Below are 144,179 nucleotides of genomic sequence, written 5' to 3' on the forward strand. Positions count from 1 at the left end.
GCGATAAAAGCGTTAAGATCCGACATCGTTATTTATCAAACCTGCCTTCAGGGTGGCTAAAATTTCATTTAGCTAAAGCTGCGCGCAAAAGACCCGTTATAACGGTTGCGTTTATATCTCTGCGCTGTTTAAAATTCAGTAATTTTATGTTGCCTTTCGAACACACAAAAAATATCGCAAGCTCTTAGAAAAAATGTCGGGGCAGTTACCGTAAAAACCCGCGTATAATACGAGGTTTTTTTTCCCAATTTTACTATGTACAATTTGTGCCTCGTATTATATGTGGATCCCAAAGTTTTCAGACGAAAATTTGCACTTTCGGTTTTGGTTTCAGCGGAGGGTGGGCCATCTTGCAGTTGCGGTGAGCTGGCTGCTGCTTCTCTCAGCCAGCGCCATTTTGATTGTTTTGACCACGCGAAGGATCGGCACGTTCACCGCAGGTCTATCACGATATGTTGGGTGCACGAAGGCAGCATTCAGCGGCAATTAAAAGAAAAGTTATTTTATGTGCCAAGACCATCAGGAATTGCGCCGCAGGACGGCAGTTCGGCGTCACCGAAGGCACCATTCGCGGGTGGAGAAAGCAACTGGTGCTTGACTGGATAAAGTCTGTGTGGTGTCGGCGGCCTGGAGCACTGTTAGGGGTTCCCGTCAGTGGTCGTGTTGGACGCCTTTCGCTGCCACCTGGCTGATTCAGTGAAGAAGTTGTTGCGCGAACCCCGCACCGAACTCATTGTCATTCCAGGAGGAATGACATCCCAGCTGCAACCGCTAGACGTTTGCATCAACAAGCCTTTCAAAGACTGCATCAGGTCCTGCTACCAAGAGTGGATGAGGTCAGGAGACCCGTAAGTGACAGCTACCGAATGGCTGACGCGGGCCTCTCCAGCGGAGCTTTGTGGCTGGATCGCGGATGCGTGGGCCAGCATCCCAGAGGAGCTCGTCAGTCGCTCTTTTAAGAAATGCGGCATCTCGAACGCCCTTGATGGCACTGAGGACCCCTTTCTGTGGGAAGACATTTCCAACAAGGCGACTTCCGGAGACAGCGGCAGCGAACTTGACGATGTCTGAACGGACGTCGGGAGACAGTGCCAGCGAAAACTGACAATGACTGAAGGGTTGAAGGGTAACTGCAGTGCAAATAAATGTTTTCTGTGCTCTTTACCTCGTATTATATGCGGATGAAAACTTTTTTTCTGATTTTGCGGTCCCCGAATTACACCTCGTATTATACGCGGGTTCGTATTATACGTGGGTTTTTACGGTAAGTAGTGTTACCATTTCAGGGCATCCCAGAAATGCAAGAATGTGTCATGCTACCAGCAAAAGCGATTGAAACTGCTGTTGTAAACTGAATTCCAGAGATAGAGGCATCCTGATTTGTTTCTGTTTATGATTTTATTGAATGCTCAAAGCCATAGTCTGGAAAGATCGAGCTTGCTACGAGCCACGGCGTACAAGCTCGTTGTCATATTATTGCGGCAGTTCAGAGATTCCCGATGGGTCGCCGCTTTTTCGCGTAGTAATGAAAACTTATTGCCACTTACATGCTAGACACTGAACGTTGAGGAACCGAACTACAGCATACCACTCTTGTATGCGCTTTTCGTGCGCACATACGGCGCGGAAAAGGCACGAAGCGCACCCACAATGTGTATTCTCCCGGGCCGCTCAGCGGAGCATCCACGCTAGCAGCGCGACGCTGTCGCCACCTACATGCCGATCTCGCGGCGAATAGGGCTCCTGCGCTGCCCAGAGGGCGCTGCGCAACCGGCTTCCGGGCAGTACTTCCGGGTAGTACAAAGCTGCAGGGGGTTCCATAGGTAGGGTGGCTAGAATTCTAGCGACCCTATACATAGGATCCCGTGATGACAGAAGCAGTTAACGAGCTCGATACTCCCGATTGGTTTGCGACAGGGTCTCCAGCTGATCCCCGATGCGTCCGATCTCTTCCGGCGTTCAACTTGGTGTTAAGGAAAAAAGCTTTCCAGCGCTAAATACGTTTACAGCGTCGACGAAAGTGCTGTGACTGTGACGGCGCTCTGCCACTTGGACGTTCACCGATCGATCGTCGTATGAAGTGAAAGCTTCTTGTTTAAACTAATACACTTGGGGACAACGACTTTTCAACAACAGCCGCTCAAAAAAGAAGAGTAACGCAATCGGCGATGGCCGCGCGTAAAATCCAGCGAGTCTGGCGGATCGCAGGCTCGTCTGCTGAGGTGCGCCGCACTTTTGCGAACCTCCGCACATATGTGTGCAATTTCATTAAACACCGCTGGTTTGCGTCGCCATTATCAATACATGGTGCAGCGCTGGCTTGCCGTTGTATTGCGTGGCTCAGTGGTCAAATGCAGCGGAAGCGTGAAATATGTTTTTTGATGTGTCAGAACTGAGTGTCAGGACAAGCTTGTCAGAACTGAGTGGTTGTTATATTTCCTTGTGTGCTCTCACTTTATTTAATTACGCTCTTGCATCATATATTTCCATTTCACGTTTACTAGACTAGAACAAGGGTTGGCAAGGTGTTGTGGTGTAATGCCGAGTTGCATAAAGCCGACACGGCGGACGGCTGCATGGCAAATCGGGTGGGATCGGGAGGGGCGCTTTGAAGGCAAAGACAGAAGAGTCAGCGAATTGCCAATAATAGTTTATAATAATCTGGCGAAGTGTAAAAATGGGGGACAATGCAAATGGAAGCGATCAAGTTTCTGTACTTGTATCGCCGTCTAACCCCATATGAGTACAAAACTGGCGTATCGGCGTTCGGATTGTTAGCGACGGCCCCAGCACTAGAAGATAACCAACAGAGTCAATGACGATCTTATGTAAATATTTGGGCCACGCACCGCGTATGTGACTGTGTTATGTTATGTAGATACAGAAATACGCATATCGGCAGGCAGCCGACGTGCGATTTGGCGCTTGTTTTGGGCCCTCTAATTGCGCTTAATTTGCTTATTTGACGCTATTGCCTCCCCTACTCGCTAGTATATATGTACTCTGCCCTTGGTAAACCATGCGGCGTAAAAGGCTAAGCAACAATCATTTAGTTTGCCAAAATACAAAACAAAAGTTCCACTCGTTTTCATGGCGGTGCCAGGCCAGCAGAGTCAGCTGAGTCGGCTGCGCTTCTCGCGCCCGCTCACGCATACTCCCGCTGAAGCAACCTTTTGCAGTTACCTCAGGCCATGAGCAGTGTGTTGTGTTTATGCTACTTGTGAACCTTCCTTTGTCGACCGCACGCAAGAAGAAAAAACTGTAATTACCGCCAGGAAGTTAGACCACCCGACCTGGCGATACTGTTCCACGCCGCGAGGATCACGACAGCTCGCTCAAAAGAAAGCGGATAAATCGGCTTGTTGTAGCGGATATTACTTTGTTAAAGGAGCCATGAAGAGAAAATACAACTTCGTTTAATTTGAAAGAACTAGGATACAGTATCTCACTCAGCTCCATTAGAGGTGCACAAAAGATGTTTTTTAACGAAAAAAAGCAAGAAGTATTTAAAAACTTTCAAATTTTGCGCCGCAGTGACGTGTTATGAGCAAGAATGACGTCATACGGACCGACAATAAAACATAATTTTCAGTGCGTTAACTGCACGTTATCATTCAAGTGATGCGATCAAATGGAACTAGAGGCCCCATTACAGACGTCCAGTCATGTGTCGTCGCGACAGGTCAGTTAGGCGGCCGCTAATCGCACAAACAAGGTTCCGTGACGTCATAGAAAAGTTGCGGGAAATTGGCTAGGGGGTCGCGATTGCTCCACACGTTTTCTTTAATATCTCAGTTATTTGTTCGGAGATTGTGATGATATTGGCATCATTGTTATCGGGACTAAGCACTCTTTGTAATAAACCCAACTTGTATTTTGTCTTCATGGCTCCTTTAAGGAAGGAAGGAAGGATAATACAGAGCACGAAAAGCAGGGAGGTTAACCAGGTTACAGTCCGGTTGGCTACCCAACGCATGCGAAGTGGGGAAGAAGGGATTTAAAGAGAAAGAAAGGGTACTGAAAAGACAGCTTGAGGAACAAGAAAAGAAAAATTAAAGATAACTACAAAAACTAAACAATAGGTGATAATAAAGCCTAAACTGAATCGGTAAACTAACCAAATGACAAATGAACAATGGTACACAGTCTCTCTACAGTCGTTCAGACAGGCCTGTGTCCTTTATAGGGCTGGTGAAGAGCTTTTCAAAAAAAATTTGTTGGGGGCGTTACATTATGGTTTTCTTGACGCTGAGTTCGAAAAACATGTTTATTTTATGTGCAAGTGCACCTAAACCATCTTTTTTTGTCAAAATAAATGGCCCCTGCCCGGCGGCGCGGTCAGAGCCCTGGATGCCATTCACGATTGGCCGGCTGCAGATGACGTCATATTCGGAAGTGCTGGCGCTGCGGTGACCACTCGGCCTGAAGATCTCATTGATCTCATTCTGTTCCCGTTCAGATACGGGCCAGAAGGTCCTCTGGTGAATGGAGGGCTCACACAATCTTTCCTTACAATAGGAGAGCCTGAGGGAAGTATAAACGCCACAAGTTCGCTCGCGGCGAGCTTTAGAAAGGGGTTTTCCCCCGACGACTCATGGCCGACTTCTGTTTCTCGGGTGCAGGGAAGTTGCGCAGATATTGGTTCGCCGCTTTCACTACCAGCGCTAGTAACAATTCCGAGCACAATTTTTGAACACACCATGATCCCCATCCTCGAATGTGGAACTTTGTTTTTACATTCGTACAGGCGGCAACAAGCTCTGTGCAGCGGCCTGCGATGCGCGCAGGCAGCAGCTAGCGATGTGGCAATGCGGCCGCCGCCGGCCGCCGCCGGTCGCCGCATCGCGCAGAGGTGCTGGTGCCGGGTCGTTGCTCGGCTGGTCAGCGAAAGGTGGAATTGGTGGATATACACATGTTGTAGAATAGGGTAGCCGAACGTTGGTCGCCCCCCAAAAGGTAGAGGAACCCAAGCGCAGCACGCTGGTCCCCGACGAGCGTCAGAACGCCTTCCCCAACAGCTCCAGCCGGCTCAGGTTGCACGGATCGCCACTGATGTTGGAAACTTTAGGCTTAGCACCAAGGGAGATATTTGGTCGGTGATATCTTTAAAATTGCGAATGACTGTCCTTAACACAGTTTTTCACCGCATCGTCATCCCCTTTCTCGCATGTGGAACCTTATTTCTACGTCGATAGTCATTCTAGCGATCGGTGCTATGCTCATTCTAGCGCGCAGGTAGCGCCATCCATCGGCCTCTTGCCGCATCTCGTGCTCGGACAGGTTCATTTGCCGTCGACGAGTCTCCGCGACCGGTTGGCGATCCGCATCGCGATACAAATTCGATCACCTCTTTCGAAATCACCTTGGATGACAACCCCTAGCACAATTTTTCACCACACTATCATCCACTCTCTTGCACTTTTACCTTGCTTTTCGCGACGGCCTTGCTTCTGGACGGCAGCGAAGAGCGGTCGCTGTCGCGGCATGCGTGGTGCGAGCCGTTTCGTGCGCCGTACGGGCATGCACGACCGGTGAGTGTGCGGAGCGCTTCCGCGCGCAGAAAACGCTTCATGCTTTCAGCTTGCTTCATTTCTTCTTAAAATCGAGCTATTCAGCTAAGCTGTCGTCACAGCCAACAACGTTGATCGGGAAAACGAGCAAGAAGTTCGGGAAGCCCAGAGCGTTGCGGTCAAACAAATTTTCTAATCCCTTCATAATAATGGATAAGAAACTTGGGGTACCGGGTACCTCCGTATTAGTTTGAGCCCGTCGCTTCGCGTATGAAGCACAGAGCACCCGACGACACGGCCGGCCCCGCGACTGCTCGTGAAGGCAACGTAGTAGCAGGCGCTCGGGTAGGAAATCTCTGGTATCTAGGAGTCGCTTCAGGGAATCACACAGTAGCATTACGGTTAAAAATCGACGCGGAAGCAACTCTACACAATAAAGATTAATGAAGTGAAGATTACACGCCTGCTTAATTCGGAACTTTGCCTAGTAAACTGGAACACAGCGAAGCGGCGGCGCACGTCGCTGGCCGTCTTCCGAATATGACGCTACTTCCGGTCGCTGCCTCTCGGTTTCTCGCTCTTCCGGCGATGCGGCAGGGAGCAGTGGGCGGGGCGTAGGGTCAACTTTAACGACTAATACCGCTGTCTTCAAGCTAAAAATGCCGAAAAAAAGCCTATAGACATAAATTGACCAATGTCATAATTGTAAAAAGTAGAGTTTTGCCCGGTTTTAAAAGCGCTTCAGTAGAAACGAAGTAATGCTTTTGTGGCCTTTTCGTACTGTGATGGGCAACGCCTGTGACACAAAATAGTTTGCGCAGTTAATGGCTGGTTGTCGAGTTTCCGGAAAGGGGTTGACAGGTGCAGTTTCTGCGTTGCAAACCGGACACAGTGACGTAAGGGGTGTTCTATTGTCTCGTCCGTGGCGCACACGTCACATGCAGGGCTGTCAGTCATGCCGATAGTGAATGAGTAAGCTTTGGTGAAAGCAACTCCAATCCACAGTCGGCACAGTAGGGTGGCATCCGAACGTGGCATGTTAGTGGGTAAGTGGCGGAGCAGGTCAGGGTCGAGCAAGTACAGGCGGGAGTTTGAAAACTCCGGCGTATTCCAAACAGTCAGCGTGAAAATTCGCAGGCGATGAAGCGCAGTGACCTTGCCGCATCATGGCGCGATAACGGGATGTCGGCCAATTGGGCACTTTCATGGGCATGATGAGCCGCTTTGTCTGCACATTCACTCCCAGAAATGCGGCAGTAGCTAGGGAGCCATTGAAAAATAATATTGTGCCCATGCCTTACTAGGAAGTCATACTTTTGACAAATATCGGCCACAAGCTGTCCGTACGGGTCGCGGCTAAGAGCAGAGTGCAGGCTCTGGAGAGCTGGCCTGGAGCCGCAAAGCAGAGCTCATTTTTGTGGTAATCCTTTCTTTAGGTACAGAAGAGCCTCGTGAATAGCTGTGAGTTAGGATGCAGTTGGCGTTGTTAAATTGGACAGCTTGAATTGAATGTCTACCGATCTGGCCGGCACAATTACAGCTCCCCCAGAACTGGAGTTCGTTACCGAGCCATCGGTGTAGAGATGAATCCGGTCTCTGTAGGCTTCATGTAAAAAGTGCATAGAGAGCTGTTGGAGACCTTGTGGTGGAACATCCAATTTCGTGGTTATTCCCGGGATGGTTAGGTGCACTTCTGGCTTCGGGAGGCGCCAAAGAGGTGATGATGGTCGTGCCGCAGGTGTGTATCCTGAGGGAAGGCTCTCGCAGCGAGCGGCGACTATCTCAGAAAGGGATGCCTGTGGTCTAGTTGACGGCAAGGATGCAAGTTGGTGATGAGGCAGCCGAGCGAGATGTCTAACGTGAGCTCGGAGTGCATCCACTGCCACGTAGGTCGTTCGGATGGTCTCTTGCGGTGCATATGATTGCCATTGTTGAGGCGCAAAGCGGTAGACCAAGACACGTCCCGAGACCTCGGGCTTGTATCGCCTGAATGGCACGCAAGTTGGTTTTGCTTGTATTGGACAGAACGGGCAGGCTGTAACGTAGAACACCGTGAAACAGTGCATTGTAAAGATGTAGCATTGAGCGAATAGAAACGCCCCACGTCTTTACAGCTCGAAATTTGAAAAGTTGGATAATTCCAGTAAGCCTTTTTTCATAGATGAGATTTGTGGTGTCCATGATAAGTCCCGATCGATCAGGATTTCAAGAAAGCGGTGACTCTTGACGTAATAAATGGGGTGTCCATTTAAATAGATGCCATACTGCGACATTGTTTTACGAGTAAATGCCACCACTACACACTTATCTGGTGCTGTGTCAAGTCCGTGTAAACGCAAGAATGCGCATCTGTAGGTCGCGGCTTTTTGAAGGCGTGCCGGAACCTGAGGACGTGAAACTCCTGATGCCCAGATGCAAATATCATCAGCATACATGGAGAGATGTACAGTGGTTGGTATGGCTTTTTGAAGTATGATAAACGTACTTCAAAACGTACATTGTTCAATCGTACGATAAACGTACGATTGAACAATGTCGGGCTGAAAACACTGCCTTGTGGGACGCCCCGGAAAACGTAGTGTTGGGAGGTTGTGCCATCGGTGGTCTCAACAAAAAATGATCGCCCAGATAGAAAGCTTTGAATCCATCTGTTCGTTCGGCCACGCACTCCCGCATCCTCCAGGCTATTTGAAACGGCGTCATGTAGTACGTTGTCGTAAGCCCCTTTAATATTGAGAAACAGCGCTGCAGATAGACGTTTGAGTTATTTCTCGTGCTGCACCGATGTCACAAGGTCAATAACATTGTCGATGGAAGAACGGCCTCGCCGGAATCGAGGCATAGCGTTTGGGTAAATATTGTGGTGCTCAAATACCACTCCAGACGGAGCAAAACCATTCTTTCCATTTACTTGCCTATGCAACTTGGTAGGGCTATAGTGCGATACGACGCCAGGCCCAGCGGAGACTTGTCTGGTTTAAGCATTGGAACCAGACCGTTAGATTTCCACTTTTCAGGGACCGTGTCATCTTGCCAAGACTGGTTTATACGACAAAGAAGGATGTGACGGGCTCCTTGACCTAGGTGGCACAGGGCGGCGTACGTGACACCATCTGGTCCTGGTGAAGATGTACGTCGACACAGAGATAGGGCAGCGTCTAGCTCTTCCATTGAAAACAGCAGGTCCATGTGGGAGTCCCGTGAGGTTGGAGCAACGCGTATATCGTCTTGGCTTGGCAAAGCTGGGCCCTGGGCGATTCTGCGGCAAAAGTCCTTTGCAACCTCCACTTGCAGGCATTTCTGATGAAGCGCCAAGGCACTAAACGGGCGTCGTTGCTGCGTCGTGCTTCGTAGGCCCCTAACAGTGTTTCAGGTCTGAGACAAAGGCTTTCGAGGATCACGTTTTTCGCAGAATGACTTCCGTCGTTGTGCTTGCACTTGTGCGATACGGCGTTGAATTTTCTTTTGTGTACGTCTGGCCTCCCGAAGGTCATAAATAGACTTTGTGCGCCGGTATCTCGGTTCCGCACGACGGCGAATAGCTCTTAGATGTTCTAAAGCTTCGTCGAACTCCGTAAGTTTGTAATTTATCCGAACACAACGCGTTGTGTCCTCCGCAGTGCTAGTTATGGCGTTTTCGAAGCTCGAGAAAAGTATTTTGCTGCAGATGTCTTCCATGCGGGATTTGAAACTTTTCCAGTATATCCGCCGGATAATTTTTCCCGGAAGCAAACTATCAAGTCCCTCAATCTTCAGGTATTTCGGAAGATGATCGCTACCATTAGTTTCAATATCTGTAAACCACTGAACACTGCGAGTCAGATTTCTGGAGAATAATGCCAAGTCCAGACAACTGAAATTTGTTGCTCCACGAAGAAAAGTTCGGCTGCCGTCATATACAAAACAAAGCTCATGTTGGGACGCCAGTGAGACAAGTCTTCGATCTCTTAGATCATTCTTCTGGCTACCCCAGAGCATATGGTGTGCGTTGAAGTCTCCGATTGTAATCCATGGTCCAGGGGTGCCTCGGATAATTTTTTCTAGTCTCTTGGAATCAGGATTCGCCGCCAGGGGGCCGACACAGACGGTCACGTTTTGTATGGGCTCCCGCAGTGAACCTCCAAATCGGCGGAACCCTCACTGGCAAGTGAACGACTTTACCATCGTGTTTCTAACGTTATCCAGCACGCTTCGGTGCCTCAAGTGCCATCGGGGGGCCTCTCTCTGCTTAATTACCCGACTTTGAACTTCCACGGCGGCGACGCTCTGCTAAGCCTACTGCGCCAAAGGTGTTCTATACTGCTGCCTCCGGCCATGCCGGCGGGCACAGAGCTCCCACTCCCAGCGCCCCACTCCCAGCGCCAAGAGGCCATGGAATTCGATCAACTGAGTGGCCGTACTATCCCACCGGAAAACCCCTGGACCGATGTCATTTAGTCGCGCCTCAAGAAAGCACCTTCGAAGCCACCGGGCAACGACACGTCAGCTTTACCGCCGCAACGCGGTGAGCCAAGAGTTTCACCTACCACGGGCGCCAACACCCGCCGTGCACCACAACCGCGGTTGCCGAAAGACAACTACATCGCGGTCTATCGACCCCACTCTGGCCTTAACGTCGCGGCCTGGGCTCCTCGCACTGTTCTCCAAAGCTTCGCAACTGCAAGTGCGATTCCCCTGCAAGAATTCTACAACACCATCGTTTTTCAAATCCATACGTCCCAAAATTTAGTCGTGGCAAGCACACCCAACGCCAGTCATGCGATCACTCTGAGCAAGATAACATGTGTGCAAATCGGCGAAGTACAATACGAAATCATGCCGTACATGAAGTCACCTCCCGACACTTGCCGGGGAGTCATCCAAGGCTTGGACCCGGATACAACAAATGAAGCCCTCGGCGACCTCCTACAAGCAAACAGGCCTCAAGTCATACATGCTCGCCTCATGGGGCGTACCACCTCGGCACTCCTGACCTTCCAGGGCCCTCACGTGCCCTTCTACGTGAAAGTCGGCAGCCTCCTGTACCGCTGCCGCCCATTCCGCCGGAGTGTACAAGTTTGTCAACTGTGCGGCGACATCGGCCACAGACAAGATGTCTGCCCGCATCCCGACCGCCCGACTTGCCCCGCTTGTGGACTGAGCGATCCTCCTGCAGACCATCCGTGCAGTCCCCAGTGCAAACTGTGTAACCTCCCCCATGCAACCGCAAGCAAAGACTGCCCTAAGAGACTCATACCTGCACCCCCAGTCTCCAAGCCTCGCCCCACCCACTATGGACAAACCACCCCTCCAGCATCGGACATCGACCCCCGACAGGTGAGCTGGTCAGCTGTTGTCTCGCGCTCCCCCACTGCTCAATCCTTCCCTCCTCTCCCCACGCGACCTGCACCAGCCTCTCAAACCACACTTCCCCCGGCCCCGCCCGCAATAGAACAACTTCTAGCCGAAATAAAAGAGCAAAACGCCGCCATGCTCCAGCGTATTGAAGCGCTCGAAAACGCTAACAGCCTCTCTCACCAGTCCCCGAAAATGCTACCGCCCCCAGATACTGCCTCCCTACCCCCCCACCCTTCCTTTCTGACGTACCAGCCGACGCCCTCATTGACGAAAAGATTCGTACGCAAATCATGCCGCTTGTCGAAAAACAGATCACCGATGCCTTGGCTGCTCTCAACAAAACCATTACCGCCACTGCGCAGACTCTCCTTCGGCTCACTGACTCCCTCACCCAGCGCATGACCGCCCTAGAACAGGCTAGCCCATCCAACCTTACCCAGGCTATTCTGCAGCGCCTTGACGCCCTCGAAGGTGACAGGACTCCTCAATCGAAGAAGCCGAAGATATCTCAGCATCCCGATGCCCAGATAGCCGCCGCCACCCCACTCCCGTCCGATGATGACTGACCCCTCCGAGATTACCATCTATCAATGGAATTGCCGGTCATATAACAGCAAAAAAGCCCAGCTCGATCATTACATATGCCAATCTCCCCCAGACGTTATTGCCCTCCAGGAAACCGATACGCCAACCCCAACGCTTCGTGGTTTCGAATGTTTCACCCAGGATCCCTCTCATCGCACAGCAGTGTTCGTCTCTAAAAAGTTCACGGCGCAGCAGCATGATATTCCTTCATCCATTAACCACACTTTCGAGATTCTCCCAACTCACCCGGGTCAACACAGCCTCTTTATCCTCAACCTGTACAGTCCCCCGCAACACCCGCTTAAGGATATCGACCCCCTCCTCCTGATGGCTACACAAAAAGCCGGCTCTAACCCTCCTCTTCTGCTTGGGGATTTCAACGCCCCTCACCACTCATGGGGTTATAACCAAGCCACAAGGAAAGGCACTGCCCTCCTTCACGCAACGCAGCACCACGCACTCACGCTGTGCAGCGACTTAGGGAACAGTGTTTCACGCGACACCAACCCAGACCTGGCTTTCGCTCGAAATGCCTCTCACCTAGAGTGGCAGAGACTACCGGATACTTTGGGGAGTGACCATCACATTCTGGCGCTCACTATTCGCTGCCTTCCCCTCAAGCGTAAAATCGATCACGCTACGCTCACCGATTGGTCCTCGTTCCGCAAGGATCCCACCTCCCTGCCAGATGACATCACGGACCTCGAAGAATGGACATCGCAGCTTCTGTCCCTGGTTCAGAAGCACACAAAATTTATCCCCCTCACTACAGCCAATCCCTCTGTGGACGCCCACCTCGCACATTTGTGGGCAGCCCGACGAGGCTTAGTAAACCGCTGGAAGACGCGCAGGCACAATCGCTCGCTAAAGCGCCGCATCGCTCAAGTCACCCAGCGTGCCTCGGAATACGCTCGAACCCTTCAAACCCAAAATTGGCGCTCATTCTGCGACGAGCTTCAGGGTACGCTTAGCACAAAACGTGCGTGGCGTATTCTGAGACATCTGCTGGGCTCAAAACACTCCAAGACTGCCACGTATCACCACATTCAATGTGTGATTCATAACTACCCCCATCCCCCTGCCCACCTTCTAGACACCCTACGCACGAAGTTTTTTGGTCCCCCGCAAACCCCGCCACCTCCTCCATCTGACGACTACATGGGTACACCGAACCCTGCGCTTGATGCCCCCTTCTCGATTCAAGAATTGAAGCAGGCCCTCACCCGCATCACGCGCAATACCACCCCTGGAAAAGATCGAGTAACCAACAAGACCTTGCGAAATCTCGATGAAGACTCCCTCAACTCCCTCCTTGCCCTCTTCAACAAGCACTGGGCAGCCGGCACCCATCCTCCTCAGTGGCGCCACGCTGACATCACCCTCATCCCGAAACCACACAAACCAATCTCCGTTGACAACCTTCGCCCTATTTCCCTCACATCATGCCTGGGTAAACTCTTCGAGCACCTCGCTCACTCCCGACTTACGGCATTCCTGGAGGACAATAACCTCTATCCTCATACCACGTTTGGATTTCAAGCACACCTGTCTACCCAAGATGTGCTTTTACAACTTAAAGAGCAAATTATCGAAAACTTAAGCAAAACGCACCCCAGTTCTATACTTGCATTAGATGTACAAGGAGCATTTGACAATGTCACGCATGCCGCAATACTCCAAGGACTGCAAACAACCAATTGCGGGGAGGCCACATACAACTTCGTCCGGGCCTTTCTCAAGAACCGCACCGCAACGCTTCGTATTGGCCCCCTCCAGTCTGACCCTTTCCCGACTCCGCCGAAAGGAACACCACAGGGTTCTGTAATCTCTCCGCTCCTTTTTAACATAGCCCTTCTTCAACTCCCAGCCCAGCTTTCTGCCATCCCCAACCTTCAGCACGCTTTCTATGCGGATGACCTCACGTTCTGGACTAACGCAGGATCCCCAGGAGATCAACAAGACATTCTCCAGCAAGCCGTTGATTGCACACTCGGGTACCTGCAGCAGCGTGGTCTGACATGTGCACCACATAAATCCGCACTCCTCGTTCTTAGAGCCCGCACCCGAGGCCGTCCCCCAAACCCCACTCCGGACCCGTCAGTCACGATCGATTCTACGCCCGTTCCCCAAGTGCCCTCACTCCGTATACTTGGTGTGACGTTCCACGCAGATGGCTCTGGGGCGGCGATTCTCCCACAACTTCATGTCACAGTCACCCAGCTCACACATCTCATCAGAAGAATCTGCACCCAGCGCCATGGCCTAAAAGAACCAGACACCTGCCGTCTTGTTCAAGCCCTACTGATCAGCCGCATTACATATGGTACTCCCTACGTCAACCTCAAACCAAAGGAACATGCCAAATTAGACGCCCTTATTAGGAAATCATACAAAATCGCCCTCGGCCTCCCTGCCTTCGCGCCTACTGCCCGCCTTCTGCAATTAGGTATCCACAATTCCCTTTCTGAGCTCCTCGAAGCACAGCGGGTCCAGCAACTCACTCGCCTTGCCCTCACCCTATACGGGTTGCACGGTACCGCATAAACTAGGCTACCCCACTCCTCTTCCTTTAGACACCCCCCAGCGTATCCCTCCGTCACTCCGCGCTCACATCTTCGTGTCTCCCATCCCCAAACACATGCACCCTTCCTTCAATCAAGGCAGAAGACAGGCCCGCGTCACCCGCCTCCGGGCCGAATACCACAACAAACCGGACACCCGATACACGGACGTCGCTCCGTATACATCCCGCCCTGCTCACGCACTGGTTGTCGTCGACTCCAAATCTGTCAATGTTACCTCCCTCAGCATTCTCCACGCAAGCACCACGACGGCTGAAGAGACAGCCATCGCTCTAGCAGCGACCACGGCTTCCTCTAACTACGTGGCAATCCTCACAGATTCGCAACAGGCTTGCCGCAACTACTGTACAGGCCGCATCTCTCCCTCAGCGCTGAAGATACTATCATCAATCAAGGATCCACCCCACATCCAGATTGTATGGACACCAGGCCATTCTTCCCTCGAGGGAAACGAGGCGGCACACGCCGCTGCCCGCGCTCTTACATTCCGGGCGTTTTCGTCGACGGAAGAGGACCTTTCCGAACCCTCCATCTATCCCCCGGTCCCTCCCCGATACACTGAAATCCTATATCATTATCGCCAACTGCGGCTTCAATACCCTCCTCCTCACCCATCCCTCAGCACACAGGCGGCTCGCATTTGGCGTCGATTGCAGACCAACACATTCTACAACACCACGATACTCCACCACATATCTCCCCTCCACTTACCCCTACAACTGCCCTTCTTGCTCCGTCCCGAACACTACCTACCACCTAGTCTGGGAATGCCCCTACGCGCCAAACCCCCTCCCTTCCCCATCCCCTGAGCAGTGGGAGCGCGAGCTGGCCAGCTCACGGTGCGAGGACCAAGAACGCCTCATCACTCGCGCCCAAGCAGCTGCGCTAGCTCGCGGCTATCTGGACTGAGAAAGCCACCCACTTTTATGCTCATTAAATGTTTTCCAATCCAAAAATCTTGGAATCAAAGCACCCGGATGGAGATATATAAACCGCTATTAGCGCGAACGATAAGCCATTATTTTTCACCGTGAGGCATACATACTGGTTACTGTTTAGCCTCTTCAACTACTTTAAGCGCTGTTTCATTCAGTATGCAGTCATTTAAACGCGCCACAACGCGAATAAAGTAAGTGCAACCAACTTTCGTTCTGCCTTGTAATTGAAAACGTATGGAGGGCGGCGAGGGTCGTGTGCAAGAGGCGTCGGACACGAGGGGGCGCTGCATGTCGCCAAACTCTACAAGGGTTTCTAGATTGCACGGAAAGGAAAAACAAACGGGATATCAGGATGAAGAGGTGCAGTTACGGTGGAGCCGGTACCGGGAAAAGAAATTAGAGGTTCAAAAACTAGTACAATCGAAGATTAAAAGTGCGAGTGAGATGGGTATCAGGTATACGTAAGAAGGATAAGAGTGCCCCCCCCAAAATTCTGGAATCATTTAAAAGCATTGGGAACGACGACTAAGGAGGTGCAGACTCAGATACAGGACGGGGACGGTAACGTTCTCATGGGGGACAGCGCATTAAAATACCTACATGGAGTAATAGCAAATACTTTCGGCCAAACACGCAAGATATCGGCTACCCGGACACATGTGGCCAATAGAAGAGCGACAGATAAAAAATTTAATATCGAATTTTTGGACTGGAAAAAGGCAGAACACAGTGTTCCCAAAAGTACGGCAACGGGACCGGATGGTATCCCAATAGAGATTATCAACCATTTGGGACCAGCGGGAAAGACGCACTTGTATAGAGCCATCGAGCGCGCTATCAAATCCGAGAGGATTCCCACGCAATGGCGCGAAAGCAGAACGAGTTTGATCTATAAAGGCAAGGAAGAGAAGGACAAGGCGAGCTCATACAGGTCGATTACAGTCACGTCAGTGCTCTATAGGTTAGCTATACAAGCCATCAAATCCGAGTTGTCGAAGTGGGTGGAAAGCAACGGTATTTTAGGGGAACTGCACAATGGATTTCGGCCGGGTCGGCGCTTAGAAGACAATATTTTCGTAATAACCCAGACCATCGAAATCTCGGCAGCACAGGGCAAATCAACATGGCTAATGTTTCTGGACATAGAGGGAGCCTATGACAACGTAGATAGGGGATTGCTGTGGCATATACTAAAAGAAAAAAGGATTAGGTGAGAATTTGTAGGGCTGCTCAGTGCAATATATGAGGATAACAAGGCGCATATTACATGGGAAGGGCGTACGGGCACAGAGCCCGTGTAAATTTGAAGAGGTTTAAAACAGGGTTACCCCCTTTCGCCATTGCTGTTCACACTTTACATTAGAGGAATGGAAAGACGATTGGAGGAGAGGGGATTAGGCTTTGGCTTGTACCGAAGCAATGGAGAGTTGGTGGAGCAACGGATACCGGGATTGATGTACGCGGAGGATATAGTGTTGGTGGCAGATAATGCGGAAGACCTACAAAAACTGGCCGACATTTGTGGTGATCAGGCAACGTACCTAGGCCTACATTTTAACCCACAGAAATCTGAAGTCATGGTGTTTAACGAGGAAGCTCATACAGAGCCACTAAGGATTAAACAGGAAGCCATACCATTAGTAAATAAGTACAAATACTTGTGGATCTGGCTTAATCAAAGAAAAGGCTACCTGAAAAGGGAGACGAAACGCAGCAGTAATGAAACATAGAACACTTTGGGGATACAATAATTACGAGGTAGTACGAGGCATCTGGAGAGGGATAATGGGGCCGGCGCTCACGTTCTCTAATGCCTTCTACTAATTAAATCTACTCTACTCAGTAGAGTAGATCTACTCTACTACTTAACTCTACTCAGTAGATGGCGCCATCAACACGTTTTCTTTTTAAAGCTCTACAGGTAATGGCAACAATATTCTCAAAACAACTACAGTTAGTGTGAATGCTTCACCCGAAAAGTGAAATATTCAAGCTACTTTAAACGAATGCAAATAGATATGAGCAACAAAATTATGCGTGATTTGCTTTGATACTAATTCATCAAATGTCGCTACCTGCGCCACCGCGGCCGGAATACGCAAACCGCAGACGGTGCGCTAAAACGTGTCCTACCGTTTTCAGCAGTAAACGGAAACTCCGGCTTCCAGTAACACGGTAAACGGTAACGCAAACACGTTAACAATATGCTAAAACTGCCCAATGAAACATAGAGCACTTTGGGGTTATAAGTACGAGGTAGTACGAGGCATCTGGAAAGGGGTAATGGTGCCGGCGCTCACGTTCTCTATGGCCGTATTATGCTTAAAGTCAGATATTCTGTCGGGACTGGAGGTTAACCAAAAGGCAGTCGGCAGATTAGCACCGGGAGCTCACAGTAAGACTACAAATGAGGCGGTACAAGGCGATATGGGCTTGGCTTCATTTGAGGCGAGGAAAGCGCAGAGTAAAATACGTTTTAACTTTTGAGGAGCGGCTTAGACCTTCAGATGAGAAGAACTGGGCAGCAAGAGTGCACAGGTACCTGCACCTTAAATGTCTGGACAACCAATGGCGGAAAAGGACGTGATAGCTGGCGACTAAAATATAACTTGACCGCGGCGAGTGAACAATGGGGGGCAGTTGAGCAAGTGAAGGAAACAGAGGCGCGCATGTGGTCAGAGAGGATGGAAAAGAAGGGATCACTGGGAATCTATGCACCATTTTTCATAAGCAGCCGGGAAAGGAGGAAAATACTCGCAAACCAGTTCTCTCGGCGGCCGACCAGCGTTGCCTGTGCGCGCTGGGCTGCTAACATCGCTCGGCGCGGTGTGCTCCGCTGCGTAGTTCATGAGTGTTTCGCACCGTGTGCTTAGCTTTTCCGGAACTTTCAACTGTTTCAGCCAATGCTGCGATGCCATTCAAGGCGCAAACGTCGCTTGGTCAGCACTGCGCGGTGGTGTGTTATCAAACAACCAGAGAAAGCGAGAAAAAGTCGCCGACAGCACGCATCTGCACGACACTGACTGGAGGAAATGCAGTGCTGTTGCGGCGTGTTTTTGCTGCATCGCTTGCCACCGGACACCGAGTTGAGATATCGGTGGGCGCCGTTGATAAATCGGAACGACTTTGTACCAACGACCAACTCTAGGGTTTGTTGGGTGCACTTGGACAGCAAGCAGACGGAGCAAAATTCATTTATCACACCCAAAGCTGCGACAGGGAACGGAACCCCCTGAAATGAAAGAAGTATCTTTATCCTTTACAATACAACATTGATTGATTGGTTGATTGATTGATTAATTGATTGATTATGGTGTTTAACGCGCCGGCGCTTCATGGGGGATGAGGCGCGCCGTAGTGGAGGGCTCCAGATTAATTTTGACCACCTGGGTATCTTTCAAGAGCGCCGATACAATACAACATCACACCCGCCGCGGTGGCTCAGTGGCTAAGGCGTTGCGCTGCTGAGCACGAGGTCGCAGGTTCGATTCCCGGCCGCGGCGGCCGCTTCTCTGATGGAGGCGAAAAGCAAAAACGCCCGTGTGTACGAGATTTCGGCGCACGATAAAGATCCCCAGGTGGTCAAAATTAATCCGGAGCCCTCCACTACGGCGCGCCTCATCGCCTGCGTTGCGTCGGCGCGTTAAACCGCACAATCAATCAATCAATCAATACAACATTACAATAACTTCTGGTTATTTGTAGTCAATTGAAAATACCATATATTGTTTGGTAATTATAGCCGATTGGTATCAAACAAACCCCTGTTCATCTAATCTAACCTTTAAAATCACGGCGTTTTGTTTACGTTTATTTCAGGCGAACGCACTGCACCCCCAAACGATATGAAAGGATAACTTTCTCCATCGCGCACTGCTGGACGATAGCAGGATAAGTAGGCAGTCCAATGTGGAAACGCAGCTCGAGATACGTGAACGCTTAATTTGGAAAATAGCCCAACCTGTTCACAACGTGGTCAAAGGAAAAGCTTCTAACCCTTTTGCGTTGTCACGGAATCTAAAGTAGTACAATTACAAAACAGTTACTGCTGGTCGCGTAAAGCATTTGTGGTGCAAGCAGCGGTTTCACAAAGGTGGGCACCGAGCGACAGGCCACATGCGCTGCGCAGAGTTAGGCCAATCATGATCACGAGCATGATCAACCAATATTAACTCGCCGAAATGTCGATCCTTCTGCTCAACCTTCGAATAGTAATTTGACTGGCTGTGCGGTCGTGTTATTTTCCCGCCCAGGTAATTTCGTTTCGTCAGTAACCGTCATAAGTCTAGTTAAGAAAGATTCTATTGCATTGCAATGTCAACAGCGTAGCAATCGCCTCGTCGAAAGTCTATCGCGAGCGCGGATCAGCGTGAACCACATATGCTGTGTGCGCTCCGAACTCGACGTCCGCAATTCCGTAAACATGACTAATCGGTGAACATAACAAGCACGGTGGCATTGAAAACACGTATTTACTCCCCGATATCGATTTCTATGTCAGTCGGTGCCATACCGGTACGTTTGCATCGCAGAACTGAGGAGCACCACCGGCACCACCACCACCCGTGCTACTGCTGCTCGCAACAACCGGGGTCAGCATTTTCCGCTTTGGCAGCAAATTAAGACCTAAAATCAGATGAAAACAAAACAGAACACACACCCACACAAGCACTGCGACCGCTAACTAACGCCAAACCACTACGGCTCACTCGGTAATACACAGGCACCGAGCAGACGCACGGAAAGAACGGAGCACTTAACAGCCCATAACGGAGCACTTAACACCCCACTTAACAGGCGGTCGCCTCATAGACGGCGCTAGCGCCTGGTCAGAAAAGGCAAATGGCGGCGCCCACCTCTAGCAAGGAAAATGGTGTATAAATCAAGCAAACAAGAGATCCGGAAAGAGAGCTTTTGTGACAACAATAAAGGTAGTGGTTGCTCTTTGAGGCGTCGGCTGGCTGCTTGAGAACTCGAACTTACATGAGCAAATATTACTCCCAGGATGAGACATGTGTGGGATGCGGCAAGGATAAAAAAGGAATCGACCACGTAGTAATAGAATGCCAAAAGGTTCAGCCGGCTAGAATTGGGGGGAAAGTCCTACTTCCTGAGGCACTGGGTTTCGCAATTGATGGAAGCTTTAAGTGGTCAGCAGTAGGTATTACCAGAGTCCTTCAATGCTTCTCTGGTCATGAAACTCCCGACCAAGTTTTGTACGGGGACAAATGCTACCGCGAGAGGCGCTACCGCAGATCGGAGGGCATCGGGCGGCGGCCGCTGCTCTGTAGCCTGACCGGCAGGCAGGAATGCAGTAGCAGCATGCTCGTTCGCACCAAATTTTTTCGCCACTCACAAAATGACAAGTCCATTTGAGCGGCCCACGACACGTAAAGCGAAAGCGCACTGCTGATAAAGCGGTGATCGTCTGTTTTATCTTACTCCGTGGTCCGTTCACTGCCAAACGCGCTCTGACCACGCCCCCGGCTGCCCTCCGATCAACACCAGCGCCGCGGCGTGGCAGCGAACGAAGCTCTCCCATAGCGTGACGGCAAAGTTTCATGACCAGAAAGGCATTGAAGGACTCTGGTATTACTAAGCAGTGGCTAGAGTATTGGGAAAAAAAAGCAGAGAAGTCGATAAAGTGTGATACCAACCAGGGGTAGCGGCAGGGCAGAAGTAAAAAGAAATACGATTTGAGGGTTAACTGAATTTAAATTACTAAGATAGGCTAGATGGCGCATACCGTCACCCCGATTCAAAGGAGAGGCATTTAATAATAATAATAATAATAATAATAATAATAATAATAATAATAAATTTTGCCGGAATTAAGGTTCATGTTAATCGCCGAGGTTTAGCAGCTCATTTTCAGTGTCTCTGAGGACGAAGCAAGCAGCGCTGTATAAAACAGGCAGAAATTCGATTGCATGCACGCGCCCCTTCGCAGCCTACCTTAAAGTGGGCCACGCACCCGGAACAGTAAAGTAAACGGACACGAAGCTACTCCAGTGGAGATCTGGCCTCACTTAGCTGCCAAGGGCCACTTCGGTGGCCACTGGAGCACGGCTCGACTCCGTTTTCCTCTTAGTGCTTTCAGTCTCAGAACAAGCTGAGGAGGAAGGGAAGGGCAAGCCAAGGAAGTCCAGCCCTGAATGGACTGCTAACATTGAGAGTGCACTTCGATGGGTTATATTTATTCTTTGAGTACTTTTCTGAAGTCTTTTGCAAATGCGATCATGAGTTCGCTAATACCTTTTAAAGCGATGCTTTAGTGTCTTCACTGGTGCCGTTGTACGCTAAGCAGCCCTGCAGGATAGCCAAGTTTGTCTGACGATGAAGATGAATGATCGTGGGTGCAGAGAAAAAAAAAAAAAACGCTTCTCGTGGCCACAATCGCACTTGGTTCTTTCGGGTTATGAAACCGGCGTCTATCCGCTCGCTCCATTTCGACACGGTCGAAGCAAGTGCCAAGCAGCAGGGACCCATTCGCGCCGTACACCCCAAAGCCAACTGTTAGGCCTACGGAGTGCACACCCGAAAGTTGTTGTGTGTATTCTGGAAAAGTGGTGCGTGCCTCCCGAGTCGCCCATAACCAAAGAATCCATCACAGGAAAGCGTCGGGTTGAACTATCGTCGTCGTTGGACGGAGGGGTGCATGACTTCTAACACTCCTATTTAATCGTTATTAATGTACGTCGTGGGCAATTCATTTTCATCGAGTAAACCAGGTCTCAAAATATTGGAATGCATTTAATTCTGGGTGTATTTATTCTTGAGGGACGCACTTAAAGAGACACTACTAAAGTGTAAAGGCAAGTGGACAATATCGGCAGATTAGAGTGTCGTAAATGCTAGTGTACCACTCCCAGCATCAGCAGTGGCCTGTTAACACAGAAAACGCCACAAGCGTGAAAACGGGTATCTACACCACGCACGCCTTCTCGCACTACAAGCTGGGACATCAGGAAAGGCGAGAGAGAGAGCGAGAGCGAGAGAGAGCCAGAGAGAGAGAGAGAGAAAGAAAGAGAGAGAGAGATGAAACATTTATTGAGCTGTGAAGGTACCCTTAGTTCAGAAAGCCATGTGTTGACCGCGCCGTCGTAGCTCGGGTTAATACGAGTGCTTGGTATTTACCAGATAAACAAAAAAGAAAGAAAAAAAGAAAAGAGTATGAGAACTGCGGATGATATTTTTATTAGTGCTCCAAAATGCTTTTATACATGACTAGAATTAAATTATTGCATACCGAATAGCTCTTCCAGCTGGCCTACAGTAGATGCAAAGAAGACCAAAATATTCAGTACCTCCAGAAAACAACTGGCACAAATACGTGACTTGTGCAGACATAATTGAAATGATATCAGTGCTTTGCAATTAAAATTTTTGAGTGCGTCAAGCTACGGACGAGTGTGGTAAAGGCTTCCGACTGCTTGCTTTTTTGCTGTAGCGCGTCGCTTACTAAGCTTGCGTTATCACCGCCGGAACAGGTAGGTAGGATAGGCGATGACCGTTCAAGCGTGCCGTTGTCGGTGCCTTCACCACTGTTGTCGGATACAGTGACGACACCTTGGGCAGGGCTGCCATCGGCGCCCCTGCTGTAACATTTACAGAGGTCGGCGAACTCACTCATGAGTCCACTCACTCAGACTCATTTGGACTCAAACTCACGCGTGAGTTTGAGTTTGAGTGAGCGTGAAGCTAGTGTGGCATGGTGAGTTTGAGCTTGAGTGAGTTTGAGCCGAGTGAGCCCGACTGAGTTTGAGTCCGATTGAGTTTGAGTACGCCTGAGACCTAGTCGATTCTGAGTCCATTTTGAGTTCTGAGTACATTTTGAGTTGGAGTAAGTTTGAGTACTGTGGACATTTTGAGTTTGAGTCCATTTTGAGTTGTGAGTACATTTTGAGGTTGAGTCCACTTTGAGTTCTGAGTACATTTTGAGTTTGAGTCCATTTTGAGTTCTGAGTACATTTTGAGTTTGGGTCCATTTTGAGTTCTGAGTACAAGTTGAGTTTGAGTCCATTTCGAGTTCTAAGTACATTTTGAGTTCTGAATACAATTTGAGTTTGAGTCCATTTTGAGTTCTGAGTACATTTTGAGTTGGAGTAAGTTTGAGTACTGTGGACATTTTGAGTTTGAGTCCATTTTGAGTTGTGAGTACATTTTGAGGTTGAGTCCACTTTGAGTTCTGAGTACAAGTTGAGTTTGAGTCCATTTTGAGTTCTGAGTACATTTTGAGTTCTGAGTACAATTTGAGTTTGAGTCCATTTTTAGTTCTGAGTACATTTTGAGTTGGAGTAAGTTTGAGTACTGTGGACATTTTGAGTTTGAGTCCATTTTGAGTTGTGAGTACATTTTGAGGTTGAGTCCACTTTGAGTTCTGAGTACATTTTGAGTTTGAGTCCATTTTGAGTTCTGAGTACATTTTGAGTTTGGGTCCATTTTGAGTTCTGAGTACAAGTTGAGTTTGAGTCCATTTCGAGTTCTAAGTACATTTTGAGTGAGAGCCCATTTTGAGTTCTGAGTACATTTTGAGTTCTGGGTGCATTTTGAGTTTGAGCACATATTGAGTTTTGAGTACATTTTGAGTTCTGAGTACATATGAGTTAGGAGTCCATTTTTAATTTGAGTACATATGACTAGCCTAGCAGGCAGCTATGGTTGGCTGTTAAGTTTCATGCGTCGCTGTGGGCTCGGAATTCAGGTTACCTGCGGGTATTGCACCATTTGCGATCCGCATGATTGGTTGGGAGGGAGGGGGTGTCTGATTTTTTTTAGTTTCTTGTTGAATTTTCATGACCCTAAGCAGTTTCTGCATACCAAGTTTTCCCGGCTGGGCGCGCGAGTGATAATTCACTGGTGAGGTCATAAAAAAGGGTTGTCTTACCTTTTCCTCCTGATGGATCCACTAAGAGGGTGGGAAAGGGTGGTGGGAAAGCACACTGCGGCGCTTGCTTTCTTGTTGTTCGCCTGCTACTGTTAACGGCTTGATATACTAGGGGTCACAAAGGAAGAGGTGAGGAGGAGGAGGATAAACTTCATTGGGAGCATCGTAATGTGGTGTGGGGCCCTCATTCCAGGACTCCATTGGAGACCCCTGCCGCTACGGCCCTTTCCACCAGCCTAAGCTGTGAATCGAGACCGGAGCTGGACAGCTCCTTCTCCCACTGCTCACGGGAAGGGTGCGCGATTCTTGGAATTTTGGGGTTTGCCGAACAGTCCCATACCATATGGTACAGGGTGCCCTGGGAAGCGAAAAATTTGCACAGCGGGAAGTACTGAGTGGGATGGAGCAAGTGAAGTTTTGACGGATGAGGAAACGTATTTGTTTGGAGGAGCCGGAGGCAGTGCTCCTGCTCTTTGGTTAGGGATGCATGACCTGGGGGATAGATCATTCTTTGGCACTTATAGTACTCCGTTATGTCTTGATACGTAACCAAAGGACACGCTGTCTCTAACCTACACCCTCATGTCGCCTGGCGGGATAGATCTCGGGCGATGTCGTGGGCGGTCGTGTTGCCCTGGAGGGTTGAGTGGGCTGGCGTTCAAACAATTTTCACTTTTCTTTCGGGTGGCTTTTGCAGCACGATGCCCAGAGCCGCCTTGGAAATTCTACCACGAAGGAAGTTTCGGCAAGCCTGTTGCGAGTCCGTAATAACGGTATCCGAATTTGTCTGGGAGATGGCCAGAGCAATGGCCGCTTCCTCTGCCTGGGTACTGATTGTGAAGGGCAAGGTGATGCTGGTGAGTTGGTTCACTGTTGAAGTAACCACGGCGGTCATGGCTCCCGTTCTGGCGTAGTCGGCGGCGTCGGCGTAAACCGTGCGGTCTCGGTCCCTGTGTCGTTTCTCGCGGGACAGCCCCCGCCCCCTTTTCCCCCCGGCTCTCACCTCTTCCTCTTCTTCCTGCGTGGTGAGTAGCCACGCAGGAAGAAGAGGAAGAGGTGAGAGCCGGGTGGAAAAGGGGGCGGGGGCTGTCCCTTCTCCTGTTTCAAATGAATTAGCTGAATTGACTGGGCAACGCCCCTTTAGACAGAATAATATTGACCGCATTAGATGGGGTGAAAAGTAGAACTGATGAGGCTAAGGAGTGTAAGGTTTCAAATGAAAGGTCCCGGTTAACAGAATCACGCGGGGTAAATAAAAAAATGCTTCCTGATTGTAGTCATCAGGCAGTCATAATGAGTCATAGATTGGGTTAAAATTCAAAATGACGCTGCGAGGGCATCTGGGGAACCAAATTCAAGGTATCGGTGTGGGGAATCATTCGGTACAAAAATGAGGTATGGTTTTATCATGACGTAGTCATGGTTAGTCATAGATTCGGTTAAAATTCAAGTTCATGACGCTAGGGCGTGTGGCGTATGAAATTAAAGGTCTCGATGAGGGTAATCACGTGCTTCCTGATTATTATCATGACATACTCAAGGTGGTTCATAAATTAGGTTAAAATTCACAATGACGCCACTGGGTGTGTAGGGTATCAAATTGAAGGTTCCGATGAGGGAAATCATGTGGGACAAAAATGCGGTATGGCTATATCATGAGATAGTCATGGTTAGCCATTGATTGGTTTAACATTCAAACGGATTCCGTTAGTATGTGATGGGTACCAAATTAATGGTCTTGATGAGCGGAATCACGTGGGAGAAATACAAAAATGCTTCCTGGTTATAACCATCAGATAGTCATGGCGAGTCTTATATTGGGTTAAAATTCGAAGTGACCCCGCTAGGGCGTGTAGGGTATCAAATTTCCGGGCTTGACGAGGGGAATCACGTGGTACAAATAAAAAAAGGCTTCGTGGTTCTAATCATAAGATAGTCATTATGAGTCATAGATTGGGTTAAATGCAACGTGAGGCCGCTAAAGCATGTGGGGTGTCAAATTGAAGGTTTCAGTTATGGGAATCACGTCGAACATTTAAATAATGCGTCCTGGTTATAGTCATGAGAGTCATGGTTAGTTTGACTGGTATGAATTCCATATGATCCTGCTAGGGTGTGTGGGGTATCAAATTAAAGGTCTCGTCGAGGGGGATTACGTGGGACAAATATAAAAATGCTTTCTGGTTATTGTTATGATGATAAAGCAAAGGGTATCTTTCTTTAATTGCTGGGTCGGGTTTAACCAAAATTTCTTGCCAACCCATCAAGCAGTTGTGCTATATACATGCGAAGGCTTGTCCAGAGATGTCCATCAATGCGGTATATAGTAATAAAAATATCGGCGTCTAATTGCTGAATCATCGAGGGAGGATGGCATGGGGTAAAAACAAAAGCCATGCCAAGCTCTCGAACTTAAATCACCAGACTCCAAAACTCTCTGCTAATAGCTGTCATTCAAACGTTACTTCCTCAATTTCCCTGTGTCACAACAAACAAGCTAATCCTTCGAGACAAATGGTGTTGTGGAAATTGGGGACGACCATAGGTAACAGGGGGAATCAGAGCTCATCAGAAAGGCGAATTTCACATTTCTTTATGAATAAGCTTTGCGGCCGCGTTTCGTGTCCGTAATTTCCTTCCCACAGTGTATTCACGTGCACTCGAATCCAGAATTGGCCAATCACATGTGAGACATTAACTCCTTGCTAGAGTGTAGGAGATAGAGAGGCAACAGAGCCACCAAGACAAACAGACATTGCGACAGAAGAAAAACACTTCAAAAAAATAAGCAAGCGCAGTTTGTGTGTGCGTTCGAACTGATTTTATTACAATGAGAAATCAGCCCAAGATATCAAAACTAGCACATGATAACAATGTAAAGGAAAAGAATGAACTCGGGGTCTGCAGTTCTCCAACGACTACATATCAAACACAATGAAAGAACAGATGACTGACGCAACACACACACACACACACACACACACACACACACACACACACACACACACACACACACACACACACACACACACACACACACACACACACACACACACACACACACACACGCGCGTGCGCGCACACGCACACGCACACGTTCACGCGTGCATGCTGGAAGTTAACAGCTGGGTACGGTGGCGGTAATTGCTTACAACGATAGCGTGGTGCTTCTCCTAGCTATGAGAGCTCATCCCACCTAGCAAATGCTAATAAAAACTAATACAAGTGCCTTAGCAAACAACGAGGCACTTTTCTGTTTGTCCCACAAGATTTCTCTCCTCGAGACCCTCAATTTGATACCCCACATTCTTCAGCGCCACATCTCCCTGAAGTTTAACACAATCTGAGACTATCCATGACTCTCGTGTTACACAGTTCGCCATTTTCGATAGTTTTTCTTATTATTTCTTTCAGTTTTTTTAACATTTAGTTAGATCAATTGTCTGCATTTACACTTTTATAATTGTTACAGGTTGAACTTCCGTGATATCTGCAGTTTTGTGTAAGTGCAGGGCGTTACACGATCCTGGCGTTTGTAGTAGGAGGGGGGTACTCGGCAAAGAATGCTATGCATTAAAAAAGCAAAGGCATATCCATGAATGCCTCGCGCTTCAGAGATTCGCGGGGACAGTTCGCTTTGAGGCAAGGAGTTTTTTCAGGATGCAGAGCAAGAATGCACGGAACCGTAACCCTGAACAGCTTCGACGTAAATGAACGGAGCAGTGAGCGCACGTCCCCTCGCCCAATCTTGCTTGTTTCGACCCAGGGACCCAGCACACCATCGAGTCTCAACCGCCTGTGTCATAAACACGAACACGGAACCTACATCAAGAGTTTGATATAAAATTTATACGTACAATTGCTTGCAACCAGCGGTAGTCATCATGGGCAGCAGGTATAGCTGTATTAAATCTGCAACGAAAATTGTTTCCGGCCTCACAGGAACTACGATGTCATGTCGTGCCGAATGCAAAAGTTTGAGCTCCCGAATTTGCAACCGTAATATTTTTACCACGCATGAATTTGAAGACACTGAATGCTGATGAAATCAGAGTCCATCTGAGTCCGAGTAAATTCTTAGCATGAGATAGTTGCGAGGCTATTTGAGTTCTGAATTCATTTTGAGTTTTCAGCCCATTTTGAGTTTTGAGTCCATTTTGAGTTCTGAGTACATTTTGAGTTTTGAGTCCATTCTGAGTTTGAGTAGATTTTGAGTTTGAGTACATTTTGAGTTTTGAGTACATTTTGAGTTTTGAGTCTATTTTGAGTTTGAGTACATTTTGAGTTTTGAGTCCGTTTTGAGTTTGAGTACATTCTGAGTTTTGAGTACATTTTCAGTTTGAGTACAGTTTGAGTTCTGAGTAAATTTTGAGTTTTGAGTACAGCTGAGCACGAGGTCGCGGGTTCGATTCCCGGCCGCGGCGGCCGCTTTTCTGATGGAGGCGAAAAGCAAAAACGCCCGTGTGTACGAGATTTCGGCGCACGTTAAAGACCCCCAGGTGGTCGAAATTAATCCGGAGCCCTCCACTACGGCGCGCCTCATCGCCTGCGTTGCGTCGGCGCGTTAAACCCTACAATCAGTCGAGTTTTGAGTACATTTTGAGTTTGAGTACATTTTGTGTTCTGAGTACATTTTGAGTTTTCAGTCCGAGTGAGTTCTGAGTTTTGCGCTCAATGTGAGTTTGAGTTTGAGTGAGCGCAGATGTGCTGCTCAGCATTGACTCTTGTTTGAGTGAGTGTGATTCGAAAATAAGAGTCGTAGGTGGCAAAGAAACCTTTCCTAGTTTCCTGCACAAGCGTTTATCACGCTGAGGGACTATGTACTAAGCGAATTCCTTGAGGCCAGGTTTAAATGTGGCAGTTCGGCATCATAACAATGTCCTAGTTTTGTGGCAGTTCCTAACAATGCCCTAGTTTGTGGCAGTTCTGCATCGTAATAATGTCCTAGTTTTTATTCTGCTAACAACCTGAAAGAAAAAAAAACTTATTCATTAAAAATTCACTAATTCTGGTAAAGTACCATCGTACATCATTAATCTTAGCGGGGTCCAATAGCACATGCTAAATGGTTATTATGTGGCGCATAATTCGTTCCGTCGCTTGTACCGCTCCTGAAGACTGAATACGATTAGCAGCTTACTACACCTGAAGTGAAAAACTGTTTCTTTAAGGAAGCCTTCAGCCTGTGCATCACTTTCTTGTTTGCAAACTATTCACCGAAATTCCCTGCTTTGCTCGCCTTACCGTAAGAGTTACATAAGAACTAAGATTCACCGCAAGAAGTCCGAATTTTTGACCTAGCCCTATTTTCTCGAACCGCACTTCACGAGGATCTAACTACTTCTGTGATCGCTTTTTTTTACTACTGCTCGGTGCAAGACCGGAAAAAGCGCAAGTGCTCAATAGCACCCACCCACCTCGCGCACGTCATCTCAAAGTCAAAAAAAGTGAGAGCAGCACATCGCGCTTCTCTGCTCGTTTCTGCAATCAACCCTGCGCACAGCTGCAGAGACCACCCGAAACGCTAAGAAGCAGCGCACTTTCTCGGACGCACAACGATAACGGACACCCAGGACCAGGAGGTGGTTTGTGTCAGCGGCGTTTGTGGTCTGCAGCCCCTGCAGCAGTGACGCGCCACCACCAAGCTATAGAGGAACTACTGCTGACTGTCATAGGCATTTGGCAGCGGCGACAAAATGTGGCTCTCGCCAACACTGAGCGAAGGGGACTTTCCCGGCAGGTCGCCGGCGGCGGCAGCGGCTCGCTCCGCCGATCTCGACGCGACGTAAGCGCCGCTGCGGTTGGTGTGCGAGTTGAGCCGCCTTCGACGGCGGAGTTTTCAAACTGGCCTAATCTAAAATGAAACATCCCCCTCGCGAGGGGCACGATCAAATGCAGAGCATTTCCGCGGGGGGCGCGCCTGCAAGTCGTATGGATTACGTATTGGTTGTTGTTGTAATTGTTGTCTTCCAGCGTAGACATTGTCGATGAAGTCGATGGTGAAACGTTAAACGTGCCGTGAACCCCCTGCCGCGGCTATGACGCAACGTGGAGTGGCTATGACGCAACACAATCTAACACAATCCACTTTAATCCAATCCAATCCAAACCAATCCAAGCCCAGCCAAGCCAAGCCAAGCCAAGCCAAGCCAATCGAATCCAATCCAATGCCAGCGCGAACCCAACGCGGCGAGAGAGGGTGTTGCGCACATCCCCACCTGTTGTGCGCCTGAACCGAACGCGGCGAGAGAGGGTGTTGCGAGCGGAGAGAAGGCGAGAAGGATGCGGGGGAGAGGGCGCACCTGTGGCCGACGGTTGAATGAGTCAAGGATATAAGGCGCGTTCGTAACCTTCCGTTCTGTGTCGGCTTTGTGGCCCAGTGGGTTGAGCATCACGTACCTTGCGTTTCGCCCGCAGAGTCGTGGGATCGAAACCTGGCGCCGGTAAGTATTATTTTTTTAAATGCAGAGCATTTCAGTAACTCACGATGTCACCCGCGTTGGCGTCCGTAGTCCGCACCGTCGTTGTCCCTACTATATAAAAAAAATTACAATCCGTCGCCAGGTTTCGATCCCTCGACCCTGCGGGCGGGAAGCAATGTACGCAACGCTCTACCCACTGCGCCACAAAGCCGACACAGAATGTAAGGCCACGGACACGTCCTATATCCTTGACTCATTCAAATTACTGCTGACGAGCGCTCTCTCGTCAGCAGTTGCCACAAGTGCAACAACATTAACGTAACGCAAACTACTTAACGTCGTGCGCCCCCGAAAATGCTCTGCATTTGATCGTGCCCCTCGCGAGGGGGATGTTGACGCTACCTCTTGCAAAGACCGAGTACAACCGCCGAGAACAAGGTCCCACGAGCGGCGCGCGCGCCATGGACTGGTGGCGCCATCTGTCAGATGCGACGCGAGCTACTATCAAGGCAGTGCGAAAAACGAACGCGCGAAATTTCCACCCTTTTTATATAGTGTAGGAGGAGCGATGCGGACTACGGACGCCAACGCGGGTGACATCGTGAGTTACTGAAATGCTCTGCATTTAAAAAAAAATTGTGAGTGAGTTTGAGTGAGCCGCGCCAACTTTGCCGAGGTATGAACATTTATGAGCTGTAAAAGTAGGAGTGCATCCTCAGTTCCGAAAGCCATTTGTTCAACGCGCCGTCGTAGCCCGGGATACAGAAGTGCCTGGTCCTCCAGGCGACCGCTATTCAAAAGTAGCTTCCACTGCTCAGGGGTAAGGAAATTTAGAAGGGGTGCTAGGTCGGGCTTTTCTTGCAGTGCACAATGGTATGGCGGAGCGTACGTAATTGATTGCAGAATTTGCATTCGGCTGTGTACTGTGTCGGGAACAATAAATGCATTCTTACGGGGTGCACAAAAGTGCCTGTTTGATTTGCCTCAGCGTAATTCCTTTCCCTTTGCTAAGTGATGTGTGAGGGCTTGGAAGTGTTGGTCTTGTACTCCTGTAATACTGGGCAATTTCTTGATAGGTTCGGAGAGGTGTGGGGGCTGCCGGAATCTCAGTACCTCGCTGGGCCAGATCTCGAACCTGCTGATGGGAGAAAATTGTTAGCCGTCATTGAGGTGTGGGCAGGGGTCCACACGATGTTGACGTGGTGTTTTTGGGGATGTTTCTGTAAGCTCCCGGAGGGGCGTGGGAGCCACCCGTCCCGACAACAAAACTCCGGCAAGCTGTTTGGGAGTCTGTGTTACAGTCCTTGCGGAGAATCGGGTGATGGCTCGGGCGATGGCCAATTCTTCTCCTCTCGCGGATGACATTCCGAAGTGACGCGCAGGTTATAAGGTCATTTTTTCTTGTTGCTACAGCCACCATGGTCAGGTTGTCGTCGTAGTAGGCTGCGTCAGTATAGGCAATGTTGGAATGGTTGCCATAAATTCGGGTGCATGTTTTTTGGAAGAGGCCAAATTAAAATGTGCTGGCGCCAGACGTCTTGTATTGACACCAGATGAGTCTGCTCTGGGCAGGGCCACTTGATAGGGTGAAGCACTGTGCGCCCAGCTTGTGTTTGCGCCAGACGAAGACACTCACTCGAGAGGTGTCCTTCAATAAGTCCTTCTATGAAGCTCCGTTTGAAGTAGTTTGATGTGCTTACAGGTAAACCGAGTGCCTGCTTGAGGGCTTTGCGTGTGAGGCGGTTGATTTTGTCGATGTCTGCTTTGGCTAATACGAGGTAGGGTGCGACGTAGGTGTGTCGGAAGGCTTGAACTAAGTGCATTGTGCCGTCCTTCTTTCTCATGCCTGGATGCCTGTTGGTGATACCACGAATAATTTGTGTTACTTTGCAGAGGTTGCGGATTGTATCGTCATCCATGGCACTAACTTGGATAGTGAGCCCGAGAAGTTTGAGTGAAGCGCTGGGGTGAATCGTGTAGCCGTTTAGAGTTACGGTTGATTTATCCTTCTTTTTCTGTTTAATATAAGTTCGGAACACTGCAGGCCGCTTGCGTGGGCTAAATTGCTGACTATTTTTTCTGGCAGACCCAGAAAGAAGATTTTGAAGAGTAGAGGGGATAATAACGACCCTTGCGGCGTGCCCCACCTGTGACTGGTGAAACGGCACTAGTGGAGCTTGTCGAAGCCGAAGCGTTTTTCCGAAACAAACGCTGACGGAGGGACGCGCAAACGTAAAATAAATGCATTCAGGGAGCCTTGCGGTGCATGTGCATTAAATAAATATCTGGTAGCAAACCTTATAAAGTACGAGCCTCACTGCAGGCGGAAGGCTTTGCTTCAGGTTCAGCCTGGTTTAAATGGTTCGCGTTGCGGTGCAAACGCAGTACGAAGAAGAATGCTGTGATCGCGAGAGCCTACCGTTCCTACTTAGTACTGGCGCATATATGTGCAGATACGCAACGTCCAGCCGCAAAAGTAAGAGATTTTAGCGCTATCGGCTGCCCTGACAGAACATGGCAGCCAGGCGCGTAGCCAGGATTTTTTTTCGGGGGGGGGTTAAAGTTGTTCTGAAGCCCCCCCCTCCCCCCTTCCTCTCCCCCCTCCCCGCCTCCCGACAGAACTAAAATCGCGGTAGTTTGTAAGCGTTCCCTAAAGGCTAGGAAGACAAAATACACGTTTGGTTTATCAAATAGACTCCATTGTCCGGATAGCAACGATACCAATCAAAGTTTGCGGAGATAATTTCTGTTTAAAGTAATGATTCCTCGGTCATTTTGGTTACTTAAGTAATACTGACTGTTGCTCAAAATCCAGGCAGAATCACATCAGCGCGCACCCGTATGTGGGGGAAGGGGGAGGGGGAGCGCGGAAGTGTGCTGGTGTTCTTGAAAAGGCCTGTGGTCTGTAGCCTGTTTTTTAAAATGACTACATTCGTTCATCATGCCAAATCGATTGAGCATTGAAAGAACGATACTCTTGAGCCCACAAAACTTCAAAGCAAGGCCAGAAAGAGGGCAAGGAAAGTTATACTAGAAAGGCACGTTCGTTTCTTCGCCACCAGTACGAAGGCCCTTCACTTGCGCACACTGCTATGATGATTTTAAAATTGGGTGTAGCAGTGGATGCACGCGTCCGTATGTAACGGGATAACAAAGGTCGCGATGACGGGCACACCATGCAACAGCGGCTACGTTACATGGAGTCGCGTGCCTGTAAATGAAGCAAACTATACTAGAACTGCAGCGAAAACAAATATGATATTTTAACTCTTCATGTACTTTAACTCTTCATGTACTTACTTCATGGACAGTGGTAACTCTTCATGTACGTAACGCTGTCCCGATACGCTCTGAGTAACCTTCGCCAACTTTGTGCATCATAGGATATTCAGGCGGATATGAGCTGAATTTACGTTTTCCCTCGTTCAAAGTTACCTATCCGCTTCATCGTGGGCGCTCCTTTCAACAACCAATTCAAACGCAAATATTGCATTTGAAATAAAACCAGATACAAATTTTTTGGCTCGCAGACATAAAGATACTGTGACATCGTGTAAATATTAGGAAGCAATTATTTGAATATTAAAGTACTGCAGGGATAACGCAAGAATAATTCAATGGTCAGGGGAAGAAAATGACTTACAATTGGGGTCTCTGTTTTGCGTTGGCACTTCCCAAAACCAGGGCGCTGCTGTCCTTGCACCATTCTGTCATATCGCCGTTGTGACTCCGGCCCCTTATTCGCCGCGAGCTCGACATGTAGGTGGCGACAGCGTCGCGCTGCTAGTGTGGATGCTCCGCTCACTGAGCGGCCCGTAAGAATGCACACCGTGGGCGCGCTTCGTGCCTTTTTCCCGCCGTATGTGCGCACGACAGGTGCAAACAAGAGTGGTATGCTGTTCCTCGGTTCCTCAACGTTCAATGTATAGCATGGAAGCGGCAGTCAGTTTTCATTACTACGCCAAAAAAAGCGACGACTCATCGGGAATCTCAGAATGGCCGTAATTGTGACAATGAACTTGTACGCTGTGGCTCGTAGCAAGCTCGATTTTTCCAGACTATGGATTTGAGCCTTCAATAAAAGCATAAATAACAAATCAGGAAGCCTCGATCTCTGAAATTCAGTTTACAACGGCAATCTCACTCACTTTCACTGGTAGCATGACGCATTCTTGCATTTGTGGGATGCTCTGACATGGTAACACTACTTAACTGCCCCGAAATTCTTTCTAAGAGCTTACGATATTTTTTGTGTGTTCAAAAGGCAACATAAAATTACTGAATTTTGATCAGCGCAGAGATATCAATGTATCCGCTCTAACGGGTCTTTTAAATGAAATTTTAGCGACTATGAAGGAAGGTTTGATGAATAATGGTTTCGGATCACTTATTTACGGCTTTCGTCGCAAGTGAACTTGCGAATTGAATTGTCAACGCACGCAGTACAATCAACATCTTATGTTTAGCTTGGTTTTCGCTAAGTGACAAGCAGGTTTACAGTGTGCAAACCAAGCTTCTGGGACCTCACAGTGAGCACAAATTTTCTGTTACGGCTGCTCTATTGACCATTTGCGTTCCTTTTAAAATCTAACAGGTGCCTGCAACAGCGAGATGTGTTTGCATTCTTGCGTATAAGGTCGCTTACGAACCCTAAAGATAGCAATAAATGAAGTTGTGCTGTTGCAGATGTAGTAAAACATTTCCTTTTTATTTCTCGTTGCAAATCAGCGCAACGGGTTCCCGGTAACTACTTTGTCTTGTAAACTGAATATCGCCTTTGTCTTGGCATTTAATTCTGGAGGATTGGTTAAAAAATGAAATTCTGTACATTTCGTTTTTTTTTTCGGGAATGGGGGGGGGGGGGGTTCTGCCAACGTTGCAAGAGCAGCGAGAAGAGAACGCATGTAACGCGCGCGAAAAGCCAAACTATGGTTATCAGTATTACTTACAATCGAAACTACACTAGGCGTCGTGTTCTGTAGCGGTGAAAAAGCAGTACTTTAACACGTATTTTCAAACCTGATCCCCCCTTTGGTCCGAGATTGTCCAGGAATTGTGGGACGCCTTTTTCAAAATTGCATTGAAAGCAAGCATTGTGGAAAAAAAAAAACAGCGAGTCATGGCAGTCACCCCTCACACATGTGGGCAACAACGTGCATTATATGACGCGTTTTCTCCTCTTTCTTTAAACTTAGGTCCACCTTAAGAGGTTAAGACGTGACCATATGAGGCATTTGGTTATGCTGAGTGAGAAACGTTTTTGGACGATTCATGTCGGATTTGAAAATGATATATATGAAAATGACACACGAAATGCCACATGACTGACGCAATCTCACAACTGCTTAATTCTACCGAAAAATCCCCCCTAAATACTCTTGCGCATCCATAGAAACGTATTTTAACTAATGCGTAAAATTAGCAACTCGATACAGTTGAATAAATGTTTATTCCTCCTCCTTTGTATGAACAACGACTGTCCAAAAATGGTATTTTTTTTTTGGAAAGGTACGGGAAGGACACGATCACACAGGCGCTTGCGGGTGTAAAATACGTGTCCGGTAATGTATGGGCGATAGCGCACGGGTCGTGTGCAGTGTAAATGTTCTTGTTTGTTTCTTCTTTCTATAAGGACGCAGCGCAATTTTACAAGGGTGTGGAATTTGCACGCGCATGCACAGGTCTTGTCGCGTCTTACCCGTTTCGCGTACTAAACTTTTATCCTTGAAATAATCACCACGCCACCTTCAAAAAGCACCCTTCGACGTTCCCGAAACGGCAGACGACTGCACTCAACAATAAGAAAAGTGCAATGTGTGGAAGCAATAGACAGTTTTAGTTGAGCGCGCGCAGCAGCTCTGCGCGCGCAAGGAACTTGCGGAGGAGCGAGAGCGCATGCGCAGTACGTAAGCGGCAGCCGCGCGCTTTGCGTGCGCCCGCAAGTTTTGGCTTCTTGCGTTGCGGGTTTTGCGGGCTTAGCGGGCCGTGCGCGAGCCCCCCCCGTCCTCTTTCCGGTCGCTCTCGCCCGTGAAAGAAAGGAACAAAGGAACGGCGTCTCCCGAGTCCCCACAAACTGGTTTACGGCTTCTGGCTAGGTTTACGTCTGGCGCTGGCCAACAACCACTTCTTTCGTTGGCCAATCTGACGTTCAGTGGCGCTGCGTGACACACAAAGCGCGCATTTCGGCGCTACTGGTTTATCCACGCACCAACTTCTGCGTGCGGTCAACTAAAACTGGTTCTTCGCGAGAACTTCGCTGCGCGCGCTAAGCTGCCCCTACGTGCGCGCGCAACTCTGTGCGTACGCTCAACTAAAACTGTCTAATACTCAACAATAAGAAAAGTGCAATGTGTGGAAGCAATGTTTATAACACGTTTCACACTCAAGCGGTGACCACAGCAAAGATGTTTCGGGGAATTAAACCAGCGCATTAACCCGCAACGGCCGCTGATTATTACGTTTCTAGAGGAAATGCGCAAGCAGAGGTAACTATGTCATTGCTTACTGCCAAACGAGCACACATATTGGTTGTTCTGTCGTGTGCAGCACGCGTCTTGCGCCGCACGCAACGTGAAAAAGCAGACGAAGCGAGAGCGCCATCCACATTAGGAGCGGTTCGTCCCGCCGCCGCCAGGGGCCGACTGTGTTCGCGCTACCATTCCAATGAGGGCGCCGCCATCTTGCGTGCGCAGCGCCCTCTCGTAGCTGGCCGATTCGCTGGCTTGGGCGTTTGCTCCGTGCGCATGGGCGCCAACGGCGGCTCGGTGAATTTTTCGTTGTAGCGCGTTGTACGTTCTTTTCCGTAATATACTTTAAATTGGAAAGTTATTGCATAGGACCAGTTTAAGCGATCTGGCTTAAATTGGCAGATTTTTGGACCGCGATGCAGCTGAAATTCGCCTCGAGGTAGCGTGGTCCGCGGTGGGTAAACGACGCGGTGTCGAACATATGTTTGCAATACTTCGTCACAATTTTTTTGTTTGCGTGTCTGTGTCCGGGATCGCTTATAGCGGGTATTTTGATCGCTTTACTGCAAAAACTGGTGTTTGTTAAAACGATCTAACCGTGATACGCTTGGCGCCCATGCGCAACAAGCATGTCGACATCAGTGTAACATACTTCTGGCTTCATATCCCTGCAGGGTTTAATACAGGTTGTTTTGGGTGGACTTAGTAAGTATTTGGCATATTACATAATTTGTATTAAATATTATCGATATTTCAACACCTCACCCTCAGCCAATCACTGTTGCCAACTATAAACAAAACTTCCTTTCTCTAGAATTTCAAGCTGCTCTGCAGTATTGAAGTACAACATAAATAAAATGAACAACACAGCTCCTGGAGAGAGTACGCCGTTGGGCAACTTATTATTAAGCGTCCGCCGTTGGGCAACAAGACAGGCTTTGCGTTGATTTTATCTAGGTTTGATGTTGCCGACAAAGAGACATCATATTTGGGTAATAGGCTCCGTGAGCTAGTGTTTCGAGCGCGACCGCAGCGCCGCCGAACAGCGGCGCCGTCAAAACTCGGATGTTGGTCATTCCGCTGAGGAGTGGCTGTACGGGGCAGAGATTCCGCAGTCATTGCGAAAAAGTCGAGCTAGTAGTGCGTATTTTGGTGTGTTGCTATGTCTAAGGCTCCCGCAACATTTTTAAAAAGGTCGCAAGCATGCTGCCGTAAAAATAGTTTATCTCAGTTCTCTTGAAATGAAGCGGAAAGGCGACATCGATGAATCCGCGCAGTGCGACGCGCAATGTAAATAACGCCGATCGACTTCTGGTCATAAACGTTCGTTTTTGCTTTTCTGTGTGAATGTGGTTTATACTCGGGGATCTTGTTTCTGTGCACGCCCGCCATCAGCTTGAGGGGGACCTGCGACAGCCGGTGCCCGGCGAAATTTGCAAAGGCAGCGCACACTTCGTCGGGCACAAAAACAGCGTTCCAGCATACACCCCCGCAATCTTCCTTGCTTGCTACGGAATATGAGGTGAAGTAAGGGATGACACGAAGCTGCAGCAGGGATTTCACAGGAAACCGCCACCGCTAAACGAATGGGCTATTAATATGCGCGTCAATCATCTCGTAGTGAAGGCTGTCGTTTTTTTTTTTTGACAAGGCCTACCCCGGCATTTTGGTGTTACGAGTTGCTTATACTGTAACAATCTGGGGCGGTATTCTCGAGTTTTGTCCCTTTTGTGTCCCTTTCAAAAGTGTCCCTTTTGGAGAGTCCTGATTGGCTAAAAGCCAACAACCGGAAGTGACGTAACGCAAGCGCGGCAAACCTACTGCCAACCTTTCTCCATGCTGCCAACGTCCACCTCTTAACCGGAAGTTACGTCACGATGAAAGGGACGCAAAAGGGACGTTTTCAAAAGGGACAGTTACGAGAATACCGCCCCTGTATGGTTTATTCCTTCTCTGTATTACTGTGCTCATCACTGCTTACCACTTCCTACGTGCACGCGCGGAGATTCTGCCCGTGCGGCCTCGGCAGCTACTTTGACGCAGATATCGCGGCCGACTCCATACGATCGACTGACATTTCGTTGACTCAAACAGAGAAAACACTGGCGTTAAACTTGATACCGGTGCTAAAATTGGGCAGTAGCTCCCCGGTGCTCACAGTTATGAGTTGACGAACATAGCAACTGCATCAGCATGTTTACACGAGCCGTGGCAACTGGCCTTGCGCGTGCAGCTTGCTCCGCCTACTTCGCTTAGATTCAATGAACTCTTGATAAAGGGCAGTGATGCCTGAGCGGCGTGTTTAAAAAAGCACACACAACCATTCACTGTACCCGCATTTAACTAAAAGTCGTAGGTCAGGGCCATGAATATGTGCCCAACGCCACTGCTGGAAACATCAGACGGCTTTGTTGCTCTTGTTAGCGCCTCCCGCACGCAGTAAACATCGTTTGCGGCGTGTTGCTGGCGACCACGTTTCGCGGTTTTCTTATAAAAAAAAAAAAAAAAAAACGTGCCAATATTTCCTATCTCTCTTAAACCGTTAAAACTAGCGCGCTGGTTGAGCAATCGCTCATCGCAGCGTAGCACGGGCAGTAGGGGAAGCGCGGAAGCGATGTCAACAACATCCGATAAATGCCTCCTGTGGCCGAAGGTGGTGCTAGTTGTTCAGGCGCTGGTGCCGCCACCATACCAGCGCACGGAGCCTATAGACTGAACTCTTGGCTGAAGTGAGCAACTGAACAATTTTATTTTGCTCGAGTCGGGGATGGGGGAAGAATGGAGGTGGAATCACTTTCAGTAGTCCCCTCCCCATTTCGCTCAGATTGGCTGGGGAAAGGGACAACCTAGGGAGGTACTAGTAGTCACTGTGAAAATCGCCAACGCGAGCCCACGTAATACTTGGAGCCGGGTATGCCACGATGTGATCGCAGCAGCAGTAGAGATGGAACTAATACCACCTGTGGCACAGGCAAGTTTCAGTTACCCATTTTAGTTTGGAAAGAAGGTAGAATTTTCTACCAGCACTCCAAGGTGGGAGTGTACAGAAAGAGCTCAGAAGAACAAAATTGCCAAAAATCTTGTGTGCTATTAAGTGCGCAACTCACAAGCTTCTAGTCTGGCTCATTTATTGGCAACATTTCATTAAAATAATGCGTTAATTAGTGGTAAACCCGCACGCGCGAAGCCTACAAAGCCTAGTCAAAGCAAATGAGCAGCCGCGCCAGGCCCGCCGTGATCAGCGCGCACACTCCAGAGAGAGGGAAAGGCGGTCCGCGCGCCGCGGCCGCTGAGTCCGAGAGTACGTTTCCCCCTCGCCCGATGGAACGGTCTGGGCTAGAGATGGGCAAAACGGCTCACTTCAGTGAGCGGCTCAGAACGGCTCAGTTCACTGAAGTGAACCGGGTCATTTGAACGGTTCAGCGGTTCATTTAGGTTTGTAACCTGTGTTAAGAATCCATAATCTAAATTATTACTCAATTGTTATTGAGTCATTTATTTTGTAACAACATCCGCTGTATTTGTGCTGAAAAGAATTGGCCTCACCACCATTACAAAAGTTTTTATGTGTCAGTGGTATTTCAGAATCACTCTCGGTCGATATATAAAGAAGAAAATGCAACTTTTTGTCAACTTTATAACCTCACAAATATGATCTCTACTAGTGAGCTGTGACGCCAGAAAAAATGATTCTGGACATGATACAAGAAACTAAATTAGTTTCTTGTATCATGTCCAGAATCATTTTTCTAATATTGTAGTGGTGAACAACACTTTGTTCAGTTTATTCGAAGCGAGGTCGACGGGTCCGCTTTTTGGCAGCGATAATAGATGACTCGGAAGTTGCACACAAGACCCAGCTGGGTCGGCCAATACGCCTCTAATAACTCTACCGGAACGTGCCGACGCGACTCCTTCAGAGCGATGCTCAGCACAATTCTCTAATCGAGCGAGCAGCCGCTGAACGTCGGTTCTTAGGAGAGCCGCTTTGCCAAACAACCGCGGGGAGCCGATAATCGCCGCGGAACTGAGCGGTTGAGAAGATGCGGCTCGTTCCTGACTTGGACAACAGCTACACGCACAAATGTAACTGTAGTGATTGTAGTGAATTATATGGTCACAGGAGTTTATTTTCCTATTACTTTGAAAATACAGACGCAGTTCCTTCACTGCTGCCATTGCGGTCTCCCGATCTGTCATTCACCGCCGCCGCCACCGCGGTTCCCAAATGGCGCCTCAGAAGATCCGCTTCGCGAAGAGCGGCTCTCGAAAAGAGCGGGAGACGTTCTTCGGTTCTTGGGCTCAGTAACTGAGCGGAAAGAGCCGGAAGAGCCGAAGAACGGGTCAAAACTGCATCCGGTTCTTCTGACTCGAATTGTCTGCTCCCACGACAGGAGGCGCGCTGGAGGAGTTTGAAAAATTAGCCCCAGCCGGCCCGGTAGTACAGTTGCTTTCCCGCGCCGATAACAGATGGCGCAGAGCGACGGCTCATTTGACCCGGGTCTTCGGTTATTCCGCTCAGTAACTGAGCGGATTCCGCTCACCGGAAGAGCCGAAGAACGGGTCAAAACTGCATCCGGTTCTTCTGACTCGAATTGTCTGCTCCCACGACAGGAGGCGCGCTGGAGGAGTTTGAAAAATTAGCCCCAGCCGGCCCGGCAGTACAGTTGCTTTCCCGCGCCGATAACAGATGGCGCAGAGCGACGGCTCATTTGACCCGGATCTTCGGTTCTTCCGCTCAGTAACTGAGCGGATTCCGCTCACCGGAAGAGCCGATGAACGGGTCAAAACTGCATCCGGTTCTCCTGGCTCGAATTGTCTGCTCCCACGACAGGGGGCGCTGGAGAAATTTGGAACATTAGCCCCAGCTGGCCCGGCAGTGGAGTTGCTTTCTCGGGCCGGCAATAGCTGCCGGAGAGAGCGTTGACCCGGCTTTTAGGCTCCGTTGGCTCTTTCTCCATGGTTTGCAGTGCTGTGGCTCGCCCCGTTCGACACGGATCACTGAGGGGGCGAGAAGAGTCTCCGTCTCTCCAAAAAGCCGCCCGCATCTTCCCCCGAGGGGAACTCGAGTAAATGCGTCGCATCTACTCGAGTCAAGCAAAGCGTCACGTCAAGCGAAAGCCAAGCAAAGACGCCCTTGACTGAATTCCGAACGTGCGCTCCGCCGCTTATATACGTTGAGGGGACTGCGTAAGCCGGTCCCAGTCGACGACGTTGGCGTACTTGTAAAGCGGCGTGGACTCTAGGTGTTTGAGCCAAACGCGGATGTTGCTTCGCCGGAGAATGGCACACCGGTTATATGCGCAGCGCGCCCGAAGGAGAGGAAACCGCGGAAGAGAGAGTACTGCACATGCACCGGCCCCAGCGCGTCTGCCGCGGCTATGACGCAACGTGCCGCGGCTATGACAAAACACAATCCAACACAATCCACTTTAATCCAAGCCAATCCAATCCAAGCCAATCCAATCGAATCCAATCCAATGCCTTTCGCGAGAGAGTGTTCGAATCCAATCCAATGCCCCTCGCGAGAGAGTGTTCGCTATCGCCTCGACTCGACGCGCATGCGCAGCGTGAGGACTAGCGTGTGGACTACGAGCGTGCGGACTACGGACGCCAACGCGGGTGACATCGTGAGTTACTGAAATGCTCTGCATTTAAAAGAACCGCCGCTCACTTTTACTGAGCCACGGCTCACTCGTTCTTCAAAAAGAGCGGCTCAAAAGAACCGGATCACTCCTGAGCGACGCATCTCTAGTCTGGGCAGCCAACGTTTATAGGCGCTGGCTGCGGCGGCAGCTCCAGCGGCAGCGTTGACGGCGTGCGCGGCCGGTCCGCTGGGCTCAGAGTTGCGGCCGCGGTGTAGTTGCGTGTCTGCTCTGCGAGTTTCTCCTTTTCGCTTGCGTTTGTCTTCACTCTTGCGGGAGGAATTTCTTTCATGTGCTGGGCTTGGTGCAATGCCGACTTGCTTAACTCTTTCGTTACCACGCCTATTCAAATCGATCACCGGTGATCGATGATTTATATAGCCTATTTCGACATGTTGTAGCCGTTTCTCGTACACCTAATGCGGCCCGTGGTTTGTCTAGGCACTGCCCTTTTAGAATCAGTTTAAATTTCCCGCTCCGGCGATATTGAGATTTTTGACGGCGTTTTTTGCGAGCTGAGGTGCGTGTGTTTTTGAGGAAGGGGGCGCGGCTGCTGCACTTGAGAAAAAAGGACGCAGATCGCGGTTAGGCTGCATTACCATACTATTTTTTTTTGTCAAAAGGCTCCTCGCAAGTCAAATACCAAATAATGCTGTCAGCTTTGTAATCCGACAGCTTTGAGAGGTGATAATTACTTGAAAGGGTAAGTCTCGTGCCCCGCGCAGGGCACGAGATCTAGCCCCCTCGCGGTGGCTTCTGCCCCACAGAAGTGACGTCAAACTAAACTTGTCACGTAACTTCCTGTGACGTCACTAAATTTTTTTTTGCACATTTGAAAACGTTCTTTGACGGCGTGTGCGCGCCATGTGGGATTCCGGTCGTGGCTCCAACCGCAAGCCTACGCAACGTTACGTCCTTATCGCCTTGCACAGCGGCTGCCTTTCGGCGCTTTTCTCTTGTTGGGAGGATTGTTTGCAATTATTTATTGAGTATTTTTTGAGAACTTGCTGCTGCTAGTCTTGGTAAGCCTAACACATCCTATTTTGGCAAGCTGCTTCGCCCCGCTTTTTTCCGTGCTCCTTTTGTTGCCGTTAAATATGTACCTAGCTTCATATTGTCTTGCAGTTCGGGTGCCATCGGCTTTATGCTCCTGCATTCGTTGTTTACTTGTTCCGATCGCTCCTTGCATTCCGAGCCTTGTATTTTGATTCTGGCGTAAAACGTGCGGATCAGTTTTCCAGCGCTTCGCGCCGTGGCTAACGACGTAGCTGACGTTGATGACGTGATAACGCGAGCGACGCAGTGTCAGCGGCGTCAGTGTGTGCACGAATTAAGTATCGTCAGGTAGCGCAGGGCACCGCAGAACGCAATCCGTCCTAGCATGTAGCCTGTTCTGCTCGCGGGGCAGTGCAAGAAACCTAACTACCCCGCGGAAACGGTCCGTGCACACCGCATGCATGGAGCACAGCTCCACTTTCGTGGGTGGCCTGGTGAATGGGAGAGCCCAGCAGCTGCCCGTCCATGGGCAGCATAGGTACTCAAGCTATCGCTGAAACCTGCCGCTCACTGGCTGGCTTCCTGTGCAGGGAGGCTCAAGCTCGAAATGTGCAAGTTCGGGACAAGTCAAGCCGATAAGATCGCCGTTTGTACCAAGCTGGACACTTGTGTTAAATAGTGCTTTCAAGTTTGGTGTGCTCAAGGTAAACAAGTGACACTTGTTGTTTATCTATGTTTTCCGAATTTGTTGCTTCGAATAATACTATTGTGCTTTCATGACAGGCAAGACCTCAAATGAGCTGCAAATTCTAAGCAATCTGTAGGCAGCCATTATTGAATGCACAGGAAACGTTTTGTCTACCTTGGAATTTTCTACATAGGGTACGTGGAACTGCCAGCTAGCAAGTTTAATGAAAGCTTGTTATCTACTCAATTATAGTAAAGAGGTAGCAAGGGAAAGATAGGATAGCCCTATCTCCTCACCAGCTCATCGTCTGGCAGCGTCTCATAACTTCGTTCACAATTACCGCATGGATTTTATTTCCCTAACCTTTGACCCACTGCCTTCAATCCCGGTTAGTCAACAAAACTTCATCCTGCATCTGTTCTGATTGTGTATTTTGGTACGCTAGTTCTTTGTTTACTCTTGTGTTTGGCTTGGAAGTCAACATAACCAACCACAATACTTTCATGCCCACTCAGTTGGATGGCCAGTAATGGTGAGAGCTTCTCTCGAAGGCTTACAGTATATTCACGAATTCTGATTGACTGTGGCATCAATGTACCCATCTGGAGCACCCTGTGGGATTCAACTCGACGTTAATACTTGTGTTCACAGCTGGTAATTGTCTGCTCTGTGTTTGGGGAGGGGGGTGAACAGTAAAAGTTCTTAATTGCAAGGAGATATTTTGTGTTCTATTGCTTTTTAACTCTGTGCTGTGCAAAAAACTGTTTCGGCTAACTGCTTAAGAATATGCAGTGTCCCATATTTTGTTTGCAAAGATGCAGACCCAGCAGAGCCCAACTGCTAGAAAGCACATTCTCGGGTGGTGGTCATTAGCGTGAAAAAAAAGAGGGGGGGCACTTAAACTATTTTGTAAGCTAACAAGCCTAAAAAAGCAGTTTATGGAGCACATCTATGAGGGAACGGTTCTTGTACAGCTTGACATTACCCTCTCCTGAGAGTACTTAATACCTTGTGCAGGAACTGGAGCCAAGGACACCTATGTGGATGTGAATGTCTTTGTTGCTGTTCGAGAATATTGCAGTACAGCTGAAAGCTGTATGTATCCTGGAAGGCTTCAACAATGAAATGACTCCAATAAACATATTTCTGCTTTGGTGTCAATGGGCAGCATGTGAGCATTGATTAGTGCTTCGCTGTTGACATTTATGTTATACAAAAACAGGCTTGATCAGGCACTGTAGCAATTATTTATGAAAAAAAACACGGGAAAGAAACTGGACAAAAAAGCTGTGAACCCATGGACACTGTTAATCACAGCACCTTTCCTTGTACTTCAGTACTGTTATTGTCTCTGTATTTCCCTTAAAATATAAACCAACTCTCCCAGCTTCAGTTCCTTTTCCAAAGAAAACACAAGGGTTTCTTGGCACAATACACAGAAAAAATGCCAAATAAGCAAGGGATGCCTTCTAGCACTACACTACAGTCCTGCAGGAAAGCCAAACCACCAAGTGACCTTTTTGCTTGAGTGCAAAGCTCTGCAGAGAAGCGAAGAAATATTCATTTATTGCTGACACCAAAGTTCTGCTGGAAAGCCAAAATTTATGGTTTCTGTCACTGCTGATTTGTAAGACAGGCATGTGAATGTACTGCAATAAGGCATTTGTTGCGTGGACGTCCTGCACACCAAGATAAATGAACCGGGCTGGGTGGGTAACAAAAATGTCAAGTGAGGTTACAACAAAATGTTTTATGTAAAATGTTGGAATACTCTTGGTTATAAATAGCAATTAATGTTTTAATATGGCTTTGACAGTAGTTAAGTGGCCTGTTGGAAATCATTGGCTAAAACTAAACAAGAGCAATGTTTCATACAGCTGCAATCGTGTGAAATAGCAAAAGAATGGTTTGGGCCCTAAATTCAGCAGGCATGTTCCAGCTGGGAATGTGTTTGTAAAGCACAACAATAATAAAGGCATGGGAAAAAAGGGTGAGCTTATTTGAGTTACCCCCAAAGTATTGATACACAGTTAGAATGCTTACAAAAACTTATATTCACTTGCCCTGGTTTTAAGGTTATTAATACCGAGCTTAATGTACCCCACACAACACCATTGAAGAATGTTACGCATGCATGGACACAGCAGCGTTTAAAGTATAACAGTTTTATTTGAACAGAGGTAAATAAGAGAATATTGCGTAATCAATCCATTTAAAAGTAAATTAGAAAAAGCAGGGTTTTTAAGCATGCTAAATGGAATGGACGGAAGCATGCTAAATGGAATGGACGAATGGCGAGTTGATGTTGTTACGAATCACAAATTTCAACTCAACCACCTTGCCGGAAACAAACCCCTTCCATGGAGGGATGTTTTTCACCATTTATTTTGGTTAAACTAGCACCATTACAGCCTTGACCTTTGCGTATCAATTACATTTGCAGTGTGCTCGCTGCTTATACCCATGGACACAAAAAATCCGCTGAGGCTTTCACGTTCCAGGCACATCTTAAGATTCTCTTTGACGTTGACTATTGAACCTGCGTAGAACCCATGGGTTTTCATATGCTGGAGTGCATGTATGTGTATTAGACATGATGGTCGGCAAAGTGTATACTCTTCCTGTTACCGTCTGTACAGCTTCTTCTCTGACCCTATCGGCTGGGTGTCCTGAATTGAGTCCCCTTGCATGAGGGGACTCTGTAAAATCTGGCCAACATAGCAATACCGCCGGATATACAGAGAGACGTGAAGGTTATGCCAATGCAGCAGCTATGGCATGAAGCGCCTAGCTAGTGTACCTTTTGGAGGACCCAGGTCCTAATTTGTCGTAGCATCATGTGTGTGCCAATGTGAGGAGCTGAATGCATGACAGAAACTACCAAACCACAATCTGGGCCTCGGGATACGAGACTGCCAGTTGACACTCTTTCACATCCTTTTGTATCGCAGATGTATTTCTGCCACATTTTACTGTAGTGAAATGGCTCACCACTACAGCTGCAATACTTTCTTCTGAAAAATCTTTTCAAGCGCTAAATACCAAGCATTTATGATGCAAGAAGCGCATGCTCACCAGACTTTTCCGCGCACAAAACGTATTTCGGGTAAACAAGTCTAAGCCACAATTCAGTCCACTCAAAAGTATATACAAAAAACGCGACAAACTGCCGATTTTCGGGTCTTTTTTGCTAATCTCCTTAAAGGGGAAACTACTGTGCTGGTTTGTACGCGGTACATGTGTGGGGACACCAATGATTACCTTTTCTAGCTATCCGTGGTTTGCACTTGTAATGCGCACATGCGACCAGTAAAAGATCAGTGGCCGCATCTAGCCTACGTCCTGAGCACTGTACGTTCCGCGCTGCTGTCATTTTGAAAACACCGCGATTTCAGGCCACCAATTTAAGCATTCTGAACTTGCCGTGGTGCAAACTGTTGATAGCAGATGCCGCCGCGCGGACATGCCGCAGAAGGCTCACATAGTCACGCTCGGACGGTGTCTTTTCTTGCGTGGGACGTTCGAACGGGGCCACTCGGCTGCGCGATGTCGTCTAACGCAGGTACCATCGGCATACAGCAGGCGGTCACAGGTCAGCATTACTTGAGAGCGGATTTCGCTACCGTGTGGAAAGGCTGGCTTGGTACCCGCATATGGCAACGTCCTTGCACTTTCTGGTAGTGCAGTGTGTTGTGTTGTGTAATGTAGTCCTGTTCATGCCACCAGGTTGCGCACAATGCTAAGGTCGCCAATTTCCAACGTCATCATCAGCAACCGCAAGCCCGGTTATAAATATCGTGTAACAAGAATAAAGGTTCTCTTTTCCGTGGGTACGAGGTAGCGTCTACATCTCTCTGCCACGTATGGTGACTCGGTGGGTGGCGGATACAACATAATGGCGACGAGGTAACCCTTTTGGGCTGTGGTCGGAACGCCACGTCACTACTCAAGTACGGCATACTGCAATCTTCTTCAATGGCACTGACACCGCCGCCGCCGTTTCTACCGACACCGGGAAAGCCCGCCATACCGTGGACGCAATGGCGTAGGCTGTTCGAGAACTACCTCGTAGCGTCGGCAAGCGGCGCGTACCTGCCAGCACGCCGCAAGGCGCTCCTTCTACATTGCCTGGGGGTCAACGAATCTACTACACGCTACCAGAGAAGCAACCTACGGAGGACGACGACGAATTCAAGACTGCTCTACAGACGCTCGAGCCCTACTACGCAGCAAGTACTAACGTTGTCATTGAACGCCAGCGGTTTGGTCAACGCGTTCAGTTGCCGGGTGAGACCACGGACATGTTTGTTTCTTCGCTGCGAGAACTTTCACTTTCCTGCGCCTTTAATGACAGGGCCGACGAGTTCATACCCGACCAACTCGTCGCCAAGACGAGCAACATCGTACTTCGGGAGTGGCTACTTTTGGAAGGCTCCTCATTGACGTTGGACAGGGCCCTCACAATTGCTCGAAGTATCGAATAAGCTGCAAAATATTCCAAAGAGTTGTCATCAGCTAGCCCTGCAGGGTACGTGCAAAAAGTGGATAAGCGTTTGGCGCCAGGGCCAGCCGAACGTGCCTCGTCGGGACAAAATAGTCGATCTTGCTTTGGCTGCGGCTCTGCGAAACACTTAGTCAATTCTAGTAATTACAAAGCAAGGAACAAGACCTGCAACAACTGTGGCAAGGTAGGCCATTTCAAGAGAGTCTGTCGTAGCGAGAAGCTTAGCAAGAAGTCACTCGCTGTTCAAGAAGTCCAGCACCATGATCCAACAGCTCTCAGAGTACTGCGACTTAACGGGGAACAGAGCACTGGAGTGCGCATGCAAGTACAGGTTCAAGAAACTCCCGTCGATTTCCTCGTGGACATTGCTCGATTTTTCACGCAGAAAAATCAACATTCAAAGGTGCTTCGCCACTCCAGTCCAGTATCGGAACCGGCATGCTCAACTCATTTTCTACGTGGTACCACAAGGCACAAATCTCCTGGGCATCGACGCCATCAACACACTGCAGCTACAGATAAATGGTACGTCACTGAGCTGCTTCCACACTTCTTGTAAACCGGAAGGGCTCTCTCCTGATCTGCTATCCCAGTTCTCTGACCTGTTTGACGGGAATTTGGGTCGTGCAAAGGGCTTCGTGCATAAAGTCAAGATACGCAAGGATGTCGCTCCTGTAAGCGCTAAACTTCGACGCTTGCCGTTTGCGGTGAAGGAATCTGTGGAAGCTGAAGTGAATCGGCTAGAACAGGCAGATGGGATTGAGAAAATTGACAGTTCCCCTTGGGTCTCCCAAATAGTTGTAACGAAGAAAAAGAACGGGAAAATTAGGATATGTGTAGACCTGCAGGAACCTAACAAAGCAATCATTGTGGACTCCTTTCCCCTGCCCCACACTGAAGAGTTGCGACACAAGCTGCATGGTGCAAAATTCTTTTCAAGACTGGACTTGGCCTCGGCCTATCATCAATTGACTCTTAGCCCAGACAGCAGGGACATGACTGCTTTCATCACAGAGCATGGGATGTACAGGTACACGCGTGTCTGTTTTGGACTCGCTTCGGTACCAGCTGCTTTCCAGAGAATGATGACTACAATCTTACAAGGCTGCAGAAATACTCTCTGCTACATTCACGACATTGTTGTGTTTGGGTGCACAAGGGAAGAGCACGACGCCTGCCTTCGGCACGTTTTGAAGTGCATTGCCCATGCTGGGCTAAAACTGAATGAAAAGTGCATTTTTGGAGTGAAAGAGCTTGACATTTTGGGTCACAGAGTGACCGAAGAAGGGGTTCGCCCACTTGTGAGCAATGTAGAGGCCATCCACACAGTTTCAGCCCCCACAAATGCAGCAACATTGCGCTCTTTCCTTGGCATGGTTGGGTATTATGCAAAATTCATACCGCACTATGCTGAACTCGTTGAGCCTCTACGACAGCTCCTTAGGAAGGGAGTAGGTTTCACTTGGACGCCGGAAAGGCAAGCCTGTTTTGGCCAGCTGAAGCTCCTCTTGGCAAGTAACTGCTTACAGCTTTTTGACCCTGCTCTGGAAATAGTGGTTACAACAGATGCTTCTGGCATTGGCATAGGAGCTGTACTCCAGCAACAGACGGGTGATGACTTGCATACCATCGATTTTGCATCAAGGCGCCTAACACCGGCTGAAGCCAAGTACTCTGTAGGCGAACTGGAAGCACTAGCCTGCATGTGGGCATGTGAGCACTGGAAAAGGTACCTTTGGAGCAGGCACTTCACGTTACGTACAGACCATCAGGCACTGGTGACGCTGCTCGGTGCAAATGGAGCGGGCCGTCAACCTTTGCCAGATGGCATGCCAGACTGCTGGAATAGAACTACACAATAGAATACAAGAAGGGCACTGAAAACACTGTCGCAGATGCCCTTTCCCGGTTACCGCAGGAGAAGTATGGAGCCCGTCCGGAGCCGGAAGATGCTGTTTGCTTTGTTTCTTCATGCTTAACTCACAGGGAATTCGTTACTGCAACTGCGCAGGATTCTGTACTTTGCCAAGTGATGCAGTGGACAATGTCCAGGTGGCCATCAGCCAAGACGCTGCCTCCAGAAGCAATGCCTTTCTATAGGGTTCGGGATGAACTGTCAGTGATGAATGACCTGCTGCTCCGAGGGGAACAGTTCGTGGTACCTTCTTCGTTGGTGAGCAGACTTCTGGATATCGCCCATGAATCCCACCCAGGTATCACGCGTACAAAGCAACGACTCCGAGAAAAATACTGGTGGCCTGGCATGAACAAGCACGTCGAACAGCTGATCAAGTCTTGTACCGTTTGTCAGTCTGTTGACAAATCAGCAAAGCCAGTTGAGCCGCTAATGCAGCCGGTACCATTTCCTTCAGCACCGTGGGAGAAGATAGGCATCGACATCGTTGGTCCTTTTGCAAGGGCTCCTCAGGACTGCCGTTTTGCCATTACTTTAGTAGACTACTTCAGCAAGTGGCCAGAAGTAGGGTTCACCTCCAACGTCACTTCAGCGACGACCATGTCCTTTTTGCGGAGTATATTTAGCCGTGAAGGCTATCCGAAGGAGATAGTGAGTGACCATGGGCCACAATTTACATCCGTCGAGTTTGAAGAATTATTGCGCAATAGAGGTATCCACCACACATTCTCGGCAGTCTATCATCCACAGTCAAATGGACACGTGGAACGGTTTAATCGTGCGTTAAAGGACTACGTTCAGGTGTGCTTGGAAAAACACCGCCCACTAAAGGAGGCTGTCACAGAGTACCTTGGGATCTACCGCTGCACCCCGCATGCAACTACGGGTCAGAAACCTGCTGTTTTCCTACACGGCCGTCCCCCAAGGACCAGACTCGATCTCACTGCAGGACCGACTGGAAGTGTTCCTGAGGTCGGAAGCGTGGAGCTTCAAGCTGTCAAGCAAAGGGTAAATCGGAAACAGCTTGCAAGCAAGCACTATACGGATCGACGTCGTGCAGCCAAACATTCGTCACAGAGCGCAGGACAAGCAGTTCGGATTAAGCTACCGGGACATGTGCCAAAGGGTTCCCAATCGTATTCACCTCCTTTCACCGTGGTTCGGCGCCAACATGAAGACACGTACGAGCTGAGCGATGGTCGCATTTGGAATCGTGAGCGGCTGATTCCATACACTGCAGCCTGGATTCCTGCGACAGAGGCAACCTGCGTTTCCCCTGGGACTACCGGCTCCACCGAAGCACAGCCCCCGAGTGCCCGATGTTCCAGCCACTTACTACCCCGGCCAGCACCGACAGAACGGCAGTTCCAACTTCAACTGCAAGTACTGGTGTGCCGAGTGTTGATGTCACGGACATGAGTGTACCAAGGAACGTGTCGGAAGAGACTGAGACAAGTGCTGGAAGTGAGGCTCCACGGCGATCCACCAGAGATCGACGCAAGCCTGCGTGGCTAGCTGAATATGACTTATGAGACAATGCAGTGACTGTGCGTGCTCCTTTTTGGAAGGAGAGGATGTTGTGTTGTGGAATGTAGTTCTGTTTATGCCACCAGGTTGCGCACAATGCTAAGGTGGCCAATTTCCAACATGATCATCAGCAATTGCAAGCTTGGTTATAAATATTGTGTAACAAGAATAAAGGTTCTCTTTTCCGTGGGTACCAGGGCGCGTCTGCATCTCTCTGCCACGTATGGTGACTCGGTGGGCGGCGGATACATGACAGTGCAAGCGTGCAACTCTGTCAACTCTGCTTAATCTACGTTGTCGACCCAAGAAATTTATGATGTTCAGGACTTTCGGATACGCCATACCGCCAGCAGTGGCAGCACCAGCGGCTTCCGCAAGAACGAACAAAAAAATTTATTTAAATGCAGAGCATTTCACTAACTCACGATGTCACCCGCGTTGACGTCCGTAGTCGTAGTCCGCACCGTCGTTGTCCGCACCCCTCCCCCTACACTATATAAAAAAAATACTATCCGGCGCCTGATTTCGATCCCTCGACCCTGCGGGTGGAACGCAATGTACATGGTGCTCTACCCACTGCGCCACAAAGCCGACACAGAATGGGAGGCTTCGAACGCGCCTTATATCCTTACTCATTCAAACTACGTCAAGAAGCTGCTGATGCGCTTGCATCGCGCTCTCTCGCCGCGGTCCGTTCGCACTTAAACCACAAATGTCGTTCGCGCGTGCTCTGGTCGCTAACATCTGTGGCGTGATCGTGACGTCAACATCACGCGTTCGTGTGGTGGCGCGATTTCGGCGCTATAACACTCTCTCGCGAGGGGCATTGGATTGGATTCGATTGGATTGGCTTGGATTGGCTTGGCTTGGCTTGGATTGGGTTGGATTGGTTTGTATTTGGATTGGATTGGATTGGATTGGATTAAAGTGGATTGTGTTGGATTGTGTTGCGTCATAGCCGCGCCACGTTGCGTCATAGCCGCGGCAGGGGGTTCACGGCACGTTTCACGTTTCACAATCGACTTCATCGACAATGTCTACGCTGGAAGAGAAGAGCGGAAATGCTCTGCATTTGATCGTGCCCCTCGCGAGGCACGAAGTTAACGTTTGTTTTGTGAGTCTCACGGAAGCGGCATTTTTTTTTATAAAACTTCAAGCAAATGAGTGGCTTTCTACTTTTTTATTAAAATCTAAAAAAATGTGCTTTTTGTATTCTACTACGCGATATAATAACAATTTCTGTTAATATGACGTCACTATGACGTGTTTATGACGTCACGCGGGGCAGGAGCCGTTGCGAGGGGGCTCAATCTCGTGCCCCGCGCGGTGTTCCAGACGCTGCCTACTTGAAAATGGCCCCAGCTATTCACTTATGATCTTTGGTTCGGACAAAGGGCAGCTTTATTCTCCCAAAGCTTATTTCTGATGGTCCCCCGCATGTCTAGCAAGTGTGCCTGCCATTTTCAACCAGTTTCCAGCAGTTTCGGTTTCGTTATTGCATTGCAAAATTCATGTTTGGCGCTACTACGCAGTTACCCAACTACAAGCTCATTTGCCATGGCGCCTCCGTTGCCCGCTACTGCCCCTCAATACAAGCATGCCGCTCGCACTTCCACTTTATCTACTTTTTGCTTCTGCGATAAGAGCTTCCGCTGAAAGTCAAACGATAACACCAAGTCGTCGGGTATCAGTTCAGAGGAGGCGAACGCTTCCAATTGGCATTGAACACCGCCAGCTGTTCACCGGCCAGTTATGGTTTCATACGAGGGTATTTCCGGAGGTCTAGTGTCGCGTCTTAGTACTACTGTCTATTCTGACAGTCTCCAACAGCCTTGTATTTGTTTCTTTTCGAAATTGTTAGGTGGCGCTGCAATGCAGTAGGCTCGTACTGCTGAACTCGCTTCACAGCCCGACTGCGGCTTGGTGAAAGCTTTCTGGGCATGATTCTAGCACATCGTACCTTATTCCTGCAAGCAGGGCTACCATAGAGAGTCAAAACATGATAATAAACCGCAAATGAAAGTTCTGACTGATAAGTAATCATCATCTAGAACGTCAAAAAGCATCTACCAAAGAGTATGGTTCTCAACTCCAAGCGTATTTTTTCGCATCGCTTGCTTGCCTTCAATATTGTGCCGGTCATAATCATTGACAAAGTGTTTTTACATGACGTGGAGGCTAATTTGGGGCTTTATTAATGTCAGACCACCAGATTTCTTCTAGAGAACCATCCAAAATAGCAAAATTTGAAATAGCGGTTGGGCTTCACCACATGGCATGGGCACCACGCGGGCTAACATTTTCTTTTATATCTGACAAATTGTACTGCGCAACTCAATTTTTTTTCTAGGGCGGATTTTTGAAATGTCTACCTACAAAATGTATATTCTAAATTATTTCTACTACTGTTGGTTTATTATACACAACTTACTTTTTTGTTATTTTCTTCGACGTGTGGAAAAACACTCGAATTTGATAATTTTTTTAGCAATCATTATTTAGAAAAACAATATTGAAACTGGTGTCGTTGGAAAGCGCGTGGAATAATATGCATTATATGTCACTGCAATGTGTGCCTAAGCTATATGTATAGCACAAAAAAATGTTTTGTTAGGCCCTTCAAAATTGGTCAATTTCCCGAGGTAACGAAAGAGTTAATTCGCAGTCGCATGTACGAGATTTTACAGCCCACTTTAGCAGTGATGCTTGTGAGGAGGCTGGGCACATGCATCGTGCATGGGGCCCGCGTGCCCTTTACAAAATGTACAACTGTGAGGAGAAGGACGGAATGTATATAGCTCCTCATGCTAAAGAACTATTATTAAAACAAAACAGACTAGTGAGCAAAAACCAAAATTCTTAATGCTAACAATATAATCGGAAAACATGCAATTCAAATATCAATACAAAACTTTCTAATTTATCCAGGATTTTGGGTTAGCTTTAACCGGCGAAATAGTTTGATTTCTTCGGAACAACAAAGCATACCCGGATGTCTTTCATAAAGAAAGCATGCAGCTGCTGCGCATGGCTATCAGGAAATATCATTCGTTCTGCAACGAATTTGCGCGATTGGCATGGCAAGCGAAATCGTGTGCCCACTTGGCAGCTGTATACTGCTACGTGAAAATTTATTTAAAATGCTGTCGTTCTTATTGGTATTTTATCCCCCTCTAAAAATCACTGGGCGTACGTACACCTCCTTGCATAATAGGCCCGGGTGTTTCAAATAAATCACGAACTGGAATAGCATGGCAACAACTTTGAGCAACTTCCAAGAACAGTTATTCCTTTTCGAGTACGCAGCCAGAGCTAGCTGGTCACAACCCGAGATGCCGGGGCGGAACGTACGCTACGGGAGGGCCGGATTTTGCATGAGGGCGAAGGAGTCCAACAGCGAAAAAAATCACCTGACCACCAACCCTACGTAACGTGTTACGCCACGTAGTTTTTTCTTTCTTGCTTTTTTCCTGAGGGTTGTTGTATTTCTCTGCCATTCTTTTCTCTCTCTCTCTCGCGCGCGCTGCGTGTGCCCGGCGGTGCACGCGCGCTCCGGCAAGTCGACGTTCTCATGTGGTGCTGATTATTCTTCTCCGTGCCTGCCCTAGGTTCAAGCGCACCGAGCTTTTCTTGCGCGCTGACATCCCGGCGCTCACATGCGGTTTCACTTATGCTTTCTTTCCGACCTTGGGTGGGCGCACACATCTGGTAATTGTGTACATTCTTGGAAGCAAACTGCTACAATAAACAGAAGGCAATAAAATTTTTTTTGCCGCTTGTAGTGGTTCTTCTGAGTCCATTACTCCAGAAGAGCTGCATACGCGTGCTCAAGTAGGCTGAGTAATTGCGTGTCTCTATACAAGTTTCTTATTTTCGTTTGCGTTTGTTTTTTTACCCCTGTGCACGAACCTTGCCCTTACAGCGCGTTCAGTTTGTGACGCTACTGAACAGTACCGATTTTATCGAGGATTTCGTTGACTCCGTCAATATGCTGTGTTTTCTTTGATGGCTTACCGAAATGCCAACGTGCTCCTCACCTGGCTGTACGAGCAGATACAGAAGCAACACTCAGAAGCGTCACTTTTTAGCGCCGCCATCGGATCCATATTTCCCCGCGCGGTCAAAGAGCTAAGGAAAACTGGCAAGGCATGTGGACTTCATTTTCTCGAAAAGGACGTTGCGAAGAAGTAATAGGTATCATTAACGTAAAGTTGCCGAGATCGACCGGGCTTACACTGAAGGAAGGTGCAGTTTCCGTTAACTTTCCCAACTTTCCCAGCAACTTAATTTTTTGCGGAAGCAGACTCGGCGGCCATCTCCAAAAAAGAGAAAGGCAGCGTCTGCGCACAAGCTAGGTGATTACAAAAGGAGAGCACTTGCCCATGGAGCGACAAGAGTTGTCTAACCATGAGGCGCCTGTTCCCCTGTAGTGCACCGATTTTGCTCATATAGTCGGGCATAGTGCGGTAATACGGCTCCCAGCCAACTTTATAACGGCAGCACTCCAAAAAGAACCGAGGCAGCGTCGGAAAATTGTTTTTTACACGGCCGGAATGAAAGCGGGGGCTTTGTTGTGAGGCACGATGTTGTCCACGAAAGGGAAAGCTGCTCCAACAGTCGTGTGAGGAATTATCATTCGTGATGCAATAAATTTGCGCGATTGGCATGGCAAGATAATCTGTGTGCACGCTTGACAGCCACTGCTACGCGAGCGTTCATTTAAAACACTGTCGTTCTTTATATTTAAGCCACCGCTTCAAATCCCCGGACGTACGTACACGACTCCTTGCATAATACCGCCCGTTTCAAATAGATCTCGAACTGCAACGGCCGCAACAAAATGATGAAACATCCGCGAACAATTATTTCTCTGGCAGTACGCAGCCACAAGTGGTGAGGACCGGAGATGCCGAGCGGAACGCTCCCCGACGCTCGCTTTCATAGCTCGCTTTCATAGCAGACGACGCTCGCTTTCATAGCGCAACTCGCAACTGCAGCGCCGCGGTGGCGAGAGTCGCGGCTGGCCGCCTTCTCTCCATGGCCGCGGCGGGGAGATACGGAACTGAAACACCTTGCGTTCCGCCCGCGGCGTCATGGGTTCGAAACCGGGCGCCGGAAACTGTTATTTCTTTTATAGTGTAGTGGCCTGGCTGCGGACTACGACAAGGCGCGCCTGCGGACTACGACAAGACACGCCAACGCCGCGTGACATTGTGAGTTACTAAAATGCTATGCATTTAAAAGTATCTATAAACGTTGTCGGCAGCCGCCGCCCAGGCAAAAAGCGACCGTGGACGCAATGGAGGGGCTTTAGTTGTGACCGAAGTCGAAGATGGCCATCGGGTATATTTGTTACTGTTGCGACCGCTGTCTGCAGGCCTGGTGACCGTCGTGTCTTCACGTTTAGGAAGCCGGGAACTCGGGCGGCCAGCCGCAGCGTGCCGCAGAAAATGACTGTCTGCAACACAGCTGAGACCAAGGAATCATCCCACGTCAACACCCTCCCGGGCTCCACAGGAACGCGAAAACCAAAAAATGAAGGGGTACGCACATAAAAGGGGCATACTTTACCGCATTCAGCTAAAGCACACATTTCGCAATACCCTGACCCATCGCTTTCTTCAGTTAACTTTCAGGAGTATTTATTGACTGCCTGCCGCCGCCGCTTGCAGGTGGTTCCGCTTACACACGCAAAGATCGTCTTTTCCCTTTCCGGCCTTCATCGTACCAGTTTTCACCCATCAATGGCTGGTGGTCTCTCTTTTTCTACGCTGCCGGTTAGTGTGGACCACTCCTTGCTTCCCCGGCCATACCGTGATGAGTCCATCTCCGAGGACGACTCAGCCGGCCAATTATTCTGTGTGGCGACATGCCACACACAAAGGGACACAACGCACGCCTTTAGCGTCCCGTGGGCTGAGCTTATCGGAGGGCGCCATCGCTTTTGGAGCTGCACCCTTCTGCAATTATCCTTCTAAAATTGAGGACTGTACTGTAGAAGCGCCCGGACAGCGTGGCGGGATCCAAGCTGCTTATCCTTTTGTTTCCTATAATTTTCTGAATTTTACAAGCACGTGATATTATTGGGAAGTAATCGTAGAAGTGAGCGCCTGAACAAAAAACGTGCACGCAATTTTTTCTTCTCTAAATACTCCAGAAAGAAAAATATCAGTAAAATAATGGCTGCCCCATCCGAAAATATGGTTTTTCTGTTAGCTATATGTCTACCCGACAATCAGTATGTTCTTAGACTATTTCAGTTCGCCTCCGTCTTTATCTTTGGAAAAATGCAGCAAGTATGAAGCGAGCGAGCGACCCTTCGCACGTGAAGGAGGTTCCCTCACATCATACCTTGCACTAAGGCTTCAATTTTGCTACTACTCCATCTTTTCTCTGTAACCATGTAGACTGCACTTTTCATTTTATTCATTGTAAAGTTTAACGCGCCGACGCAACGCAGGCGATGAGGCGCGCCGTAGTGGAAGGGTCCGGATTAATATTGACCACCTGGGGATCTTTGACGTGCGCCGAAATCCCGTACACACGGGCGTTTTTGCTTTTCGCCTCAATCAGAAAAGCGGCCGCCGCGGCCGGGAATCGAACCCGCGACCTCGTGCTCAGCAGCGCAACGCCTTAGCCACTGAGCCACCGCGGCGGGTCCTGTAGACTGCACTGTTGGGTTGTGCTGGCAAGGTTAGGTTCCCTTGTACTCCTGTGCTTCCTGTTTCGCTTTGAATGTATAACTGCTCCGCTACTTGCCAACGCTTTACCCGGGTATTCGCTTTTTTTAGGCGTATTGTCGTTATTTTTACTGCTTATCGTATAATAGCTACCATAATTGCTATTGTTATCACTATTGTTCGTTGTATTTGGAAACGATGCCTCCTTTCCTGCAAGTAGTGTTCGATGTTAGCCAGTAAACGCTGGTTAGCAAAAAAGCAACCGCTTTTTGTGGGAAAAAATGATCACCGCCAGCTGGAGATTTTCATAAACTCAGTTATCGACAGAAGTCCATTTGTGACTAAACGGGTGGAATGAGCAGTAATCGCGAGGTAAGCTCATGGTGACAACTGTTTCTTTCATCGTTAAAGTGGTTTGGATGGGGGATTCTCGCCTAACTTCCGATCGAACCCTACGAGGAGTAACGACATTCCAAATCGAACAAAGAGAGCGTGCACATAGCAGCCTGTTTTCTTCGTTCAAACTGCGCAGGTGCTTCTTTTTCGTCTCTTTTTTCCGCTTCTGTTGCCTCAACCGAAAGGAAAAAAAGTATTGCACCCCTCCCTCTACGACGAGAATGGTTGAACGCAAAGCTTTCTCGTGGTTGATTTTTTGGTTGGGCAATCCCACACTGCGAGTGTGTGCTACTCTGGAGGCACGCACCACTTTTCCAGAATACTCACAGCAACTCTCGGGTGCGCACTCTGCAGGCCTAAATTTAGGGTTCGGGGTGTACGGCGCGAATCGGTACCTGCTGCATGGCGTTCGCTTCGATCACGTCGAACTGGAGAAATCGGATAGGCGTCGGCTTCATAACGCGAGGAACCCAGGTTCCATTCCGGCCACGGGAAGCGTGTTAACAGCGGAGCTGTTTTACAAGCCGCAAGTTCGTCGTCGCAGGAAAAAGTACAAAGAAAATGCCGAGCACTCGTGAGCGCGTGCCTCGCGGCGACCATCGAGTCCCCGGCTGGAGCAGTGGCTTTAGCAAAAAAAGGAAAAATCTCCACCGCTGTCGTCGAGCGTTACCGAGCGTGTAAAAAACGAAAACAAACAAAGAAAAACCACCAGTGCTAATGCTATAGTTAAAAAGACACCCTGCTTGGGAGAGGTCACCGCGGCCTCCGCATTCTCTTGAAGCCATTATGGACAATCAGAGACATGGCTATGAGTGAGCCAATCCTTCCCTAGACGACCTGCAGATTCCGCCACCGCTGCCTCGAGTCGATGACGAAGAGCTGGTGGAAGTCTACAATGCAGAGGACCACTTTGCATCCGCCACTCGCCACGAACAAGGCGACAATCTCTTCCTTGCATGTAAAGACGATTACTAGCACCGCAACTATGCAAATAAGCAATGTTATTGAAACTTAACTATGTGTCTGGCAATGCTCACCTGCAACAGCTTCGCCATTCAAGTCTTGTGTGTGAGTGCGAGCTTCCCTGATTTTTTTCTTTCACTTCACCCACGATCATTCATCATTATCGTCAGAGAAAGTTGGCTTCCCTGCAGGGCTGCTCAGCGTACAACGGCACCAGTGAGCGTACAACGGCACCAGCTTTAAACGGGAAAATACGGCGAGCAGGAGGGAGATCCAGTGCATGCTGGTTGGCTGCCCTATACGCGTGGGAAAGGGTCTAGTGGGCGAAATCGGGTTAGACATACAAAAATTGAAAAATTCTAAATGCAAAAATAAGAAAGCAACAATTAACAAAACCGATAGAGTAATCGCAGCCGTTTTTACTGGCTCGCGTTAATGCGAGGACGCGTTCAAAAATTTCCTTCAGAGAAGTGAAGGCGTCAAGATCCAAGAACGGTCTGTTAAGTGAACGGACGGGCGTATACAGTCCGTACAAAGAAGCAGACAGTGCGCACCGTCCAGTAGTAGAACCGGTGCAGACACACGACAAAGACTCACAAGTGCCGGATACATCAGAGCTGTCATAGGCGGTAGCAATAGCCTACGGTAGAAGCTACGCCGAGCCGCTGATGACATAGTAAGTGTAATGAATGTTGGGCCGGACCGCGTAGAAAGTCACGAGCCTAGACTATGCTCTCGCAAATGCACACACACCAACTGTAATAACTGGATTGATGTACAGAGCGGCAAACTACACGCGGAAATCACAGGTGTGGAAGATTGCGGACAAAGTCATCAAGTCATACGCTCACAGACGGGGATCGCAGAGATGAGTCGGTCTGGATGTGACGACTCGGAACCGCACTTATCTGGCTGGTCACGGGGCAGGTTACTCAAGTCGTTGTGGAGGTGTCTCGCTGGACAACCACGTGACGGTGGCCGATGGCTAGCGGCGGGACGGAATGGCTTAGGTCTGCACCACGGCGAGGCCTCGCTGCCCGCGCTCCACGCCACCGGAACACAGCTCACTTTAGGGCAGGACCCCGGCTTCTCCCGGTGGCGTCCAGGGCTGTCGTCGGGCCTACACCGCGACGCACGGGAACTTGGAAGGAAGCACCGATGACGGACCTCGGGCCTACACCGCGAGGGCGCCGTCCTGCTGCCGTCTTGCCCGACCGGTTCCGAGCTCCTTCCTAGTCTTCTTTCCCTTCTTCGATGCCGCTTTCTGTTGCGCAAACGTTACGCCACTGGTACCGGCGGATTGGCCACCACTCTGCACCGGCCCTTCACTACAGTAAGATTGTCTCGGAGCGAGGGATACCACGAGAAAGTTTACGCTGAAGTTGGCGATCCAGGGCAGTCACGTGGTTATTCCAGAGTTTTGGGGTGGCCCATTAATCCAGCCCAGTTTCACGCTCGACTTCGTCCAGAAATTTCGCAGCATCAGCTCCCGACATAAAGAAATATGCTGTGTGCAGAGCGTCATGGGAGATCGAGCAACTCGATTTGCAGTGTTGCAAGACGGGGTGTAGCTAGCTTCGATGGTCGGAAAGAATTCGAATTTCTTAAAAGTCGAAGCACCGTCGCCGAGCATATACCGATCGGGCTCCCAGTAAAGCCCCCACCCCAAGGGACCTCTGCTTACAGCAGGACCAGTGACTCAAGACGAACTGCCTCCGAGCCGCGGGCACGCGCCCAGTCGAACAGCGCTACCCGCGGACCTCGGGTGCGACGCAGCCGGTAGGCCAGAAGAAAAAAGAAAAAAAGGCCCCTCATCTACTTACTTTGCTGCAAATGCCGTCGAAGGACGTCAGTCTTTTGCCGCCCATGGAGCATAACTGTCTCGCCTTTCTACCCCACCCTCCCGCCTCTCACGCTGCTGCCCTCTTGTATCGGTCCTAGCTACCATAAAATTGAATGATTCTGGGGTTTAACGCGATTGATTGATTTGGGGGTTTACTCAGGCGATGAAGCGCACCGTAGTGGAGGGCTCCGGATTAATTCTGATCACCTGGGAACCTGTAACGTGCACATAAATCTCGCACACACGGGCGTTTCGCTTTTCGCTCCATCAGAAAAGCGGCGGCCACGGCCGGGAATCGAACCCGTCTCCTCGTGTTCAGCCGGGTTAGACAGACCCGGCTTTATCCACAGAGCCACCGCGGCAGGGGGTCCTACCATGACAAACGAAATCGGCGTTTGGTGAATTCAATTCAATTTTCCCCGCGTCCGTACTGCTAACGTGCCATTTGCTGTTTTTTTTTCTTAGTGTTGGTCTTAGAGCGGACTCCGTGATCAGCTGACAGCGGTGGTGCGCCGCTGGCAGCTGATCACGGATGCCACGCTTGGAGCTTGAGGCCCCTGCGCGCACCCTTCTGGTATTTGATGGTTAAAACGTTGTTTTTAACTCGTTTTTTGTTCGCTATGGCAAAAGTCACCCCAACGTCAATTTGTATTCAAAATAACGCTCTTAGCATTATATATATATATATATATATATATATATATATATATATATATATATATATATATATATATATATATATATGCTTCCAGCATGCCCAATACTTTTTTTTCTGAACAACGTTGGCATGTACGAAGTATGCTTCCAGCTTAAGTAGTTTGGGAATGTTGTCTCATTCCAAAATTCTTGTAGTTTTTCACCGGGCGGCCGAATCTAGAGGCGTTTAGATAAACAGACATACAGACAGATCAATTTTTCCCTTTTAAGTAGCCCAAGGGAGACTATCGTCTCTAAAAACTGGTTCGCGCTTCCATTGCCCGGCCCCGCCGCGACAAAATGGGCTCGTTGACGCGCGCCGAGGCTCCCGGACGACCAGCCTAGTCACTTCCTGATTTTTGCTCCGCAACGAGTGGGAAGAACAAAGTGCGCACGCATGCACACACACACATACAACTTTTCCGCGTATCTGATTGCGTCGCTGCAAATTTCAGCGAAAGACGTAACTCTTCCGCCGCCTCTAGCTGTCACGTAACTCCTTCTCCGCTCCCACCAATCACGCTCTTCTTTTCCCTCTCACTCCTCTCATGATCAGTTCAATCAAGGTTTGTTCAATTCAATTTAATTTTCACGCTCGCGAACTGACCCTGCGCTGTTGGCACATTGCGAATACTGTATCTCTTTTTGTTGTTCTGACTGGAACAGCACGAGCTCGAGTTCTGATCTTTTTGTGTTGGCTTCTATCTCACCCGTTTGCACCCTCTCTAACGCGTTGTTTCTTTCCGTTCTCTCGTAAAAACCACCGCAGCCGGTATTCCTAATAATAAAAAACGAGTACTCTTCACTATGCACTTACATTTCCATCAAGTGTTCTCGAGGTCTCCTTTGCGCTAGTCAGGGTGAACACGTATGAGCAATGCAAGCAATTTGTGTAGTTATGAACGGTCTTCTTGCCTTATATACTTAGAGGTCAAGTATTCTTTCACTTTAATCTGGCGGCCTAATGAAGTGACACGTATACAGATAAGCCAAACTGCTCGCCTTTATGTAGACAGCGAGAGGCTGTCGTCTTCAAAGGACGCTCCATGAATGCGAACGAAAAAATTACGCCCACCTCCCCTCGCGGGAACCCTGGTGTGATGCGACGCTGAAGGGGGTTTCATTGTGCGTTTCCGTTGGGTCGATTACTCGAATTGCGTGAGCAATCGTCGGGTAATGCGAGAGAGAGAGAGAGAGAGAGAGAGAGAGAGAGAGAGAGAGAGAGAGAGAGAGAGAGAGAGAGAGAGAGAGAGAGAGAGAGAGAGAGAGAGAGAGAGAGCAAGCGTAGCGCGGACGATCGTCGACTGAGAGACCGGCCGGAGCGCGGCCCTCCGCTTGTATGCGCAGCGCGCCCGAAGGAGAGGAGACGGCGGAGAGAGAGGGCGCTGTACATGCGCACAGCGCTGCCCACCGGCGGAGTGAGAGAGCGCACGGTACTGCGCGCGCCACAGATGTTGGGGGAGAGGGTGCGCTATCACGGCGAGAGGAGACGGGGTGAGCGGAAGGACAGGGCCGCAGGAAGGACAGGGCCGCCGGCAAGAGATGCTCCTCTCAGCGTCGCATCTAAAAGGTGCACGCGGCCGGCGATGACCGCAATGGCGGGCGAGCGAAAAAAAATGGCAGCATCTCCACTCCGTGGATGATGGCGAGGGTGAGGAGTACGGGGACTCGAAATGACATCCAAGTTGCGCCCCGAGTGACATCCGATTTGCGTCCGGACCGTCATTCGATTTGAGCTGTGAGTTGCGCCTTGATTATTCCCTAATTGAAACTACAACTCACGGCTCAAATCGAATTTCGCTTGATTTTCACTTGGTGGTGGTGCGCGCACGGATGAACGCGGACGGACACTGGGAGGTCCTAAGGTACTCCGCAGCGTTACAGGTGACGGAGTAAGCCGTTTGAGTATCGAGTACTAACTCACGGTCGTAGCCCAATGGGGAAGAGGACTGACACTAACTCTGTCTGGTCTATCAGACACAGGCTCGAATCGTGCCGGTGCCTGTATGATTTTTTTGCGATTGTAATGCCATGCGCCCGGACGCGGACGGACATTGCGCGGTCCTAAGGTACTCCGCACCTAAAAAAAAATTACGCCCATCTTCCCGTGACGAAACCCTGGTGTGATGCGACGCATCGGGGGGTTCAATTGGTGTTTCCGTTGGGTTGATTCTCTAAATCGCGTGAAACGTGTTGTGAACGCGTATGATGCATTTCCATCACATGCGGGTGTTCCTATACGCGGGACGATGGGCGTAATTGTTGTGTCACACCACTCACTGAAGGGACCGTCGCTTCCACCACGTCTTCATCGGAAGAATCAAGTCAAGCACGAAGTAGTCAAGCAAGGTCACGTCAAGTGCGAGAGCAGCGCTTGACTGAACCGCCACAGCGCGATACCCGCTTTATATTCACAGCGCTTGAAGGAGAGGAGACAATGGAGGAGAGTCGCGCATGTGCGCACTTGCGCGTGCCAGAGCAGTTAATGAAGCGTTACGCAGCGAAGCGCGCCCAAACAAGCGCGCCAGCTGTGCTATGCTAATGAGCTGGAGTGAGAGTGTTGCACACAGCTGTGGGAGAGAAGAACGGAGGAGGGATGCAGACGGACGGCGCGACGACGACGCAGGGGGGACATGCCTCAGAGCAAGAGATGCGTCGCATCTAAAAATCGAGCGCCTTGCCTAGGCGTTCGGAGCACCTGGGATTGCATGTGTGTGCTGCGGGAAAGCCGACTTTAAAGGGTGGCTGAGTGTATAGCAGCATGTGTTAAAGGGACCCTGCAGCACTTACCACAGACTATTCGGTATGCATTTTGTGGTAAATTCTATCTCCACAGAAACCTCCTCCCGCAAGAATGATAAAAATCTGTTCCGTATCACCGTAGCTATGCGAGATGAAAAATCTCGCATAAACGTTCCCTCTCAACTCTACCTTGGACCACGCGATGAAGACTGCGAACTCTCCCTTCGTTGTCTTCGGCGGCCTTCGATATATCTCATGCCAGTTTGCTCTCTATTTTTCTCAGCGACGTGGAATAGTGTATTTCCTGTGTGCTTAGACTAAGCAAGCATTGGTGCGTGCTCGCGAGCGCGCTTTCTGGCTGGTAGGGCGCTTTTGAAGCAATAAACGCCTGTTGTCGTGTAGACCGATTGAAAGTGAAGTATTGAGTTCGCCACTCCAACTCCGGGCGCACTTGACACACGCACACACACACGAAATGCCAAAACTGTACGTACCGGTTCAGGCATAGAAGAGGTTGATGCACAGCGACGACGATGGCGGATCGCCACTGGAAATGCGAGAAATAAACCGTGACGTTGACCATCAACAGTCAGTCATACATTCACAGCTGTAATGACGTAATTAAAGCGGTGCAAAGTTATGGAAATTGAAGACAGCTGTTAATTTTCCCCCACATTTCACAGAGATTTGCGAGCGTACCGCTTCACGAGCACCTGGAACATTTGGCTCGGGTATTCCTGCAGCGTAATCTAAACGTCTTACAGGTTTATCTGCACTGACCACAGCGTGCTGCCGGGTCTCTTTAAAGGAGATTTACTCGACAATTCTCGCTTTTGAGGGGGTTTCTGGAATTATTTTGAGGGAGTTTCTGCAATTATGATAGTTCTTGCAGACGTGGAGCTACTTGCTATACTTCTATTTGTGAATAAGGATTTGAAAGGATGAAGTCTGTATTAGAAAAACACAATAAGACAGTTTCCCGCAGTGCTTTATATCTGCAACTTTTGGGTTTTAAAAAATGCACAAAAACAGTTGTTAATATCTGTTCCAAGGTTCTTGTCAGTTGTCCACGGTTTAACGTATCCAAGATAGGCACCGTTTCTTAGTTGTGTAAGTGGTTGTAAAGCTTTTAACACGACACCAAAGACTCATAACAAAGTTCACTAATGCTCGACTCCTTTCCCCTTATCCATTTGAATGCAAACCACAGAGGAGGCATTCCAATTATGTTAAATACCGCACGAAACCGCTGAAGGGCACTTTGCTGTTGCAACCTAGATAGAATTATTTAACCAACGAAAATTTCCTTGCACTAGAAAGGTAATGAGGGTATACTTTGAACGAGACAGACCTTTATAAAACGAAATATGCGAGTCAGTACCAACACTATGGGGAAGGAATATTTTTGAAATTGGAGAATGCGTCATGGAAAGACGATTTACGAAGAGCTTTCGCAGAGTGAAAAAAGTCTGTTTAGAAAGCTCTTCTATTGGTAGTGGCTAACAGGGCGAATTTCTTTCCGCAGGGTTTGATGTTTTGACGTCTTTATGAAAGGGGCCTGCGATACCGCAGTACTCCTGGCTGATTAATTTTTCGTGCATTTGTGTCATCGTGAGATGTCCAAAAACAGTGGTCGAGAGACTCGCTTATCGGCCCACGCCGAATGAAGTCGCAGCGATAAGTACGAAAAATGTTGTGTCGAGGTGCCAAACATTTATAGAGTGCAGTAAATTGTAAATTAGCGCGGTTAAATATTGGGAAACTGTGACACAAATTCATCAGGCTTGAAAAATACTTTACTTCGTGATGCACAGTAATGTCTAGAGTATGGTGTCCACACGAACTGCCCTTGCTGTTGCACCCGCATTCAGACTAAACATTGCTCAAAGTTGGCCGCCTGAAAATCACCACCATCATCATCATCATCATCATCATCACCAGCCTATCTACGCCCACTGCAGGGCAAAGGCCTCTCCCATTATTCTCCAATTATCTCGGTCCTGTGCCAACTGTGACCAATTTATCCCCGCATGCTTCTTGATCTCATCTGCCCATCTAACTTTCTGCCTCCCCCTGCAACGCTTGCCTTCTCTAGGGATCCACTCTGTTACCCTTAATGACCAGCGGTTATCTTGCCTTCGCATTACATGCCCTGCCCACGTCCATTTCTTCTTCTTAATTTCTACTAATATGTCTTTAACACCAGTTTGCTCCCTGACCCACTCCGCTCTCTTCTTGTCCCTTAATGTTACACCTATCATTTTCCGCTCCATTGCGCGCTGAGTTGTTCTCAGTTTAAGTTGAACCCTTTTAGTGAGCCTCCAAGTTTCTGCCCCGTAGGTGAGTACCGGTAAGATGCAGCTGTCATACACTTTCTTCTTCAGCGACAATGGTAGGCTGCTATTCATTATCTGAGAATGTCTGCCATATGCACCCCACCCCATTCTGATCCTTCTAATTATGTCTGCTTCATGGTTGGGATCTGGGGTCACAACTTGGTCTAAGTAGATATATTCGCTTACCACTTCCACTTCCTTGCCACCTATCTCAAACTGCTGTGCTGTCCCAAGGTTATTGATCATTACTTTAGTTTGAAAATAAAGCTAATAAAACCCTTGACCTCACTCACTGAACAGGGAGCTGCCTCAGACCTCCACTCAAGCCCACCCCTCAAGTTGAGGCTGAGCCTCATATGAGGGGTTAGGCCAACTTCATAGAATGCAAGCCTGGTGACACTGCCCAATTCTGGCGGCCATACAACTACCACTTGGGTTTGTATGATTGGATGTTACAGTCAGTAAAATCTGCAGGGACTGATTGGAGTTGGATACTCTGGTCAAAAGTTAGAATCACGTGCTTCGTAGGTGCGCCCATGCCATTGCGGCTGATATTTTTTTTGGCAGCGGTTATGGCTTCGTCTCGCATATTGTTAAAAAGGTCAATATTGAATTGAATTGAATGACATTAAGATTGGGGAGACCACATGGCCGTAGTTCGGGAAGGGGAAGAAGGGAGGTGAGAGGGAGGTGATCACTCAATCGTTATAGATGACTCGTTGGAGATAGATGATAAGTGATTTCTTTGGGAGGGGGAGTGTAGACGCCATCTCACACAACCATTGCCAAGCCACTCTTAATGAAAAACACACCTAGAGCATGCCAAATTTGGGTCCTTGTACGGGGGGTAATCAGGGTCGAGTTGGGGGGGGGGGGGGGAAGAGCACTAAGCAAAAAATCGCAATAGATGCGAAACCTGCACAGTGCCAAGTGAGGTGCTTGAGGTCTGAAAGAACATTCTGCTGGCAATGGAGACAGTGCGGAGAGGCTGAAGAGTCCAAGTGAAACCATTTCTGCAGTGTGGAGGGTGTAAGGGTAGCATTAGCAACTGTCGTATTATCAAAGACTTCTGCGGAATGGGGTTGAGTGGGGACACCATGCAGGTAGCCCTGCGGAGTCTTCTCAGCGAGCCGCTTTCTGCGAGAATATTCAGCATGATCCAGTTGGAGGCGCGGATGTAGACCTGGATCACGTGCAAGATCAGGAGCAATCAAGGGGGGTGTAGACTGAAGGCTCTGCCGCGCTGCATTATGAGAAGCGTGATTGCCGACCCCTTGAGGCACATGCCCTGGAATCCAGGCTACGCGGACTTGCGTTCCGTTTCGGGCCAGTAGGTTTAGCATGGCCTGGATGTGATGAACGGTAGGGTGATCAGAGTTAGCCCTATTTAATTCTCTGATGACGGCGTGGGAATCAGTGAGGAGGCGGACCCTGGGTGGGGGTGGTGCACGAGCCATGTAGGTCATGTGATCCGGGGCTCCTAGGAGACCATGGAGCTCGGCTTGGAGAGGCGACGGGGCGATGGTAGCCATATTAGTGGCGCCGTTAAAATCAGGGCATTCTTCGCAGTGCCACGCCAAACCGATAGAGCTGTCTTGTAGGCTGGCGTCCGTAAATATGTCCACCTCGTTTGGTATCATCTGTGCCATGCATCGGCAGAGAGCGCGCAGACGTGGAACGACGCTAGCTAGAGGGATAGCCGACCGTTGCGAAGAAACCACGGTACCTCGAGCCCAAGGGGGAAGGGGAGGAGATGGCATGGGTCTGATTGGGTGCGTTTGTGAGTCCCATGCGGTAACAGAAGCACCCTGGATAGTGAGTATGCGCCGGAGTTGATGGTGTTTCCTGGTCTCTTCAAAAATGTCTGGCAGGGGAGGCAGAGGAGCAGCTTTCTCTAAAGCGCAGATCCTAGTGTGTCGTGGGAGGCCTGTGATCGTCCGCAGGGACGCACGATGAAGAATTTGTAGTTTCTTCATGTGAGCTGGACGGAGGTCATATGCAGGGGCGCCGTACAGAATTCGACCAAGGGCAACTGCTCGAGTGAACGCGAGGCAAGCAGCCTGGCTAGCTCCACCATACTTATTAGACATCCTGGAGATCGAATGCAGCATTGGTTTCCAGTTGCGTTTAAGTTGAGTGATCCAATGTCTGGCACTGTTGAAGCTGCCCAATGGGATTCCCAAGATGCGAAGATGGTCGCACTTGGTTCGGATTGGCGTTCCGGCCAGGTAAATAACATGATGGAAGTGAGATGGCGTGTTATGCAACCCATGAATGAGTAGAAACTCTGTCTTGTCAGGAGCCAACTCTAGCCCAAGTGAAGAGAGGCTTTGGGCTAGACTAGCAGCCGCTGCTTGTAGTTCAATAATCATACTCTCGACGTCTTGATAGTCAGCTGCCTCAGTCCAAACCGTGAGGGCATCAGCGTAGATAGTAAAACGTAATGTAGTATCGGTCTCTAGCTGACGAGCGATTCGAGTCATTGCCAAATTAAAAAGCACAGGCCCGAGGATCGAACCCTGGGGTACCCCCCTAGCCAGGAAATAGGTTCTGGGGCGTCATCCCGGGTGCATGCCACTAAGCTGAATAGACCGATTTTCCAGAAAGGATTTTATCCAATTTTGAGCCCGTTGGCTTGGATATGCAGCAGCCAGTTCGGTAAGGATGGCGGCTTGTCGGACATTCTCGAACGCCTTTCTCATGTCGATGGCTAGAACATAGTCCGGGTTACCGGCACGCGATTTACGGTTAATGACTCTGCGGAGGAGCCAAAGGCAGTCGTGGGTGCTGAGATACGGACGAAAACCAGTTTGGGATGGATGAAACCAGGGCTATAGGTACTCGAGATAGTGTTGCATTCTGTTGTTGATTAGCCTTTCGGTAGGTTTACACAGAGTTGGGGTGAGGGAGATGGGGCGCAGGTTAGAGAGCTGAGCCGGATTCTTGTTGGGTTTAGGAATAGGGCTAACCAAGGTCAACTTGAGCATGGCGGGAAGAGTCCCTGTCGCCCAGTGGTCATTTATGATCTCAAGGAGTACCAGCTGGGTGTTCTCGTTCAGGTTACGGAGGTGCTGCCATGTAAGACCATCATGGCCAGGCGCAGAATGGAGTTTTCCTTGGTGAAGAGCGGCCTGAAGTTCAGGAAGAGTGAAAGGGCTGTCTAGGTCCTCATCAGGGGATGAAATTAAATTGGCAGGAAGCGGGGGGTGCGGATTCAAGGAGGCAGGGGCGAAGAATGTGGGGATGAGGCTATGTTCCACAATGTCAGGCGCATTTTGTAGGGTGAGTGTGGCGAAGAACATAGAGCGACGTTTGCCTCTGAGGCGACGTTTCTTTGAGGAAGTACGTTTCAGAGACGACGGTTTAGAGCTGCCGAGGCTATGGTACAGCGTGAGAGATGTTTTGAGGTCCTGCATGTCAGTCTTACTCCGAAGTTGCTGTTGAACTATTCCGTTCTGAATAGTTCAACAAGCTTGTCACCTAATAAAAGCTTTTTCATTTTTTTAGTTCAGATTGACTGCACACTGAACAAACTTTTCAATTTCGAAGAATGTTCAGCGGTGACAGGAGGGTCTGTGTTATCAGAATGTGAGGAAAGTCAAAGGGACCATGCAAACAAAAAAGTTTGTTTTATTTGAAATATTTAGTGTTTTATAGTGCCTCCAGCGTTTGTGCAACGCCAAACGATGGTTTATTCACTGAGAAATTAAGCACTTTAAGTCATAATATTGGTTATCCCACTGAATCTCGTGTTTCGTGACGCCTGCGATGACGTGTACAGGGAAAGTACTGAAGCAAATGTAAGTATGCGAGCTAGAAGGCAGCGAACGGTGGAACGCCTTGTTTGCTGTCAACCCTCCTAGATGGGGCCACCACACCGCTAAGGACCGCTGTCCTCCCTCACTTTGTTTTTGACCGTATTTGTGCCTGGATAATATTTGTTACGGTTTCATAACCGTAATATTTGTAACCGTTTCATAAAACATTGGGTATTCGCGACAGAGTCACTGAAGACAATGTCGTTTATGCCAGTGAAACCTCAACGCGCCGGACGGCATAGTGCGCGCAGTACACACTGGTGCTTCCATGTTTGCGAGTGCGTTCTTAACTTTTAATGTTCACCCCACCATTCTGACTGCTATACATAGAGTACGAATTACATTTAAGCGCACATAGCTTGTTATGCAAGCTTGTAACCCCATTTCAACTTGCGTTGGATAGCCATAATACATAGCCATAATACATAGCCATAGCCATAGCCATAATACGCCGTAGGTTATAGCGCGGGAAATGAGCTAGTGTGTCGCATGGCCATTCTCCTTTTTCCTAATTATATAGCTTATTTGAGTGAAGTCTCCGTTAAAAGCGATGTCAATGTTATTCTAACGAGACATTCTTTCGAATGAACCAAACCTGTGTTTTGTCTGCATGGACCCTTTAACAGTGGTGCAGTGATCGACATGACCTTGTCTAGCACCCATTGTTTTGAGAAGAGAATTTACTTCTAAAAACGTTGCGCATGAAAATAACAAGGGCCATCAATAACAATGACCATCAAAAACAATTTCTGATGGTCAACTGAGTGTGACCCTCTTAGACTCTCTTATCAATGTGCCAGAACTTCCTGCCTGGTAGATATACCTGGAGCCGGCGCGTGACCAAGGCGTCGACATCCACCATTTGCGGTTTGTACCTTTAACCTCAGAACTTGTCGTCAAAAGCTGTAATAACTTGGGTATTTGAGTTAGGAGTCCGCGTTGTCGTAACTCGACGCCACCAATTTTACGCAAAAGGGAATGACGTTCCCGGAAGAATTTATTTCATGCTGTTTGCGCTGTGTGGGACAGAGTGAGGTTAGCCAAAGTAGATATATCACCCGTTCCATCGCGACAGCTTCTGTGCTCGAGAATGTGTAAACACGGCAAAACTGCTTGTAATATGACGCCGTAGATGGAATATCGGCAAAGTTCTTCCTAGCGGTGTTTCCATGCAGACGCTGTGCGTCGCATTGCTTTGGCGCGCATGTTCGTCCACAGAATTTCTCCCTTCTCGTATTAACGCGAGACCGAATACTGCGAAGAGATTTGATGGTTTGAAGTGGATCCAATAGTTTTTTTTTTTTGCCAGACCCGCTACTCTGTTGAGACTCCAAAACAAGTTTAGTGCGTTTATATCCTACCATATATCACCGACTCACGCATGTCATGATACTGCGAATAAATGTTGTGCTGCTGTGAGACTGCACAGATACCAAACCAGCTCCGTCACGGGATATTCAGCAACACAGCGGAAAGTGCGGAGGCGACGACATAAAGGTCAGAGAAAACGCCGACTTCTGTGTCCGGTATTCGTATTTTGCGCTTTATTCAGCCCTCCCACCGTATACCGCGCTAATTAGGTCACCGGTAAAGAGCGCAAAGTTTCATGGGTACATCGTCTCCTCCCGCGGAGTCTCACCACTTCCGGTTCGAGAGGTCTCCTGGCCTCCCGTACGCCAGCGGCTTTTACGAGCGCTTGTTGTTTATCTGTTTCCACTGGAAAAAAAAAAACGCTTATGCATGGCGAATTCAATTTATAACAACGATGAATACTACTAGGTGTTTCTCTCAAAGGTACACACTCTGTGACAAATAAACAACGCGCACACACGCGCGTGAAAGCCGCCGGCGTACGGGAGGCCAGGGGAGATCTCGAACCGGAAGTTGCGGGGGCAGACGACTTACCCATGAGCCTTTGCTCTTTTTACCGGTCACCCACGGGGTCTTCGAATCCTCACCGGTAGACGAAATTTTTTGGCGAATTGACGGCAAAAAGTTTTTCCCCCATGACGTGACCTGACGTGACCGACTGTCGTGATGATTTGCGACGCATAGATCGTGGGCCGCGCTTCAGTTAAAACACGTTTGTGGGATTTTATTGTTCGCAGAATTTTCAAGAATTCTATTTCCCGCGACCAGACGTTCGCTTCTCCGGACTGCATTGCTTCTCACTACATGGAACACAAACATGTGGCTACGGCAGAAAAGAATAATCTTTATGGAATTTCTGACAAATACCAAGCGGCACTGAATGTTTAGGTTAAAAAGACAAGTTTTGATCGGCTTCAACAGAGAAGAACTTGGCACCAGAAACACGCACGCTGGCATAACTCGTTCACTCTTGTTTATTTTTTTTTTCTTTGGGGCTGCATGCCAGAAAGGAACGTCATAGCTTTCGAAATTGCTAAGAAATTGCGGCAGGTGTCTTCTAATAAATAATCCTTTTGAATTTCTTTTTTAACCCTCCCTATTCAGTTTTCGCAAGTTGCGCTTCTTACAGCGGCAGGTATGTCTAAGTTAATTCGAGAACAGTGCACTGGGCCCATGCCACGAGGCTTATAGGAGGAGAAAAAGCACCCGAGCCGAGCTAGGCTGACGCATACACTCGAGTCCCCTTTGAAGCATCGGTATGCGTCGGTCAGACGGCAGCCTCTTGAGCAGCTCTTGCTGCGTCGGGCGGACGCAGTGATATGCGCACGTCATCGAGCTGTCTGATGGATGGCTGGCCGGCAGCTGAGGCGAGCGCTCTGCTGTGCTTCCGCGCGTGGAAACCTCAAAATAATCTCTGCGCTATTCTCTCCTCCCTCCCATAGTTCACGCAACAAAGGCGAACGCTTTTGTGGCGCCAGCGGGAAGCCGCGAGCCGGGACGGCTGCGCTATGAGCCCGAATGTCGACGCACGCTCAGCGTCACGACCGCACGTGCCACCGCTCTATTGTTGGCCACGCTCTGGCTGCTGCGAACAGGAGAGCCGATGGACAATTTCCTCGGCAAGTCACGACTGCGTCTGACTACGATAACACGTCGGCAACCAGTGTTGGACGCATCACGAAAACGGTTTTCACGAGTAGCTGCAGAACGCGTATAGAGACACACATGCGCTCAGTCGTCGAGGTGCAATGCGTTGCTCGGTTGGCCTTCCGCCAACTTCAGGCGCGTGAGTATGTGGCCCACCGACTGGTGTTTACACCGCGAGTGCTGTGCGAGTTGAGCTACGCGCATGCACAGCGTCTAGGGCGCCGCGCTCCCCAGCACAAATTACAGGGCTGGAGTGACGGCCACAGTGGCTCTTTTTTTTTGATGGAGACGACATAGAGTTTCGTTTCATTAGTATGAAACTCTATTGGAGACGAGACACGGACACGCCAACGTGTAGGGCTGTTAAAGAGACCTCTTCTTACATGGGGCAGCCACGGCGCAGCTTACCGTAGCCTAGACTTAGCTCCGGTGTATATGAACCGTGACTGTAGGTTTGAACGGAAAGGACAGCGAAATCGGCAGCTTGCTTTATTTAACGCGAGCATTCGGGTACGTGTACGCTGCTGGCACAAATACCAAGAAGAGCTCAGCACCGGCCCGTTGGCGATGGCGCCGTTGTGGCGGCGCTCTTTCGCGACGCTGTCAGGAGACCGCGACGCATCGGGTATCTTATACGCCACTCCGGCCGTCACAAGCCGCAACCAATATAGGCCCGCCTGTCGTGCACCAGATCTCCCTTCCGAAGTTCTGCTACGGCCAAACCAGTTTGACGCTGCCGTCGTTCCTGCAAGCCACATGTAGGTCTCATCTGCTCTGTGCCTCACGCCTCATATTTGGATACGTTTACAGTTTTTATAGAATGTTCGCGCTATTTAAATGCCGTTCACTGGAAACAAACGAGGAAATTTGACGCGCAAAAACAGCCGCGAACGTAACACAAAAATATGCGCGTGGCTTTTGAACTTTACGTGAAAATGTCGTCGAGTACACGTAATTCCAGAACGGCCCTTGTCGCTGAGTTAACCTGCAGTGGCGTCATAGCGTCAGCGGCGACAGAATGTGGGCAGTAGTAAAACAGTTTTCATTGTGTTACAAACTTCATTTTAGCATTCAAGTGGTACGCCCAAACGAAACCAGTGACCCCACTACAAACACAAACATGTTTCTTGGCGGTGCCCTTGGTCGATGTCCGGCATCGCACAAGCAATTCTCTCTGCCGTCACAAGGACTGGGCGAGAAAAAGGTTGGAGAGTCGTCACTGCTTTACCTGTTTCTCTTATTATCTAGATTAGTTGTTGGGACTTTGTGGCAAAAGTGGCGACATTGTGATCGCGACAAAGCCGTTTCTCGGATGAACCAAGTTTGCACATTTTTCTCATAGTCCAATGAAGCGTCAAACGATCGAATATCATTTTGTCAGAACGCAAAATAGGTACAACAGAAGTGGAATGCCATAAGCGATGCAGCTCGCCGTAACAATAGACAGTAACACGTGCACATCATTGTACGTACACGTCATATGGCATGAAGACGCGATCTCTTTGTCAACGCAAATGCCACAAATGGGCCTGCTGTTAACAGGCGGAACGCCTCAGCTATATATGCTGTTACTTTTTCCCGTACAAAAGGGATGCAAAATTGAATACAGGAGTGCAACCAAGTCGCAAAGTGCGGCGCAAGTACGATGAGTTGTTCGTTATTGTGCTGGTCTTGTGCTCGTGCAAGTACGTTGAGACATCTCACGACACAGGCGTCTGACTTCCTCAAAGGTCCTAGCAGCATCGAAAATGTCATCAGCCTTGCGAATAACATCAAACAAGCCAAGTGTCGGTGCAACATCACTATTACCGTGTTCAGGGCCGGCTTTACCTCATTGGGCGCCCTTTGAGAACTGCTCATTATTACAGCGAAGCTGTCAGTGGCTACGATCCAGCAAACCATGTCTGACAACTGAACGATGTAGGCAAAAATATCACGCAAGCGTAGCGCCATTTTGCGACGCCCACTCAAAGCGTTGGAATCGTAAAAGTCTGCGCCACACCTTCAGCGTACGAAAAATATCATAAAAAGTAATAAAAACGTCCTATATGGCCTTCATATTTTGATATGACACGCTTATATTGCCTCTGAAAAAAAAAGCCCTCTTAGCAATGAATTTGGGCTTAGAGGTGAAAACGACTTTACTTAGCCGTTAGTTGTAAGCTGGGTTTTTCACAGTGTGCGCTGCGCAGTGCAGCATGTCCGTCCACGGAGGGAGCATGATTACAGAAAGCGGCTATAACTCATTTTTAAAAAAAAACTATCCCAAACTCAATTCTATGACAATTAGCCGAGAAGACGGCTCTACTATATTACGCGAAAAATTTCATTTTTTCTTCAAAATTAGTCTTTAGACTTCACAGTGAAGTTGTAAATATTGGAGAATGCCCGGTTGCTGTCAATACATGGGCTTCTACAGGAGAGAAACGAACATACCATGTTTCTCCATTGAAATAAAACTCTAGTCCGTCAAAGTTTAATTCAGGTAAGCAACTAAGAAGTACACTCAATAGCAAATTGCAAACAAACATGTATTGTCTTGTGCACTCCTTGAATTGCGGCCCGGTAAAAGTATATTTTTTTGTCGCTCACGTTGAGGCTCGGCATCACAGCTTCGCTGGTCATCCTTGTTCACAGAGAGGAAGGCCAATGAATTTCTTTTAAAGCGGAAACTTCCTCAGTGGGGACGGATGGCGTCCTGTCCAAACTCTAATGCATTTCCCCATAGGCTGGTGGTCCGACCGAAAAGCTCTCATAAAAATTAAAGCCGTTCCACTCAATGTGAAAGTTGTCAGAAGTGCAGAGCAGCGATTCGCCATAATGGGCTGTAGCGCCGTTATCCGCTCACCGCTACCACCCAATGCAACCCAAATTTCCCGCCTTTCGCAGTGCTCGCGCACCCCCTGCCTGAAACTGCGTCAGCGGGAGTTCTGTTCTTTTCGTGCTTGCTTTTCCTCTTGCACGTGCAGGTGTCGCACTTCCACTTTTTTTTCGCTTACTAGCGTAAAAACCAACCAACGAGCGTTCCTAACTAAATGAACGCGGGCTCTGCCGGTTAATGACGTATACTTTGCTTCAAATGTACCTGCAGTTTTCTTTTCGCTAAACAACGGGGAGTGGCATGACATCCGCCAGCGGTTCACGAGTTTCGAACGCTTATGACTGTATAAACCGCTTGGCTTTCGAAGCCTCTGGGTTACTCCGCGACGATAGCCGATACGACGGAACGCCGTGTGGCTCTACTTGGGTCCAGCGAGCGAGCTACGACGACAAGGCCAGCCCCTAAAGTGCTCTGAACTTAAAAATATACAAGAAATATCATAGGGTTTTCATTATTTTGATACAAAGCAACTGAAATTGTTCCTGAAAAATGTCTTCTGAGCAACGCATTTGGTTTTGGAGGTGAAGCCAACTTTCAAAACATCGGTGTAAGTTTAGTTTTTGCAAGCTGGCTTTTTCACAACGCCTGTTCTGCGGTGAAGCACGGCCATCTAAGGAGGGGACACCATGACAGAAAACAGCTCTAAGTCATGTGCTGTCAAAAGTGTCCCGAACCAAATTACATGACAATTACGCCCTAAGACGACTCTGCTTCTCTTGTGTTAAAAAGATCAGTTGGAGATCGCGAAAAAGAACGGTTCTGCATAAGCCAATACATGCATCGATCATAAAGAAGGAGTCGAATAGTATATGTCCCATAAATCACGTATAGGTGTACATTTCGATCGTTCGTAGATGCGTTTACTCAGTGCACAAAAAAAATGGTAGTTTTCGCGCTCCCCTCAACTTTCTGTAGGAAGGGATGGTAGATTTTTTTATAATCACCCTTTTGCGATTGATTCTTCTTGTTTTTTTAGGAGGGTGTCGAATCGTAAGACAAAATTGTTTTTAACAGTCCATTCACGCGAGCTATTTATTTCGGTAGCTAAAGCCCGCAACGGGCACCGCGAATCAACGCGCCAGCCAGAATTAGGTTCTCATACATGACTGCGACTAAGGCGCGATCAGGTCACAGACGATGTACACTTGAAGCAGATAATTCTGCTTAAAATGCACAAACGAAAAAAGTCGTCACAGTGAAAAAAGGTTCGTTGTATTAAGCAAAATGGCAGACAACTGCAGTTATTTATCATGAAGGTAGCGCGCACTAGCGAAGCCCTAATATTGTCTCATTGACTGTCTGATTTTGTCTGTGTGATTTTAAACCTTCTGCTGATTGTCTGATTTTAAGCCTTTATAAGCAACCAACCAGTGTTAGAGGCACGATTACGACGGGCATTAAAACGAAGCAACTAGTGATGTAGCTACTCTTAATGAGCAGGGGCAGGAATAAGATCTCCTGAAGAACTGAAGGGATGATGAAGTATCCGTTTTTCATTTTTTTGTAGAATACGCCCGTAAATTGTGAATTTTTCTGGACCACCACGTACGCGCGCCTTTTCATTGGTTAAGTGGGCTGCTAAGAGAACCAGACAGACAATGAAACGTAGACGAAATGAGGATGTCGTGGTCTTAGTACTAAAAAACTAAATCAGCGGTGCGCTTGCTTCAGGTATACACGTCAGGATGTCATATTGACAGAAGGACAAAGCTTCAGCGGTAAACTTGATGACAGTGGAGGGGGGGCATCTTTTGGCTTTTACATAGAAAATGCACATATATAATTTTTGCAATCATGAATTTATTTGGTGCTGTATTAATGCGTCTCGGCTGTGGTCTAGGGTTGGCGCACCACTTTTTCTCAGACACGTGGGAAAAAGTCTAGCGGGGCCAAATGATTGCTGTCAATATGAGCGCAACCTCCACAAGTAATGGTGCAGACCGTGCGAGGTTTGTCAGAACAGATAAGGTTAGTTAGCCTAATGCGAAAATTAGGCTTTCTCGTACTTTAAAGGCCATTCTTCGGTCTGTTCTGTTTCTCTTTAAAACTTTCAACACGCGCCAATAGTTTAGGCATATCTGTCTTTTTTTTTCTTTAACAAACAACCCCGCTTAGAAATGTACGTAAGAGGAGACAGCTATAGGCACGGTTTGCGGCAATAAAGTTTTTCTTCAGTTTGCTTGCAACGCGAGGAGGAGGAGATTTCAATCGAAGCCAAAGAATCCCACGGATGCCTTCCACGGGAGAAAACATAACATCGGCCTCTGCTCGATGCATAAAGATTTATTCCCTTTCTGTCTGTTAAAATAAAACCAACCCGGGCTTTAAAATAATGTCAGACCCCGGAAATGCAGCCTCTCTTTCCGAAGTAGCCGGATAATTGCACAAAATGTATTCCATATCCATGCACACAGTGCCAATATTAGCAAAAAATGTTCTTTGCCCATAAATAAGATCAATTCAATTTTATGCTTCACTTTTTTCTGCCAGTATACTAGCTTGCTTTTCGGGCTGATAACTTCGCGAAGAGACGCGCTTTCACCATATGCTCTGTTCTTGTTTCAGCATAAGTGTCCGAAAGCAAACGTTAAACTTGAGTTAGTTTTGTTAATACGGCCTCCCTAAGCCTCTTGAGGCGGTTTGTCGGAAGACCAATTCCCCTTTCGCACCCTTGTTTTGGGTGTGAAATTGTGGGACCATGTCTCTCGGTATACGCCTTGATCATTTTGGATGATTTAGACAAACGTGTTTTCTCCCTCACTTCGAAGTACACCGCCCAATTCTCTTCTTTATGAACTCTCTCCCTCTGTCGGACTCAGCGTGCAGCGATACTACCGACTGCTCACGAACTCTGGAAAGAGTGTTGTGTGTGTCTGTGCTGTTCGTGTCGTGTGCAGAATCTAAAGAGAACGCTTGTTTTGACCGTTGGCGCTTTGGGTATAAATAAGACCCCCCAAGCGCTGTAGTTCATTCCTGTTTGAGCAGTGAATCAATGCGGTCACTCTGCTCGAGTCGTGTACTCTAACCTCGCCCGTCGGGGCATTGTTCTTTGGCTTCGGCTCATCTCTCGCTATGAAGTAAACAAGTAACGTTTTGCCTTCGGCTTCTGGGCGTCTTTGAGGCAGCAACATTGGCTGGCCGCTCGCTTCACCACGCTACTACACGTATGGCGGAGGCGACGGAGCTCGGCTTGGGTTGGCCTTCCCGGATGGAACATCACCCAACCCTAGGACCGGCACTGACCGTGTTCCTTGATATAGAATATACGCGTGAGTGCGTAGCGCAGAAGCCATCCTCTCAGCGATTGGCTTCATGCCAGGGTGTACAAATGACGGTAGTGGGGATAGGAGGTTAACGAATACGTAGCCGGGTTTCGGCTTACGTGGCCTTATATTTTCGTGTTTGCGTAGCGAATCGCGTGTATCATCTTTATCGCTTCCCGGTAATTTCAAAGAACTGATGAGAGGGGTACTTCGACCGATATAGATGACCAGCGTCGCGCTCGTCTAACTACACAACAGCGCAAAGGACGCCGAACTCAACGTGTGGGTTTTGACTTCTGAAGTGGTGGCTTAGCTAACAAAAAAAAAAAAACAAAAAAAAGTTCAGCGCTTTCCACTCTATGAAGAAGGATGACCAGTGAAGCTGTGGTGCGTGATGTTAGAGGAGTCCTAACGGCTAATTGGGATATAATTTGTCTCCGGATATTTTCCGTAAAACAACAGTTACAGCCGTTTTCAGTAAACATACTCTCTCTGTAGATGGCCATGTATTGCCAACAAACGGTACGCAATTCTGTAACGTTTGCAGCTTCAGTGTTAACTAGATAATTATGACAAGCAAATGAAACTCACATAATAATAGAGTCGTCTCGGCGGCTAATTGTCATATAATTTGTTTGATGGTACTTCAATAATACGAGAGTTGGAGCCACTTTTTATAATCATACTTTCTCCGCAGACGGCCATACTTCACTGTGCCGCACGCAATGTGAAGAACCAGCTTACAAAGACTAGTCACCAGGCTTACACCGATCCTCATAAAGTCGGCTTCACCTCGAAACACAAGTGAATTGGTTGGAGGACACTTATTAGGGCAATATAAGCCTTCTTATATGAAAGTATGAAGGCCCTAGGGCCTCATTATTATTCATTTTTTCTATAGTGCTAACCGGTTTTTTCGCTTCGGGCAAGCCTCCTTTACATAGAGCGAGACATGATACCAGCAGAGACTTTCGTCATACTCAGCCCTAAAACAGCCCCGACGTTAAAAGCCTAGGTCATTCAGAATCAACTATAGGCGCTGCCCATGCCCTAGTGCTACATATCGCCTTCACATCAGTGAATGTTTAACAGCGGAATTGTTCTAGGGCTGGGCTTGACGAAAGTCTGCCCTGGTATTGTGTCACGCTCCCTGCGGACTAGGTTTTTTAGCCGAAAAAAAAAACGGTTCCTAGTATAGAAAAAAATTAATTGAACAGTAATGCACGACGGAGTACAATTTGGGTATAATACGAACCCAGAAACGCACTCTCGAAGACTGGCGACTGACGGGTGGCGCCACCTGGCACCTGGCACCTGACACACACACACACACACACACACACACACACACACACACACACACACACACACACACACACACACACACACACACACACACACACACACGCACACGCACACGCACACGCACACGCACACGCACACGCACACACACGCGCGCACACACACGCACACACACACACACACACACACACACACACACACACACACACACGCACACGCACACGCACACGCACACGCACACACACACACACACTCCTCTCTCTCTGTGGGCGACGTGCGGAAAGCCGGTCTCTCCGCAGCCGATCCGGTTGTGGCAGAAAAACAAAGCCGGGTTAGGGTCGAAGGGCCGGGCGGGCGAATCCATTCAGCGCCCCATCTGGTTATCAGTGCGGTGAATGCGCCGGGTGGAGACGTTTTCGAGACTTCGGCAGTACTGCTTCCAACGACGCAGTTGTCGTTTGGTGTGCGAGGCTTGGTGCTCATGTGTTTTTTCTGCAGTGCCCGTGAATGCCAGGTTGTCGGCTAACGTCGTCGCTTCTTGATGCTCGTCGTTCAGCTTTGGACATTCGTGAAGCACATGCTCTATTGTCTCGTTCTGTGCTCCACACAGCCGACACGTTGGGTGAGCGCCGAATAACTCGTGGCGCATTTTCTGCGTGAGCATGGATCTCGTGTATGCCTGGAACAGCAGGGCGCTGTCTCTGTCGCTACGCGGTAGTATGGCATCGGCGCTGGCTCTTCCTTATGTTTGTAGTACTCGCGGCGAGGCTTTGCTTTTGGGAGACCGCTATGCGCCGGGTTAATTTGCTCGCACTTGCTAGCTCTTCATTGATGATCTGTTGCAACTTTTCCTGATTTAGCTGCATGTTTTGTCCAGTTTTGGTTGTACTTCATTTCGAGGCTGGAGAGTTTTTTTATCCAGTCGGTTTTCATATTTCTGTAGCGTAGGTGCATGTATATGCGGTTGCAGTAATTTGTGGTCGCATGAATCTGTTCCTACCGCCGTAGCGTAGTTTTGCTCTTGCTTCTCTAACAATTCGTAGAGGGGCCATCCCATTTCACCTGTGATGGTGGAGTCTAGGGTCGCACAGTTGCCTACAAGCAGCCAATGGCCCAGCTCGATTTGGCGTCACTCCGTTCATTTTTCAACCATTTTTCTCATTCGTACTGCTGGCACACCATCTATTGGAACATTTCGTTGCTTTTGAACTTTAATGCCACCTCGGGGCGTAAACTCGGGTGCCCGAACCTTCTTTCTATTTTGGGTTAGAACATTGTCTTCAAGACGGTTTTTTTTATTTTCAATCACAAAAATCCGACGCACGTCTATTGCTAACTAGAACAACCCTGCCAGTACCAGTTATGTATTGATGTTTTGCTTGAAATATGCTTGGTTGTGCAACAGTGTTGAAAAGTATGAATTATTGTACTAGTTTTAGTGGCTTGGAAAGGCTTTGTCTCTGGAAGCGCCTCGTTAAAGAATTCGTTTTACTTTTTGCCCGGTGGCTGAATCGAGGGACAGACGGGCAGACAGACCAAAATTTTCGGGCTTGAGTAGCCCAAAAGATGGCTGCAGCTTAGGTCAGCTAACCCTGGATATGCAAGTGGAAGCACCTGCTCCGTCGATTGACCGAGCAGGTGCTTGGACTACCTGACGGCTTTAAAGCGATCTGCGTTCTCCTTCATTGTTAATAAGAAAAGGAGCACTATCAGCTTTATACCTTATATTTGATATTCTGCTGTAACACGACACCAAAGTTTCTTGATAAGAGTCACTAGATTACACTCGCGTCCTCGTAAGCTGGCGACGGGGCCTGACCAAAAGGGCAATAGAAACTTAGCCAAAATTGGGAATTGAGGCAGAAAATAGAAACCCCGGACGCTAAGTACAAAATCTATGACTTCAGGTTATTGAGAAAAAAGTAAGGCGTAATGATAAAAAATGCAAATCTGTCCTCTAGCCTTGGTTCTGCGTACTTACGATCGTGGCATGCTTAGGGAGGGCTATACTGGATATATGGGGAATTAAGTTTTTCACTTTAAGGGAGAATGGCTTGCTTCGGTGTCCATATTCTTTTTACACTTCTAGACTACAGGTGGCGGCTGGAACTTTTGCGGTGCGTGTTGTGTCTCCTCCTGCAAGGGGAAAAATTGACAAACTCAGTTGATGCCGAGCGGGTAAACCATCCACTGGAACGAAGTTTGGTATCGACACTGGCTCTCATTATGTGTAAAGTGATCCTTCGGTTACAACATCCTTCTGGTACGATGCATTCGTTGGTCATTTGTCAAGCGATAGGCCAATGCGAGCTCGACAGAAGTATTTCCAGAAGTCACGTCCACAGCTGTGCGTTGGTTGACGAGAACCGTAGCATGGTCAGCCACAGGTCAGCCACTCTAGTGCCAGAAGAAGCCTCTGCCGAGATAGCCACGGCTCAATAGCCATGAGCGCATTTCACCCTATCTCTTTATTACGCTTCATAGAAAAATTATACCTGTAAAAAATCTTTGAGCCTGTTGAATTTGTGATGCGCCGCGGGGTGCTAGGGGTTTGAGCAAACAAAAAGCCCGCACTTAAAAGCCGAATAAATAACATTACTCACCTGGTCGTGGCGTGTGCGTGCACTCGCGAACGACCCACCAGGCCACCGTGCCCGCAATTCTCGCAAGGGGCGCGCGCAGTTTGTCGCGAACTAACAATGGTAAGCATGCCACGATGATTTGGCGATTAGCAAACTTCTGCCGGCCCTGCAGTTCACCAGGCAATCTTCGAGGTGGCACCGACAGGGTCTGCCTTTGTGGTGTAGGCGTGGTCAGAACGCGGTCCTCGGGCAGTAATTAAACAGCGTTTGGAGCCACGACGCGTGGATGGGGGGATAAAGGGCCTCGATCACAACCGGCGCTTTAGGGCGCCCCCTACTGCGAGCAAGCCAAGGATCACGAAAAGGCGTGCGGTGAACAAACAACGCGGCGATCGAGATCACTCCCGCTGGGAACATCGGGGAGGGAATAGAAACAGGTTGCGTGCCTGGCGCTCGTCGACCGCTCCGGCTGGCCCCTTCTCTCTGTCGCTTCTGGCTCGCTCTTTCGCAATGCATGTATCTTCTGAAGGCTTAAAGTGAATGTTTCACTACGGCGTTGTAGAAGGGTACAACATGGGCATGGAGGAGGGACTTCTGATTGCAGAAGGAAAAAAAAATCGCGGTTGTGACCCGCAGTGAAATAGCATGTGTTGTATTTAATGATCGTCTTACCTACGCTCGGTATTAGAAACCTATTTCGTTGTTGCAGCTTATTATGTGTTCCAGTAACCTATCATCCTCGGGCGCTTGCAGGTTTCCTCGAAGCATTTCAACTGCAGTCCTCTGCCTGCCTTCTCTTTCATCCCCTGCACACCCCTTCCCCAGTGTCGAGTAGCAATCCGGGCTCTAAGCCTTGATAACCTCTCGGCCTTTCCGTTTGCTTTTTTAGATGCGACGCATCTCATTCACTCGCCTTGTCCCTGCATCCATCCGGCGTTGTTGTCGGCGTTGTCGGCGTCCACCCCTCCCCCATTCTCCTCGCCGTGCCAGCTGCGCTCTCCGCCGCTCACCCCCTCTCCTCTCAGATAGCGAACACTGCCTCGCGAGGGGCATTGCATTGGATTCGCTTGGCTTGGCTTGGCTTGGCTTGGATTGGATTGGATTGAATTGGAACTCTGCGATGCTTCGCACCGTTGTCAACATTTCGTTCCGAGAGATACCAAACCAACGAAAAGATATTAATAATTCCTTTATTTTCCATCCTCTCTAATGATAGAGGCAATGAAAAAAAAAAGCTGCACGAACACTGTCATATAGTCAAAGTGATGTACAATATGCCGCGTTGAAGTTTCAACCAGCGTACAAGGCAAACATGAAAACGCACAAGTACAAGAACGAAATATTACCAATGAGGAAAAAAAAGAAACAATCAGAAGTTTTGCAATAAGAGGAAGCGCGCAACTGTCGCAGTTACAGAAGTTTTTTTCGCGCAGTGATCGCAATAACAGAAAGCGCGCCGCAGTACCGATTACACACATATTTCCATAAATCGAGGAAAAAAATCAAAGCGAAGAAAAATCACGGAACAATTAAGTTAAAACACTTAAAGCAGCTGCAATACATGAACTACAATAAGTTACTTCTTGATTAAGAAGAATTGCTTTAAAAGAAACAGAGGGTCCGCAATTCCTTGCGCGGTGTCATTTCGATGGTAATGTTGTGTGTGTGACAAAAATAGACCATTTTCGGAAGTTTTTGCTTTAGCATTTGGGTTCCGTAATTTGTCCTGCAAACGCTATTTTTCCAAATTTCATTAGCTCTTGTGTTATTTAAGTTAAATGGACTAATTTTTGTAGTTAGGGGTCACAGTTGGGCGAGAAAGTATCGTTTTCGTTTAGTTTTTTTTTAAGTGCACAGCCCTTTATGGGCTCGCCTTGTCGTCGTAGCTCGCTAACGGTCGATGTGACTGCCGGAATCAGGCGGCGCAGAGAGATAACGGACCCATGTAGAGCCCGGTGTACCGTCGTCAGGGGGTCGCGCTGAAGCTTCGAAAATTACGCGGTTTAAATAGTCATAACCGTTCAAATCTCGCGAACCGATGGCGCTTGTCATACATCTTCCCGTTGTTTCGCGCAAAGAAAACTGCAGGTACATTGCAGGCATACGTAATACATAAGAAAATTTATTTGCACCAGCCAAAATCAGTGTGTATAACCGGCATCCCCCGCGTTCATTTAGTTAGTAACGCTCATTGGGTTGGTTTTCACGGAAGCGAAAAAACCGGCCGCGCAAGAAAAAAAATCGCGTGTTCGAAATGACGCAGAAAGCCTCCAGCCGCACAAGAAAAAAATTACAGTGGCTTAGCTCGGTTATGCCAGGATATACGTAGCGTGAGCTAAGGTTCAGCTAGTTATTCTTAGCTTTCCTGGCTGTCTATGATTAGCTTGATTATCATGCTTACTGCTGCTTCAACGACACACACATGGTATACGCATTATGTGACATGTATATTTATCAAGTGGCTACGGTGCAGCGTCACCAATCACCTGAGAGCTAAGCTGGTAACACGGGCGCACGCCGGTGTTGCTGCGACGCACGAGCCACCGGTTCCACACCCTCCCACCCCTCGCATGATCATCAAGTGGACCGGGCCGCCACGTGCCGAGCTTGCGCATCACGGCTCTCCAGGAGCCACGCGAAATTGCTCAACCTCGGCCAGTGTAGCTGATGCAAACAAAAATGGCGCAATCGAAATGTCGCAGAAAAGCTCCTGCCGCGCAAGAAAAAAATGGCGCATTCAAAAAGCCACAAAAAGGCTCCAGCCGCGCAAAAAAAAAAAAAAAAAAAAATGGCGAGTTCGAAATGACGCACAAAGGCACCAGCCGCGCAAGAAAAAAATTACGTGATCGAAATGACGCAAAACAGCTCTAGCATACGAAATTAAAGCAATCTCACAAAGTAAAGAACTCTCACTGGTGCAGTTTCAGGCAGGGTGCGCGCGAGCACTCAAAAGGCGGATAACGGCGCTGCGGCCCATTACGGTGAATCACTGCTCTACACTTCCGGCAGCTTTTACATTGCGTGGAACGGCTTTAATTTTTTTATGACTCACGGCTGAGCGATATGAATACAACTGGTGTATTTTCATAATGTTATATTTCAGAAAGGGCTCGCCGGATGAGATATAAAAGAATACATTAGATATTTTTTCGTAAGGCATGACGTGTTTGTAGATTTTTTGTATCGCCCCACACAAGATGGCAATAGCTAATACGCTAGCAAAATGACCAGTTATAGGGAATTATTTAAGCTTCAGTGGGTAATACAGATTTAAATGAAAGTTTATCCAAGTAGTCTCGATAGTTTTGATATTATATGGTTTACATGCTCGTCCCAAGTCATTTTTTGCTCTGTAGATGACCCTGAGTATGTTATAGGCAGTGAGTATCTCTATCACGGAATTGTTGTACCGAATGCTATCAAAAGTAGATACAGTGTTTTTTAATAGAATAGCCTTAGTCCTATTTAATTTGTGTTCACTTTTAGGGCATCGTGCTTAATACATTTACTTAGACCAAGGCGTTGTTTGCTCGTGTAGTGACGCTTAAAGGTGATGCATCAGAAAAGAGCAATGTGGTGTCGTCGGCATATATAATGAATTTACTGGTTTTATCTATATTAATCATGTCTTTAATGTATAAGTTGAACAGTAGCGGACCGAGAATACTGCCTTGTGGAACGCCAGATAATAGAGGTGTAACTTCTGATGAATGGCCATTAAAGTTGACATATTGACGTCGGCGTCCTAGATAAGACTTGAGCAACGCTAATCCAGTACCACGGAAACCATACAACTATAATCTGTTGTATAAACAGTTAGCAAACAACAAAACGCCATTACTGGTATAGTTCGTGGTGCCTTTATTAATTCTCTGCCAATTTCGTTTGCAGATATGCGCCAAGCATCCTTTCAGAGTGGTTTAATTTTTTTTCGCACATGACCTAAAACCGTATTTGACACACCTGGCCGCCTAGACGCACTCCACGTTCGCCTTTTTTGCGCGTCGTACTAAAAGAATCGAAAAAGTAATAAACGTGTTGTTAAGCTAAACCGATCTAACGACACCGAATCATTGTTTTTTCGACAAGAGTGTTCAGAATTGACCTAAGAGAATATGTTGCAGCGAAAAAAAAAACATTGTTGCTCTTACGAAAAAAAAATTAAAATAACCGGCGCTCGAACCCAGGCCGCCGGCGTAATTACCCAAGACTTCATCCCTAAGTCATTGAGGCCGAACAGCGAAGCCTGTTCAGCAATTGCTAAGCAGAGTAAAAAGAGTGTTCCGAGCGGATTAGTGCGAGGCGCTAGTGGGGGTGCGTCTAGGCGGTCAGGTTTGTAGGTTTGTCAATCACACGCCATGGAACAGCTTTGTACAAACTGAAAGGGGGTTTATGGGCAGCGAAGCGCAGTCACCGAAACGAGTAGACCGGGCTATGTCGGACAGACCAGTCTTCTGCTTCTTCTGTCTCGCGGCCCCTGCTGGCGATGATTCGTGAGCCATACCAGCCGGATTCATGAACCAGCCATACGGGTGGCTTGGCCAGTGGTTGCACCAACTCCTCATTACAATTACCCCCTCCCCCCCCCCCCAGGAGAATAGAGGGCCATCCTGGCTATTGCGTCATGGCGCCGAAGAAACGATCGTTTCGTGATAAGGCTTCAAACGCTGCACGTGCTCAGTTTCACGACCGCGCCTTCGGAGGTCCGCAGAATGGGTCATAGGCTCTACAACGTAGTTGACTGCGAAAACCCGTTCAATGACGCGGTAAGGTCCGTGATATTTCGGCACGCGCTTGCTGGATAATCCCTGTGTAGTAGAGGGCACCCAAAGCCACACCAGGGAGCCAGGTAAATAGGTGAGGTTTGCAGCAACGTCATCATGACGAGATTTTTGTCTCCACTGTTCTTCGGCAGTGAAACGTCGCGCCAGTTGTCGGCAGTCTTCGCGCGCTTCGTGGCATCACAAAGGGGCGTACACTCTGAAGGATCGGGTCGGTAGGGCAGGATGGTGTCCAGAGTGGAAGAGGGCTCGCGGCCGTAGAGCAGCAAATAGGGAGAGAAACCCGTCGTAGCTTGGGTGGCGGTATTAAATGCGTATAGGCGCCATAGGGTAGTACGAGGTCCCAGTTCTGGTGATCGTCGGCGACGTACTTGGCGAGCATGTCCCCTAGTGTGCGATCGAACCATTCTGTCAGGCTGTTTGTTTGTGGCTGGTAGGCAGTAGTTGTGCGATGCACGACGCGGCATGCCTTGAGCAGTGCTTCAACAACTTGGGACAAGAACAGGCGTCGGCGATCACTAAGGAGCTCGCAAGGTGTTCCATGTCGGAAAATGAAGTGACGGAGAATAAAAGAAGTGACGTCTCCTGCTGCAGCCGTTGGCAATGCAGCAGTCTCGGCATAGCGCGTCAGGTGGTCGATACCGACAATAATCCACCGGTTGCCAGCGGGCGTACATGGCGGAGGTCCATAGAGGTCAATGCCAACACGGTCGAAGGGTTTAGCTGGACACGGTAACTGTTGTAAGGGACCGACTGAAGCAGCGGGAGGAGACTTGCGGCGCTGGCATGTGGCGCATGACTGGACGTACTTCTTATCGAAGTTGTACATGCCACGCCAGTAATAACGCAAACGGACCCAATGATACGTCTTGAAGACACCAGCGTGAGCGCAGGTTGGGTCGGCGTGAAGAGAAGCACAAATGTCGGCATGGGCGATGGCGCGGGATAACCAGTAGCCATTTACGTCCTTCATCGAGGTTGTTATGGCGGTAAAGAAGGCCGTCACGCAGTGCGAAGTGGGGAGCTTGTCTGCGAAGGGCACGGGATCCTTGGTGAGGCAACGCACCAAAGAGAACGGAAATAATGGAAGAGATCCATGGATCTTTGCGTTGCTCAGTGCATAAATCTTCCAAGGAGAGAGCAGAAAGAACGCCGTCATCAGTCAAAACACAGGCAACCTCAGGAGGAAGCGGCGATCGGGACAGAGCGTCAGCGTCTTGATGTTTACGGCTCGACGATGGCAGTCATTGTCGCCCTCCATTGTCGCCTTCCATTGTCGCCCTCCTTCCCGATCCTCGAAGGAAGGAGGTCAAAAGGCGCGTCCTCTCACCTCGCTTCCCGAGCTACAACTTCCCCGCAGCTTGCATCCCGCGTACGCTAGCCGGCCGCAAAACACTCCTTCGGCGAGGAGGTAGATCCCCCTCACCGACGTATCGCCAAGCAAGTTCCAGCGAGGAGCAAGTAACGTGGCAAAGCCGAACCAAAGGGAACGTGCTAAGGTCGCGTTCCCACATCCCTCCAACCTTAAACGTTTCCGTACGGTGGCAAGAACAGAACGCGGGGACATCTAGACGCAATGTTCGTAAAACTCAACAAAGCATGAAGATTCGCCCGCGTAGTAGCTGTCCTCGCACTCGCCGACATCAAACTGGTATCGCCAGCCGCATGCACAATCTAACGGCGATGCACAATCTTAGCGATGCACAGCGGCGATGCACAGGCGATGCAACGGCGATGCACAGGCTTGGGAGGACAGCTGCCATGCGGTTGCCTCAACTGTTGCTCTGTTTTGCACAGGTTTTGTCAATCAGCGGCACGTGCCTACCGTTATCGAAGCGGCAGGATGCGCCACTGGTTTCTTCGTCGACATGTCCTGCGCAAGTTTTGGAGGAACAATTCCTAGTGCCGCCAGTTCACTTCTACGATGATCTTCGGCCACCTATGACGGTTCTCGCCCCCCCCCCCCCATCGTCATCGACATCAGCTCTTCGACGTCCGTATAAGGGTGGCCCAGCCGCTCACTTCTTCAGTGGGCTTGGGAGGACAGCTGCCATGCGGTTGCCTCAAGTGTTGCTCTGTTTTGCACAGGTTTTGTCAATCAGCGGCACCTGCCTACCGTTATCGAAGCGGCACGATGCGCCACTGGTTTCTTCGTCGACATGTCCTGCGCAAGTTTCGGAGGAACAATTCCTGGTGCCGCCAGTTCACTTCTACGATGATCTTCGGCCACCTATGACGGTTCTCGCCCCCCCATCGTCATCGACATCAGCTCTTCGACGTCCGTATAAGGATGGCCCAGCCGCTGACTTCTTCAGTGGGCTTGGGAGGACAGCTGCCATGCGGTTGCCTCAAGTGTTGCTCTGTTTTGCACAGGTTGGTTCTCGACCTTCTTTGTTTGCTAAGCGCACTAGTAATGCGAATTTGCTGCTCCTCCCAAGCCCCAGCGTTTTTTGTGATCTTGTTCGCGAATGTGTGTTTGTTGGGAAGCTTCTACTTCTCGGCGGTGACATCGAAGTAAATCCTGGTCCTCCTAACGAGGATCCTGCTCAGAGTAGTAACGATGTTCTGTTCTTGTTGAAATCGCTAAACGCGAAAATTGATAAAAATCATGCTGAAGTGCTTTCGCAACTGAATGACGTCAAAGAAATTCAGTTAAATTTGAAAAAAGAGATAACTGACATCAACGAAAGACTATCGGCTGTGGAAGAAAAAATGGCCGCGTCCGAGGGATGCTCACTGCCCGACATTTCTCATTCCGTTGCTGAAGCGGTACGCCATGAAACGGTTTCATTTGCAAGTCGCCTTGACAAAATTGAAGACAGATCTCGCCGTGAAAACCTTATCTTTCATGGTCTACCTGACAGTCCAACCGAATCATGGGCCGAATCAGAGACTAAAATTTGCGATCTTCTGTCTTCTATTTTGGAAACGCCACTTTTGGATGGGACGATCGAACGCGCCCATAGGCTTGGGAAGTTTGTGCCGAATAAGCCCAGACCAGTTATAGTAAAATTTTCCAGTTTTAAGATAAAAGATTCTATATTTTCGTCTCGGTCGCAATTCAAACCCTCCAACGTAAGCATCACCGAAGATTTCTGCGTTGCAACTCGAAAGTTGCGCAAAAAGTTGATTGAATTTGGTAAAGCCAGCGGTCAGCCTTTTTCAGTTCGCTACAACAAAGTTCTTATCAACAAGAAATGTTACGTTTACGTTCAATCTTCTGATAGTGTGTGTGAAATAAATGTTCATAGCGATGGCGTTTTCGGAAGCAATGCTGTTTGCGTAGAACCCTCAGCTCCGCCCTCCACTTCACAGTCATAGCTAGGTAAAATTCACTCCGTGTGTGAAATCACATTTTTGCTTTCTAATATTCGCAGTGTCTTAAATAAACGTGATGACCTTTCTTCATTCATTGATACGTGTAACGCAGATGTTGTGGCACTTACGGAAACTTGGCTATCTGCCAAGGTATCAAGCAGCGAAATTCTTCATTGCCAAAAGTCCTTTTCTTTTTATCGATGTGATCGAGGCACAAGATTGGGGGGAGGCGCACTTATTGCAATCGCGGACTATTTCCAGTCTTTCGCTGTTCCAGTTTCATCTCCATTAGAACTAGTTTGCGCGGGTATTCGCATAAAACACCATGACGCAATATTTTGTGTTTGTTACCGACCACCGAACGCCCCCTCGTCATTTTGTAATGACCTTCATGACCTTCATCATAAGATTTCCTAAATCGTTGCTTTTTCTGCTGGGGGATTTCAACTACCCCTCAATAGTTTGGACTGGACCCTCCTTCAGTGTTTCAGGCCCCTCACCCGAAGCTGCTCAGTTTGTAGATTTGTGTTCCAACTTTAATTTATCACAACTTGTTACCCAACCAACCCGCACTACACTAACAAGCGCTAATGTGCTTGATCTGGTTTTAACCACTTCCCCCGACCTTGTTCACTCACTCACTTGCACGCCAGGGCTCAGCGATCATTGTTTCATCAACTTCGCGGTTAAAGCCAGTACAAATACTAGAGTTAGCAAGCCCAAGTACGTCCGTGATTATCGAAAAGCGGACTTTTTGTCGATCAACAAAGAGTTGGAAGCATTTCTTGTTGAATATATGGTCACATTTTACGAACGTACTGTAGCTACAAACTGGGATCTTTTCAAAAATAAAGTGCACTCATTAATCAAAAAGTACATACCGTTACGGCTCATTTCCTGCACCCATCGGTCCCCATGGTTCAACATTTTCCTTCACCGTCTCTTGAATAAGAAAAAAAGGCTGTTTCGCAAGGCAAGAAAGAGTGATAACGGGATCATGTGGTCTGCGTATCGTAGTGTCAATTCGGAATTCAAAAACGCAGTAAAAAATGCAAAGCGTGTTTTTTTTCATGACACCCTCCCTTCTCTGCTTCTACATAACACGAAGAAGTTTTGGAACGTCATTGGTGGAACGAAGAACAATGTGATATCTTTAATAGATGAAAACGGCGACATTGCACCCTGCTCTGAAAGCTGTTTTCTTCTGAATGACGTATTCAGAAAGGTCTTTATACCGCATCAGCCACATGATCAGGCATACTCCTGTGAAACTTCAAACTTTCCTCCAATGGAGCCTTTGGTAGTTGACTGGGTTGGAATTGTTCCACTCATAGCCCAATTAAAACTTTCCTCATCGTCAGGAATTGATGGTATAAATTCTAAAATTTTGAAAAACATAGACCTTTATTCTTCCATAATTCTAGGGGAAATTTTTTCTCAATCTTTGAATTCTTGTCAATTACCCGACGATTGGAAAATTGGCAAAGTTGTTCCGTTATTTAAATCTGGGGACGTTCATAACCCTCTTAATTATCGCCCAATTTCATTGACCAGCATCTCATGCAAGCTGTTTGAACACATCATTTACTCGAGCCTCGTTACGTTTCTTGAAAATAATTCCTTTTTTTCTCCACACCAACATGGATTTCGGAAAACATTTTCCTGCGAAACACAATTAATTTCCTTTACACGCGACCTTTTTTGTGCCCTTGATGATGGTAATTTTGTTGATTGTATTTTTTTGGATTTTTCCAAAGCGTTTGATCTTGTTTCCCACCACTTGCTCTGTCAAACTGCGTAAACTAAACATTGACCCCCAAATTCTCGCTTGGATTGAAAATTTTTTATCGAACAGATCACAATTTGTAACAGCCAACGATTACGATTCCTCTTATTGTTCAGTCACCTCAGGTGTGCCGCAAGGCTTTGTACTCGGCCCTCTCCTGTTTCTTATTTTTATCAACGACTTACCTGACGCCATAACCTCTTCCATTAGATTATTCGCAGATGACTGCGTGCTCTATCGAGTGATGTCATCAACGTCTGATCCATCCGCACTACAATCTGACCTTGATAGGATATCGACTTCGTGTGACATTTGGAAAATGCGTTTGAACACTAACAAATGTAAAATGATGAGAATCTCGCGACGTTCCAATATTTCTGAAAGGCCACCAACATCATACAACATTCATGGCCACCAACTTGAAACAACAGCAACATACAAATATTTAGGAGTACACATAACCAACAACCTATTTTGGGAAACACACGTGAATTATATAATTAGTAATGCAAACCGAACACTAGGCTACCTGCGACGTAATTTTTTTATGGCACCTTCCGATCTGAAACTAATCCTTTACAAAACCCTAATTCGCCCTAAACTCGAGTATGCCTGTTCGGTATGGGACCCAGCACAAGATTACCTTATTAACGCAATAGAATCCATACAGAACCGTAGTGCACGCTTTATCCTAACTAACTACTACCGCAAAGCGAGCGTAACTTCAATGAAACGAACCTTAAATCTGCCGAATCTTTCCGTGCGCAGAAAGCTGTCTCGACTCAACTTGTTCCACAAAATTTACCACTTCAATCCACAACTAAAAAATGAACTCCTTTCCAGCCCGTCGTACTTATCATCGCGCGTTGATCACCCTTTCAAAGTAAACGTCCCTCACTGTAGTACTAATCTGTGCTTCCATTCCTGCATACCAAAAACATCAGATGAGTGGAACCGCCTGCCAACTTCAATAGCTACAATCACAGATGCGCGCGCATTTCGTTCGGCAGTTGAACGTCACTTGTGCATTGTATAATCAAGTTTTTTTTTTGCGTGGATATTTATTTGTACACTTGCCTATTTTTCACTCTAAATGAATTTTCTTACATAGTCTTTTTTGCACAACTGTCTTTGTATAACTCCCCAGCTTTTGAGTTATATTTCCCTCCGCACCAAATGTTTTTTTTTCTCTCGGTGTGTATGTACGTGTATGTGTATATGAATGTATATATATGCATATGTGTGTATGTATGTATATAATATATGTATGTGTATAGTTTTTACCTCCTGTGATTTGTTTACTTTTTCGCTCTTGCCTTTAAGGCATCGCATCTATTCTTGCTTTGTATATTTTCCCCTTATTGTATATATATTTTTTCAATACCTTGTAAAAAAGAAACCCACTCCCTTCTGTAACGCCCCCTGGGCATTGAAGGTACCGAAATAAATAAATAAATAATACTCAGGTGTCGCAGGTAACACCGAGGTTAACACAGCTGCTCTGGACGCTCAGGTGACGGTGAACAAGTTTGCTCGAACAGGCATGCCAAGCACACAAAGTTCCAGGACGAGAATTCGACGTAGCGCAGCACTGCACAGGCTAACACGAGCAATCGTTGCTCGCACTGGCGCTCTTGTCAGTCCGTAATGATGATCAGGAGGCCTGGTCCGGCCCTGGCCGATGACAGCAGGCCAGGGTCTGGAGGTGTAGGGCTGAAGCCAGCCCGAGCAAGTGCAGCGAAGGCGCTGACAGATGATGTACGTACAGCTGCTGTTCTCAGCCCGGATGCGCCGAGGACGTATCAGCAGGCCCAGGAGCCTCCCGACCACAAACTGCGGCCCAGCACCGAAGTGATGCCATCCGAGGCAGCACACGACAGCGCCGTCCGCACCGACACGCCCTGCATCATGGAGGGACACGGCAGCCGTAGGGAGCTCCCACGGAGCCGCAGCTAGGCCACCTCCAAGTAGGTGCCACGCCAGGGCAGCCGCCAGTGGTCCCCAGCTCTCGAACGCTCGTAGACCCGGAGCAGCAGGTGGCAGCAAAGACATCGCGTAGCAAACAAGCCTAGGTGACTCAACTCGCATTGCGCATCACATCAGAATTTCCGCAAGCCCTGAACTCAGGCAAGGAAGAAATGCTATCTGTCAGCATCGGCCGCGTGGCACGACGATAAACATTTGCGGCTGTCAAAAGACGGTTTCCGACAGCACACACAAAAAATTCACTTTCTTGAGGCGAAGGAGATATTCCCCCGCTACGTGCAGAACCACTTCAAACGAGCTATCCGACGGCACGCACCCCGCCATTCAGTGGAGAAGAGGGGCTGTTTCCCGTCCGTCGGCTCACGAGCTACGTCCCCCTCGGTCGTGCCCTCTCCCAAGCGGTGCCGGCTCCGAAAAGCCTTCAGGCTACACACATCTTTGGCAACGACCGGCAACCCAGAGGCTTGCTCTACTGCCCCATTCGTACAGCCTTGAAGGAGACATCGGCTTTGTCGTCGGCCCTACCAGCTCGCTGCAACACAAACAGGTTAATGAGCGGTGGCGCCCATCGCGTCTTGCGATGTCGGAACGCCCGGTGCCGAGCTGCAATACCAGACAACCCTTACGGCACCCGTGGCCCCTGGCCACACGGCTCCCAGAGCCCCGACTCCCGGAGTCGATAAAAGAGAAAGCAGAGAAAAAGAAAATCGGGCCAAACAACGCAGCTTCCGCCCTCGCTCACTTCGGGCTTGCAATTACAACGCTACAGCGCGGACCTTATGCCCTAGCGCTTCAAGGGTGCGTGACGTCAGGTTTTCCGTGCCTCAGCTTGCCGGGGCAGGAACGTCCCTCCTAAACGGTGCACTGAGGAACCTCGGCGCTCACATGTTTTATCACGATGTTGCAACGTTCACTCCGCTCTCAAGAAAGTACGCCTGCCTCCGCTAGCGATCCGATTCACGCTAGCAGTAACACTTGTCAGGTTCGGACACAGAACTTTTCTCACACCGAACAAAAACATGTTCCATGTTCCGAGAGCCAGCCCCACGTTGATGCGCCAGATGTGGTATTCGAAGGGGTAAAAGTAGGTTGGTTACTTTCCCCATGTAATGCCAAAACCGGCGACGAGAGACCAACGAATCAGGCCTTTGTCTTCTCGCTTCGCCCAGCTAGCAAGCTATCTCCCACTCCGCGACTGCGCGCTATACAGCGCCAGCCGCGGCAGGCCGTGGCTCGACGGAACAAAGGAAGCGACAAGTGTTTTCGATCATTGACATTTATTAATGAATAATAAACATTCAAAGAGCATGCAGGCCAGCTGGTTAACGGCGAGGATCGAGTTCCTCGCCCGGGCAATTTAAGGGAATCGAGAGGTTCGAGTCACCGCGACAACAGTCATCTCCGGGGGCGCCTCAGCGCGCTCCCTTTTTCCTCGCTGGGACGCCGATGGCAGCCATTGTCGCACTCCTTTTAGCCCGATCCTCGAAGGAAGGAGGTGAAAAGGCGCGTCCTCTCGCCTCGCTTCGCGAGCTCCAACTTCCCCGCAGCTTGCATCCCGCGCGCGCTCGCCGGCCGCAAGACACTCCTTCGGCGAGGAGGTAGATCCCCCTCGCCGACGTCTCGCCAAGCAAGTTCCCGTGAGGAGCAAGCAGCGTGGCAAAGCCGAACCAAAGGGAACGCGCTAAGGTCGCGTTTTCACCACTTCAAACCTCGTAGCACACCGTCCATAATTCGCTCGAAAGTGGCAGTGGCATTACAAAGCCCGAATGGCATGGCATTGAATTCAAAGAGGCTATCCGGGGTGATAAATGTCATTTTCGAGCGCTCAGCATCCGCAACAGGCACCTGCCAGTATCCAGAGCGTAAGTCCAAGGATGAAAAGAATTCAGCTCCTTGTAAGCAATCGAGGGCATAATCAATGCGTAGTAGAGGGTAGACGTCCTTGCGTGTAATGGTGTTTAGGCGCCGGTAGTCCACAAAAAATCTAATCGAGCCGTCCTTCTTGACGAGAACAACGGGGCAGGCTCATGGGCTGTTCGATGGGCGAATGATGTCCCGTTGGAGCATGTCACGTACTTGTTCATCGATCACGTGACGCTCGCCCTATACGTGACGCCCTATACGGTCGCTGCCGCAGCGGCGCATGCGGTCCAGTGTCGATGGAATGGGTGACGATAGAGGTACGGCCAAGCGAGGGTTGTGCGCAGTCGAACGACGAACGGAAACGGCACAGGAGTTTCAGAAGTTGACATTTCTGCGCGGGCTCGAGAGCGTCGTCAATTGAAGCATGAAACACGTCGTTGGAAAGTTGTGTCGTCGTAGAAGGGGTAAGAGCAGGAATGTCATGATCAGGCGTATTATCTGGGACGTCAACGACCCGACAGGAGTCCACGGGCTCGACAATGCCAAGGCACTGTCCCCGTAGGAAGGAGCACGGGCTTGCGGACTGGTTGGTAACAGTTATGGCAGTTTCGCCAGAATGAATCGACAGCACAGCGAAAGGCAGTGGTATGCATCTGCGGTGGGGGAAGACCTCGGATTGCGTGAAAATGGCAGTTGCATCCCCAAAAGAATTAAAACATTGCGGCCCAATAACGGCGGAATGGGGCGGAATGTTCGTGTCTGCGGCTGCGACCAGTTTGCGGCGGATGAAGTGAAGCAGAATTATCGTCAGTGGTCTCGTCCGGTAAAACAGAAAATCCAACTTCAGCACGCGCACACTCAATGAGAGCGTTGCGCTGAGATAAAAAGCCCCATCCCAGAATGACGTCATGAGAGCAGTTGGGAAGCACGATGAATTCAATGACGTACACTATACCCTGGATGGAAACGCGAGCCGTACAAGCAGCCAAGGCATGAACGGGTTGGGAGTCGGCGGTTCGTAAGGATAGTTCCGAGAGAGGCGTCATAACTTTACGAACTTTGCGGCAGAGATCGGCTCTAATCACGGAAACTGCTGCTCCGGTATCGACCTGCGCAACAGTCGCGACACCTTCGACTTACACGTCAATAAAATTTGCGGGATAAAGTGGAGGGCTTGTACTATTTGACGGCGACACAGTTCTTGCTTCCGGAACTGCGGCTGTCTGTTTTCTCTGTGACAGGGGTGGAATGACGACGCATAGGCGACAGCGAGCGGCGGCGCGGGGACTGAGTACGACGGTCGGTGAAATGCTGGTGTTCGGTAGCCGGGGGCGCGTATGGCGGGTGCAGACGGATTCGGGGCAGCGTCGGGGGGGAATCGTATGTGGGTCCGTAATAAGGATAGCGGTACTCCGGTGGAGGACCGTTGGCAGGCAGTACGCGGCGATGACAGTAACGTGCGACATGACCTGGGTAGTGACACGAAAAGGAAATCGGCCGGTTGTCCGGAGTACGCCAGGGATTCATGTATTGAGTCCGAACCCGAGCCTGAGGAAGAGGTCTTGGCGGAGCCGGAGGTCGGAACGACGTTCTCGTTTGCGGAAGCCGTCGAGCGACTTCGGGGAAAGTAATCGGAGCAGCCACGGGAGTTTGCTGGCTAAAAGAAGGCAGCACTTTCGCTACCTGTTCTTGAACCACATGCCGAAGAGTACAGTGACGCACTGGGCCCGGCTCCGGAGTAGTATTTGAAGCGCCATGGCAAAGTTGTCGAGCAACCTTTTCGCGGACCGAGAATTGAAACAAGCTGTGACAGGCTTGGATCAGGCGCCTTGCTATCGGCGCGATGAACCTTCGATGGCTTGCCGACGCAACACGCAGAGACCTGTACAAAGGACACGGAGGCCCCGCGTCCGCTGCGAAGACCTCCCCTCTCCCCTCTCTTGGACTCAGCCTGCGCCGCTACTACCGACTGCTCACGAACTCTGGAGGAAAGAGTTGTGAGTGTCTCTGTCGTTCGTGACATGTGCACAATCTAGAGGGAACGCTTGTTTTGACCGTTCGGGGCTTTGGGTATAAATAAGACCCCCCCCCCCAAAGCACTGTAGTTCATTTCTGTTTGAGCAGTGAATCAATGCTGTCACTCTGCTCGAGTCCTGTACTGTAACCTCGCCCGTCGGGGCATTGTTCTTTGGCTTCGGCTCATTTCTCGCTATGAAGTAAACAAGTTACGTTTGCCTTCGGGTTCTGGTTTTCTTCGAGGCAGCAACATTGGCTGGCCGCTCGCTTCAAACCACGCTGCCACACGTATGTCGGAGGCGACGGAGCTCGGCTCGGGTCGGCCTTCCAGTACGAAACAACTGGTGGCAGCGGTGGGATGGCAACTTCGTAACACCTGGAGCCAGCGGTGCGAGATCCAACACCACGGACGTTGAAGCGGCTTCGGAATTCACGGCGGTGAATGGTGAGTGCGGGGCTTTTCTTCACTGAGTTTTACCAGGCTTCTGAGGATAGCTGGTAGGGCGTGTGTTTTTGCCGCGTGGTTTATTCGCGCAAAAGATTTTTGGAGCAGTGGGAAAGCAGTACTCTAGACCGGCCATGAATTGGAAGGCGTTGAAAAAGCCGCAGTTTTTGGAGCTTGCAAAAGAGTTGCGCTTGGATGTTTTTGACGCGCTGAGAAATCCAGAGCTGCTACAGGCTGTACTCGCTGTTGGGGCTGACGATGACGAGCTGTCTGAGTCATTGAGACGATCAATGGCAGGAGACCGCTAAACCTCAGGCTGCAGAGGCTGCGCGCCAGCGTGAGGAACGAGAACAGGAGCTCGAGAGGCAGAAAGAGGAATGCGAGGAAAGAAATCGAGAACGGGAGCGACAGCATGAGCTGGAAATGAAGCGTCTAGACATCGAGGCATCTCGATCTAGGCGTGAGAGTGACAGCAGCGCGCCAAGCGTGCAGTCTGCGGCGACTGAGCGACCTACGTTACGAATGAGTGACCTAATACGACCTAAAGGTAGGAGAAGACATCGGTCTTTTTTTGGTCAACATCGAGTGTACGTGAGAGAGGGCCCAGTTTGCCCAGTTTAGCCGAGACGCATGGCCGCAAAAGCTGCTTACGCTTTTGTCAGGTGAGGCATCCGACGTGATGGCCCGCTTGTTAAAGGAAGAGGCAGAGGGCTACGAGAAAGTCAAGTAGAGCCTCCTGCGTACAGGCTGTCAGCAGAGGCATTTCGCCATTTATTCCGTGATGCCGAGAAAGCTCAGGGTGAGTCGTACTCGGACGTCGCCTATAAGCTGAGGGCTAACATGGAAGAGTGGCTCAAAGAGGCAAAAGCTTTGAGAGAGCACGACAAGGTAGCTGAGTGCTTCGGTCTCGAGCAGTTTTACCGCCGTCTACCAGAAAACCTGGGACTCTGGGTGCAGGATAGGCCAGGGGTAAATACTGTGGATCATGCAGCTCAGCTAGCCGACGAGTTCGTCGCACGTCGAGGTGCACAGTGTCCGAAAGACGGCCAAAAAGACTTCAGGCCGAGACCTGATAAGTCAGGGCCTAAAGGCAGAGTTCCCCAGGAAGACGGTGGAGCTAGAAAGTCATTTTCGTGGATAGTGAAACTGGCCGCGAAAACGAAAAGAGCGCAGACGCTGAGGAGCAGAGCAGAAAGAAATCTTTTGAGGCGCGCAGACAGGCTGCGTGTTACAACTGCGGCGAGACGGGGCATTTCGCTGCGAGTTGCAAGAAGGGCAAACTCGTCTTTCACGTACTAGGTCAGAGTGAGGATAGCAGGCAGTTTCAGAGCCGTACGTATTTGAGCTAGTGGTAAACGGTAAACCGTGCCAAGTTCTTCGCGACTCCGCGGCGACGGTAGAGATGATCCACCCTTCATACGTTGAACTGGATTAGCTGGCGGGACAGAGTGTTTGGGTGAAGCAGGCCGTAGCAGCACAAAATGTGCGACTGCTGATTGCTAAGGTCAGCATCTGCGGTCCTTTTGGTGAACTTGTCACGCAGGCGGCAGTATCCCTACAACGTCTTCCGAAATACAGGTATCTCTTCTCGAACAAGTCGGATCAGCTGTTGCGCGAAAAGGCGTACAATTTCGAGAAACTGCCGTGGAAAGAATCAGCTGGGCTCGCTGCAAAGGACACAAGTAACGATAGTGTCGCCACCTCTGAGAAGAATGGCGAGACTCCGACAGATAGCGAGGATGGGGCATTTCCGGAGGCTCACGACAGAGGGCAGCGTTAATACCTAGACTGTGAGTAAGGCCCCAACTATGAGCGGAGATGTGTCAGCGTCGTCGTGTTCGGAGTTCTCAGGTTCACGGAAGGCCTTGAAAACGGCTGTCGACGTGAGCGCGCGCAGTTCGCAGGCTAACGACATTCCGCGGGAAAGCCTAAACCGTGACGTTAGCGAAAGGAGGCAACACGAGTCCGTTGAAACGAAAGGCGTTTCTCCGGACGCGAGTTCAAACCGAGCTACGCTGTGGCACATCCGGCAGTCTAGACACTGAATGGTTTTCACGGTGGAGCTAAGCTTGACGATGACGCCAGGGCAGCCCGTACCTAACTTGGCCTTGACAGCCGGAAACAAGAGCGAAAACACCCTCTGGTGCTCGCTCAGCGACAGTGTCGCAAAAAAGTGGGACAAGAGCTCCTATGAGGGCCTGCCGACTGGCAGCGCCGCTCGCACGCTTTGCGCGGGGTCTCAACGGACCTCGGAGCAACCGAGAACGAAAGCACACGCCTTGCTCGAGCGGTGGAAAGTAGAGCAGCATCCTCCGCGCGCTCGAGATACGTCTCGGAAGAAGGCCGATGTCCTCTCGACCGGTCGCTGCAGCTTTCAGAGAACGGGCGCACCTTAAAAAGGGGAAGCTCAGGGTAATTAGGAGAGCTCAAATCGCAGCTCTCGGTGCGAGAAGTGGCCTGTAGACGCCCGACCTTCTCAATTTCATTGTTTTTCCTGAAGCAGGTTTCGCCCTTTACTATTACGTTCTTTTTGTGCGGGACATTTCCAATCACGCGAAATGTAACCTTTCAAGTTTGTGTACTTGGCTTAAGTGGACATTTCCAATCACGCGAAATGTAACCTTTCAAGTTTGTGTACTTGGCTTAAGTACTGTTGGGCTAAAATATAACTAGTGTAGTTAGTTATTAGCGTATTTTATCGCAACTAAAAGCCTGGTGGAGCTTCAGTTTGGATTTGTCTTCGCATTTGCCGGCGATGCGGTTGTGTCTTCTTGTGTTGTTTTGTCGCTTGCCTGACCAAGTCAGAGACGTTCTTGGGGGGCCACTATTCGTCCAGTGACCGGCCCCGGTGAAGCTCCAGCACTGTGTCGTACAGCCCAGGCCTGGAGTCGAGCACCTGGCGAGCACTTCTCTCCTTAAAGGAGCCATGAAGAGAAAATACAACTTCATTTAATTTGAAAGAACTAGGATTCCGTATCTCACTCAGCTCCATTAGAGCCACAAAAGATGTTTTTTTAACGAAAAAAAAGCAAGAAGTATTTAAAAACTTTCAAATTTTGCGCCACAGTGACGTGTTATGAGCAAGAATGACGTCATACGGACAAACAATAAAACGTAATTTTCAGTGCGTTAACTGCACGTTAGCAATCAAGTGATGCGGTCAAATGGAACTAGAGGCCCCATTACAGACGTCCAGTCATGTGTCGTCGCCACAGGTCAGTTAGGTGGCCGCCAATCGCACAAACAAGGTTCCGTGACGTCATAGAAAAGTTGCGGGAAATTGGCTAGGGGGTCGCCTTGGCTTCACACGTTTTCTTTAATATCTCCGTTATTTGTTCAAAGATTGCGATGATATTGGCATCATTGTTATCGGGCCTAAGCAGTCTTTCTAATAAACTCAACTTGTATTTTGTCTTCATGGCTCCTTTAAGCATCCCTCCGGACAACGGTTGAAGACGTTTATCCATCGTGATCTCGGACTCCCGGCGGAGAAGCTGTTACGAATGAGGCCGCCGCTGCGCTTCCTTCAACACTCCTGGGCTGTGCGGCAAAGCCTCTTTTACGTGCGCCTTTCAAGCAGGCCCCCTTTGTCGGTGACTCACGCTTGCAACCGACAATTCAAACAAGCTGTGACAGGCCTGGATCAGGCGCCTCGCTATCAGCGCGATCAACCTTCGATGGCGTACCGACGCAACACGCAGAGACCTGTCCCAAGGACACGGAGGCCCCGTATCCGCTGCGGAGACGATCTCCTCTCTCCCCTATTTCGGACTCAGCGTGCGCCGCTACTACCGACTGCTCACGAACTTTGGAAAGAGTGTTGTGTGTGTCTGTGCCGTACGTGACGTGTGCACAATCTAGTAGGAACGCTTGTTTTGACCGTTGGCGCTTTGGGTATAAATAAGAGCCCCCCCCCAAGCGCTGTAGTTCATTCCTGTTTGAGCCGTGAATCAATGCTGTCAATTTTCCTCACCCGTCGGAGCATTGTTCTTTGGCTTCGGCTCATCTCTCGCTATGAAGTAAACAAGTTACGTTTGCCTTCGAGTTCTGGTCTTCTTCGAGGCAGCAACATTGCCTGGCCGCTCGCTTGAAACCACGCTACTACACGTATGTCGGAGGCGACGGAGCTCGGCTCGAGTCGGCCTTCCCGTACGCAACAGCTGTTTGTGTCCTTATGAGCCTTCGTAGCATGATTGAACCTTCTCTAGTGTAGCCTCTTAGGTATCCAGGATGATGGTGAATTCAGGGGCACGCATCACTCCATACTTGCATGGGTATGGCACAGAGCCAGATGACATATAGAGAGAAAGCGAGAAAAGTTTCCCGCGGACGACCTTGCTGGGCACGCCTGCAGATATATTGAGACAGTGTTTCTCAGTTTAGCTTTTCTTATACACGCGGTTTGGAAGAAATAAGCTGAGGCGCTAGCTTACTGATGAGAGAACCACTAACGTCTGACCGTTGGAAAAGCGAGCCAATGCTGTGCTCAAGTGTATAGTTACGACAAACGGCAAGTTTGAATCTCACCTGCACGAAAAGGCCATTGAAGGTGTATTAGCGTCTTTCCTGGCTGTTTGAACACTATTCTCGGCCGAAGAAAATATTTTATCGGAACAACGGTGTCCTTGCGGCAGGGCTGCGCGAAAGTTAGGCAACACTGTGCTCTCTGAAGTCTGGAAGCCTTGGGACCGCGGCAGAAGTTAAAAAACTCTATTTCCGTACTTTTTACATAAAAGCCGATTATATAATCTTTTGGTAGCCCTTGCTCGGGCGGTCACAGCAAGTCGTTGTAATTATTTATGCGCCCAGGGGTTGTCGAGCTATTGAAATTTCAGCGATGTTGTCCTGCGTCGCCCCGGATCGCCACCGTACTCCTAGCTCGGTATGGTCACGGCGTTAGCGACATAACGCTTAGCTTATCTGGAGTTTACCCCTTCGTAGCTCAGTTTCCGGTGTTTCCGAAGGTTTTCTCTAGCTTATCGAACAACCTGTGACCCTACCTAACGGGTGGTGTCCTTTTTCGGAATTTAATCCCGCGCATGGGCCGGTTAGGCTTGCGGCTACTGCGGTTTCTATATACACTTAAACCTGGATATAACAAAGCTGTCAAAAATTGCCAAGTTTTTGTTAAACGCAGGTTTTCGTTACATGCAGGTTTTGAGTTAAGGCTAGCGCGAATGAAGCAGAAACGGAACCAAAATGCCAGACATTAGTGATTGTGAACTCACACCTAGCGGATTGATGTCACAGTGAAAAAAACCTGATACTTTCCTACGATCTTAACGTAACCTCTACACGGCACTCCAAAGAAGCAAGGTCACTTACCCGTGCATTCAAAAACGTAACTAAGGTATAAACTTTGACTTTTGACATGTTTTCCTGCCTTAACCCATTCTAAGGTATAAACGTGTTCTGAAAGGGCGCCTTTTCGCGAACTTGACGTTCTTTGCCCCACTCAAAATGGTTTACAGTGTATTATAAGCTGGGATAGTGTACCGGGCGTCGTCGTTCTCATTTCTCTCCTGGAGAGACGGCATTTAAAATTGCGAGCTTGTCTTGAAAAGAAAACTTTTCGTTTTCTGGCAGCAGTACTCATCACCGACGAACCAACGCGTCAGATAGCGGTGGAGACGCTTGACCACACGACGACAGGCAGGCCTAACACGTAACTTTTTTTTTAATTCGAAAGTTTGCCCTGCGGCATAATAGATGTAGGCGCTTACAGAAACACGAACAAGTTAGTTTCGTGTATAAAGTTCAGAAGTTGTCGGTGACACGGTCCATGCACCCAGCGTTGCAGGTCAGGAGGGCGGCCAGGGTAGACACCGGTTGCACGAAGGTGCCGCAGGAGAACTTGATGCAATCCCGAGCAGGCCCAGAGCAGGTGCTGCACATTCACGTCCCCAATGGCAGTGGTGCAGAATGGACAGGTGGATCCGTATGGGCCGCGGTATTCCGATGGCCAGGAGGCAGTCACGGACGGCGTAAGGGCCATCCCAACGCGTAATCTCCGCAGCGCAACCTCCTCTCGGTGAGTTAAGTCGCCAGGGAGGTTTGAACCGCACGGTGGTATGAGTGCTCGTGTGGTGCGCCGATGATTTTCCTTTTGTCGTTCCAGGTGCCCGCGAGCGTCTTCGGGGAAAGGTAGTAGTGGCCGCATGACTGTGCTCGGGCGGCTAGCTGAGTCTGCCTCTGTATTGCCAGGCACAGATGAGCGGGGCACCGATTCAATGCGTATCCGCAGCGCCGTGCTTCTTGCCTAGCGATGAATTGCATCGGAAAAGAATGTTGATTGTGCCACGCGACGAATGTCATGTATGGTTGCGTAGAGTCAGTCCGGATGATTAGTCGTGAGTACGGCCCCGCCCTGACAAAAGGTAGTAATGAGACCAGTCCATCATGTATTGCAGCTAATTCAGTAAGATACACGGGTGGCAGTGGATTGGCGGCATATGAACAGGTTTGGTCAACCTCCGGTAGCTGGGGACACACCAGTGCGGTGTGTACCATGCCATGTTTAGCGCTGGCATCTACATACGCAATGATTGCGTCGGTGTCTGTACAATGAAGACCAGAGACCTGTGCCGTGGCCTTGCGAGGCACTGGGCGACGGAGACGACCGATGGGTCTGTCAGCTGTACTCGCTGTCATGGAGGGAGTTCCGACCCTTTCACAGTTGTATCTGCTACAACAAAGCCCATGTAACGGGCTAGTGCAGCAGCTGCACCGATGTTCGAGAGCTTACAGGTGCGGGCAGAACGGAGTTGATGTACCAGCTCATCGATAGTGTTTAGCTGGGCCTCGGCCTGTAGAGTTGGAACCGGGGTCATTCGGGGCAGACCAGTAACAGCCCGCATGGCATCTCGGTTGATTGCTTCGAGGCGATCCCAGTCTCTCATCGTGAGATGGTGGAACTGGGCCTGATACACGAGTCGGGGTTGTAAAATAGACTGCACAAGGAGGCGAGCAATTCTAGTTCGCGACCCGCCAGCCTTCGTTGCTATTCTGCGTATCAGGTGGATTGTGCGTGCAGCACTCTCCTTTGCCCCCTTCACCCATGCAGCCGCAGATCCTGACGAGGCAACGTCGAGGCCAAGCACCCGTAGACCTAAAACTTCTTGTAGTGGTTGCTGATCAATAAACAACCGGACAGGTCGGTTCCCAAGTCGGCGGCGCCCGTTGTTATTAGCCACTGACATATATGCCGTTTTTTCTTTTGAAAGTTCAAGCCCTACCTTGGCGCACCACGAGTTGGTTATGTCTAACGCCATTTGTAGTGCTCTTTCTTGTACATCGATTTCAGGGTGCACAGACCATACAGCAATGTCATCGGCGTACATTATGTACTTTGCGTCCGGAATTCCCGCCAACTGCCAGGCTAAGGGAAGCAAGGCGATATTAAATAATATTGGCGCCACCACTGAGACCTGTGGAACCCTTCGATACGAGGTGAAATGGCCTGAAGCTTTCCCGGCCAAGCGAACAGAGAAGGTGCGGTTCCAAAAAAAAGGCGTTCACAAATGTGCATACACGACTTGGAAGTTTGAGCCACTCAAGGATCGCAACAATAGCTTCGCGGCTGACGTTGTCCTATGCTTTCTTGATATCCATCGCCAGGACCGTTCGAATCCGACGAGAGCGACCTCCTATAAGGACCATAGAGGAGAAATGCTCGAGTCCATCTTCAACACCCAATTGTGGCCTGAATCCAATTTGACCAGGGTGGTACCACGAATATCGCTCCAGCCACCACGAAAGGCGTGTCGCTAGCATGCGTTCCACCAGCGTGCATATCGTCGATGTAAGAGATATTGGCCGAAGGCTAGAAATTTGGTCTGGGGTCTTGCCTTGCTTCGGAATTGCAACAATTTCCGTGTGGCACCACGAATCCGGAATGATGGCTGTAGTCCAAGCTGTGTTTATAGCCTCAAGTAATACATCGAGGGTGGTACCCTCAGTGTTCTTGAAGAGCTCGTAAGGAACGCCATCCGGTCCCGGTGCTGTTCTGGGCTTGGCATGGTCGATGGTGGCCAAGAGTTGCGCCATTGTGAAAGGAGCTTCAATCCCTGCTATGTCTCCACTCGTAGGCAACGAACCGGCTCCATTCGGCAAGCTGTTTTGCACAGTAAAGGGAGCTGAATGGACGTCAAAAGCGGGGAAGAAGCTACTCGCGGCTGTATAGGTGAAAGTGGACGGGTCTTGCCCAGATGCTAGTAGTGCCCTAGCCGCTGGATCTGGAGGGCGTTGACCACGTTCCATTGCTCGAAATGTTCGCCAGACTGAAGAATTCGACGACGAAGGACCGAGCGAAGCACACCAGTCTAGCCAGCGGCCGCGCGTCAGTCGTCGTTCATGCCGACGTGCTGCTGCTGTGAGGCATTGAAGCTTCAGCCGAGCGTCGATTGACGTTGGGTTCCTCACTGAAGCAAGTTCAGCTTGGCGGCGGGCGGCCCACAGACGGCAGAGCTGCAGGTCTGGAGCCGGCCGGGATTTCTCCACCCAGGTAGTGCGGGTTGCTGCATCCAAAGCCGCACGGAGCTTGGGACACGGGTCAGGTAAGGGCTGGAGACCATCGTAGCTGACGCCGATCGATAGACGTCGCAGTCCACCACCCGACACAGTCTTTGAAGGCGATCCCTACGACCGGGAGAAAGGCCGAGATGAATAGGATGGTGATCGCTGCCCCAGCAGTCTGGTTCACACATCCATGTCACTGCGCCGCTTCCTAACCACCAAGCTAAGTCAGGCGAGCGAGGAGTATCGCGTGGACGTTCACACCGACGTGTGGGCACTGAAACGTCATTTAGTAGCACAAACTGGGCGTCCACAAAAGTGTCATACACACATTTACCACGCGCACTGAAGGAGACATAGCCCCATGTAGTGTGTGGCGCGTTGAAATCCCCCGCGACCAAAATTGGGCAGCCGGGATGCCGTTGACGTAGATGTGATACCCAGCCAAGGCTCAGTCTGGCTGCACGGCCACTGTAGGGGCGAGCATAGTACGACACTATGATTACGTCCGTGAGAGGGAGGCGAACGAGTACAGCGACGACCTCTTGCCATAGTGTGCACCATCGCGCCAGGTCGATGCGGGTCTGAGGATAGCTGGAGCGGGCGTAGACGGCTACTTTTCCTGGGGGAACATTAGGCCAAAGACTCCGGCGGTCCAAGATGGATGGAGACGAATACGCCACAAATCCAGAAAGGGAAGGGAGACCATTAGTTTCCTGGAGTAGTAGCGCCCATGCACGTAGCTTCCCGCACAGAAGGCGTTGGCGAAGTTCTCCGACCTTTCCAGTTATGCCCCTGCAGTTCCACTGCAGTATACTCTCAGATGAGCCCGAATTAACAGGTACCATCATTGGCGGAGGTTAGCCATTAAAACCGAGGTGAGAGTCTGGAGTTGTTTTACGACAAAACACAACAATTCACGTGGAGACATGGTGTTCGATGTACACCCTTGATTACCTGGAGGAACAGAGACGTTCGTGGTTTGGGTGTCCGTAAGGCGGGTACTCGCACGCCGGCGCTCAAGTATTGCACGACGTTCTTTGAGCCGCTGAATTTCTTTTTCCAGTGTATCCAGCCTGCTTTCAATTTCGGAGACTTCATCTAAATCAGGAACTGGTAGCTGCTCTTGCACAGGTGGCGAACGTCGACGTCTGGCACGTGACATCTTGACTGCCGAACTGTACGTCATCATTGTTGACGGTTCAGGTTCTGCTGCGGGGAAGTCCTCCTCTAAAGGTGTCAAAGCAGCGTATACCTTTTCGAGCACTGGGGCTTCGGCATGCCTTTCACTTCGTTTCAAGCGGCGCTCGCGGACTTTTTTGTTGGCCTCCAGCTTAGTAGGGCACTTCCGGGAAGTGATGTCGTGGTCGTTCGATTTGCAGAGGCCGCATCGAAAAGTCTGCGACGTTGTGGCCTCCTCAGGGTTTTCTGTTGGTGGATAAGGGCAGGAGGATTTCATGTGCCCCTGCCTGTAGCACGAGCAGCAGTATACAACAGATGGCTTGAATGGCCGAGGGCGCAATGACACCACACTCACACTGGAAACTCACGGTAGTTTGAGGTGTGGGCGAAGTTTGATAAATTAGTGGATTTCTCCAGCCGATTTTTCAGGAAAAAAAAACAATAGCTCATCAGCGTATATAGCGAATTCGTTACATCAAAGTTAACTGTCGCAACGCCTTCGTTACATAGACGCCGCAAACACATGGGTTTCTATGGGGATGACAATGGAGAATAGACCCTTTGCAAAATGGCCAAATCGTTGGCGGTAAAGCAGCAAGCCACTCTGGCAACACTGTGCACCCGCTGCGCCACCATTACAAAGAAAGCGAAAAGGCATCGAGCATAGAGTTCCTATGGAGTAGCTACCGTCCACGTTCCACGTAATTGCATACGCGTCCCGCGAAGTGGTGTTTCCCACTGCAGGATGGGAAAATAACTTTGCCGTCCTTCCTTCGAAAGAAGAGTGGCATATTCAGGATTTTTATTCTTCGAGTTCGACCACTGAAAGGTCCTACGAGTACGAGCGATCATACGTCAGCGTGGAGTCCTACGTTACGCCATCGTCAGTGTTGACAAACAGCAGCAAGCACAGGTAGGATTTGTTGCTAATACAGAATAGCCTTAGCGCTGCCTCCTTGTTTGGTTGTCGATTTTTAATTGTGTTTAATCGATGCGTCCTTGCCCCGTGGTAGCGGCGGCTGGCCGCTATGAACGCGCTTTGAAGGGTCCGTCTCTGCTGAGCGCTCACTTTGCGTATGTTCAAACTTTCAAAAGTATTCGCGAAAATGACCAAAGCATGCATAATGAAACTGATTTTGATGTCTCTGCTAGAGGTCATGTTTGCGATTCACCGCCCTTGTACTTGCGGCACTTAATTTTTCCGTCGGTGAATGCGGTGCTAATGCGGGAGCGATAGGTCGCACGCGGCCGCCAGCAGCGAGCAGAGGCAGTCGACCTTGAGAGGAACTCAGAGGAAGGAACAAACACAGAAGAATTAGGATAAAAAAGGGCAGACGAGCCGTTGTGCAGCGGGGTAGATAAGCGCAAGCGATTTGACCAGCGTTAATCTTCGAAAGGTAGCGCAAAACACCACTTTAGGAGAGAAATATGAATTACGGCGATGGGGCAACAGACTCGTGAAGCCTTGTGCGAAAACGTGCAACCGCAGCGGCGTCGCTACGACCTGCTTCTAATGGCGTCGTCGCGTTCGCCACCAGTGTTACCACCCTTTCCGCCTTTTTTCAAAGGGTCTATTGGAAGACTTTGTTAAATAGAGGAATTCGTGATATAGAGGTTCGTTACACCCAGGTTTAACTGTATAAAGTATCTATGAACGCTGTTATTATTTCGGTATTTCATTGTTTTTAGGTGCCTGTCTGATGCAGCGTAAGGGTTATTTTAAACCTATTTCAACTGTTTAAAGGCACCTCAGGAGCATTACTTGCTTATTCTGCGATTTTGCACAGGCTGCTCCGCGAAAAACGGCTACGGTTTCTGTTTTGTTCAGATTTGGTATTTCGGATGCAACTTTACCAAAGACGCGCCTAGCGAGCTGATTTAATTTGTGAAACTATCGGAACAATCCCATGATAACGCCAGTACAACCTTTAAAAGGCCGCCCTGTAGCTGAAGCTATCTAGGTTTCTTTTTTACTTGTCGTCACACCAGATGCGACTCAACGCGGCCATCCCGGCGCCGAGAAAAAAAAAAGCGTTCATATATGTAAAACCACTGGTGCTAGGAAGTTCAAATTCGGCACAGAGGTGCTCCACAACTTCTTGAAAGACGAGTGCGCTATGAGTTAGCACTTACATGGCAGATTTTCTGACGAAAATGTGAAAAATTGAAATTCAAAATAAATCCTGGGGATGCCGTAGGCGCCCTCTTTATTGGGTTCCGATAGTTTTGGTAATAAATATTTTTGTTCAGCGGCATTACAAAATTCCTGACCGTAGGGGTGCGAGTATGCATGCAAGTGGCGAAGTGTTGTGTGTGGCCGGTAAAAGAAAATATTTATCGTAAGCAGTTATTTAATGACAGTCAGAGTTGGCCTCGTTTACTTCCGCTCCTCTTCCGGGCCTAAAAGTGTCGGGGGAATCCGCGGCTCCCTCTCTCGCGTCTTTCCTCCGTACGACAATGGTAACAGCAACCACGCTCACAATTAACTCCGCGACCTCTCAATAAACAAAGGATACAGCTATAGTTTACACGATATACAGCAGTAATAACGAGTTCTCACCTCTTACGTATTGCCTGTTTGGTCGAAAAACTTGCCGCGTTGGCTTAGTGGGTAAGGCGTTGTCCTGCTGGGCCTAAGGACACGGGTGCAATGCCGTGGGCAGTGGCTGCTTTTCAGATGGAGGCGAAAGCGAAAATGCCCGTGTGTCCACATTTCGGCGCACGCTAAAGACCCCCAGGGGGTACAAATTAATCCGGAGCTCTCCAGTACGGCGCACCTCATAGTTCACGTGTAGATTCGGCGTGTGGAATCGCATCGTTTAAATTTTTTTATTAACTGCATTTTTGAGCATCGAATGACGAGTTGTGAGCGTCTTGTCGTCAGCAGGGGAACAGCGAGGCTTCAAGCGGCTCACTTTGGTGGTTTTGAAGCGGTCTAAATGCCTCTGGAACGCTGATTCTTCGAAGCTACGCACGAAAAATCGCGCAGCGGGCGCTGTAAGTGGCTTTTGAGAACTTCCGGCACGTACTTTGGCGAGCCCCTGCAGTGAGACCTCGGGCTCGTTCCCCTCAAGCAGAGCCAGGCGGAAAAAAACAGGCGTGTCCCGGCCTGGAGACACGAAAGAGGCGCGCAATCGCGAAATGATTAGTGTCCAGCTGACCCGCACGGGCTGCAATCCATTGCAGCTAGCCGGCGACCAGATGGAAAGCGTGCCCGATGTCTCTCTCGCACTGCCTTCTATTTCAGTTGCGCATCATCGACCGGCTGCTCCGTAACCGGGGACATAAACGCGCACACGCACGTACGCCACAACTCGATAGGGCCACTCCTCGCCCCTGGGTCGAATCAATGACAGCCGGAGAGTCGCGGCTACGACGTGGCACGAGCACAGCGGCTTTCGGCCCAGCCTTGACCCATTGAGCACACGGCAGCGCTGTTACGCCGGCTGTACGCCATCGGTCCGATTGGCATTGATGGGGCGATTATGGCACACTCTGCGCTTGCGATGCGGTAGCACGCAGTTCTCCAAAAGAGTAGCTACTGACATTAGTGGTATGACTTACTGTAATTAGGTTGGCTCGTGGGGAGTATTTCTTTGCGTCGCAATATTGGGCGAGAAAACCGAAGCGGAATACGCGGGAAAGCAAATAGGAATGAATTGCCCATTGGTGAAAGAAAAGTCAGCGTCTATTTACAATAAAGCGGCACCAGTATGTCAAGTGTGCAGCAGGATAGCCGTATTGATGAGTTTACTTGGAGCAATTGAGGTGATTCTAAGGGGGTGTTTCCTTTTGTTGTACTTATATTGGGCAAGAAGTCGGAGTGCGCATGAACAGGAAAGTCGAGTGATAATAAATATCGGGGTGGGGATAACCGGTGCCTATTTTCGATTTACAGCAAAGTATCAGGTCTTCTGAAGGTGGCAACAAACTTTTCAAAGAAAGTGTGAGCTTTCCGATGCACGTAGAAGTGTTATACGTGTCACAGATGACGTTTACTACCAAACCTAGAGATTGCGCTACTTCATTTAGTGTGCTCAAAACGCCTTTCAGTACCCTTTAAGGAAAACACGCACTAAGTCTGAATGTAGGTGTAACACCATGCCTAGGATAGCGTGGCACGTTCCGTAGCGCGTGCGTCGTGTTCAATTCCCAATGCATAAAAAATGCTTTCGTTACCACCCAAGGGGTGCACCACGAAACAACCCGAACGCGTTTTGCCTGTCGCAAAATCCCACTCTCAAAATAAACTGGTTATTTCCCCTCGTGTTCAAAATCCCTCCTCTCATATGCACATGTTAGCAGTGGCCCCCTCTCGTGTCCCCTCGACTTTCTCCCTTTCCTCAGCGAACACGAAGGTTGGGTCGGCTTTTGTTGCCCCCGAGACGAACAAAGGGGCAGTGGCTGACGCAGGGTGCAGAATGTTACAATGCGTGCGCGGGGTGTACAATGAGCGCGCCCCTGCTGTACTGGTAGGGGGGATCGCTTTCACCAATAAGGAGTCCCTGCCTTTCCCTCCATCTTAAGCCGCAGAGACACCGGAAATGCAGGCGTCAAAGAGTGCTGTGCAGATGAAGAGCAGAAGGGCCGAAATAATTACCAACAATAGAGTCAAAAGAAAGGAGCAGTAATAACAAACATTTCATACCTTGCCATTGCAACATTCAGGATGAAATGCGGTAATATTTATTTATTTAATTACCTCCCCTTCTAACCCACCCCAACTGAGGTGATTAAAGTCTTATTTATTTATTTATTTATTTATTTTATTTATTTATTATTTTTTTATTTCTTTAAAGTTCTCGATAACACCGCAAGGGCATCCTCGAGGGATGCACTGTGTACATGAATATAAGGCATACAAAAGACAACATATAGGAAGGGAAATAGTAATTCAAAAAAGGGTAAAAATAAATGTGTAGATATATATCAAACAGGCTAGTGATCAAAGAAGGCAAAACATTTTCTGAACAATAAGAGCTCGGAGGTCGTAGGGAGAGTATGCAGTAATGTTCAGCCGGTAAAAGGCTTGTCTATAACACAGCGTTCGTACTCTCAGCCCTATCCTGCCCCGCCGGAGCGGGATTTGAATAAAACTACTGCGGAATTCTGAAGTCTTAGCCCTCCGCTTTTGCCTCCGACATGTTTGGAACGAGTATGTTTCGGAAGTTTTCGGATGTAGCTGGTTGAAGTTGAAATCGCTGTTATAGACAAGCGTTTTACCGGCTGTACTTTCTTTTTCACTTTGGCGCAGAAACACAAGAACAGAGGGAGATGTGCATGTGCGACCTCCCTACAACATGTGCATTCAAAAAGTCAAGCCATGTTATTCCAAAAACTTTCGATGCAAGATAAAAACAGACTGTTATAGGCATGTTGGCATCGCTCAGCTGGAGCCTGGCTCAGTGCTCTGTCAACATGAAAGCAGCCATGCGGCCGCAGTGGTCTGCTTGGAACTCGCAGGTGAGCAGGGCTTACAAGGCAAGGGCAGTCAAACTTGGAATGAATGCAGTCAAAAAGAAAAACTAGGTCACGCCTGGAACGCCTAATATATAGCTCATCAAGCTTCAGGAGCGTGAGAGCTCCCCCGTGCAGATAACTCACTGGTGAGTACAGGTAAAAGGCGGTTTGAAGCGCTTCTGAATCATTTCTAGACGAAGAGACGACGAAGGGCTTAGACAATTACAAATGGCACTGGAAAAGTCGAGCTTCGGTAAAATTATGGTGCGGTAGAGGGAGACAAAGCATGGTCGGTCGGTGAATTCACTGGTGGCCCGGGAAATTGCGCCAAGCGTTCAGACACAGGAGTTGGTCAGGTGGTTCATGTGTGGGTTGAAAAGTAGTTTTGCGTCCAATATTACACCCAAATCACGCACTAAAGTAGAGCGTCTTGCGGGTACACCAAGCAGGGAGTGTAGGAAAATGAGCGGAGCAGTCTTGCGAGTATATGTTATCAAGATAGTTTGGGAGAGATTGAGCTTCAAATAGTTGCTGTCGCACCATGCCGAAACTGCGTTGATGTCATTTTGCAGCGGGACATGATCGTACAGTAAAGAAACCGCGCGATAGAGTTTCATATCAGCGGCATACTGAGAGAGCGTACAGTGCCTAATAACAGGGTGGATGTCATTAACAAAAATTCCCCCGCACCTCCCCGAAGGGAATCGTGTAGAAATGCGAATGCATTGGGTGCACCGATGAGTGTGTTGCGAGTAATGGCGTAATTAATAACGAGAGTGTGAACGTAATCATTTATTCTTCAGCACCTGTTTGTGTTATCGTTGTACCTGACGGCCACAATCACTGCCTTGTGATCGCTAAAGTGCACGGTCAAAGGGTCTTTGAGAAGCATACGCGCGTCACAGTTTCGCGTAAAGACCAGATCAATGCAACTCCCGTGAATGGTAGTGGGGCACGTGTCGAAGCCGGCAGAGAGACAATGCATAGAGTGCCTGGTCTGCATGTACTCGACCAGCCACTCGCCACTCTTCTTGCGCACGTCAACGTTGAAGTCGCCAACCAAGACTATGGGGTCAGAGGGTTTGGAGCGCACGCGCACACTTTCCATAGCCGCGTCCAGCTGCGCGGCGACGGCGTCTCGAGCGAGGTTGGGCGCGAGGTACACGGTCACCACAAATACTCCGTCTCCGGTGTAGGCAAGGGTGTACAAGTCCTTGTACGGAGGCGTGTTTCGAACGGGAGACGTGGCAACGGCGTGCGATATCAAGTTCCCATACACGTTAGACACGAGACTAACACCGCAGTACTCGCCGTCCTTACCGCTTCGAGCAAACTAGTACAGCTCGTTTCAAGCGCACGCGTTCGGCATTGAGCGCGGAGAGATAACACCTGCGGGCGCATGCCGACGGAGCACGACAACCCCCGACTAAGAAATGCATTCGCATTTACGACGACGGCGACGACGAAGGCAGAACTACGAGGCGCGCGCTCACGTGCGCTCGCGCTGGAGGAATGCAGGCGCACGCCGCTCGATGGACGCAAGACAACCCCCGACTAATAAATGCATTCGCATTTAAAAATGTTAAAGAGAAGAAGGCCCAGTGTCGAACCTTGAGGTACCGCTGATATCGTCACCAAAGGCCGGGAGGTGACGCCTTCATAACAGACACAATTGGACCTGCCTTTTAAATAACTGCCGAACCAATGACAGAACTCACTGGCAGGGCCGTAGACAGAGGGGGGGTTTGGGGGTTTGAACCCCCACCGAAATGTTTTCCAGGCGGTGCGAAAGCGAAGCTTAGTGTTCCTTTTGGCAAAACTCCTCCCTCAAGATAACCCATAGCCCCCTCCGAAAAAAAATTCTGGCTACGGCCCTGCTCACTGGATAGACCGTATGCGGATAATTTGTAAACCCCGCCGCGGTGGCTCAGTGGCTAAGGCGTTGCGCTGCTGAGCACGAGGTCGCGGGTTCGATTCCCGGCCGCGGTGGCCGCTTTTCTGATGGAGGTGAAAAGCAAAAACGCCCGTGTGTACGAGATTTCGGCGCACGTTATAGATCCCCTGGTGGTCAAAATTAATCCGGAGCCCGGTTCGGCGCGCCTCATCGCCTGCGTTGCGTTGGCGAGTTAAACCCTACAATGAATGAATCAATCAATAGGACAATTTGCGAAGCAGTAATATGGGGCAGTCACAGGAATGACTTGAACGGGAAAGGACTCGCTCAAAAAGTGTCACCGGCGCCATGAGCATTATTGACTGATTGAAGTTTTTATTCGAGCCAGGAGGGCGTGTGCTGTACGGTGGGGAGAGCGCAAGCGCTCATTGAGGCATCGCCCCGTTCGCCCGATGTACTTTCTTTTGCACTTCAAAGAAACGCAATACACGACCGCGAACATCGAAACTCCCTCAAGGGCACGCCCACGTCAAATTTATCATCGCATTGTAAGAGTTGCGGATGCTATCCCTTGTTTAATGCTACTACTGCTTTAATGACTCACAAAGATAGGAGAACAAGGGAGATACCTGAAGCCTTTTATATAAAACATAATTCAGACGATTGTATTAGTTGCCCGTCCATATCGCTACTGGATTGCGAAGTAGCCTATCTGGACAGTTGTTGAATGAGTGGCTGTTCTGTGCACATGTGAGACATACGTCAAGATTGTTATGATCACAGACGCTCTTGTATACGTTTTCACGGTGTAATAAATATTTCAGTTGTTAGTCAGCGCTCGTGTTGTTGTCCTCTTCCTTTTGTCCTTGTTTTTTTTGCGCGCTGTTTCACCACTATGAATCTGTACCAACTGGCCCAGTTCGCGACACTTTTGAACCTTTTCTATAAAACTACTTTCGATGAACTGCCCGGACTACCTAGGGGTTTTAAGTTAGGCTGTGGCTAGCGTTCCGTCCAGACGGAACGATATACAAGTGCTGAAGTTCCGTCCAGACGGAACAGAGCGCTGCGGGTTGTATTCCGTCTGGACGGAAGGATTTCCGTCCAGACGGAATACAACTGACAGGTCAGCGTTCCGGCCAGACGGACCCGGCGTGAAAATTTATACAGTTCCGTCCAGACGGAAGCAAATCCGGCTAATTAGGCGCCATGTTCGGTTTTCAGATTTGGTGTAGAGGTTGCGCCTCGGGTAATTGCACTGTTGTACCGGGTTCGATTCCCCCCGGACATGCTTTATTTTTTTGCGTGGTTGCGCCAGCGTTTTGTAACAGATAACGTCGCGCCCACTTTACAACATACGCGGTGAGAGCAGTAGGCCTTGATTTTGCAATCAACCGACCGCTCCTCTACCGCTTACTAGAGCCAAGGCCGACGTATCCATCGCCAGAGTTCCGATCATCTGTAGTTCGTAATGGTTATCACTAATTAAAGGTTATTCTGGCTAGTCAATGAGCGGAAGCGGTTCCTTCGGCTGGGTAAATATCAAGAAAGACTGCTCTCGCTTTTCCCAAAATTGCCGAAACAAAAGTTTTGGCAATTTTGTTCTTCTGAGCTCTTACTGTCCTACCTTGGAGTAGAGGCACAAAATTCTTTTACCTTCTTTCCAAACTAAAATGGGTCACTGAAACTTGCCTGTGCCGCAGATGGTATTAGTTCCATCCACCGTTGCTTCGGTCACATTGCGGCATACCCGGCTCCTCCAAGTATTACGTGGGCTGGAGTTGGCGATTTTCACAGTGACTACTACCTCCCTAGGTTGTCCCTTTCCCCAGCCAATCTGAGCGGAAGGGGGAGGGGCTACTGAAGGGGATTCCACCTCCCTTCTTCCCCATCCCCAACTCGGGCAAAATAAAATTGTTCACTCACTCACTCCAGCAAAGAGTTCAAATGGGATGTCTCGTTGTCGGCAACAACAAACCTAGATAGATAAAAGCAACGCAAAAGCGAACGCTTGTCTGGTTGCCAAACGGCGGACGCCTAATAATAAGTTCGTCAACGGCGGACGCTCTCCAGGAGCTGTGCTGTTCATTTTATTTATGTTGTACATTAGTTGCACAGCTAAATTGTGCTGCAGAGCAGCTTGAAATTCTAAGGAGAGGAAGTTTTGTTTATAGTTGGCGGCAGTGTTGATATATCGATAATATTTAATAAAAACTATGTAATATGCCAAATATTTACTAAGTCCACCTAAAACTACTTGTATTAAACCCTGCAGGGATATGAAGCCAGAAGTATGTTACACTGACGTCGATACGTGCTTCTGTTTGTTGCCCATGGGCGCCGAGCGTATCACGGTTCGATCGTTTTAATAAACATTAGTCTTTGCAGTAAAGCGATCAAAATACCCGCTTTACGTGCACACACACGCAAAAAAAAATTGTGATGAAGTACTGCAAACGCGTTCGACATGGCATCGTTTACCCACCGTGGACCACGCTACCTCGAAGCGAATTTCAGCTCCACCGCGGCCTTAAAAGCCGCCAATTTAAAGGGACACTGAAGTGAATTTGTCAAGCTCCCGTTTTTGCTTGCACTGCGTAGACTGGCTCAAATTAGCACACTTTTCAGCGTTTATCCGGTTGACAAATCGGTAATTATTTTACAAAACGCGAAAGAAGAAAAACTACCATGCGCGGTTTGCGGCGGTGCCAACTAAGGCTGTGACGTTGGGAGGAGGGGCGCCGTGATTGGACGATGCCCAAGGTTAGCAATCAAACAAGTTTCGGTTTCGGTTTCGGTTCTGTAAAACATAACCAATGGCGTTGTTGGATGGGCATTCTCAATATCTCAGTAATCATCGTACCGCACTTCTGCCATGTTGTCGGCTGTAAAATGCACAAGATAAGCCTCCCAGGACGGCTTGTAGTCGTAGCATTCACTAGCCGAGACCTACGCAGTGCATGAACGCCCTCCGCGTACCCGCAGACGCCCAAATGTCATGCGCTTTTCCCTCATATTTGGAGCTTGCCTCCCTCATGCCTGTATCGTAAAAAGCGTGTTCGCACCAGGCCAAGGGTCTGTTCATTCTGGCCTGTGCCCACTGCCTGCAAGCAGTCGGTGCTTATGGCAACAGCACGCCAACGAGAACTCGCAAGCGCGCCAGTTCCAGCCTGCGCGCGTTTTGTGAACTAGTTCGTGTAGCCATGAACGTTGCGGCCCCAAAAAAAGTGAATTCAATATAGAAAACATCGGCGGAAAACAAAAAAGTTAAGTTACAAAAAAAAAAGCACGTACCCGCGGGGATCGATCTCGTGACTTGCAAAACACTTGCGGCGACATACCTAGCACCCCAGACCACTGAGCCACAAAGCGGGATGCGAAGGCCTTGCTAATATAGGGTATATATTGTACAACCGGTTTACACTTTTATTTAGTTTTGGCATTTCAAGCAGCTTAGGTGACTATTTGTTGTACTGCGCTCGTGCAGTAAGCGTCGCCCGAGTTTCCACAGTAGCTCACGTCTAGCAATTGCATTTCGTAGACGGAAAAGCGTTCGCAGATACGTAGTCGTGCTCCTGACCGCTGTGCTTGTTCGCCCAGCGCAAAAAAGTGCTTCCCGCGCCCTAGTTTTACGCTGTACGGTAAAAATATCAGTTGATTTTATTTCCTTAGTACCTATATTGACTTCGCTGACTCTTCTCCCGCCTTCAAGAGGCCTTATATTTTCCTACTGGCGTACCAGTCAGCTAAGCGTCGCATGTGCGCTTGTGCAGCGCTTGTGTGAAGCGGCCTTGACTTGGAGCTAGATACAGTGTACAAACAAACCAAGTAAAGAAAGGCACATTCTTCCATTCACAAACGTGTCCTGGCTTCGTTTCAACTAAGCGAACGAATTGCGACCAAGCAATTTTTTTTAACCTCCTTGATTGCGACGACCCGCCGGCGGCCGGCGGACGAAACGCTGGGCCGACTGACTCTGTCTGAAGGCCGGGGAGCCATGCAGTAGCGCAGCCAATTGCCAGCTCATCCCCTCCTGACGTCACACGAAAACGCCACAGAAAATGGGCGAGCGTAAAGAGAGGAGGACAGCATTTTCGAATTAGTTTTTCTACTAAATAAAATCGCGTAAACGCGCCTAGAGTGGTCGAAACATGGCCTGGGGACTCCGGACTACAATTTGCGCTAGTAATCCCGCAATGTTTACATATCACTTCAGTGTCACTTTAAGCCAGATCGCTTAAACTGGTCCTATGCAACAACTTTCCCATTTAAAGTATATTACGTAAAAGAACGTACAACGCGCTACAACGGAAAATTCACCGAGCCGCCGTAGGCGCATGCGCCGCGGAGCAAACGCCCAAGCCAGCAAACCGGCCAGCTAAGAGAGGGCGCTGCGCACGCAAGATGGCGGCGCCCTCGTTGGAACGGTCTATATATATACAGTCGAGCCCACTTATAATGAACCTGAGCGTCACGCGGCCTCCGTTCGTTATATCCCGAAGTTCGTAGTCAATGGACCGTAGTAAAAAAAAAAAAAAAACGTCGCTTGCAAAAAAAAAAAACCTTGCAAAGCATAGCGAAAAAAAATTACGCCCACCTCCCCTCGCGGGAACCCTGGTGTGATGCGACGCTGAAGGGGGTTCCATTGGCGTTTCCGTTGGGTCGATTAGTCGAATTGCGTGAAACGCGTAGTCAACGTCCATTGCGTTTCCATCACATCGATGGGTTCCCGCGAGGGGAGGTGGGCGTAATTTTCACTTTTGACCATGCATACATGCAAATGAAAGTCGTTTAGGCGTTGTTTAGGAGATACGGTCGCATCAAGCAATCGTCGGGTACGGGAAGAGAGCAAGCGCAAGCGCAAGCGTGGACGACCGTCGACTGAGACCGGGGGGGAGCGTCCGAAGGAGAGGAGACCACGGAGAGAGAGAGTACTGCACATGCGCACAGTGCGCAGCCGCGCGCATCGCGACCGCAGATGTTGGGAGAGAGTGTTCGCTATCGGAGAGAGGAGAGGAGGCGAGCGGAGGAGAGACGCAGCTGTGCGGACGCGGACGACGGACGCACGCAGGACAGGGCCGCCGGCAAGAGATGCTCCTCTCAGCGTCGCATCTAAAAATTAACGAAAGCTCCACTGGTGGCTGTATATATAAGAACGTGTGAGCGTCTCGGCCCTATCCCTCGCGGATAGGAACGATGACCGATGCGCACACCCTGCTCCGGCTTCATACGCCCGCAACGCTCGAGCGCCCCTCGTATCCGTGCTTTGCGCTCTAACTGTCTTCGTGGTCACGGTTGCGCGCATTAGCGGCGAAATGGCTGCCTCTCGCCCTCTTTTGTTGCCCACCAGTATCGCCATTTCGTCGCCGGCATTCCCATTACTTCCCCTTTTGGCGCCATATGCACTGGCTGCACACTCCATGTTAGAACGCGCACAATAGGAGACGGTAGATTTCTCTATGACGGTAGTCACGGGTCCCCTTCGAGACGGCGTGCGATGAGCGTGCCGGCAGAGGGGAGCCCCGCTTCCATTCGGCGTCCATGTTGGCAGCAGCCATGTTGGCAGCAGCAGTGCTAAGGAAGCGCCATTGTAGCCACACACTCGTTTTTTCTCTGTTCCCTTTGTCAACGTATTAGAGAAGACTGAGCAGGCGTAACTGCACAGTTAACTGAGGCATAACGGCTAATTGAATGCGATTTTACTCACACGAAAAGGTAGCAGGGAGGCTGTAGTAGACGACTTCGCACAACCTCATTCCGACCAAACTCATTCAGGAAGGTTTGGGTCACGGGTATTGAGAGGGGTACGCGGAAAGTGTGGATATGCTTTTGGCACTTTAATAGGTGTGGGCAATCCATAATAGTGAAGAGGTTTATTTGTCCATCGAAGCACATACATAACTTGCCTCGATGGAACTATGCATTGGGTAACAAATACAAATTACAAAAGGTAAAAACACACAAAAACAACAATCCAGAAGTGGCTGCCGCTGACCTACACACAAGTTGTAACATTTTGTACCACGCAGGGTACAACTTAAACAGAGTTATCGTGAGAAAAGGAGGAGGAGGAGGAATAAACGTATATCTGAAGCTGTCAGCCCTGGGGAAGAGTCCTCATTCCAGGACCCCTTGAGTCCGTCCGGCTTCTTGGGCTCGCTGCACCAGCCAAAGCTGGTCGTCAGGGAACGAGCTGGACAGTGCTCTCTCCCAGTGCTCAGGGGAGGGGAAAGGCAGGGGGGGGGGGGTAGGTAAGGGTTCTTATCACAGCCCCACATGATATGGTAGAGGGTGCCCGGAGCCTCGCAGAAGAGAATTTATTATAAAACCACATATCAGCACGCAGCGACTAGTAATAGTAACAGCGCTGCCCAAAAAACAGACAAAAAAAATTCCAATCAGTTTCCGGTCAGTCAACACTTTGCACGACAAATGTCTATTGTGGTAAAACAAGCTACTCCGAAATCAATCCATAAAAAGTTCACATGCGTTCACAGAAAGAGTTCATAAACTCGTTGAAAGTCAATACGGCACAATAGTGATGCTCAGGATGTTGTTCCTGGCATGAAACACGTGGACCAGCGTAACAGGAAGGCTTCTTCACCTAGAACTGCCAACTCATTTTCTAAGTTGAGAAGAGAATTTATTATAAAACCGCATATCAGCACGCAGCGACTAGTGGTAACAGCGCTGCCAGAAAAACAGAAAAAAAAATCCAATCAGTTTTCAAGTATTCCGGGCAGCCTACACTTTGCACAACAATTCTCTATGGTGGTGAAACAATTAAGCTACTCTGAAATCAATGCACAAAAAGTTCACATGTGTTCAAAGAAAGAGGGGGGGGGGGGTAAAGAGAATTTATTATAACCCACGTGTCAAGGCGCAGCGACTATATGATAACAGCGCTGTCATAAGTACAGAAACTTATCCAATCAGTTTTCATGTAACGTGGTCATTCTACACACTGCGCAAAAATGTTTGGCGGGTGCAACAAGCTACTACAAATGAAGTCACACAAAGCCCACCAGCGTTCAAAGAAAGAGTTCATAAACTATACTGAACTCAGTACGGCACTAGGGAAACGCTCAGGATGTTGCCCCTGACCACTATAAAGCGCGTAGACCAACGCAAAAGGAAGGCTTCTCCCACTAAAGCTGCCAACTCATGCTCCAAATGACTCATGAGAATCGACCGGACACGCCACAGCAGAGGGTACATATTGCCCGTTGCGGCCGGGCTCGAAGACATGCAGCACCACGATTTCTCCACAAAACGAAAGCACCAGCGCACATCAGAAAATTCACCAACACATCATTTGAACGAGTGTTCATTCGAAGTGTGAGTCCGAACAACCTGCTTAATACAGTCCAGAACGTTACGGCTACACGACAGTGAAACAAGGCATGTTCTGATGTTTCAGTGTGGCCGCAGTGCGGACACCGTGCGGAACGCACAACGCCGAATTTCGCCAGACGGTCACACGTCGGGAGAACTTCCCAGCCTCGTAACCAGCCGAAATCCCGAACATCAGCCGGAAGTGCCGCCGAAGTCAGCTGATGCCAACGGACACCGCATGACCTTCCTATCTGTTGGTTGTCCAGTTGGGTTATTGCCAATTTTTCGCACACTTCACTTGCCGTACTTTCCCTAAAACGTAGGCTTGGCAAGGAAGACTGGAGATTTCGCAATGTTTTTATAACGTACGCGTAAAATGGCGGCGGCTGCTCAGCCAAAGGACCGGCGATGTGCGCGTCATAAAATAATGACCGGGAAGTTCCCACAAAGTACTGTAGCAGCGCTTTTCCTGGGTACTCGTCTGAGTCTACAAAGTTGATCACTGCCCGTACCGCCAGCACGCTGCTCATGGTTTGCAAACAAGGCAGTCTAAAACCACCCATTGACTTGGGCAGCCTCAGCAGCGCTCGTGACACTGTTTCTGTTTTGCCCGCCCAGAAGAACGATCCAAACTTCGTGGCGAACTGTCGGGTGAAATGGCGCGGCGGTTTTGATACGCGTGCTACATAAAAGAAGAAGAAATATTACTAGGCAGGTCGTTAATGTATATCAAAAAAAGTAAGGGCCCTAGCACAGAGCCCTGAGGTACACCTGAGCGCACAGGTACCTCAGGAGAGTTAGTTTGATTAGCAGACACAAACTGAGTTCGGTTAGAAAGAAATACTTCTATCCATTGTAAGACTTGGGGATCAATTTTCAAATTACGTAATTTCAATAGGAGAAGTTGATGATTAACTTTATCAAACGCTTTGAAAAAATCCAGAAAGACACAGTCAGTTACAAAATAGTAGTCAAGAAATGCATGCAAGTCATTGGTAAATGTAATAAGTTGGATTTCACAAGAAAAGTTTTTTCTGAAACCATGTTGGGAATTATGAAATAGGAAACGGCGTCGTCGTCGTAGAATTTCCTCACAGCTTCCTTTATTTTTTTGCTCAAAGGGCGGCCTCTTCTCCGTGGCGGTACGCTAAGAACGCCGCTTTCTGATCTGAGCTTAACGGTGTCACGTGCGTGTCGCTCTGGTGCCCCGAAAACACTTCAAAAATTTTTACTGAGCGAATCAAAATTCACACGAAGGTCGCATTTTGCGGTCTATTTTGTTTGACACCGGGAAAAACCACGGTACTTACCTGTTTATTCTGAAAATAAATAAAACGATTTTCGCCTTTGGAAAAATGGCGGCTGATTTGGACGTGCGAGACAGTGCAAGTTGATGTTGGAACGATGGCGCCACCTGGGGTATGCAGAGCGAAACTAACGCACGTTTGGGATTCACGGTAGGAAGGAGCGAAATTGTGCAGCAGACGATCAGAAAATGTGAAACCGCGTTTTCTGATCGTCTGCTAGCTCATTCCTAGGTGCATTTTCTGATCGTCTGCTGCACCATTAGGCTCCTTCCTACCGTGAATCCCAAACGTGCGTTTCGCTTCTAGACACCCTACCGGAGGATAGAGCGTCCCCACCGAACCACCGCCATTACATGTTTTAATTGCAGAGCATTTCAGTAACTAACGATGTCACCCGCGTTGGCGTCCGTAGTCCGCATCGCTCCCACTACACTATATAAAAACATCCCCCTCGCGAGGGGCACGATCAAATGCAGAGCATTTCCGCGGGGGGCGCGTTGTACTTGTTGTCTTCCAGCGTAGACATTGTCGATGAAGTCGCTGGTGAAACGTGCCGTGAACCCCCTGCCGCGGCTATGACGCAACGTGGAGCGGCTATGACGCAACGTGGCGCGGCTATGACGCAACACAATCCAACACAAACCACTTTAATCCAATCCAATCCAAATCCAAACCAATCCAAGCCAAGCCAATCCAAGCCAATCCAATGCCCCTCGCGAGAGAGTGTTATAGCGCGAAAATCGCGCCACCACACGAACTCGTGATGTTGACGTCACGATCACGCCACAGATGTTAGCGACCGGAGCACGCGCGAACGACATATGTGGTATAAGCACGAACCGACCGCGGCCAGAGAGCGCGATGCGAGCCCCCCCACCTGTTCTTGCGCGGGAACCGACTGTTGATCAGCGCGAACCCAATGCGGCGAGAGAGGGTGTTGCGCACGTCCCCACCTGTTGTGCGCCCGAACCGAACGCGGCGAGAGAGGGCGTTGCGAGCGTAGAGAAGGCGAGGAGGACGCGGGGGAGAGGGCGCAACTGTGGCCGACGGTTGAATGAGTCAAGGATATAAGGCGTGTTCGTAACCTTCCATTCTGTGTCGGCTTTGTGGTGCAGTGGGTAGAGTACCATGTACTTTGCGTTCCGCCCACAGAGTCGTTGGTTCGAAACCTGGCGCCGGTAAGTATTATTTTTTTATATAGTGTAGGGGTAGCTATGCGGACTACGGACCCCAACGCGGGTGACATCGTGAGTTACTGAAATGCTCTGCATTTAAAAGCGCCGCCGAGACGGACGACTTAATTATGTAGCTTTCCTGCAACTGCAAGACGTTGCTCCGCAGTCTCAAGGAGGCGCTTCCACGTACTACGCAACACATCACCTGAGGAATGGAAAACCACGCCAAGTACTCGGACACCCGTCACCCATTCTACGTCGCCCGCCAAGCCCGACGCAAATGTGCCGAAGCGCACCGCCATACTTTTTCCCCTGTTCAGTCGAGCTCCGGACAGCTCACCGTACTCCTGAAATAGCCGCATAAACGCTCGGTAGCTGTCCTCGTCCAGAATGAACAGGGACACGTCGTCCGCATACGCGGACACTTTAACTTAGCCTATGCCTGGCAACGGAAAGCCGCGGATGGCAGTGCTTGCATCAACACGGCGCAGCAGTGGGTCGAGACAAATGACAAAAAGCAAAGGTGTCAAAGGGCAGCCCTGCCTTATCCCACAGGTGATAGAGAACGGACTACTTAAAAGCCCGTTGACAAGGATTCAAACGCTCACGTCCGAGTACAACAGCTCGAGCATAGCGACAAAGTCTGGCGGAAAGCCGTATTGGCGCAAAACGCCCAGCAAGTATCGGTGCTCCACTCTGTCAAAAGCTTTCGCTTGATCGAGAGAGATGAAGCACCCAGAAGCGCTAATCTTTGTCGCGTAACTGAACAAATCGCGCATCAATGCCAGGGACGAGAAAATTGTGCGGTACGCTGCACGTTTGCGCTTGGCTTATGATATCGGGCAAAACGGTACTGGGGCGTCTGGCCAAAATGGATGCTACAATCTTGTAGTCAGTGTTCAGTAGTGTAATTGGTCGATACGCCTGGGGCTGCGTAGGATCCCCGCCTGGTTTGGCGATCAAGATGACACGGCCTTCACGGAAGGAGTCAGGTCGCATTCCGCGCTGAAGAAAGCTGTTCACCATGTCGAGGAGTGCACCCCGAATGGCCGGAAAAAACTTCTTGTAAAATCTAGCAGGGATACCGTCAGGCCCAGGCGCTGACGCACCGTTCAATTTTTTAACACTGACTCAACTCGTCGGCATCCACAGGAGCACACAGCAACTGAACAAATCAACCAGGTGATCTGACACGCATGGCAGCACCCCATAAAATGCGTTAAGCTTGTCCTCGAATTCCTCTGCATCCCAAGACACGCTCTCGATCGAGAAAAGCGTGGCGAAATGTCCCACGAATACCTCGGCTATGTCTTCAACCCTCGTGCTAACCGAACCATCGGCGAGTGGAACTTGTGGCTAACCCAACCTCGTCAAGCGAGCCAGCTCTAATATGCCGGAGTACGGAGGGGTCCGAGACAGGCCTGCCCAAGGTCTGCGCGCGGCTCGCCGCTTGTGATGACTGCCGTAAGAGGGACTCGTAGCGTATTTTCAGCAGGTTGACATAGTCCCGCATCGCGAAGGTTAAGGTGCCCCCTCTCTGTACGATGCGAAGTCTCTTCAACGTGTCGTTAAGCGCGGCCGTGATACGCTCCTTAGGCGCACGACCCTCCTTAACTAAAAGCACGCGCCAGTGGTCCTTTAACTCATCCCAAGGGAGAGAACTGTACTCGCACAGAGCAGTCAACGAAGCCGTTAGTGCTGCAGAACTGTCCCTGTCGGTTAGCAGACGCTCGTCCAACCGCCACATCTGGTGGCAGGGCGTACAGTTGCCAAGGTTAAGCGTTGCTAACACAGGCCGGTGATCGGACACGCGATGAACTCCAGCCGGGAAGGAGAGGACGTCACAGTATTCCACGTAGCAGCTCAGCTCGGGTGGAAAATAGAACTTATCTAGCCGACTGCCAGGTTGTCCAAGTAGCGACAAACCTGTCGCCGTGAAGTTGCACCCTCGCGTCGGAAATATGGAATTGACCGATCAGGTCCTTCGACGCCCGGACACCACTATAGCTATGGCCGACCTTGCCCACGTCCCCGCACATCACACCGAAGGTCGGTCATACAATTAAAATCGCCCACCAAGAATGTTGGGTAAGGTTCGAGCATGAACGCGTCGAGGGATGCAAAAAAAAGGACAAAAACTTTCCGTTACCACCATTAAATAAAGTCTCTTCAAGAAAATTTATTAATAGCCGATACAAAGACCAGCTGTGCTCACTACGGGTTGCCTAAACCATACACACCACTTGTATCACTTCACTCACTACACACACAGTTCACTCCACAGTTCAGTAGTACTCACACTATTAGAAGCACAGTCAGCACAATTACTCTGAAAGACCACTGTAGATCACATCCTCGAAAGCTCACGACAATGAGAAGAGAATTTATTATAAAACCACATATCAGCACGCAGCGACTAGTGGTAACAGCGCTGCCCGAAAGAAAAACAAAATCCAATCAGTTTCCTAATACTCCGGGCAGTCAACACTTTGCACGACAAGAGCTTTTCAGTTCAGAACAGTTATCACTACGTGACAGTTATAAACCAACTGCTATGAAATTTTGTTGGTCCTTCTTACCAGGCCACCGTTTAGCGACAACGGTAGACCCAAATAGGACAACATTCATGCACTTATTGTGTATTGGTTGCTTTGTTTTGATAAATATGTCAACATAATTTGTAACGGGGCATTTTACTGTTATTTTATTTGTTCTCAGAATTGTAGAAACGGTAAACAAACGCATTTGAAACGCCTTTCCATGGGTATGTATATACGATTTCAAACGCCCCAACTGTGGTTGGTACACGTCATGGAGGAAACAATACTCAGGAGAGGCCCCTAGCATCCCAATGCATTGCGAAAAGTGTGGAGGAAGTGATGTCATTTTTCTTGAGCCCATGGACAATGTTGCTTACTTGTTTACAACTGTGGCGGGCAAGTTTGGGCGAATAAAACCGACAAATTTTTAAGGCGCTTGGTATGTGGCTGCCTCGCTACGCTTGCAAACTAGCGCAGTCGCTACGACAAACGTTTTTAGACTAGGCCAGTTTGAAAACTCCGCCGTCGGAGGCGGCCTTAACTCATACCCCGCAGCGGCGCTTACGTCGCGTCGAGATCGGCGGAGCGAGCCGCTGCCGCCGCCGGCGACGTGCCGGGAAAATTCCCTTCGCTCAGCGTTGGCGAGAGCCACAGTTCGTTCTTTGCTCACTGTGTTTCTTCGTTGTGAAGTGAAGTGAAATTTATCGCTGCTGAGACGTAGCGCGCAAAGTCCGCAGTGATGTACCACCCCAAACAATGCTCCCGTCGTGTGCGTTCGCCATCCCGCGAGCCTGTCGCTATGGCGACGAAAAACGCTACTTTGCCAGGCTTAAGAGCTGAAAAATCGTCCTTCTATCTCAAAAGCGAAGGCCGTTTTTCGATTGAAACTTTGGTTGAGGGTTAGAATGGGCAAATTGAAGGCGAAATCAACAGCTTAGAACATGACATCGCACCAAGGAATTAGCGACGAAGCTGTTTTCGCTTCGAAGCGGGAGGGCAGGGCGACGCCATGTTAGTCATATCAAACCGGAGATAGCAAAGGATGATGGGATAGAGTGCTGGGCTCCGTGGGCTCAAGTCATGGCGGGACTCGGCTTCACAAATGTGACGTCAGGGCCTCTCCTAACCTTTTCTTTCCTCCATGGTACACGTGGAAGTACGTGAAGCAACACGGGTAGAGCAGAGCGCGAACGCCTCTAACCACATAATGTGGGTATAGCTCGGTCAACCGCGGAACACGCGCAATTGGCCGAACGCGATGCAAGGGAGGGTAAACGGCGCGCTTTGTGAACACCCACTGATCAGAGTTCGGCCGCTACGGCGCTCTTCGCCAAGCTGAACCAACAATTAGACGAACGTGGAATAACCAACTGCCTAATTAGCATGCTATCTTGGAATGTGGATCCGCCGCACGTTATGGGTCTGCTGGAAAGTCGTGTTTGGCATCTTGGCGATAGCCTTGACCGCTAGTTTTACAGCTCTCGCTAATAGCGTTAAATTGTATCGTCAAGGGTATAGTTTCTTGAGTGCGCACGTGCAGTATTTGCGCTGAACGCTTCGCTAACATATTACCACACAACGTTTTTCGGTTTGAACAAGTGTTTTCGACAATGCTTTAGCGATGTTTCCTGGCTACTAGTTGCCTTAGGCACGTCTTGTTCTTTGCAGCTGACGCTTAGTGAGTCCTTCTAGAACTACTTGTAGGAGATTTATCCTAATCAATGCCTCGGGTTTAAACCCGGAAACCTACCTTGCCTTGTAATACTGGCGCGCGCAGATGATATGATAGCATGCATATGACTTTTGGGGAGGTTAAATAAAGTCTCTTTTCGGCCCTTTCCCCCGTTTTTATTTTTAATGCTCACCAGTGCGGTTATTAAAAATTCAAGTGATTGGAGACAAGAAATGTCTCGTACAGATTAGTAGGCTCCTCCGGCACTCATAAAGATAAAAACACTGTTGAAATCGGTGAATTTATCGGTAAATGAAATAGCGTAATACACAAGCACATCTGTGTGTTGTCAATTTGTTTTATTACAGCGAAGATATATATGGCTACGATACCGGTTCCTCTTCCTCGCCACCGCCCTTTACCTCCTCCTCACCACCTCCGACGCCTCTATCGCAAGTTTTATACCCTCGCCACCACCCATGGAGAAAAGAAAGCCACCACCAATGCCCCTGTTACAAATTGCTTAATCCGCGGATAACGGCGCCAGTGCCGTTATCAGCAGTTGCGCTTTTAACCTTTTAACTCGCTACGGGACGGGCGCGAGTCGTTCGCTTGAAGGAAAAAGGGTGAGAATTGAAGGAGCGATGGCGAGCACAGAAGCGCGGATGGGCGCGAAAGCAACGGAAAGCCGCTGCCGCAGAACATGCGGCCGCCGATGTTGTCGCTTCAAGTTCTACCTCGTTGACTAACTGCGAACCCTGCCGGATGAAGAACGACTTGCCCGCTTGGAACGACGACGTGAGCCAATAACGGTAATATATGAAAACTCTACCATAGCAAAACACACCGTAGCTACATCTTCTATTGTTTACTACTTCAAGGGCTCCTGTAGTGGCGTTTTCGCCGATGTTGTTCCCATTCAACTTGAAGGGCTCCCGTAGAGCCACTAAATCTGATGTAGTGGCTCTAGGCTCCAGGAGTGACGTTTTGGTCGGCATCTCACTTCTACGCACGTGCACATCACTGGTTGCTCCTTCATGCGGGAATTTGGGGGGGGGGGGTGCAGGGGGATGCGTGCACGCGCAGGAGGCTTCACGCAATCACCGTGGACCTCCCACGTGGACGTCCCACGGCCAGATGCGACTTTACTGCTGTCCTCTGTGGCCGAGCGGTTTGGGTTGGTGCGTTACACAGACAGTATAAGATGCCTACGACGCGGAAGGGAGACGGACAGCCCTATGTTTGTCTCGTGCTGGGCGCCTACTGAGGTTTTAGGCTTGGCAGGGAACCTCCACTGCGATGTTCGTTGAGTAGTAGTGAACTTGGAGCGCCGGTTGTCACGTTTGCAGGAGCTTTCGGGTTCATTCCGGGAGGGCGCACGAACGGGTAGCGATTCACCGTTTGAGGCACTTAGCTTTTCCGCCATTGGTGCCGCACGCACTGGAGGTGGCGATGGACAGGTGCTTGACATGGAAGAAAAGGCGGCCATTACCAGCTGCCGGACGTGATGTAGGTGATGGAACGGAAGCGAGCGTGCACGCGCCGGTGGCCGCTCGCAGCAGACTCCAAATTCGCGTGTTAGCGTCGCGTTCTGCGCTGTTATTTCCACAGAAGAACTTCGACTAACATTTTGCCGAGGCTAATGAAGTTAGGCGCAATTCCGACTTCGCGGTGCTATAAATCGAGATGAAGCCGACTGTTGGCAGTTATTTTTGCCTTAAAATACCTGCCGGAGTAGCAGTCCTTGTCGTTGCGAGTAAAAAAGTAGGTTGTGTGCTTGTATGATACCGAAAATAAGCTTTGGCTAGCCGGCGCTTTGGCTGTCAGCCCTTTTTTTTTTGACAGGAACGAACCACGCACGGGTAGCGATCAACGAGAGAGAGAGATAGAGAGAGAGAGAGAGAGAGAGAGAGAGAGAGAGAGAGAGAGAGATAGAGAGAGATAGAGATAGAGAGAGAGAGATAGAGAGAGAGAGAGAGAGAGAGGGAGAGAGAGAGAGAGAGAGAGAGAGAGAGAGAGAGAGAGAGAGAGAGAGAGAGAGAGAGAGAGAGAGAGAGAGAGAGAGAGAGAGAGAGAGAGAGAGAGAGAGAACAATCTTCATTGTCCACAGGACCTAGGTTCAGGTCCTAATTTCAGTCTTCAATTCACCGGGTCCCAGTAGTGCTGCAGAATGTTCGTGCGGATCCGGTGCGCATGTTCCCAGAGAGCTTCCTGGGCAGCCTGGATGTTCACTGTCGGCGGGGAAGACAGCCAGAGCTCCTAAGAAGTGATGGAGGCGAGGCATGGGGCAAGAGATGGTGGGGTGAATTCCCAATAATAATGAGGGATGGATGGATAGGAAGTACAGTGGGACAGGAAGGATGGCCAGTACGCCGACAGATGCGGTGAAGAATGTGATGGGAGGGGAATGAAGGGGTTTGAGCCTACCGGAGAAGGCACGTAGCCTTACGAGTTAGACGGGAAGTGGGGGCCAGCGTGGATACACGGTGCGTGATGGGCGCTGGGCGTGTGATTGATAACGGCAGGAAGCGCGGTGCTGAGTGCGAACCGTCGGCGGGTGGTACAGGACATGGGCGGACCCTGGAAAGGTACTCGGGTTAGCGCGTTTGCTAGGGCGTTTCCGCACATGCCAGCGTGGACAGGAACCCAAACCAGTGTGAAACGTGGCCGAGGGTTCGATGCAAGTATCGAAGTGATGAATTCAGTGGGTCTCATCGTGAGCGAAATTACGGAGGGCTGATTGACAGTCGGAGAAGATGAAAACTGGCGTGGTGGTACGAACAGTGAGAGTAGCGTGCTCATTGCGAGGGCAATGGAATATTCTTTGAGGGAGGTCGAATCAGGGGTGTAAATAAAGGAAACCGAGGCAGTGTATGACGAGGGGAGTTGGAGAAATCAAGCCGTGCCTGTTGAGTTTGAGGGGATGTTGCTGGCGTCAGTAAAGTAAACGATGGAACCGTGAAAGTAGATAATGAAGCCTTTTGGAGAGGGCGTGAACTCACAGTGCACGCAGAGCAGGATGTCGATCAGGGTTCATGTTGCGGGGCAAAGACTCAACCCGTAAATTAGTGAAAGCGGCCCAAGGAGGGAATTCCGTTGGTTTGGGGGGTAGTGCGGAAGTGGGGTAGTTAAGTGTGTCAAGAATGGCGCGACTTTGGGCAGAAGCCTGCAGGCGTTCGAGTAGAGCCTGGGGGCGTAGGAGGGCACTCTCACAGCGATGCGGTAAAGTGTGCGGAGAGAGGCGTCGAGGGACGAGAGCTGAGACGGCGCTGGCTGCAAGTACAGAATTGTATATAGTATAAGGAACAACAAAAGCATAGATGATGCGGAGCAGGTGATGTTCTTACAGTTCAGCTGTTCGGTTAGCGACCCGGCGGAGATGGCAAAGCTGAGTGATCTGATTGTGGAGTGTCCGCAGTATCGGTACAGAGCTGCCCGCATAATGTAAGGTGAGACCCAGGATCTGAAGGGTGTCAATATGCGGTATGCGGCTGCCAAAAACTTGTACCCGAGGAATTTGTCCAGTGACACCCCACGCTTTTTACTAACTACGAGAATAGCGGATTTTGAAGGCGAAATAGAGAGGCCGACAGACGTGACGTAGCCTTGGATGAATCACACGCTTGCTGGAGAGTGTCCTGCAGTTGGCCTGGGCTGTCCTTGGTTGACCAGAGCGTGATTTCACCCGCGTATATACAGTAGGAGAAAAGGGGGATATCATCTAATAGTTGATGAAGCGAGGCTAAAGCGACGCTAGAAAGGGTGGGTGACAGGATGGAGCCTTGAGGGGTACCAGCTGCTAGCTAGAATAGGGCGGAGGTATAGAGCCAGAAATAGATTAATGAAGGAAGCTAACACTAACTCGTAAGACTTGAAGGTAGCGAAGCTGCGCGCCACCTTCACGACAGTCACGAAGTCCACGATTTCAGTCGATTTGCTGCTTCTTCGCTGCCGCAACGACATTTACTTCATCATCGTTTCTGTGTTTGAGCTTCTTTCATTTTTATGAAAGTGACAATCATTGGACATCACCTTGGAAGGGCGTTCGCTATGACGTGTCTTTCTCGTTCCGAGCAAGTGTTGCTACGATTACAGCGAACGCTGTAGTTTTTTTTCTTTTTTTGCGAATCTTTGCAAATCTCCCTAAGTGGGTATGCTTGGCTTGACAAATGTTCACCGGGGACTCTGGGCGGTCCCTACGAGGCACGCACATGCCCACGAGCACTCGGCATTAACTTGGTTTTTTAAACTGCCGGGTGGTCGCCGCAATCTTGGCCAAACCCCAAGTGGGTATGCTTGCATTGACAAACGTGCGCCGGGGACGCTGGGCGATCGTCGCGAGGTGCGCACACAGGCATTTCCTTGGTTTTGTTAACTGCCGGGCGGTCGCCGCGAGGCCCGCGCTCACGGGCGCGCGCTCGCAATTTCTTGGTATTCTTAGCTGCGGACACGAAAAATTACGATTTTCTAAACAGCTTCGCTGTTAAAAGAAGCGGTGCAGTTAGAGAGGAAAGAGCGGATGTAGGTATAGATGCGAGATCCGCAGTTCGTTTGGGCTAAGTTAAAGAGAATTGCACTATGCTGAACATTATCGAAGGCCTTATGAATGTCGAGAGCAAGGATTCCACGGAGCGAGAAGAGCGACGAAAGCCGTAAACGTTGTGGGGGAGGAGGGTATCCTGAGTGGATATGTAGTGGCGGAATCTAGTTTGGGTAAAAGACTCTGGCCCTGTTAACTTTCCTGCCTTGCTTCTTCATCCTTCTTTACTTCCTCCCTAAGTATCCCTTCTCTTTACGGGGCCTAACACTGACGACCCGGCAGGACTGAAGCATTTAAAATTTCGCCAGAAAGGACAGACACTTCAGTCTTCTGCTGCAGTTCTTTTTTCTTTACTAGCAGGCAGGGAGGTACGACCGTCTTTGCCCCCCAGGCGAACAGAGCTCGCACAATGCCAGGCGGGGCTCCCCTGCTCGTTCCCCTCTCCAGCTCAGGAAGAGGGCTTTCGCGGCCGGGGCAGGCGCAACACGGGGGAAGAGAGACAGGGATTATGGACAGTGGGATTTTGAGACACGGGGGGAGCGGGGCGGGAAAACTGCGACGGGGGAAATGCGGCATAGGGAAACGTGCTATACCCCGAGAGAGGTGGGCCGGAGAGAGGTGGGCCACGTGGCTATTTTGAACCCACCTAGCTTTGATTGTCACGGTGGCCAATCAGTGGCCTAGTGTGGGCTATAATGAGCCATCCTCCCTCTCAAGTTGTGACGTCTCTTGTGTGTGTGTGTGGGGGGGAAGGGGGGGGTTGTTGGTAAAACCTAGGTGCTTCATGTTTTTGGGAGGATTGAACAGAGACAGAGGGTAGAGAGCGGCGAGCCCCACCAGACGCGGGCTTTGCCCGACCTCTTGTTCGCGCTCACGAGCCATGAGAGCTGTAAATGCGTTATGTAAATAAAGTGTACATATTGTACAGTTTGAGTTTACTTGGAGTAGACCTTCGTCGGCTATGCGCCGTCGGCCAAAGAACCAGCGAGTCGTCGTTCATCGGATCATCGCTTCGAGCATCGATCCACACCGACCGATCCGTCACACTTTTGAAGTTTAACTGCAGCAGTCCCCAGCCAGCCAGGACTCCGCGCGACTGTACGCAAGCACCGGTACGCTGTCGATTATAAACTATCTAAATCATCGGCGTCCGCAACATCAAAACTTGTGAAACGTTGCCAGCCGAATAACTACACCAGCATTGAAGTAACGGAGTGAAAAAAAAAAAAAAAAACAGCAACATGAGAGGAGAGACCGAAGTCCATCAACGTGCTTCTTGAAAATAAATGGAATTGAGTGTTAAGCCACGCACTCCTTCCATACTCTCCACACTTTACTCAAAGCAGCCGCGTATCCTATGATGAACTGACGAGTAAATCTCTTTGCAGATGCATGCATTCCCAGGATATCCAACGGGTCCTGGAGAAAGCATCCAAGCTCGCTTTTTAGCCTTGTAGCACACGCCCCCAGCGGCTTTCTATGCTGGCACGAATGGGAGTGGTGGCTATAGTGCACAAAATTTGTATGCCATGTGGACTCAGTAGAAAGTTCGTCCGAAGTGTTGTTTGGAATACATTCCAAAGAAACACTCCAGCAGAACAATGGAAATAGATATGTTCCAGTTTTTGGTTGTTTGCTTATGACCCATGGCGGGGAAAGCCTCATAACCTTCATCCAAGTTCCGATCGAAAGCGCAGCAGTACGTAGTTTATAGAAGGAAAACGTTTCCAGGCGGCAGTGGAATTCGCTTTACTAGTTTTAACTTTTGCTGTCCTTGGCCAGCATCGCATAAAGCTCTAATATAGTGTAACAAGAAAGGCTGTATCAAAGCCATCTTTTGACAATTTCTGCTTGTTACAGTGAGTAAACGTTGGATGCGAAACGAGGAAAATTTTTTTAAAATATCGATGAATACGACACGGTTCGAGGCTACTCATGACACTGGCTAACTCATGGAGGACCTAGTAAATGCGTTGTGGCCTTTGCCTTAGGAAACGTCGGTAACTGATAGGATTTCAGCAACAGGTACAGAGACGTCGGCAACAGGTACAGTGACGACGACAGCTGCCATCAGCGGCTCATTACAATTAATCAATTCCTATCGGCTGCGGGTGAACACACCCTCTTGAAGGCAGCGTTCGATTTTAAATTGCTACTTTCGCATTCACAACTCACAAGTACTGCGTAAATGTCGTCGGAGTGCCATCGCACAACCAGCATACGTTTGGTCTCTGCTATATTGGTATTAGCGCTCATTATAAAATAAACTTCATAAATTGAATGTTTAGCATTATATACCCAGCATTTGCTGGGTATATAATGTATATACCCAGTTTAGCATTATGTACGCAGTTTAGCATCGATTATACCAAGCAAGCGTTGTTCGATTTTACCCCGCAAGCATTGTGTTATTTTAAGCTCTCTCTCTTTCTCTCTTGTTGTTGTTATTGTGGAGGTGGTTGTCCGGTCAAGAAAATGGCCACTACTGCAATGAGTAAATAAACAAAAAAAACTGGTGTGATCTCATAAGATATGAATCCAGGCCTTCAGAGTAGGTGCCCAATCATTTACCACAGTGGCATCTCCGCCGCTTAGACGGTAGAAAAGTGGTTCTTCCTTTCTTTTTCGCACATACCCACTTGGGGAATGACCAGCAATCGGGAGCTTTGAGGAGCTAATGTGCTCACTTCACAAAACTCTCAAAACTACGCATTAGAAACTTCGAAGCTGTAGAATAGTGCGTGCCGCATGACATCTGAGCGTGATGGCAAGTGAGTAGAACGGGTGCACGCCCACCGCGCAGAACCCTGATTCTAGGGAAGTTACGCCGTGTGCCAGTCTGCTTGCTTGCATAATTTGCACCGTAACCCTAGAAACAACAAGAAAAAACGAAAAAGAAGGAACAGACTCAAACAGAGTGTACGAAGAAAGAATGCGGTCAAAGCAATTCGCGCCAAAATACAAAGAAACGAAAGCGAAGAAAGCGACGCAAATACGATGTTAATCGCCAAATTTAGGGGAAATCTCCAATGTGGAGTACGTTTCTGGGGAGGAAAATTTGACATTCACCTGAAATGCAGCCGTATGACTACGGAGGAAAGCTATACAGCTTTCTCAGAAACTCCTCAACTGAAGAAAAATTCGCCCTGGTCCAGGATTTAGAAAAAATCCCCAAGGATTTCCCCAGTGGGAAAACATTTGGTCGATTAACACCTGTCCCTCACTTCCAGTTTTTGGTCAATTCGCTCTCGCGCTACAAATGGCTAGCCTCCTGATTAACTCAGTTGGTAGAACGACTGCCCTATAGATAGGCGGTGGTCCCGGATTCGAATGTTGGACCAGGTCGGATTTTTCTTCATCTGCGCAGCTCCTAAAAAAGCTGTATAGCTTTCCTCCGTAGTAATACGGTTGCGTTTCAGGTGGATGTCAAAATTTCCTCCGCGCAAATACGATGTAGCAGCAATGAAGTTGTTAAGACGTTAAAAAACTTTGAGATGATGTTAAGTCTGCCAACATGCCCCTAGGATGTTTTGTTTATCATCACACCTTGACTCAGACAAATGAAGTTTATTCATCATCATCACTGTAGTGAAGGGCCTGGTGCAGTGTCGTGGCGAATCCGTTGAAGGCCCAGTGCTTGCGGAAGAAAAAGCTCCAGCAAGAAAAAAGGAGAAGGAAGGAGTTCGGAAGCGATCGGCCAAGACGACAGCAGGACGGTGCCCCTGCGGTGTAGGCCCCAGGTCTGTCGCCGGCGCTGCCTTTCAAGTCACCATATGTCGCGGTGTAGGCCCGACGACAGCCCTGGACGCCGCCAGGAGGAGCCGGTGCCCGCCCCACGAGTGAGCGGTGCGCCGGTGACACGGAGCGCGGGCAGCGAGGCCTCGTTTCGGGCCTAAGCTCTCTCATCCCGCCGCTAGTCACCGGCACCGCCACGTTCTTTGCCGTTAGACCATAACGCCAGTTTGGAGCTCCCCGACGCGCACAGCTCTCCAGATATGCGGACAGACTCGCTTGACATCGACTCGCCGAATTCACCAGCCCGTCTCTGCTCACCATGCCAGCCCCAGCGGACTCAAGTGGACAAGTAACTTTTTAGTCCTCCCCGAATGTTGTTAATCTCGTTTCCCCGCTTTCCGTACCTGCCCGTTTGGATTGTCGTTTAAATAGAACGCTTGTGTTGGCTTAGAAGCAGTAGTCCGGCTTATTGCGCTCCGCTCGATCCTGCCCATTTCTTCATAACAATCACCACCACCATAATTTCTGGTGGCATTGCGCGAAGCCAACGCGTCACCATAATTTCTGGCGGCATTGCGCGAAGCCAACGCGTCACCGAAATCGCTCCTGTCATCTCATCATTGCAGTTACTGGTTTGGGCTGCCCCATTTGGCCGCTCTCCCACCACCACGCTGCAGTATGACGCCAACTTCGAACACCCACCTTTCCCACCCCGGCACTTCTATCATTCTATTACCCCGAGCTGCACTCTCTAACCAATCTATATATGCCGCCAATACGCAGCCCTAACACATGTGATTTCGTTCTGCGAAGGGGAACCCCTACAAACTCTTAAAAAACACCGCATTTTATTCCAAATTACTAACGAAGAGAAGTAGAAGGCTTCGCTGCTCAGCAGAGACCATCTGACCAGGCCTCACTAGCGCAGGCGGCCGAAGACGCCGCAGACAACTATGTGAATCCTACCTCCGTCGGAAGGTCACCAAAGTCGAGCTGAAAACGGTCCCACACATGGCAACAATAAAGCTTTTTAAATGCGAATGCATTTCTTAGCCGCAGGTTATCTTGCGCCGTTGAGAGAGAGAGAAAACTTTTTTTATTTGGCAGATAGAGCTTAGTGGAAGTGGAGCCTTCTTACAGGTAGCCATGTGCTGTCCTTGATGCTACCGCTCTCTCAACCAGCAGGAGCTGATGCGGCGTGCGCCTAGCAACAGCGGTGGCGCGCGCCTAGCAACCGGAGCAGGTGCGGAGTAGCGGAGGGCAAGGGAGAGGAGGAGCGCGCTCGGCGTGTGAGGGCACTCGCATCGCGGAGCTCGGGCGGAGTAGCGGAGAGTTAGTGGAGAGGAGGAGGGTGCTCGGCGTGTGAGGGCGCTCGTATCGCGGAGCTCGGGGCGGAGAGAGAGCTCGCGCGCTGGCTGGCGCGGGTCTCTCTGTCCTCTCCGCGTACCCCTCTCCGCTTGCTGCGCATATAAATGCAGGGAGCGCGCGCCTCTCTCCGTGACTGCTTGCCGACTGGCGCCTTGATAGCGATGGAAGTCGGTGAAGTCGAATCCCTCGCGGCAACGATACAGCAAAGGAGAATTCGGTGCACCCAATGCGTTCGCATTTCCGCACGATCCCCTTCGGGGAGGTGGGGGGATTTTTTCTGCCCTGATCTGATCGCGGCGCTCAACAAAAGATCTTGGAAACACTAAAAAAAAGTGCTGCAGTGTCTTTTCAATTTCGTAATCCAGTTATTCTGAGCCCGAACATGATGAAGGCGGTGACATGCGCGCATATGGCCTGCAGACGTTGGTAGACTTGAAAGCCTCCTTCACGCTAAGACGAATCGCTTGGGTAACTTTATCTCTGCCAGATATTTATAACGCCAGTTATAACGCAAGTAGTAGTTAATTCGGCTGAAGAGCAAATTCTTAGGTCTCTTCGTTCGAAGTTCTTAAAATTCCCCCATTTTTCCTTACTAAAAAGAAAATAAAGCTGCAGAAGTACAACCTGGCTGAGTTAGAGGGCCGTTTGACGACATTATGGCTAACTATATATATAATTCATAAATTCTACGATGAAATATGGCGAAGGTATGGTTTTATTGATTTTTTTTACTCAAGGCAACAAACTTCATTCGGGCATTCTATACAGGTGAATTTGTAATAGGGGTTGTGCGCCGAAGCTGCCCTTTGGTTCTAATGTACAACCAATAAAGGGGCTGCGTGTTTTATACCGAATATATATCATCCTTAACGTGCATTAAAATCTGAGCTGATGGGCATGCTGTTTGTAGCTAGCGTAGAAAGAACGGCCAACTTGGAATGAAATGTAATCTTGTTGTCGATACCGCAAGGTCTTGGCCACTAAGTTGCCACTGCAGGTCCTGAATAAACTGGTAAACTTTCTTGCCTACGTGAACAAAAGTCATGTTCGATTGCAAGCTCATAGACGTATATGAAACATAACTTCATCATAACGCACACCGCAAAAATTGAATGTGAGCCTTAATTGTTGAACTACATTAAAGGGGTCCTGAAATACCTTCCGCCGATGCATGGATGTACATGTACCCAAATAAAGCAATGTATTTGCAATCTCCTCCCGCAAGAATTATGTTAGAGCGATGAGTATTAGCTGAGAAATCGTAAATCAAAAACCGCGCATTATCGTCGCTCCGCGTTTCCTCCTCCTTTCGAATTACTCTGTGCTGTTGACGGCGCGCGAGACTTGCCTCCCATGATGCTGCGCTCCGCAGAGGTGACGTACTTCCGCTATTGTCGTCTGCTACGGGCAAGCTTTGTTGACACCATGAATCATGCACTCCGCTCAAGGCTGGAAAAGCGAACGAAAAATCTGGCCGCATGTATGCGGCGGCCTGGCCTTGCCGTTTCGCGGTGTACGTTGCTGGCGGCACATGACTTTTTATCGGCGGCGAACTCGCAGCCGCACAAGGAGGGTCGTGCGCTCGTTCCCTTGATGCACCGCGCACTGTTTATCCAAAAAGCGCCGTATCAGATGTGGCCCCGCGGTGCCGGGTCTTATTTTGCGGCGGTGGTAATTCCTGCCGGCGGCATGTGAAGAAGTCATATTAAATCGATACAGAACCCGTGCACAAAACGCTTCAATCATGTGACCAGTTCAGCTTGGGGCGACGCGTGGTGGAGAGCGGCAACGTTGGCAAAACATGCTCCGTCGCGGCTCTGAGCTTTCTAGCGCTGGAGCGAGCGCCATTTCTTTGACAATCTCAAACATCGGTTGCCTTGGTAACAAGGCACAAACCGCTCCAGAAGTCAGTTACGGTTGCGTGATCCCGGTTCAGCTTGGGGCCCCACTTCGCGACATGTGGGAACTGCAGGCGTACCACTCACTCCCATTGGGAAGTGCGAGATGCGTTTGGCATTACAGGAGGCGGTGGTGTGTGTGTGTTGTGGACGCCTTTGTTTCGCGATGAAATGCGACGTTGTGCTTCTGCGGGTGGATAGTGCTTCCCATGGTCTGGATTATCTTTCTCGTGCGACGTACGACTCAACCTCGCATGGGGTATGTGCAGTGTGCGTGGCTAAAAGCCATCGGCTTGTGCGCCAGAGTTAAGTGACTTGCTGTTCGTCCCCGCAAACCGCGCGCGAGGTGAGTACCGAATTTACGACGGGCAGGAGGCAACCCATCCTCTGTCAATTGTGGTTCAGACTTTCAACGCATGTTGTGACGTTGTGTTCGTTAGAAACGCATCTCTGGATTGTTTTGAAGTTGAATAAAATGTATGCGTCAAACCCGGGCATTCGGCTCAGGGCGTTCTCTGCGATTGCACGAAAGAAGTGCCACGGGGCTTCAACGCTTTCTTTATGGAACGTACTCAGGTAACAGAATATCCATGTCGTGTTATGGCCGTCTTGCATTCAATACAAATGGTTAAGCGTTTGTTTTACACTTGTTTCGTTTGTCGTAAAATGCCCAAGCACTCCGCTGGCAGATCAGCCGGCGAGCCGACGCTGAGCAGACGACTCATCTCTTTGCCGGAAGTGCGTGAAAAAGCCGCCCAATAGCAGGATGTCTAGCTCATGACGAACATCTGGGAATCGATGATGTAGACATGTGAAGATGGCGGCGTCCAAAAACACGAAG

Source organism: Haemaphysalis longicornis, unplaced genomic scaffold, assembly GCF_048455015.1.
Source record: "Haemaphysalis longicornis isolate Haplotype H1 unplaced genomic scaffold, Haemaphysalis longicornis Haplotype H1 scaffold_1, whole genome shotgun sequence".
NCBI lineage: Eukaryota > Metazoa > Arthropoda > Arachnida > Ixodida > Ixodidae > Haemaphysalis > Haemaphysalis longicornis.